Genomic DNA, 144,179 nt, shown 5'->3' on the forward strand with positions numbered 1-144,179 from the left:
TTCTTGTATATGTTTATTTGTATTCTTGAGATGTAGTGGTAGAGAAGGCCTGATGGCAAATCCGCCAGATTAAATAAATAGAAAAGTAAATGAATAAATGAATAAATAAATAGATAAATTAGTGAATAAATGAATAAATAAATAAGTAAATAATTAAAACTAAGAAATAATTAAGTATGTAAAAATAAGTTATTAAATAATTAATAAACACATAAATAAGTAAATAAATAAACAAAATAACGCGCTAGAACATGAAATGCTTAAACAAGACAGAAGTCCTGTTACATGTATCACTGTCTGAAATAAAGAAAGAGTAGCAACACATCTTGGTATACTATTTATGTATTAGCAAACTGAATTATAATAAATATGATTCAATTTCTATTTGTCAGTATTTAATACTCGTCAAGATATAAAATAATAGGCCTAATCTCCTTTTCTAATATAAATGTAAGGAATAATAATATCTTAAAGATAGAAGATGTGAAAACGTTCGCATCTTTTATTGTATCGGTATTTCAACGTACTCACGCGCCTGGGTATTGTCGTGCCGACGTCATCAACAATGGCCGACAGAAACGACAAGACGGATCGTTTCCATGGAAACACTGTGGTTTGCTTTTCTCGGAAGAATAGTTCGGTATGTCCGGAATGCGATCTGCGTTTCTTTTGCTGAAGAAGGGAGGCTATCCCTTCACGGGGGCAGCTGCATTTGCTGGGGGCTCTCGTACGGGAGCCTTCCAGACGGCGGGAAGACCTGCGTATGCGGTTGGACCGCGGAAGGAAGGACCTGCGGGTGCGGAAGGCGGACCCCGATTTTCGTTCGGTAAGCACGATTTCTTCAAAATTGTGGGGATGGTTGGGGCGATAGGGGTGGGGGGCTACTACCTCTGGAGTAGTGGCAGTCCAGGGGTCACCAGGGGTGCCTCCACGCCCCCTGAGCCTGTCCCTCCGTCTTCATCGCCTCAGCCTTCCCCAACACACCCCCGGTACTGTACAAAATTCAAATACTTTTATGCTCCCCCCTGCACTGAAATACATCCACAACAAGTGAGACGACGATCACGCCGCTCACGCCGCACACACCCACCGCCATCTTCGCCACCTACACCAGTACCGCCACTACCCCCGCCTCCCCCCCATGGGATTCTCAGGAGTACTGAGAAAGACCAGGGGGCCGACCGTCCGCGCCCGAGGGTCACGTTTGACCTTCCTCCTGAGGACCCTCAGGGGGAAGCGATGGCGGAACCTTCTACAGCGGGTGGCCTAGGCACTGACACTACCCCCCCCACACAATACAGACGATAGTCCTCCCCAGTCAAGTCGGCAGGATGACAGTGACGACTCTGACTCAGGCATGATGTCGGAGGAACAGAGACCATTTGAACCCTTTCGACTTTGGAAAAAAACCCCGAACGAGGAAGCTTTGGAAAAAGTTTTCGAGTATTCTAGAAAACCGTCTGAACGGAAGTAGGGGAACACTTCCGCGGCTGCGGTCCTGGATCCAAATTCTGGTCGACCTGGTTGGCGAGTTGGTATAGCGCTGGCCTTCTCTGCCCAAGTTTGCGGATTCGATCCCGGGCCAGGTCGATGGCATTTAAGTGTGCTTAAATGCGACAGGCTCATGTCAGTAGATTTACTGGCGTGTAAAAGAACTCCTGCGGGACAAAATTCCGGCACACCGGCGACGCTGATATAACCTCTGCAGTTGCGAGCGTCGTTAAATAAAAAACATAACATTTTATGCAGTCGACCTGGTTGGCGAGTTGGTATAGCGCTGGCCTTCTCTGCCCAAGGTTGCGGATTCGATCCCGGGCCAGGTCGATGGCATTTAAGTGTGCTTAAATGCGACAGGCTCATGTCAGTACATTTACTGGCATGGAAAAGAACTCCTGCGGGACAAAATTCCGGCACACCGGCGACGCTGATATCCCCTCCTTTTGCGAGAGTCGTTAAATAAAAAAAAAATAACATTTAGGCCTATATATTGTCGACCTGGTTGGCGAGTTGGTATAGCGCTGGCCTTCTACGCCCAAGTTTGCGAGTTCGATCCCCGGCCAGGTCGATGGCATTTAAGTGTGCTTAAATGCGACAGGCTCATGTCAGTACATTTACTGGCATGTAAAAGAACTCCTGCGGGACAAAATTCCGGCACACCGGCGACGCTGATATAACCCCTGCTTTTGCGAGCGTCGTTAAATAAAACCAAATGTAAAAAAAAAAAATAAATAAAAAATAAAAAAAAATACAAAAATTGCAAACCACAAAAATTGAATGCACTGCCCAATGGTAGGGAGGTTGGGATGGGCAGGGCGGAACTCGACATGCAGCCACCTCCACGTGGTGAGTTCTGGGTTGTTTCAGTTCATACGGAATGAAACAAGCGAAGAGCTGCATCTCAACTGTGAAAGGTGGTACAAAAATTCATACAGGGTGGAAGATGTTCGATAACAGTAAGTTCACGCACTAAGTGCTTAAGATTAAAAGAACAGAAGCTTCCTTCTCCATTTCTTTATTTTTATTTAGTAAGAAATCGATTTTGTTCGTAGGAAAGATCGCTATATCGCAGTGAATTCAGTAGCAGTTGCAACAGACGGCAACACTCTTCCCTGCAGCACAGATGGCAGTCAGGAGGAGATCGCCCTCAACCCTGTACCCGCCGTGCTCTGGCTTAAGATGAATGTAACAAAAACATTATCGTCGTTGTTCCTACAATATCTCCTATGTGCAAAACATAATTTTTTTCAGTAGGAAGAATAAACACATTTATTAGTGGGATTTTGTTCATTTATTTATTCTACACATTTAAATACAATCTCTGTGCAGTCAGACTACATAATTGATAACAATAATCTACGCTTAATAAGCCAGCGTGTCACAACTACAAAAATATATGCTTAATATTCACATAGGAGATTACATGTTCCTCTACTTCACATGGGAGGAATTGCATTGCATAGGCTACAATATAACAAGCGGTAGTAACGCGTATACAGTTACAATGAGACTCACAAATTGAGTTTAATTAAACAATTTAAATTGTTCAAAGTGTAATATTTTTTGATGTGTATTAAGAGTCATAAAGCGAATAGCACTCGACCGTCTGCGCCATGCAGACCGACTACTTCACTTTGCTTATCCCCTCTTCTACTTTGTGTGTCCTCATTTTCACAGCTCTCCGTATATAAATATTAGAGATATTTATATTTAGTTGGTACTATTCTAATACACGCTTCTATTGTGACGAGAAACGACCAGTAGATTTTATCCAGTGTCCTCTCATTCAATGCAAGCTTGTTCTGCTTTAAAACTCCAAGTTGAGAAATTAAAATCTGTAGTTTGAAGTGATCCCCATTCGAGGTAGGATGCAAAAAGACTGGAAAATACTCCCTAATGTCGGCTTTAGGCATAGTAAAGGTCATGTAGCACGTATGGGCGAATCCAGAAATACATATAGAGTGTTAGTTGGGAGACCGGAGGGAAAAAGACCTTTGGGGAGACCGAGACGTAGATGGGAGGATAATATTACAATGGATTTGAGGGAGGTGGGATATGATGATAGAGACTGGATTAATTTTGCTCAGGATAGCGACCAATGGCGGGCTTATGTGAGGGCGGCAATGAACCTCCGGGTTCCTTAAAAGCCAGTAAGTAAGTGCACAGAGTTATTGCTGTATCATCAGCATATTATCATTGTTCATAATTATAATGTCCCGTAACAAATATTTATTTTCATCAACGATGCCTTCGAGTAACATAATCAAGATCAGAACCGCCTCAATGTAATGCTTTACTGAAGGCAAGGCTGGATATTGGTCCCAGCGTGACGTCATCTGTGCAAGTGAGAGGGGACGATAGCTGCGCACCGCCTCGCCAGTATTCTTCCACCATGGGACATACATAAATGGGCAGGTCCTTCAATGCAAACCCAACATTCTCCAATCTGTCCTATTTTCTGTCTTCCTCTTAGTCTCCGCACATAATCCACATATCTTAATGTCGTCTATTATTTGATTTCTTCTGCCCCGAACTCTTCTCCCGTTCACCATTCCTTCCAGTGCATCCCTCAGTAGGCAGTTTCCTCTCAACCAGTGACCCAACCAATTCCTTTTTCTCTTTCTAATCAGTTTCACCATCATTCTTTCTTCATCCACTTTTTCCAACACAGCTGCATTTCTTATTCTGTCTGTTCACCACACGTTTCATTTTTCTCCACATCCACATTTCAAATGCTTCTATTCGTTTCTCTTCATTTCATCGTAATGTCCACGTTTTTTCCTCACACAGTGCCACACTCCACACAAAACACTTCACTAGTCTATTCCTTAGTTCTTTTCCCAGAGGTCCCCAAAAGTTCCTCCTTTTTCTGTTAAAAGCTTCCTTTGCGATTTTTCTTGGGAAGGATAAATGCGCTAACTTCCCATTGCTTTCCGCACACCACTGTCTCTTTCGCATCTTAATAGATCCCAGGGGCCCAAGCTTGGCGGTGAGAGAGTGGATTTGACTAATTGGGCCCTCCGGACTTCACCGAAATTCACCGCAAGTGTTAAATGTTAGTTCTATCAGGATTTTTGACCTGATCAGAACCGAGAAATCCCAATTAGCCTTTTCCCCTCGCATCCTGGACGAACTTGTACAAATCGTCAGAAAATCTTGGAGGGGGATTGGGCCACTTTTTCCGCAAATGTTTCTTTACTTGTGCCCTCGTAGTTCAGTCGGAAAAACGTCGGAATTTAGATGTAAACGACTGAGGTTCATTTCCTCGTCACTGCTTTTCATGTTATTGTGTTTGAAGATAGTATAATATAATAATATAAAAAGAAAAAAACTAACACCAGTATTATGCAACTGTATTGTTCCAAACCTAATATTAAATTTATGTTATTTATGTCGCTTAAGAAAGTTAACAGAATATAAATAATTTCAATATTATTTATACAGCATCACTAAAGAACGATAACAATATAAATGGTAAATATCGGTTTGTTTAATTAATATAAGATATTATATAATAGATAATTAATTATTTAAGGCGGTCTTGGTTCTGTGTGGAGGACGGTTGAACTTCATTAGTAGAAGGGGTGGGAGTGAAGTATATTCGAAAACTCAGGTGCAATAAAATTTGAAGTAAAAATAAAATGATATCCCTGTAGTAAACCATTCGATGTGTAGATTTATGGTTCAATTAAAGTAACAATTTTATTTCATGGGTTTGAGCTACAAAATTAATTAGGTTTCCATCACAGACATTTCATTTAAGAATATTTATATATTTGGTTAATACTAACGGATGAAGTTTGTTGAAACGAATTGAGTGAATCACAACATTTATCAGGAACACGCGTAACTTATTCCTGAGTTCGTTGTGCGCAAGAAAGTGGCTTGTATTCAGAGTGTTAAGAATCTATTTCTCTTTAGAGAGGAGATCGCTGTAAATCAAACCGTAACCCGTCTCCACCTACGCTACTTATGAAATTTATGCCCAACCAACATCTACATAAGCGATTCACGTATTTCCGGGTAGGTGAATCTAATCAGGACGCGAAGTCTAAAAACAAATTTGCTGTTGAATTTGTTGTTCGCACTAAGAACAATCTATCAGGTAGAAAAATTGTACAATGTAAAGTAATGACAAAGATTATTTTCTCACTCTTCTATACATAGCAATATAGCTGTAAGAGAAATAAGCCTACAACTAGCATCGGTCTGTTTTTTTCAGAGCGTGTTGGTAATTTGCTGGATTGTGTTTGCAAGCGGTGGGTTATATACGTTTATTTGATATTGCTTTTATTTATGTTTACTTAATTATTAGTCTTCTTACTTTATTAATACTTAAATTGCAACAGCGAAATAAATATACTCCTATGAAGAACACATCTATGCAACGAATATTGGAAACGTGTGGTTGCCCTATTTCATTTCGAAAATTGTTTCCATAGTAACATCAGAACAATGCGTTTAGGTTACAATGATAAGCAGTGTTAATGCGGAGCTTCTCCAACCGCCTCCAGTATCTCGCTGCATCTGTACTAAGAATAATAACACACATCAAACAATAAACGCTTATATTTCAGAGCATTTACACGTATCCACAAATTTAACGCTTATTTGAATGAACCGGTGCAACACTCCCCCATAATTTGATTTATGTGCTGCTACGTGTGACCCTGATTGGTGCAAGAAAATATGTTTCGAGTTGTTTCTGACCTCTGTTGGTTAGTATTAAAAGATGGTTTTCTTGCCGCTGCTTTCTGGCACAGATGTTCTAACTCACTCATTTATAGTGCGTAACACAACTTCGGTATTCAGCGTAATGGATGTACCAAGGACGGACGTTCTTCTCCTTGAGTAGTAAAGTATCTTGTAAGCTAAGCTAAGCTGTGTGCACACATTACGCAGTTCATAGCTCTTGCTGTAGTGAGCTACGGATCTAATTTGTAAATTAGTGAAATAGGGACCCAATGTCTGCCATACATTTTATTGTCGAAATACCGCATTTGAATTTCTTGTTTTCTGTATGGAGGTGTCCACACCTGTGGAGTAACGGTCAGCGCGTCTGGCTACGAAACAAGGTGGCCCGGGTTCGAATCCCTGTTGGGGCAAGATACTTGGTTGAGGCTTTTTCCAGGGTTTTCCCTCAACCAAACACGAGCAAATGCTGGGTAACTTTCGGTGCTGGACCCCGGACTCATTTCACAGGCATTATCCCCTTCATATCATTCAGACGCTAAATAACCTAGATGTTGATACAGCGTCGTAAAATAACCCAATAAAACAAAAAAAAAATTATGGTGGTATGCATCGTACCTTAAACCTATTCGGGAACATTATCATTTGCCATCGACATCGCCTTCTCACTGTGCGTATTAGTAATATGCGTTAAAAGAGAGGTATGTTGACGTTTTCATGGTCGAGGAAAAGATTGAAAAAGCGAAACGTAGTTGAGCTTTTTTAATTTCCGAGAACATCAAAACAAACATACCGCTCGTGTATCGTACATTATTTTGTGCGAAGATCGTTTGTTATATACCTGAAAGACGAATTTCTAATTAGTTGCAATGAAATTTCCATGATTGTTTCTGTTTAATGACGGCAACTTCGGAACACAAAAATAATTTTCTTCAACACTGTTGCTATAAAATAGTTCCTGTGTTTACTATACTCCAGCAGGCCGTGACATACGTGACTTTTTTTTCCCCCTGTCTATAAATGCGAACTTAAAACAGACGGTAAGGTTATGTAATGATTTATTTTTCATTTTAATATTTTAACAATATTATTTATACAACATATTGCAGTAATAACATCGGCATCTGGAATCTTGTTGATTTTTTCACGCCTTCCTTAATGTTATGTGTATAAGGAATGCAATAATTTTCGTGGAATAGTAGCCTTTACTTAATTTTTGCAAATATTTAAAAACAATAATTAACATTGCAATTTAGGTGAAATTGCAGTGGTAAGTTTCCAATTTATAATTATTACTAAGTTAAACGTCTCTAAAAAATAATATGTTCAAAGCCTAAAGCAGTAAAATGTATGTGACGCATAAGCGGAAAGAAGAGGGAATTTGTTATGTGTGTTACGTTGGGAATACTGAATGTGGTATTTCACACTTACCGCGTATTGGTTCTGTGCGGAAAACAAGCAAATACGCACGATCTCGCACAAACATAAATGCCTTTTAAGATTAGACAGAGTTCCGGAACTCTTACCACAGAGATTGCACTTGTATGGCTTCTCGCCTGTATGTACGCGCAAATGTATTTTTAGTGACGCTGATACAACGAAGGATTTTTCACAAAAATGGCATACGAACGGCTTCTCTCTCGTGTGTGTGAGAACATGGCGTTTAGACTTTCCAAATAAGAATAACAATTACCACAAACATAACAACTGAACGTTTTATCGACGGCGTGTGTGCGTGCAACATCCCTTTTGAGAAGGACGGAATTCGAATAGTATTTTCCACACACATTACAACTGCATTGCTTTTCAACGGCTTCCGTGCATTTATGCCCTCTCAGACTATGCGAAAAAGAGAAACTTTTTAAACAAATATTGCAATTGAATGGCTTCTCGCCTGTATGTCTCCTTGTATGCTCTTTGAGATATCTCGATTCGTAAAATTTTTCCCACACACAACGCAACTGAATGGCCTCTGGCCCGTGTGAACGTTCGTATGTCTTCTTAGATTCTCCACTAGCGAGAAGTGTTTTCCACAGACATCGCAAATGAAAGGCGCTTCGCCCGTGTGAACACTTGCGTGACTTTTGAGCTGCACTGGTCCTGAGAAACACTTTCCACAAACATCGCATCTCTGCAGCTCCTTGTCAGCAGGCTGCTGCTCATCTTGCGCGATATTGTCGCAGCAACCCGGCACTAGATTCTCACCATTAACTGCAATGCTGTGAAGAAGAGGTTTTAATATAAACTATCTATTCTATACCAATAATAAATCTGTAACCGAAATTTTTCTGGTAATTTACGCTTTACCAAAAACACTTGGCCCCAACATGTGTAATTAACCATCCTGAAACCGAAAGTCGCTTTTCTGAAATTTTTGTTTGTATGTCTGTCTGTCTGTCTGCATTTTTGTTAACTTTTCACGTGATAATGGCTGAACGGATTTCGATGAAAATTCAAATATAAGTTAAGTTCGTTGTAGCTTAGATTTTAGGCTATATGGCATTCAAAATACTTTATTCAAAAGGGGGGTTATAAGTGGGCCTGAATGAAATAAATCGAAATATCTCGCTTATTATTGATTTTTGTAAAAAATGTTACATCACAAATGTTTCTTTAAAAATGATTTCCGATAGTTTCATTCTATGCAACATTTTGATAGGACTGATATTTAAGGATATTCAAGACTTTTAAAATAACAATGCAACACATTTTCTACACCGCCTCAGATTATAGCGTTGATGTTCATACAGTAACTCTATGAAAAATGCAGAAACATATCTTCAACATAATACGTAACAAAACACATCTTTACCTATTAAATATGTGCCAATCAGCCTAAACTCAGTAAACTTTAAATCCTGTAAATACGAAGTGAAAAGAAACATGTTTATAACTAATTTATTACAAAATAAATAATATTAATAAATAAACCTTGAAAACCAACAAGGTGAGTGTGTGCACGTACAAATTCTACTGTAGCAGACATTCCGAATCTTCAACGAAACTGCAACATTTATGGGATCACAAAACAGCTGTTTACAATGAACTTGAAAATCAACGGCATATCTTTATTGATATAGCAGGCGAGACCAACAATTTGGCCAAAGGAGTTCGAGGTCCTACGCTGAATTCTGCTTCAAATGGCTGAGGGAAGACCCCGGAAAAAGCCCAACCAGGATTTGAACCAGGATCCGTTCATTACGCTGTCCGTCACCCCACTGTGTAGAGTGCAATGCAGTGAACTGAGTACTCTAGCTTCCTGCAAATTGTAACCTTTTTGTTCCACTTTACATTTGCACAGTCAGCTACGTAGACTACTTCTAGATATTTAATCATTTTTCTTAATCACTAATATATACTGCATTGGTACGTTTTGTGAAGATTGTGATATTTCTCTCATTCTTCTTGCACTTGTGCTTTTTTTTTATAAGTATCTGTAATTTTATTTCAATTTTTTATTTGTCTCTTCTTTCTGCATTTGTTTCTTGTATATGTCTATTTGCATTCTTGAGATGTAGTGGTAGAGAAGGCCTGATGGCAGCTCTGCCAGATTAAATAAAACAAAAAGTAAATGAAGGAGGGAATAAATGAATTAATAAATAGATAAATTAGTGAATAAATGAATAAATAAATAAGTAAATAATTAAAACAAAACAATAAGTTATTAAAAATTAATAAACATATAAATAAGTAAATAAATAAACAAAATAACGCGCTAGAACATGAAATGCTTACACAAGACAGAAGTCCTGTTACATGTATCACTGCATGAAGTAAAGAAAGAGTAGCAACACATCTTGGTATACTATTTATGTATTAGTAAGCAAACTGAATTCTAATAAATATTATTCAATTTCTATTTGTCAGTATTTAATACACGTCAAGATATAAAATAATAGGCCTAATCTTCTTTTCTAATATAAATGTAAGAAATAATAATATCTTAAAGATAGAAGATGTGAAAACGTTCGCATCTTGTATTGTATCGGTATTTCAACGTACTCGTGCGCTTGCGTATTGTCGTGCCGACGTCATCAACAATGGCCGACAGACACGACAAGACGGATCGTTTCCATGGAAACACTGTGGTTTGCTTTTCTCGGAAGAATAGTTCGGTATGTTCGGAATGCGAACTGCGTTTCATTTGCTGAAGAAGGGAGGCTATCCCTTCACGGGGGCAGCTGCATTTGCTGGGGGCTCTCGTATGGGAGCCTTCCAGACGGCGGGAAGACCTGCGTATGCGGTTGGACCGCGGAAGGATGGACCAGCGGTAGCGGAAGGCGGGCCCCGTTTTTCGTTCGGAAAGCCCGATTTGGTCAAAATTGTGGGGATCGTTGGGGCGATAGGGCTGGGGGGCTACTACCTCTGGAGTAGTGGCAGTCCAGGGGACAGGAGGGGTGCCTCCACGCCCCCTGAGCCTGTCCCTCCGCCTTCATCGCCTGAGCCTTCCCCAACATACCCTCGGTACTGTACAAAATTCAAATACTTTTATGCTCCCCCCTGCACTGAAATACACCCACAACAAGTGAGACGACGATCACGCCGCTCACGCCGCACACACCCACCGCCATCTTCACCACCTACACCAGTACCGCCACTACCCCCGCCTCCCCCCCATGGTATCCTCAGGGGTACTGAGAAAGACCAGGGGGCCGACCGACCGCGCCCGAGGGTCACGTTTGACCTTCCTCCTGAGGACCCTCAGGGGGAAGCGATGGCGGGACCTTCTACAGCGGACGGCCTAGGCACTGACACTACCCCCCACACAATACAGACGACAGTCCTCCCCAGTCAAGTCGGCAGGATGACAGTGACGACTCTGACTCTGGCATGATGTCGGAGGAACAGAGACCATTTGAAACCCTTTCGACTTTGGAAAAAAACCCCGAACGAGGAAGCTTTGGAAAAAGTTTTCGAGTATTCTAGAAAACCGTCTGAACGGAAGTAGGGGAACACTTCCGCGGCTGCGGTCCTCGATCCAAATTCTGGTCGACCTGGTTGGCGAGTTGGTATAGCGCTGGCCTTCTCTGCCCAAGGTTGCGGATTCGATCCCGGGCCAGGTCGATGGCATTTAAGTGTGCTTAAATGCGACAGGCTCATGTCAGTACATTTACTGGCATGGAAAAGAACTCCTGCGGGACAAAATTCCGGCACACCGGCGACGCTGATATCCCCTCCTTTTGCGAGCGTCGTTAAATAAAAAACATAACATTTAGGCCTATATATAGTCGAACTGGTTGGCGAGTTGGTATAGCGCTGGCCTTCTACTCCCAAGGTTGCGGGTTCGATCCCCGGCCAGGTCGATGGCATTTCAGTGTGCTTAAATGCGACAGGCTCATGTCAGTACATTTACTGGCATGTAAAAGAACTCCTGCGGGACAAAATTCCGGCACATCGGCGACGCTGATATAACCCCTGCTTTTGCGAGCGTCGTTAAATAAAACCAAATGTAAAAAAAAATAAATAAATAAAAAATAAAAAAAAATACAAAAATTGCGAACCACAAAAATTGAATGCACTGCCCAATGGTAGGGAGGTTGGGATGGGCAGGGCGGAACTCGACATGCAGCCACCTCCACGTGGTGAGTTCTGGGTTGTTTCAGTTCATACGGAATGAAACAAGCGAAGAGCTGCATCTCAACTGTGAAAGGTGGTACAAAAATTCATACAGGGTGGAAGATGTTCGATAACAGTAAGTTCACGCACTAAGTGCTTAAGATTAAAAGAACAGAAGCTTCCTTCTCCATTTCTTTATTTTTATTTAGTAAGAAATCGATTTTGTTCGTAGGAAAGATCGCTATATCGCAGTGAATTCAGTAGCAGTTGCAACAGACGGCAACACTCTTCCCTGCAGCACAGATGGCAGTCACGAGGAGATCGCCCTCAACCCTGTACCCGCCGTGCTCTGGCTTAAGATGAATGTAACAAAAACATTATCGTCGTTGTTCCTACAATATCTCCTATGTGCAAAACATAATTTTTTTCAGTAGGAAGAATAAACACATTTATTAGTGGGATTTTGTTCATTTATTTATTCTACACATTTAAATACAATCTCTGTGCAGTCAGACTACATAATTGATAACAATAATCTACGCTTAATAAGCCAGCGTGTCACAACTACAAAAATATATGCTTAATATTCACATAGGAGATTACATGTTCCTCTACTTCACATGGGAGGAATTGCATTGCATAGGCTACAATATAACAAGCGGTAGTAACGCGTATACAGTTACAATGAGACTCACAAATTGAGTTTAATTAAACAATTTAAATTGTTCAAAGTGTAATATTTTTTGATGTGTATTAAGAGTCATAAAGCGAATAGCACTCGACCGTCTGCGCCATGCAGACCGACTACTTCACTTTGCTTATCCCCTCTTCTACTTTGTGTGTCCTCATTTTCACAGCTCTCCGTATATAAATATTAGAGATATTTATATTTAGTTGGTACTATTCTAATACACGCTTCTATTGTGACGAGAAACGACCAGTAGATTTTATCCAGTGTCCTCTCATTCAATGCAAGCTTGTTCTGCTTTAAAACTCCAAGTTGAGAAATTAAAATCTGTAGTTTGAAGTGATCCCCATTCGAGGTAGGATGCAAAAAGACTGGAAAATACTCCCTAATGTCGGCTTTAGGCATAGTAAAGGTCATGTAGCACGTATGGGCGAATCCAGAAATACATATAGAGTGTTAGTTGGGAGACCGGAGGGAAAAAGACCTTTGGGGAGACCGAGACGTAGATGGGAGGATAATATTACAATGGATTTGAGGGAGGTGGGATATGATGATAGAGACTGGATTAATTTTGCTCAGGATAGCGACCAATGGCGGGCTTATGTGAGGGCGGCAATGAACCTCCGGGTTCCTTAAAAGCCAGTAAGTAAGTGCACAGAGTTATTGCTGTATCATCAGCATATTATCATTGTTCATAATTATAATGTCCCGTAACAAATATTTATTTTCATCAACGATGCCTTCGAGTAACATAATCAAGATCAGAACCGCCTCAATGTAATGCTTTACTGAAGGCAAGGCTGGATATTGGTCCCAGCGTGACGTCATCTGTGCAAGTGAGAGGGGACGATAGCTGCGCACCGCCTCGCCAGTATTCTTCCACCATGGGACATACATAAATGGGCAGGTCCTTCAATGCAAACCCAACATTCTCCAATCTGTCCTATTTTCTGTCTTCCTCTTAGTCTCCGCACATAATCCACATATCTTAATGTCGTCTATTATTTGATTTCTTCTGCCCCGAACTCTTCTCCCGTTCACCATTCCTTCCAGTGCATCCCTCAGTAGGCAGTTTCCTCTCAACCAGTGACCCAACCAATTCCTTTTTCTCTTTCTAATCAGTTTCACCATCATTCTTTCTTCATCCACTTTTTCCAACACAGCTGCATTTCTTATTCTGTCTGTTCACCACACGTTTCATTTTTCTCCACATCCACATTTCAAATGCTTCTATTCGTTTCTCTTCATTTCATCGTAATGTCCACGTTTTTTCCTCACACAGTGCCACACTCCACACAAAACACTTCACTAGTCTATTCCTTAGTTCTTTTTCCAGAGGTCCCCAGAAGTTCCTCCTTTTTCTGCTAAAAGCTTCCTTTGCGATTTTTCTTGGGAAGGATAAATGCGCTAACTTCCCATTGCTTTCCGCACACCACTGTCTCTTTCGCATCTTAATAGATCCCAGGGGCCCAAGCTTGGCGGTGAGAGAGTGGATTTGACTAATTGGGCCCTCCGGACTTCACCGAAATTCACCGCAAGTGTTAAATGTTAGTTCTATCAGGATTTTTGACCTGATCAGAACCGAGAAATCCCAATTAGCCTTTTCCCCTCGCATCCTGGACGAACTTGTACAAATCGTCAGAAAATCTTGGAGGGGGATTGGGCCACTTTTTCCGCAAATGTTTCTTTACTTGTGCCCTCGTAGTTCAGTCGGAAAAACGTCGGAATTTAGATGTAAACGACTGAGGTTCATTTCCTCGTCACTGCTTTTCATGTTATTGTGTTTGAAGATAGTATAATATAATAATATAAAAAGAAAAAAACTAACACCAGTATTATGCAACTGTATTGTTCCAAACCTAATATTAAATTTATGTTATTTATGTCGCTTAAGAAAGTTAACAGAATATAAATAATTTCAATATTATTTATACAGCATCACTAAAGAACGATAACAATATAAATGGTAAATATCGGTTTGTTTAATTAATATAAGATATTATATAATAGATAATTAATTATTTAAGGCGGTCTTGGTTCTGTGTGGAGGACGGTTGAACTTCATTAGTAGAAGGGGTGGGAGTGAAGTATATTCGAAAACTCAGGTGCAATAAAATTTGAAGTAAAAATAAAATGATATCCCTGTAGTAAACCATTCGATGTGTAGATTTAAGGTTCAATTAAAGTAACAATTTTATTTCATGGGTTTGAGCTACAAAATTAATTAGGTTTCCATCACAGACATTTCATTTAAGAATATTTATATATTTGGTTAATACTAACGGATGAAGTTTGTTGAAACGAATTGAGTGAATCACAACATTTATCAGGAACACGCGTAACTTATTCCTGAGTTCGTTGTGCGCAAGAAAGTGGCTTGTATTCAGAGTGTTAAGAATCTATTTCTCTTTAGAGAGGAGATCGCTGTAAATCAAACCGTAACCCGTCTCCACCTACGCTACTTATGAAATTTATGCCCAACCAACATCTACATAAGCGATTCACGTATTTCCGGGTAGGTGAATCTAATCAGGACGCGAAGTCTAAAAACAAATTTGCTGTTGAATTTGTTGTTCGCACTAAGAACAATCTATCAGGTAGAAAAATTGTACAATGTAAAGTAATGACAAAGATTATTTTCTCACTCTTCTATACATAGCAATATAGCTGTAAGAGAAATAAGCCTACAACTAGCATCGGTCTGTTTTTTTCAGAGCGTGTTGGTAATTTGCTGGATTGTGTTTGCAAGCGGTGGGTTATATACGTTTATTTGATATTGCTTTTATTTATGTTTACTTAATTATTAGTCTTCTTACTTTATTAATACTTAAATTGCAACAGCGAAATAAATATACTCCTATGAAGAACACATCTATGCAACGAATATTGGAAACGTGTGGTTGCCCTATTTCATTTCGAAAATTGTTTCCATAGTAACATCAGAACAATGCGTTTAGGTTACAATGATAAGCAGTGTTAATGCGGAGCTTCTCCAACCGCCTCCAGTATCTCGCTGCATCTGTACTAAGAATAATAACACACATCAAACAATAAACGCTTATATTTCAGAGCATTTACACGTATCCACAAATTTAACGCTTATTTGAATGAACCGGTGCAACACTCCCCCATAATTTGATTTATGTGCTGCTACGTGTGACCCTGATTGGTGCAAGAAAATATGTTTCGAGTTGTTTCTGACCTCTGTTGGTTAGTATTAAAAGATGATTTTCTTGCCGCTGCTTTCTGGCACAGATGTTCTAACTCACTCATTTATAGTGCGTAACACAACTTCGGTATTCAGCGTAATGGATGTACCAAGGACGGACGTTCTTCTCCTTGAGTAGTAAAGTATCTTGTAAGCTAAGCTAAGCTGTGTGCACACATTACGCAGTTCATAGCTCTTGCTGTAGTGAGTTACGGATCTAATTTGTAAATTAGTGAAATAGGGACCCAATGTCTGCCATACATTTTATTGTCGAAATACCGCATTTGAATTTCTTGTTTTCTGTATGGAGGTGTCCACACCTGTGGAGTAACGGTCAGCGCGTCTGGCTACGAAACAAGGTGGCCCGGGTTCGAATCCCTGTTGGGGCAAGATACTTGGTTGAGGCTTTTTCCAGGGTTTTCCCTCAACCAAACACGAGCAAATGCTGGGTAACTTTCGGTGCTGGACCCCGGACTCATTTCACAGGCATTATCCCCTTCATATCATTCAGACGCTAAATAACCTAGATGTTGATACAGCGTCGTAAAATAACCCAATAAAACAAAAAAAAAATTATGGTGGTATGCATCGTACCTTAAACCTATTCGGGAACATTATCATTTGCCATCGACATCGCCTTCTCACTGTGCGTATTAGTAATATGCGTTAAAAGAGAGGTATGTTGACGTTTTCATGGTCGAGGAAAAGATTGAAAAAGCGAAACGTAGTTGAGCTTTTTTAATTTCCGAGAACATCAAAACAAACATACCGCTCGTGTATCGTACATTATTTTGTGCGAAGATCGTTTGTTATATACCTGAAAGACGAATTTCTAATTAGTTGCAATGAAATTTCCATGATTGTTTCTGTTTAATGACGGCAACTTCGGAACACAAAAATAATTTTCTTCAACACTGTTGCTATAAAATAGTTCCTGTGTTTACTATACTCCAGCAGGCCGTGACATACGTGACTTTTTTTTCCCCCTGTCTATAAATGCGAACTTAAAACAGACGGTAAGGTTATGTAATGATTTATTTTTCATTTTAATATTTTAACAATATTATTTATACAACATATTGCAGTAATAACATCGGCATCTGGAATCTTGTTGATTTTTTCACGCCTTCCTTAATGTTATGTGCATAAGGAATGCAATAATTTTCGTGGAATAGTAGCCTTTACTTAATTTTTGCAAATATTTAAAAACAATAATTAACATTGCAATTTAGGTGAAATTGCAGTGGTAAGTTTCCAATTTATAATTATTACTAAGTTAAACGTCTCTAAAAAATAATATGTTCAAAGCCTAAAGCAGTAAAATGTATGTGACGCATAAGCGGAAAGAAGAGGGAATTTGTTATGTGTGTTACGTTGGGAATACTGAATGTGGTATTTCACACTTACCGCGTATTGGTTCTGTGCGGAAAACAAGCAAATACGCACGATCTCGCACAAACATAAATGCCTTTTAAGATTAGACAGAGTTCCGGAACTCTTACCACAGAGATTGCACTTGTATGGCTTCTCGCCTGTATGTACGCGCAAATGTATTTTTAGTGACGCTGATACAACGAAGGATTTTTCACAAAAATGGCATACGAACGGCTTCTCTCTCGTGTGTGTGAGAACATGGTGTTTAGACTTTCCAAATAAGAATAACAATTACCACAAACATAACAACTGAACGTTTTATCGACGGCGTGTGTGCGTGCAACATCCCTTTTGAGAAGGACGGAATTCGAATAGTATTTTCCACACACATTACAACTGCATTGCTTTTCAACGGCTTCCGTGCATTTATGCCCTCTCAGACTATGCGAAAAAGAGAAACTTTTTAAACAAATATTGCAATTGAATGGCTTCTCGCCTGTATGTCTCCTTGTATGCTCTTTGAGATATCTCGATTCGTAAAATTTTTCCCACACACAACGCAACTGAATGGCCTCTGGCCCGTGTGAACGTTCGTATGTCTTCTTAGATTCTCCACTAGCGAGAAGTGTTTTCCACAGACATCGCAAATGAAAGGCGCTTCGCCCGTGTGAACACTTGCGTGACTTTTGAGCTGCACTGGTCCTGAGAAACACTTTCCACAAACATCGCATCTCTGCAGCTCCTTGTCAGCAGGCTGCTGCTCATCTTGCGCGATATTGTCGCAGCAACCCGGCACTAGATTCTCACCATTAACTGCAATGCTGTGAAGAAGAGGTTTTAATATAAACTATCTATTCTATACCAATAATAAATCTGTAACCGAAATTTTTCTGGTAATTTACGCTTTACCAAAAACACTTGGCCCCAACATGTGTAATTAACCATCCTGAAACCGAAAGTCGCTTTTCTGAAATTTTTGTTTGTATGTCTGTCTGTCTGTCTGCATTTTTGTTAACTTTTCACGTGATAATGGCTGAACGGATTTCGATGAAAATTCAAATATAAGTTAAGTTCGTTGTAGCTTAGATTTTAGGCTATATGGCATTCAAAATACTTTATTCAAAAGGGGGGTTATAAGTGGGCCTGAATGAAATAAATCGAAATATCTCGCTTATTATTGATTTTTGTAAAAAATGTTACATCACAAATGTTTCTTTAAAAATGATTTCCGATAGTTTCATTCTATGCAACATTTTGATAGGACTGATATTTAAGGATATTCAAGACTTTTAAAATAACAATGCAACACATTTTCTACACCGCCTCAGATTATAGCGTTGATGTTCATACAGTAACTCTATGAAAAATGCAGAAACATATCTTCAACATAATACGTAACAAAACACATCTTTACCTATTAAATATGTGCCAATCAGCCTAAACTCAGTAAACTTTAAATCCTGTAAATACGAAGTGAAAAGAAACATGTTTATAACTAATTTATTACAAAATAAATAATATTAATAAATAAACCTTGAAAACCAACAAGGTGAGTGTGTGCACGTACAAATTCTACTGTAGCAGACATTCCGAATCTTCAACGAAACTGCAACATTTATGGGATCACAAAACAGCTGTTTACAATGAACTTGAAAATCAACGGCATATCTTTATTGATATAGCAGGCGAGACCAACAATTTGGCCAAAGGAGTTCGAGGTCCTACGCTGAATTCTGCTTCAAATGGCTGAGGGAAGACCCCGGAAAAAGCCCAACCAGGATTTGAACCAGGATCCGTTCATTACGCTGTCCGTCACCCCACTGTGTAGAGTGCAATGCAGTGAACTGAGTACTCTAGCTTCCTGCAAATTGTAACCTTTTTGTTCCACTTTACATTTGCACAGTCAGCTACGTAGACTACTTCTAGATATTTAATCATTTTTCTTAATCACTAATATATACTGCATTGGTACGTTTTGTGAAGATTGTGATATTTCTCTCATTCTTCTTGCACTTGTGCTTTTTTTTTATAAGTATCTGTAATTTTATTTCAATTTTTTATTTGTCTCTTCTTTCTGCATTTGTTTCTTGTATATGTCTATTTGCATTCTTGAGATGTAGTGGTAGAGAAGGCCTGATGGCAGCTCTGCCAGATTAAATAAAACAAAAAGTAAATGAAGGAGGGAATAAATGAATTAATAAATAGATAAATTAGTGAATAAATGAATAAATAAATAAGTAAATAATTAAAACAAAACAATAAGTTATTAAAAATTAATAAACATATAAATAAGTAAATAAATAAACAAAATAACGCGCTAGAACATGAAATGCTTACACAAGACAGAAGTCCTGTTACATGTATCACTGCATGAAGTAAAGAAAGAGTAGCAACACATCTTGGTATACTATTTATGTATTAGTAAGCAAACTGAATTCTAATAAATATTATTCAATTTCTATTTGTCAGTATTTAATACACGTCAAGATATAAAATAATAGGCCTAATCTTCTTTTCTAATATAAATGTAAGAAATAATAATATCTTAAAGATAGAAGATGTGAAAACGTTCGCATCTTGTATTGTATCGGTATTTCAACGTACTCGTGCGCTTGCGTATTGTCGTGCCGACGTCATCAACAATGGCCGACAGACACGACAAGACGGATCGTTTCCATGGAAACACTGTGGTTTGCTTTTCTCGGAAGAATAGTTCGGTATGTTCGGAATGCGAACTGCGTTTCATTTGCTGAAGAAGGGAGGCTATCCCTTCACGGGGGCAGCTGCATTTGCTGGGGGCTCTCGTATGGGAGCCTTCCAGACGGCGGGAAGACCTGCGTATGCGGTTGGACCGCGGAAGGATGGACCAGCGGTAGCGGAAGGCGGGCCCCGTTTTTCGTTCGGAAAGCCCGATTTGGTCAAAATTGTGGGGATCGTTGGGGCGATAGGGCTGGGGGGCTACTACCTCTGGAGTAGTGGCAGTCCAGGGGACAGGAGGGGTGCCTCCACGCCCCCTGAGCCTGTCCCTCCGCCTTCATCGCCTGAGCCTTCCCCAACATACCCTCGGTACTGTACAAAATTCAAATACTTTTATGCTCCCCCCTGCACTGAAATACACCCACAACAAGTGAGACGACGATCACGCCGCTCACGCCGCACACACCCACCGCCATCTTCACCACCTACACCAGTACCGCCACTACCCCCGCCTCCCCCCCATGGTATCCTCAGGGGTACTGAGAAAGACCAGGGGGCCGACCGACCGCGCCCGAGGGTCACGTTTGACCTTCCTCCTGAGGACCCTCAGGGGGAAGCGATGGCGGGACCTTCTACAGCGGACGGCCTAGGCACTGACACTACCCCCCACACAATACAGACGACAGTCCTCCCCAGTCAAGTCGGCAGGATGACAGTGACGACTCTGACTCTGGCATGATGTCGGAGGAACAGAGACCATTTGAACCCTTTCGACTTTGGAAAAAAACCCCGAACGAGGAAGCTTTGGAAAAAGTTTTCGAGTATTCTAGAAAACCGTCTGAACGGAAGTAGGGGAACACTTCCGCGGCTGCGGTCCTGGATCCAAATTCTGGTCGACCTGGTTGGCGAGTTGGTATAGCGCTGGCCTTCTCTGCCCAAGGTTGCGGGTTCGATCCCGGGCCAGGTCGATGGCATTTAAGTGTGCTTAAATGCGACAGGCTCATGTCAGTAGATTTACTGGCATGTAAAAGAACTCCTGCGGGACAAAATTCCGGCACACCGGCGACGCTGATATAACCTCTGCAGTTGCGAGCGTCGTTAAATAAAAAACATAACATTTTATACAGTCGACCTGGTTGGCGAGTTGGTATAGCGCTGGCCTTCTCTGCCCAAGGTTGCGGATTCGATCCCGGGCCAGGTCGATGGCATTTAAGTGTGCTTAAATGCGACAGGCTCATGTCAGTACATTTACTGGCATGGAAAAGAACTCCTGCGGGACAAAATTCCGGCACACCGGCGACGCTGATATCCCCTCCTTTTGCGAGCGTCGTTAAATAAAAAACATAACATTTAGGCCTATATATAGTCGAACTGGTTGGCGAGTTGGTATAGCGCTGGCCTTCTACTCCCAAGGTTGCGGGTTCGATCCCCGGCCAGGTCGATGGCATTTAAGTGTGCTTAAATGCGACAGGCTCATGTCAGTACATTTACTGGCATGTAAAAGAACTCCTGCGGGACAAAATTCCGGCACACCGGCGACGCTGATATAACCCCTGCTTTTGCGAGCGTCGTTAAATAAAACCAAATGTAAAAAAAAAATAAATAAATAAAAAATAAAAAAAAATACAAAAATTGCAAACCACAAAAATTGAATGCACTGCCCAATGGTAGGGAGGTTGGGATGGGCAGGGCGGAACTCGACATGCAGCCACCTCCACGTGGTGAGTTCTGGGTTGTTTCAGTTCATACGGAATGAAACAAGCGAAGAGCTGCATCTCAACTGTGAAAGGTGGTACAAAAATTCATACAGGGTGGAAGATGTTCGATAACAGTAAGTTCACGCACTAAGTGCTTAAGATTAAAAGAACAGAAGCTTCCTTCTCCATTTCTTTATTTTTATTTAGTAAGAAATCGATTTTGTTCGTAGGAAAGATCGCTATATCGCAGTGAATTCAGTAGCAGTTGCAACAGACGGCAACACTCTTCCCTGCAGCACAGATGGCAGTCACGAGGAGATCGCCCTCAACCCTGTACCCGCCGTGCTCTGGCTTAAGATGAATGTAACAAAAACATTATCGTCGTTGTTCCTACAATATCTCCTATGTGCAAAACATAATTTTTTTCAGTAGGAAGAATAAACACATTTATTAGTGGGATTTTGTTCATTTATTTATTCTACACATTTAAATACAATCTCTGTGCAGTCAGACTACATAATTGATAACAATAATCTACGCTTAATAAGCCAGCGTGTCACAACTACAAAAATATATGCTTAATATTCACATAGGAGATTACATGTTCCTCTACTTCACATGGGAGGAATTGCATTGCATAGGCTATAGTGAGGATCACGTAAGTTCAGTTCCCAAACAGCAAATATTTCCGCCTTGTCAGTGTTGCCAACTGTTACCAGATATCACCACATGTAGTAAAATCACGATCCTATGTACTGAATGACTTCTTTACTCACCGTACTTTACCTTAATGTTGGAAGGTTATTCTAAATAGTTTCAATAATAATGAGAAATGTATTGCTATGTTCTATTCTTTTATTCCTTTACATTATTATTAGTATTAGCATTAATAGGTTACTAGACGTAAATATACAACAAAGTATAGTATATAATATTCAAGAATCAAATCTGTTCCAAGACCAATTAAATTATTGTCACTTCACTTCAAAGATTCCAGCGTACATATACTGTACTTCCTAAAGGTAGATAAATTAATAACCAATTGACTTTTGGTTGGAATTCGAATGAACTTCTGATTATCATTTGAAATTAGTAAGGAAATGGATAATACAACTATGCTAAAACTGAAATAATAATAAATCAACTTACAAAAATAATTTTGGTCCTTAAAAGCCATAAGTAATTTCACTTCTAGATACCTTTTTAAAGATTTCATTTGTTTGTAAATTGCTTAATAATGCTACACTTACACTTATTATTTCTGCAACTCCACGTCTGTCATTGAAAAAATGTATGATACATAACTGTGAAGTCTCTTTTTGGCTCTTGTGTCCTAAATTTAAATAAGAAAAAGCAAATGATTCAAGAAATGTGAGCTGGTGAAAATTAAATACTCAATTAATAAAATAATTACTACCAAAAGAATATTTTATTAATTCTATACAAAAGATGGATTACACAGAACAGATGGCCAGAAATCATAGATTTATACACAACATACAGCATGAAACGATCATCAAAAAATGCTTTTTGTACACAATAACATCTTTCAAACGAAGTGAAATAGCCAATAAGTTCAATAAATATTATGCTAATAAGTAATAACTATAATTAACAATTATCTACAAGCTGTGAAAGGGAATAAAATAGTATATTGTTGAAATTAGGGGGTTATGGTTTATTACGTGTATTTATAATTTTAATTACTTTTACTACATTTAATTATATTTTAATTTCTATTAGATTAGTTGGTGGTGTGGTTGTTAGTTTTATCTGTGTACGTCAGACTATTAAGGAAAAACTGAAAGAAATATTAAATCTACTATCTACTTTATATAACAATATTTAATCAAGAACTGAATATTACTATTAATTTAATAACATAAGACCCAAAACATCTCCAAGTCCAGACAATACTCATGCTGATTTTCTTAAACATGTTGGCAAACAAGCAAACTCACTACTTTTATCTTGTAATCTCATCTAAAATACAATATCTGTCTGGAGAAAATCTATCATAACATCAATTTTGAAAAGCAATTATTCAACTAATATCTTTTCGAGTTATCGACAGATACCACTTACTAGTATGATAGCCAAAATTATGGAAGAGATGATTTCATAGATTGAATTGGTTCCTGGAATCTAGTAACTAACTTTCATTTTATTGGGTTGACGTTAGAGAATTGCATTCAACAAATGGACAGATTTTAAATTTTAGTCAAGATATTAAAGATATTTTAAACAGAAAACAAAACAACTTAACAATTTTAATTTATTTTCAAGGATCATATGGCTCTGTAGATATAAATCACTTAAGAAATTGCAAACTTAGGGTGTCCATGATAAAGTGTTACACTGGGTCAGTGACTTGATTATTTGATTCATTGTCACAAATATGTAAATAGAGACAGATTCATCTGGGCTTCCCACATTATTGTTTTCAGGAATACATTTTCCAATATTAATGTCGATGGTCTAACTAAAGAAATAGATCTTATGATAATCTCATCATTTGCAGATAATATGGTTGTCTAGAACAAAAAATCACAGTCCACAAATATTAATAAACTGAGCCAAAATCCCAACAGACTTTTTGACTCTACTTGGAGAACTCAAACTTGCTCAATTAAGGGAAACTTTACTAATAAAACACAATCCCAAGTTATTTCAAAATGAATAGTATATAAGTTAACTTTAACAGATGATGTTAAGAAATGTGATACTTCTCCAGACATTTTAAAAATCATTAGAAACGATAAATGATCTGGTCAGTGAGTGACTACATACAGTATTTTTTATAGATGGATCCTGTTTACCAAGCCATAGATGTAGTGGTGTTGTAGTACAATACCAGTATATTCCCTTTTACAGGGAATTATATTCAAACACTTGTTTGCCCCATTTTAACCGTGACAACGCTTTTTAGCTTTTTAAACATTCTGGTTATTGTATTGTGTTTGTGTTTAGTGAAAGATTTTAGATAAGGGCGCAAATAGCCATAGTAGCTGACGCGCCCTTTTTAAACGCCACTAACTAACTAACTAACTAACTAACTAACTAACTAACTAACTAACTAACTAACTAACTAACTAACTTCAAACACTGACTAATTTGGTAGTGAAAATTTAGATACACTTTTAAGCTTACAAAATCTCCAGTATCGACTTCATAAATCTGAGAAGGCTGTCATACTATCAGATTCAAAATCAGATGTTCTTGCTGCAGTAATGGACGTAACAGCATGAAATCTCAATATTTTACAGTGTTTTAATATTTTAAGCAAAATGGTCGAATTACATCGACGACTGGTACTTCCGTGGATCCATGAACTTTATGGAGTGGGAGGTAATGAGGTAGCTGAAAGGTAGCAAAATTACTGTAAGGTTATCTATACCTGCATCTTACCACACTGTTAAAAGAATAACAAGATCAGAACATGACAATGTGGTAACAAAAATCGGAATGATTCTAAAGCAAATGAAAAAATTGCAATAGGCCATCCGGCGTCTGCTCCACGATGGAGGAAAATCCTCAGAAGAAACCAACTAATCAGACCAAATGGGGGATCCAAACTACCCTCGAGTGCAGCTCTGAATTTGCAGGCCAACGAGTCTACTGACTAAGCTACATTGGTGGCTCCACTAAAAATATGAAGTACATGGCACTCAGATTATTAAATTGACAAACCTAAACAATTATTCATCAGTTAAGCTATAAAATATAATACATAGCAAGCAAGTTAATTCAATTTAAAAGTATAAACAATTCAATCAGTTGAAATATACAGAAACTGATAATAAATATCATGCAAATTACTTCACATTACAAGCATAAACAATTCATCACTTGTGGTATACAGCCTACTATTTAATTTACAGCACATACAATTCATCAGTTAAGCTATAGACCTACAGTCTACTATTCAATTTACAGCATATATAATTCATCAATTAAGCGAAACAAAAATATAGTACAATACATAGTAAAAATAATACACCTAATTTAATAACTGAACTTCTATGAAAATCTACAGTGGCAGTACTCATATTATCACAGGCCATGATTGTCTCAAATATTTACAAAGAACTGATATTTCAGAATCTCCCCATGCCATTTCTGAAATCTCAATGAAGATATGGATCATTGTCTTGACTGTTTAACTTTACACAGCTTTCAATCATCTGGTTAAATATTGGAGTGCAAGATAACAAATGACATCAACTGCTGAACACTTGGTATCAATCAACCAACAACTTCATTACATTAAAGGGGAAAAAAAACTGAAAGAATTAATTGTATATAGACACAACACATAAGACAAGGCAGCTTCAGAACAGTAATTGGCAAGGCTCTGTTGTTTTAGGATTCTTATGTAGATTCAATTTCACCTGAAAGAAAAAAGTAGCATCTATAAGTAGTAGTAGTAGTAGTAGTAGTAAAGATAATAATAATAATAATAATAATAATAATAATAATAATAATGACTGTAAAGTATGGAAATTAATATTGCAATGTAATATCAAAAGGTGATTTCACACCATCAACTCTTATCATTTAGTACAACTCTTATCATTTAGTACAACAAATCTATTATATTCAGTTGCAATCACCAGTAGCTGTTCTTTCCTCCATTTTGTTGTTGGCTGATTTTTCACAAGTCTGCTATGATATGCAGCATTATCCATGACAATAACGCATTGCCCTAATGTTCTCAGGTCAACAACTGTGTTTGCACCCACTTCTCAACTACAGGGCTATTCATAGCACTATGGTAGTCCTGACTTTTCTTTCAATTGCATGAAAAAATTAAATCAGCACCTGCAATAAAAATTATACCTGGGCATATAATTACGTCACATGAATTCACAGCATTTAAATAAAGAAAATAAAACATAACATAACATAACATGACATGACATGAGATCCTCTTTGGTGAAAGGCTTTCCCACGTTTTTATTTAGTCACCAATTTTTATATTTTTGTACCCTGATTTAAAAAATTACTCTTGCCAAATTTACGTAAAATATAAATCAATATAACTTACCGAGTATAAATCCACCTTTCGTTCCGGCATCTAATCTTCCACCCTCATTTGTTGGTCTATGAATAACACCATTCATGTCACTGGAAACTTCACCTGGTTTATTTCATGAATAAGTGGGTGATCATACTTAAAAAAACAGAGAGAGAAAAGCAATTCACATTGACACTCTAAGAGACACAAAAATTTTAAAGACAGGAAAACCGTTCAAGAATTTTATAACTAACCTCTAGTTATAATATGAAACTATTAATTGCAAAACATGTTGTTCCCACCTGAATTCATTACTAGTAGCCTATATTAATTGCAATTTCATATTCCACATAAGTGTTAATCTATTTGTTAGTAAAAAATTCAATCACTCAATGTCTCACAATACATTGAAATTTACCATTCATAAAAATCCAAGTCTCATCCAAGAATACTACGGGTTTAGGGTTCTCACGCTCCACATTTCTTATATATTCTCTTAAAAACGAATAACATCACTTTCTCATACATGTGTATAAGGATCCCCTTTGCTCCATAGAAATTTCATCTCTTTCAAAATTTTTTTCACCGATGATAAGGATACTCTAAATAAATATGTTTCATAATCATCATTCATATGTTCCAGAACTTTTGCTGCTGTTAGTACTTCCCCTGTAACAGTAAATGAAAATTATGCCATATTTTTATACATAGGCCTATGACTAATATCAGAATTACATTGCATAAATCAACACAATAATTCCTGTAACTTCCCTACCTTTATGTAACTTGTCATAAATAAATCTCGCAATTGCATCTTCCGTAAAATCATCAGCATCAGTCACTGGATGTTTACGTAGTCTATGTTTTCCTAGTGTCACGAGTGGGGTCCCCTTGTGTGAATTGATCACTTTCGTGGCTGTAGTTAAGCCAAGCTGTAATAACAAACAATAACATAATACTTCTAAAAATTGTTATATCATAAAATTCATGCATAATACCAACATTTACAGCTATATGAATAGAAAATGATCAACATGTTAGGTTGGGTCTACGATAGGTTTAAGTAGGCTAATATTTAGGTAATTCTCCAGAAAAGCTACACCAAAGAAGGCATAATTTTATTTTGTTTAATTGATTTCTGTGATATTTACATAGTGATGAACACGTGGTTTTAGTGCACAGCCACAAATACTTTCAGCACAAAAATCCTTTGACACTTACCTGTATATTCTAATGCATTGTTGTAGTCCCTCCCTCAAACTTGTTGCTAATTACCAATATAACATGCGAGAGGTCCAGGACGAAGAGAAATGGTTAGTTTCCCAGTAGTGCGTCCTCATCCTCTCGAGTGTTATATCTTAACAAGTACTTTGGGTGGGGTAGCTTTTCTGAAGAAACACCATATTTAATATTACTTAGACCAGTCATGAATAAATTATTCAGCCAGAGTCAACGTTCCTATGCTTTATAGAGTATGTTATATAGTTATTATATAAAACTGAATTATTTTTAAGCACCATAACAGGCCAACATTCATGTAATATTTGCTGCAATATCAAGTTAATAATTACAATATGACTTGTATTTTCTTCGGCCGATGTGGCATGTAAATTGTGATCTGAACGGTTAATTTAATACCAAAAGAGAAAACTGGAAATTTACTTTCGTGCTGTTTGATTACTTGTTCGTCTAATTTGTAAATGTATTTAAGCTATCACCTACTGCAGTATTACAGTATCTTAAATGTATTTAGTTTGGCAATATGAAAATCACTGACTTGATTAAACATTAGGCCTAACCTAAAAATTTGTTTTGTTTGACCACAATCATGAAATTATTAGTGCAAACTCCTAAAACTGAATACCACTTTGAAATGTATGCTTAAGAATACTTACTCCTAATAATTGTCCTATTCTGGTTGTAATTGCTGTCTCCGTTAGCATAATTCCTTCTTCATTACCTTCTTTCTTCAACTCATTATACACGTGAACTACAGATTTCTGAAGCGTACTCTGAATGCCACACATTTTCTTCCTTGGAGGAGTCACTGCAACACTATTTCATTTTTTTGACATAGTAATAAAAATCTAAACACGAAAGAAATTCATTAAAATTTGAAATAATATTTCTATCCATTACCCACGTGCATTATCACGCCCAAGTATATTATATTCATTCGTACTTATCTGACTATTCTTGAATTATAACCACAACGCAACACATAACATAACTATAATGTATTAATATTAATACTAATATTAATTAATTATTAATAAGTTCGAATTTCACTATCTTCCAGTAACCGGCTGAGAAATCTAGTACAATTTTAATTTCATGGAACTCCAGTACCGGCAAATATTGTCGATATTTGCCTCAGCTGCCAACATACCGGTTACAAAATCACTACCATTTATAGTATTTGTCAGTATCGAAATTAGAAACGAAGTTGGCAAAAGAAAATTCAACCTTCAAACTAGAAAATCACCATAATCCACTAGCATTTGTAGTAATGGGGGAAAAATGGTTAGGTTTCACCCTTAGGGTATCAAGTTACCTGGTCTTCCCTATACAATATAACAAGCGGTAGTAACGCGTATACAGTTACAATGAGACTCACAAATTGAGTTTAATTAAACAATTTAAATTGTTCAAAGTGTAATATTTTTTGATGTGTATTAAGAGTCATAAAGCGAATAGCACTCGACCGTCTGCGCCATGCAGACCGACTACTTCACTTTGCTTATCCCCTCTTCTACTTTGTGTGTCCTCATTTTCACAGCTCTCCGTATATAAATATTAGAGATATTTATATTTAGTTGGTACTATTCTAATACACGCTTCTATTGTGACGAGAAACGACCAGTAGATTTTATCCAGTGTCCTCTCATTCAATGCAAGCTTGTTCTGCTTTAAAACTCCAAGTTGAGAAATTAAAATCTGTAGTTTGAAGTGATCCCCATTCGAGGTAGGATGCAAAAAGACTGGAAAATACTCCCTAATGTCGGCTTTAGGCATAGTAAAGGTCATGTAGCACGTATGGGCGAATCCAGAAATACATATAGAGTGTTAGTTGGGAGACCGGAGGGAAAAAGACCTTTGGGGAGACCGAGACGTAGATGGGAGGATAATATTACAATGGATTTGAGGGAGGTGGGATATGATGATAGAGACTGGATTAATTTTGCTCAGGATAGCGACCAATGGCGGGCTTATGTGAGGGCGGCAATGAACCTCCGGGTTCCTTAAAAGCCAGTAAGTAAGTGCACAGAGTTATTGCTGTATCATCAGCATATTATCATTGTTCATAATTATAATGTCCCGTAACAAATATTTATTTTCATCAACGATGCCTTCGAGTAACATAATCAAGATCAGAACCGCCTCAATGTAATGCTTTACTGAAGGCAAGGCTGGATATTGGTCCCAGCGTGACGTCATCTGTGCAAGTGAGAGGGGACGATAGCTGCGCACCGCCTCGCCAGTATTCTTCCACCATGGGACATACATAAATGGGCAGGTCCTTCAATGCAAACCCAACATTCTCCAATCTGTCCTATTTTCTGTCTTCCTCTTAGTCTCCGCACATAATCCACATATCTTAATGTCGTCTATTATTTGATTTCTTCTGCCCCGAACTCTTCTCCCGTTCACCATTCCTTCCAGTGCATCCCTCAGTAGGCAGTTTCCTCTCAACCAGTGACCCAACCAATTCCTTTTTCTCTTTCTAATCAGTTTCACCATCATTCTTTCTTCATCCACTTTTTCCAACACAGCTGCATTTCTTATTCTGTCTGTTCACCACACGTTTCATTTTTCTCCACATCCACATTTCAAATGCTTCTATTCGTTTCTCTTCATTTCATCGTAATGTCCACGTTTTTTCCTCACACAGTGCCACACTCCACACAAAACACTTCACTAGTCTATTCCTTAGTTCTTTTTCCAGAGGTCCCCAGAAGTTCCTCCTTTTTCTGCTAAAAGCTTCCTTTGCGATTTTTCTTGGGAAGGATAAATGCGCTAACTTCCCATTGCTTTCCGCACACCACTGTCTCTTTCGCATCTTAATAGATCCCAGGGGCCCAAGCTTGGCGGTGAGAGAGTGGATTTGACTAATTGGGCCCTCCGGACTTCACCGAAATTCACCGCAAGTGTTAAATGTTAGTTCTATCAGGATTTTTGACCTGATCAGAACCGAGAAATCCCAATTAGCCTTTTCCCCTCGCATCCTGGACGAACTTGTACAAATCGTCAGAAAATCTTGGAGGGGGATTGGGCCACTTTTTCCGCAAATGTTTCTTTACTTGTGCCCTCGTAGTTCAGTCGGAAAAACGTCGGAATTTAGATGTAAACGACTGAGGTTCATCAATTTTTCGTCACTGCTTTTCATGTTATTGTGTTTGAAGATAGTATAATATAATAATATAAAAAGAAAAAAACTAAAACCAGTATTATGCAACTGTATTGTTCCAAACCTAATATTAAATGTATCTTATTTATGTCGCTTAAGAAAGTTAACAGAATATAAAAAATTTCAATATTATTTATACAGGATCACTAAAGAACGATAACAATATAAATGGTAAATATCGGTTTGTTTAATTAATATAAGATATTATATAATATATAATTAATTATTTAAGGCGGTCTTGGTTCTGTGTGGAGGACGGTTGAACTTCATTAGTAGAAGGGGTGGGAGTGAAGTATATTCGAAAACTCAGGTGCAATAAAATTTGAAGTAAAAATAAAATGATATCCCTGTAGTAAACCATTCGATGTGTAGATTTAAGGTTCAATTAAAGTAACAATTTTATTTCATGGGTTTGAGCTACAAAATTAATTAGGTTTCCATCACAGACATTTCATTTAAGAATATTTATATATTTGGTTAATACTAACGGATGAAGTTTGTTGAAACGAATTGAGTGAATCACAACATTTATCAGGAACACGCGTAACTTATTCCTGAGTTCGTTGTGCGCAAGAAAGTGGCTTGTATTCAGAGTGTTAAGAATCTATTTCTCTTTAGAGAGGAGATCGCTGTAAATCAAACCGTAACCCGTCTCCACCTACGCTACTTATGAAATTTATGCCCAACCAACATCTACATAAGCGATTCACGTATTTCCGGGTAGGTGAATCTAATCAGGACGCGAAGTCTAAAAACAAATTTGCTGTTGAATTTGTTGTTCGCACTAAGAACAATCTATCAGGTAGAAAAATTGTACAATGTAAAGAAATGACAAAGATTATTTTCTCACTCTTCTATACATAGCAATATAGCTGTAAGAGAAATAAGCCTACAACTAGCATCGGTCTGTTTTTTTCAGTGCGTGTTGGTAATTTGCTGGATTGTGTTTGCAAGCGGTGGGTTATATACGTTTATTTGATATTGCTTTTATTTATGTTTACTTAATTATTAGTCTTCTTACTTTATTAATACTTAAATTGCAACAGCGAAATAAATATACTCCTATGAAGAACACATCTATGCAACGAATATTGGAAACGTGTGGTTGCCCTATTTCATTTCGAAAATTGTTTCCATAGTAACATCAGAACAATGCGTTTAGGTTACAATGATAAGCAGTGTTAATGCGGAGCTTCTCCAACCGCCTCCAGTATCTCGCTGCATCTGTACTAAGAATAATAACACACATCAAACAATAAACGCTTATATTTCAGAGCATTTACACGTATCCACAAATTTAACGCTTATTTGAATGAACCGGTGCAACACTCCCCCATAATTTGATTTATGTGCTGCTACGTGTGACCCTGATTGGTGCAAGAAAATATGTTTCGAGTTGTTTCTGACTTCTGTTGGTTACTATTAAAAGATGGTTTTCTTGCCGCTGCTTTCTGGCACAGATGTTCTAACTCACTCATTTATAGTGCGTAACACAACTTCGGTATTCAGCGTAATGGATGTACCAAGGACGGACGTTCTTCTCCTTGAGTAGTAAAGTATCTTGTAAGCTAAGCTAAGCTGTGTGCACACATTACGCAGTTCATAGCTCTTGCTGTAGTGGGTTACGGATCTAATTTGTAAATTAGTGAAATAGGGACCCAATGTCTGCCATACATTTTATTGTCGAAATACCGCATTTGAATTTCTTGTTTTCTGTATGGAGGTGTCCACACCTGTGGAGTAACGGTCAGCGCGTCTGGCTACGAAACAAGGTGGCCCGGGTTCGAATCCCTGTTGGGGCAAGATACTTGGTTGAGGCTTTTTCCAGGGTTTTCCCTCAACCAAACACGAGCAAATGCTGGGTAACTTTCGGTGCTGGACCCCGGACTCATTTCACCGGCATTATCACCTTCATATCATTCAGACGCTAAATAACCTAGATGTTGATACAGCGTCGTAAAATAACCCAATAAAACAAAAAAAATGTATGGTGGTATGCATCGTACTTAAACCTATTCGGGAACATTATCACTTCCCATCGACATCGCCTTCTCACCTGTACGTAAACATACATGCCTTTTGAGATTAGACAGAGTTCCGGAACTCTACCACAGAGATTGCACTTGTATGGCTTCTCGCCTGTGTGTACGCGCAAATGTATTTTTAGTGACGCACAAACGTCGCATACGAACGGCTTCTCCCCCGTGTGTGAGCGAACATGGTGTATTAGTCTTTCCAAATAAGAATAAACTTTACCACAGACATAATAATTGAACGTTTTATCGACGGCGTGTGTGCGTGCAACATGCCTTTCGAGAAGAACGGAATTCGAATAGTATTTTCCACACACACATTACAACTGCATTGCTTTTCAAAGGCTTGCGTGCATTTATGCCCTCTCAGACTTTGCGAAAAAGAGAAACTTTTTAAACAAATATTGCTATTGAATGGCTTCCCGCCGGTATGTCTCCTTGTATGTTCTTTGAGATAACCCGATTCGTAAACTTTTTTTCCACACATAACGCAACTCAATGGCCTCTGGCCCGTGTGAACGTTCGTATGTCTTCTTAGATTCTCCACTAGCGAGAAGTGTTTTCCACACACATCGCAAATGAATGGCGCTTCGCCGTGTGAACACTTGCATGCCTTCTGAGCTGTACTGGTCCTGAGAAATATTTTCCACAAACATCGCATCTGTGCAGCTCCTTGTCAGCAGGCTGCTGCTCATCTTGCGCGATATTGTCGCAGACCCGGGCACTAGATTCTCACCAATAACTGCAATGCTGTGCAGAAGACGAGGTTTTAATATAAGCGATCTATTCTATACCAATAATAAATCTGTAACCGAAATTTTTCTGATAATTTACGCTTTACCAAATATAATTGGACCTAACACGTGTAATTAACCATCCTGAAACCGAAAATCGCTTTTTTTTTTTTTTTTTTTTTTTTTTTTTTTTAATTTTTGTTTGTCTGTCTGTATGTTTGTTACCTTTTCACGTGATAATGGCTGAACGGATTTCGATGAAAATTCATATATAAATTAAGTACGTTGTAGCTTAGATTTTAGGCTATATGGCAATCAAAGAACTTTATTTAAAAGGGGGGTTATAAGTGGGCCTGAATTAAATAAATCGAAATACGTTGCTTATAATTGAATTTTCTAAAAAATGTTACATCACTAAAGTTTCTTTAAAAATGACTTCCCATAGTTTTATTCTATGCAAACATTTTGATAGGACTGATATATAAGGATATACAAGACTTTTAAAATAACAATGCAACACATGTTCTACACCGCCTCAGATTATAGCGTTGTTGTTCATACAGTAACTCTATGAAAAATGCAGAAAGATACCTTCAACATAATACGTAACAAAACACATCATTACCCATTAAATATGTGCCAATCAGCCTAAACTCAGTAAACTTTAAATCCTGTAAATACGAAGTGAAAAGAAACATGTTTATAACTAATTTATTACAAAATAAATAATATTAATAAATAAACCTTGAAAACCAACAAGGTGAGTGTGTGCACGTACAAATTATACTGTAGCAGACATTCCGAATCTTCAACGAAACTGCAACATTTATGGGATCACAAAACAGCTGTTTACAATGAACTTGAAAATCAACGGCATATCTTTATTGATATAGCAGGCGAGACCAACAATTTGGCCAAAGGAGTTCGAGGTCCTACGCTGAATTCTGCTTCAAATGGCTGAGGGAAAACCCCGGAAAAAGCCCAACCAGGATTTGAACCAGGATCCGTTCATTACGCTGTCCGTCACCCCACGGTGTAGAGTGCAATCCAGTGAACTGAGTACTCTAACTTCCTGCAAATTGTAACCGTTTTGTTCCGCTTTACATTTGCACAGTCAGCTACGTAGACTACTTCTAGATATTTAATCATTTTTCTTAATCACTAATATATACTGCATTAGTACGTTTTGTGAAGATTGCGATATTTCTCTCATTCTTCTTGCACTTGTGCTTTTTTATAAGTATCTGTAATTTTATTTCAATTTTTTATTTGTCTCTTCTTTCTGCATTTGTTTCTTGTATATGTCTATTTGCATTCTTGAGATGTAGTGGTAGAGAAGGCCTGATGGCAACTCTGCCAGATTAAATAAATCAAAAAGTAAATGAAGGAGGGAATAAATGAATTAATAAATAGATAAATTAGTCAATAAATGAATTAATAAATAAGTAAATAATTAAAACAAATCAGTAAGTTATTAAAAAATTAATAAACATATAAATAAGTAAATAAATAAACAAAATAAAGCGCTAGAACATGAAATGCTTACACAAGACAGAAGTCCTGTTACATGTATCACTGTCTGAAGTAAAGAAAGAGTAGCAACACATCTTGGTATACTATTTATGTATTAGTAAGCAAACTGAATTCTAATAAATATTATTCAATTTCTATTTGTCAGTACAGTATTTAATACACGTCAAGATATAAAATAATAGGCCTAATCTTCTTTTCTAATATAAATGTAGGGAATAATATTATCTTAAAGATAGAAGATGTGAAAACGTGCTTGCGTATTGTCGTGCCGACGTCATCAACAATGGCCGACAGACACGACAAGACGGATCGTTTCCATGGAAACACTGTGGTTTGCTTTTCTCGGAAGAATAGTTCGGTATGTTCGGAATGCGAACTGCGTTTCATTTGCTGAAGAAGGGAGGCTATCCCTTCACGGGGGCAGCTGCATTTGCTGGGGGCTCTCGTATGGGAGCCTTCCAGACGGCGGGAAGACCTGTGTATGCGGTTGGACCGCGGAAGGAAGGGCCAGCGGTAGCGGAAGGCGGGCCCCGTTTTTCGTTCGGTAAGCCCGATTTGGTCAAAATTGTGGGGATCGTTGGGGCGATAGGGCTGGGGGGCTACTACCTCTGGAGTAGTGGCAGTCCAGGGGTCACCAGGGGTGCCTCCACGCCCCCTGAGCCTGTCCCTCCGCCTTCATCGCCTCAGCCTTCCCCAACATACCCTCGGTACTGTACAAAATTCAAATACTTTTATGCTCCCCCCTGCACTGAAATACACCCACAACAAGTGAGACGACGATCACGCCGCTCACGCCGCACACACCCACCGCCATCTTCACCACCTACACCAGTACCGCCACTACCCCCGCCTCCCCCCCATGGTATTCTCAGGGGTACTGAGAAAGACCAGGGGGCCGACCGACCGCGCCCGAGGGTCACGTTTGACCTTCCTCCTGAGGACCCTCAGGGGGAAGCGATGGCGGGACTTCTACAGCGGGCGGCCTAGGCACTGACACTACCCCCCCACACAATACAGACGACAGTCCTCCCCAGTCAAGTCGGCAGGATGACAGTGACGACTCTGACTCTGGCATGATGTCGGAGGAACAGAGACCATTTGAACCCTTTCGACTTTGGAAAAAACCCCGAACGAGGAAGCTTTGGAAAAAGTTTTCGAGTATTCTAGAAAACCGTCTGAACGGAAGTAGGGGAACACTTCCGCGGCTGCGGTCCTCGATCCAAATTCTGGTCGACCTGGTTGGCGAGTTGGTATAGCGCTGGCCTTCTCTGCCCAAGGTTGCGGGTTCGATCCCGGGCCAGGTCGATGGCATTTAAGTGTGCTTAAATGCGACAGGCTCATGTCAGTAGATTTACTGGCATGTAAAAGAACTCCTGCGGGACAAAATTCCGGCACACCGGCGACGCTGATATAACCTCTGCAGTTGCGAGCGTCGTTAAATAAAAAACATAACATTTTATACAGTCGACCTGGTTGGCGAGTTGGTATAGCGCTGGCCTTCTCTGCCCAAGGTTGCGGATTCGATCCCGGGCCAGGTCGATGGCATTTAAGTGTGCTTAAATGCGACAGGCTCATGTCAGTACATTTACTGGCATGTATAAGAACTCCTGCGGGACAAAATTCCGGCACACCGGCGACGCTGATATCCCCTCCTTTTGCGAGCGTCGTTAAATAAAAAACATAACATTTAGGCCTATATATAGTCGACCTGGTTGGCGAGTTGGTATAGCGCTGGCCTTCTACGCCCAAGGTTGCGGGTTCGATCCCCGGCCAGGTCGATGGCATTTAAGTGTGCTTAAATGCGACAGGCTCATGTCAGTAGATTTACTGGCATGTAAAAGAACTCCTGCGGGACAAAATTCCGGCACACCGGCGACGCTGATATAACCCCTGCTTTTGCGAGCGTCGTTAAATAAAACCAAATTTTCTAAAAAAAAAAAAATAAATAAATAAAAAATAAAAAAAAATTAAAAAATTGCAAACCACAAAAATTTAATGCACTGCCCAATGGTAGGGAGGTTGGGAAGGGCAGGGCGGAACTCGACATGCAGCCACCTCCACGTGGTGAGTTCTGGGTTGTTTCAGTTCATACGGAATGAAACAAGCGAAGAGCTGCATCTCAACTGTGAAATGTGGTACAAAAATTCATACAGGGTGGAAGATGTTCAATAACAGTAAGTTCACGCACTAAATGCTTAAGATTAAAAGAACAGAAGCTTCCTTCTCCATTTTTTTTTTATTTAGTAAGAAATCGATTTTGTTTCTAGGAAAGATCGCTATATTGAAGTGAATTCAGTAGCAGTTGCAACAGACGGCAACACTCTTCCCTGCAGCACAGATGGCAGTCACGAGTAGATCGCCCTCACACCCTGTACTCGCCGTGCTCTGGCTTAAGATGAATGTAACAAAAACATTATCGTCGTTGTTCCTACAATATCTCCTATGTGCAAAATATAATTTCTTTTAGTAGGAAGAATAAACACATTTATTAGTGGGATATTGTTCATTTATTTATTCTACACATTTAAATACCATCTCTGTGCAGTCAGACTACATAATTGATAACAATAATCTACGCTTAATAAGCCAGCGTGTCACACCTACAAAAATATATGCTTAATATTCACATAGGAGATTACATGTTCCTCTACTTCACATGGGAGGAATTGCATTGCATAGGCTACAATATAACAAGCGGTAGTAACGCGTATACAGTTACAATGAGACTCACAAATTGAGTTTAATTAAACAATTTAAATTGTTCAAAGTGTAACATTTTTTGATGTGTATTAAGAGTCATAAAGCGAACAGCACTCGACCGACTGCGCCATCCAGACCGACTACTTCACTTTGCTTATCACCTCTTCTATTTTGTGTGTCCTCATTTTCATAGCTCTCCGCATATAAGTATTACAGATAGTTATATTTAGTTGGTACTATTCTAATACATGTTTCTATTGTGACGAGAAACGACCAGTATATTTTATCCAGTGTCCTCTCATTCAATGTAATCTCGTTCTGCTTTAAAACTCCAAGTTGAGAAATTAAAATCTGTAGTTTGAAGTGATCCCCATTCGAGGTAGGATGCAGAAAGACTGGAAAATAGTTTCTAATGTCGGCTTTAGGCATAGTAAAGGTCATGTAGCACATATGGGCGAATCCAGAAATGCATATAGAGTGTTAGTGGGAGGGCGCAGAAAAAAAAAAGACATTCGGGAATGCCGAAACGTAGATGGAAGGATAACTTAATATTAAAATTGATATGAGGGAGGTGGAATATAACAGACACTGGATTAATCTCGCACAGGAGAGGGACAGATAGCGGGCTTATTTGAGGGCGACAATGAACCACCGGGTTTCTTAAAAGCCGTAAGTAAGTATATAGGTCATGTTACATGTTTGATCATTGAATGAGCAGGCAGTATAAGCATCTGACAAAGACAGTACGCATATTTACCCCACATTTCCTACTTTGTTTTTTATTGCAAAACAAAATTTTGGCTATAAGTAAACTTAAGGTGTATTCAATGTTGCGACTGGAGTATCTACAATTTAGCCATTCATTGCAAAGTATCGGCTCAAGTAGGTAATCTAAAAACCTGGAGTTATTTTTCACTGCAAAGACATGCTACAACGTCAATAATTTTGTATGTATGTATTTTCAAATTATACCGGTACTAAAAACTAATTTTACATAATTCGCATACACAAATCTCTATGTTGTTTATAAAATGAAATTGAAAATTGTAATACCAGGATCAAATTCTAGCGAGGAATAGATAGACAAAAACATAGAAAAGTCACAATATACATACTTTGTAGACTAACATTTAAAGACCAGAATAAGATATTTAACAAGTAGGATACATAAAGATGAAAAAAATAATATGTTATAATTTGAGATAAGTTATATAATAAATTTGAGAAGTAAGAAAAGATTATGTTGAGAATGGAGATGGACTATTATATTATTATTATTATTATTACTATTATTATTAGCTCCGTTGGTAGAGCAGCTGGCTACGGACTGAAAGGTCCGGGGTTCGATCCCAGGTGGTTACAGGATTTTTTCTCGTTGCCAAACTTGTAGAACAGCCTCGAGGTTCACTCAGCCTCCTATAAAATTGAGTACCGAGTCCTTCCCGGGGGTAAAAGGCGGTCAGAGCGTGGTGCCGACCACACCACCTCATTCTAGTGCCGAGGTCATGGAAAGCATGGGGCTCTACCTCCATACCCACAAGTGCCTTCATGGCATGTTACGGGGATACCTTTACCTTTATTATTACTATTATTATTATTATTATTATTATTATTATTATTATTATTATTATTAGTGTCATTAGCAGCAAATCATATAGGCCTAGATATATTAACGAAAATATAACATTGACAGAAATTATATAATGTACTTAGAGAACAAATAAACTTGTTTTAAAATACATTATACATAATATAAACTAGGGAACTCTGTCCTATGACTACTTAAATCTGGAATTGAAAATTTCATTACTACAAAACGGTAATTCTAGCTGAAGTTTTATTATCGAATAATATAGACATGGGCCATTATTTGCACTAGAGGTATGTACAGTTGTCAAAAGAAAAAGTGGCCGCTCTCCAGAAGCAAAGTTCCCTTCGGGTATCTTCGCTACAATTCGGAGACAGGCGATGTTACATGTTGTTGTACCACGTTGCCTGATATCTACAGTGATAATTCAAGTAATCTTTGTGGTACCTACTTAATAGCGTAATGGTAGCGTTCCTGCCTCTTATGCAGAGGTCCTGCGTTCGAATACAACCAAGTGCTTTTTATGTTCTTTTTTGTATTGTTTTTAAGACAGAGATACAAAACATACATAATTGCTACAATAACTTCATAAAAGTAATACACTTGTTAAAGTCTTTCTCACGGCAGTAGAAACATTTGAATATATGCATTTACAAATATATTGCATATTATGGATGTGGAAATAATAATAATAATAACAATAATAATAATAATAATATTATTACTATTATTATTATTATTATTATTATTGTTATTATTATAATTATTGTGCTTGTCCATTAATTTATTTTCACCTTCAGTGCACAGAGTCCGTATAGGTCAGTTTCTATCTGATGCTTTTCCAATTCACTGCGGGCTAAAACTGGGAGATGCACTATCACCTTTACTTTTTTACTTCGCTTTGGAATATGCCATTAGGAAAGGTCATGATTACAGGCAGAGTTTGGAATTGAACGGGTTACATCAGCTTCTTGTCTATGCGGATGACGTGAATATGTTAGGAGAAAATCCACAAACGATTAGGGAAAACACGGAAATTTTATTTGAAGCAAGTAAAGCGATCGGTTTAGAATTAAATCCCGAAAAGACAAAGAATATTGTACGAAATGGAAATATACAAATTGGAGATTTATCCTTCGAAGGGGTGGAAAAATTCAAATATCTTGGAGCAACAGTAACAAATATAAATGACACTCGGGAGGAAATTAAACGCAGAATAAATATGGAAAATGCGTGTTATTATTCGGTTGAGAACCTTCTATCACATAGTCTGCTGTCAAAAACTCTGAAAGTTAGAATTTATAAAACAGTTATATTACTGGTTATTCTGTATGATTGTGAAACTTGGACTCTCACTCTGAGATAGGAACATAGGTTAAGGGTGTTTGAGAATTAGATGCTTAGGAAAATATTTGGGGCTAAGCAGGATGAAGTTACAGGAGATTGGAGAAAGTTACACAACACAGAACTGCACGCATTGTATTCTTCACCTTACATAATTAGGAACATTAAATCCAGACGTTTGAGATGGGCAGGGCATGTAGACGTATGGGCGAATCCAGAAATGCATATAGAGTGTTAGTCGGGAGACCGGAGGGAAAAAGACTTTTGGGGAGACCGAGACGTAGATGGGAGGATAATATAAAAATGGATTTCTGGGAGGTGGGATATGATGATAGAGACTGGATTAATTTTGCTCAAGCTAGGGACCAATGGCGGGCTTATGTGAGGGCGGCATTGAAGATCCGGGTTCCTTAAAAGCCATTTGTAAGTCAGTAAGTGCACAGAGTTTTTGCTGTATCGTCAGCATATTATCATTGTTCATAATTATAATGTACCGTAACAAATATTTATTTTCATCAACGATGCCTTCGAGTAACATAATCAAGATCAGAACCGCCTCAATGTAATGCTTTACTGAAGGCAAGGTTGGATATTGGTCCCAGCGTGACGTCATCTGTGCAGATGAGAGGGGACGATGGCTGCGCACCGCCTCGCCAGTATTCTTCCACCATGGGACATACATAAGTGTTCTGCCCATGGTCAGGTCTTTCAATGCAAACCCAGCATTCTCCAATCTTTTCTATTTTCTGCCTTCCTCTTAGTCTCCGCACATAATCCACATATCTTAATGTCGTCTATTATTTGATATCTTCTTCTGCACGAACCCTACTCCCGTTCACCATTCCTTCCAGTGCATCCCTCAGTAGGCACTTTTTTCTTAACCAGTGACCCAACCAATTCCTTTTTCTCTTTCTAATCAGTTTCACCATCATTCTTTCTTCATCCACTTTTTCCAACACAACTGCATTTCTTATTCTGTCTGTTCACTTCACACGTTCCATTTTTATCCACATCCACATTTCAAATGCTTCTATTCGTTTCTCTTCATTTCATCGTAATGTCCACGTTTTTTCCTCACATTGTGCCACACTCCACACAAATCACTTCACTAGTCTATTCCTTAGTTCTTTTTCCAGAGGTCCCCAGAAGTTGCTCCTTTTTCTGTTAAAAGCTTCCTTTGCTCATCTTTGCGATTTTTCTTCCCATTGCTTTCCGCACACCACTGTCTCTTTCGAATCTTAATAGATCCCAGGGGCCCAAGCGTGGCGGTGAGAGAGTGGATTTGACTAATTGGGCCCTCCGGACTTCACCGAAATTCACCGCAGGGGTTAAATATTAGTTCTATCAGGATTTTTGACCTGATCAGAACCGGGAAATCCCAATTAGCCTTTGCCCCCCGCATCCTGGACGAACTTGTACAAATCGTCAGAAAATCTTGGAGGGGGATTGGGCCACTTTTTCCGCAAATGTTTCTTTACTTGTGCCCTCGCAGTTCAGTCGGAAAAACGTCGGAATTTAGATGTAAACGTCTGAGTTTCAATTCCTCGTCACTGCTTTTCATGTTATTGTGTTTGAAGATAGTATAATATAATAATATAAAAAGAAAAAAACTAACACCAGTATTATGCAACTGTATTGTTCCAAACCTAATATTAAATGTATGTTATTTATGTCGCTTAAGAACGATAACAGAATAGGAATGATAACTTCAATATTATTTATACAGGATCACTAAAGAACGATAACAATATAAATGGTAAATATCGGTTTGTTTAATTTATATAAGATATTATATAACATATAATTAATTATATAAGGCGGTCTTGGAACTGTGTGGAGGACGGTTGAACTTCATTAGTAGAAGGGGTGGGAGTGAAGTATATTCGAAAAATCAGGTGCAATAAAAATTGAAGTAAAAATAAAATGATGTCCCTGTAGTAAACCATTCGATGTGTAGATTTAAGGTTCAATTAAAGTAACAATTTTATTTCATGGGTTTGAGCTACAAAATTAATTACGTTTCCATCACAGGCATTTCATTTAGGAATATTTATATATTTGGTTAATACTAAAAACATTAAATTCGGAATGGATCAAGTTTGTTGAAACGAATTGACTGAATCAAAACATTTGTCAGGAACACGCGTAACTTATTCCTGAGTTCGTTGTGCGCAAGAAATTGGCTTGTATTCAGAGTGTTAAGAATCTATTTCTCTTTAGAGAGCAGATCACTGTGAATCAAACCGTAACCCGTCTCCACCTACGCATACTTATGAAATTTATGCCCATCCAACATCTACATAAGCGATTCACATATTTCCGGGTAGGTGAATCTAATCAGGACGCGAAGTCTAAAAACAAATTTGCTGTTGAAGTTGTTGTTCGCACTAAGAACAAACTATCACTAGAAAAATAATACAATGTAAAGTAATGACAAAGATAATTTCTCACTCTTCTATACATAGCAATATAGCTGTAAGAGAAATAGGCCTACAACTAACATCGGTGTGTTTTTTTCAGAGTGTGTTGGTAATTTGCTGGATTGTGTTTGCAAGCGCTGGGTTATATACGTCTATATGATATTGCTTTTATTTATGTTTACTTAATTATTAGCCTTCTTAATTTTTTAATACCTAAATTGCAACAGCGAAATAAATATACTCCTATGAAGAACACATCTATGCAACGAATATTGGAAACGTGTAGTTGCTCTATTTCATTTCGAAAATTGTTTCCATAGTAACATCAGAACAATGCGTTTAGGTTACAATGATAAGCAGTGTTAAAGCGGAGCTTCTCCAACCGCCTCCAGTATCTCGCTGCATCTGTACTAAGAATAATAACACATACCGAACAATAAACACTTATATTTCAGAGCATTTACACGTATCCACAAATTTAACGCTTATCTGAAAGAACCGGTGCAACACTCGCCCATAATTTGATTTATGTGCTGCTACGTGTGACCCTGATTGGTGCAAGAAAATATGTTTCGAGTTGTTTCTGACCTCTGTTAGTTGGTATTAAAAGATGGTTTTCTTGCCGCTGCTTTGTGGCACAGATGTTCTAACTCACTCATTTATAGTGCGTAACAGAACTTCGGAATTCAGCGTAATGGATGTACCAAGGACTGACGTTCTTCTGCTTGAGTAGTAAAGTATCTTGTAAGCTAAGCTAAGCTGTGTGCACACATTACGCAGTTCATAGCTCTGGCTGTAGTGAGTTATGGATCTTATGGACCTAATTTGTAAATTAGTGAAACAGGGACCCAATGTCTGCTATACATTTTTCTTCGACATACCGCATTTGAATTTCTTGTTTTCTGTATGGTGGTGTCCACACCTGTGGAGTAACGGTGAGCGCGTCTGGCTGCGAAACAAGGTGGCCCGGGTTCGAATCCCTGTTGGGGCAAGATACCTGGTTGAGGCTTTTTCCAGGGTTTTCCCTCAACCCAATACGAGCAAATGCTGGGTAACTTTCGGTGCTGGACCCCGGACTCATTTCACCGGCATTATCACCTTCATATCATTCAGACGCTAAATAACCTAGATGTTGATACAGCGTCGTAAAATAACCCAATAAAACAAAAAAAATGTATGGTGGTATGCATCGTACTTAAACCTATTCGGGAACATTATCACTTCCCATCGACATCGCCTTCTCACCTGTACGTAAACATACATGCCTTTTGAGATTAGACAGAGTTCCGGAACTCTACCACAGAGATTGCACTTGTATGGCTTCTCGCCTGTGTGTACGCGCAAATGTATTTTTAGTGACGCACAAACGTCGCATACGAACGGCTTCTCCCCCGTGTGTGAGCGAACATGGCGTATTAGACTTTCCAAATAAGAATAAACTTTACCACAGACATAATAATTGAACGTTTTATCGACGGCGTGTGTGCGTGCAACATGCCTTTCGAGAAGAACGGAATTCGAATAGTATTTTCCACGCACACATTACAACTGCATTGCTTTTCAAAGGCTTGCGTGCATTTATGCCCTCTCAGACTTTGCGAAAAAGAGAAACTTTTTAAACAAATATTGCTATTGAATGGCTTCCCGCCGGTATGTCTCCTTGTATGTTCTTTGAGATAACCCGATTCGTAAACTTTTTTTCCACACATAACGCAACTCAATGGCCTCTGGCCCGTGTGAACGTTCGTATGTCTTCTTAGATTCTCCACTAGCGAGAAGTGTTTTCCACACACATCGCAAATGAATGGCGCTTCGCCGTGTGAACACTTGCATGCCTTCTGAGCTGTACTGGTCCTGAGAAATATTTTCCACAAACATCGCATCTGTGCAGCTCCTTGTCAGCAGGCTGCTGCTCATCTTGCGCGATATTGTCGCAGACCCGGGCACTAGATTCTCACCAATAACTGCAATGCTGTGCAGAAGACGAGGTTTTAATATAAGCGATCTATTCTATACCAATAATAAATCTGTAACCGAAATTTTTCTGATAATTTACGCTTTACCAAATATAATTGGACCTAACACGTGTAATTAACCATCCTGAAACCGAAAATCGCTTTTTTTTTTTTTTTTTTTTTTTTTTAATTTTTGTTTGTCTGTCTGTATGTTTGTTACCTTTTCACGTGATAATGGCTGAACGGATTTCGATGAAAATTCATATATAAATTAAGTACGTTGTAGCTTAGATTTTAGGCTATATGGCAATCAAAGAACTTTATTTAAAAGGGGGGTTATAAGTGGGCCTGAATTAAATAAATCGAAATACGTTGCTTATAATTGAATTTTCTAAAAAATGTTACATCACTAAAGTTTCTTTAAAAATGACTTCCCATAGTTTTATTCTATGCAAACATTTTGATAGGACTGATATATAAGGATATACAAGACTTTTAAAATAACAATGCAACACATGTTCTACACCGCCTCAGATTATAGCGTTGTTGTTCATACAGTAACTCTATGAAAAATGCAGAAAGATACCTTCAACATAATACGTAACAAAACACATCATTACCCATTAAATATGTGCCAATCAGCCTAAACTCAGTAAACTTTAAATCCTGTAAATACGAAGTGAAAAGAAACATGTTTATAACTAATTTATTACAAAATAAATAATATTAATAAATAAACCTTGAAAACCAACAAGGTGAGTGTGTGCACGTACAAATTATACTGTAGCAGACATTCCGAATCTTCAACGAAACTGCAACATTTATGGGATCACAAAACAGCTGTTTACAATGAACTTGAAAATCAACGGCATATCTTTATTGATATAGCAGTCGAGACCAACAATTTGGCCAAAGGAGTTCGAGGTCCTACGCTGAATTCTGCTTCAAATGGCTGAGGGAAAACCCCGGAAAAAGCCCAACCAGGATTTGAACCAGGATCCGTTCATTACGCTGTCCGTCACCCCACGGTGTAGAGTGCAATCCAGTGAACTGAGTACTCTAACTTCCTGCAAATTGTAACCGTTTTGTTCCGCTTTACATTTGCACAGTCAGCTACGTAGACTACTTCTAGATATTTAATCATTTTTCTTAATCACTAATATATACTGCATTAGTACGTTTTGTGAAGATTGTGATATTTCTCTCATTCTTCTTGCACTTGTGCTTTTTTATAAGTCTCTGTAATTTTATTTCAATTTTTTATTTGTCTCTTCTTTCTGCATTTGTTTCTTGTATATGTCTATTTGCATTCTTGAGATGTAGTGGTAGAGAAGGCCTGATGGCAACTCTGCCAGATTAAATAAATCAAAAAGTAAATGAAGGAGGGAATAAATGAATTAATAAATAGATAAATTAGTGAATAAATGAATTAATAAATAAGTAAATAATTAAAACAAATCAGTAAGTTATTAAAAAATTAATAAACATATAAATAAGTAAATAAATAAACAAAATAAAGCGCTAGAACATGAAATGCTTACACAAGACAGAAGTCCTGTTACATGTATCACTGTCTGAAGTAAAGAAAGAGTAGCAACACATCTTGGTATACTATTTATGTATTAGTAAGCAAACTGAATTCTAATAAATATTATTCAATTTCTATTTGTCAGTACAGTATTTAATACACGTCAAGATATAAAATAATAGGCCTAATCTTCTTTTCTAATATAAATGTAGGGAATAATATTATCTTAAAGATAGAAGATGTGAAAACGTTCGCATCTTGTATTGTATCGGTATTTCAACGTACTCGTGCGCTTGCGTATTGTCGTGCCGACGTCATCAACAATGGCCGACAGACACGACAAGACGGATCGTTTCCATGGAAACACTGTGGTTTGCTTTTCTCGGAAGAATAGTTCGGTATGTTCGGAATGCGAACTGCGTTTCATTTGCTGAAGAAGGGAGGCTATCCCTTCACGGGGACAGCTGCATTTGCTGGGGGCTCTCGTATGGGAGCCTTCCAGACGGCGGGAAGACCTGCGTATGCGGTTGGACCGCGGAAGGAAGGGCCAGCGGTAGCGGAAGGCGGGCCCCGTTTTTCGTTCGGTAAGCCCGATTTGGTCAAAATTGTTGGGATCGTTGGGGCGATAGGGCTGGGGGGCTACTATCTCTGGAGTAGTGGCAGTCCAGGGGACAGGAGGGGTGCCTCCACGCCCCCTGAGCCTGTCCCTCCGCCTTCATCGCCTCAGCCTTCCCCAACATACCCTCGGTACTGTACAAAATTCAAATACTTTTATGCTCCCCCCTGCACTGAAATACACCCACAACAAGTGAGACGACGATCACGCCGCTCACGCCGCACACACCCACCGCCATCTTCACCACCTACACCAGTACCGCCACTACCCCCGCCTCCCCCCCATGGTATTCTCAGGGGTACTGAGAAAGACCAGGGGGCCGACCGACCGCGCCCGAGGGTCACGTTTGACCTTCCTCCTGAGGACCCTCAGGGGGAAGCGATGGCGGGACCTTCTACAGCGGGCGGCCTAGGCACTGACACTACCACCCCACACAATACAGACGACAGTCCTCCCCAGTCAAGTCGGCAGGATGACAGTGACGACTCTGACTCTGGCATGATGTCGGAGGAACAGAGACCATTTGAACCCTTTCGACTTTGGAAAAAAACCCCGAACGAGGAAGCTTTGGAAAAAGTTTTCGAGTATTCTAGAAAACCGTCTGAACGGAAGTAGGGGAACACTTCCGCGGCTGCGGTCCTCGATCCAAATTCTGGTCGACCTGGTTGGCGAGTTGGTATAGCGCTGGCCTTCTCTGCCCAAGGTTGCGGGTTCGATCCCGGGCCAGGTCGATGGCATTTAAGTGTGCTTAAATGCGACAGGCTCATGTCAGTAGATTTACTGGCATGTAAAAGAACTCCTGCGGGACAAAATTCCGGCACACCGGCGACGCTGATATAACCTCTGCAGTTGCGAGCGTCGTTAAATAAAAAACATAACATTTTATACAGTCGACCTGGTTGGCGAGTTGGTATAGCGCTGGCCTTCTCTGCCCAAGGTTGCGGATTCGATCCCGGGCCAGGTCGATGGCATTTAAGTGTGCTTAAATGCGACAGGCTCATGTCAGTACATTTACTGGCATGTATAAGAACTCCTGCGGGACAAAATTCCGGCACACCGGCGACGCTGATATCCCCTCCTTTTGCGAGCGTCGTTAAATAAAAAACATAACATTTAGGCCTATATATAGTCGACCTGGTTGGCGAGTTGGTATAGCGCTGGCCTTCTACGCCCAAGGTTGCGGGTTCGATCCCCGGCCAGGTCGATGGCATTTAAGTGTGCTTAAATGCGACAGGCTCATGTCAGTACATTTACTGGCATGTAAAAGAACTCCTGCGGGACAAAATTCCGGCACACCGGCGACGCTGATATAACCCCTGCTTTTGCGAGCGTCGTTAAATAAAACCAAATTTTCTAAAAAAAATAAATAAATAAATAAATAAAAAATAAAAAAAATTAAAAAATTGCAAACCACAAAAATTTAATGCAGTGCCCAATGGTAGGGAGGTTGGGAAGGGCAGGGCGGAACTCGACATGCAGCCACCTCCACGTGGTGAGTTCTGGGTTGTTTCAGTTCATACGGAATGAAACAAGCGAAGAGCTGCATCTCAACTGTGAAATGTGGTACAAAAATTCATACAGGGTGGAAGATGTTCAATAACAGTAAGTTCACGCACTAAATGCTTAAGATTAAAAGAACAGAAGCTTTCTTCTCCATTTTTTTATTTTTATTTAGTAAGAAATCGATTTTGTTTCTAGGAAAGATCGCTATATTGCAGTGAATTCAGTAGCAGTTGCAACAGACGGCAACACTCTTCCCTGCAGCACAGATGGCAGTCACGAGGAGATCGCCCTCACACCCTGTACTCGCCGTGCTCTGGCTTAAGATGAATGTAACAAAAACATTATCGTCGTTGTTCCTACAATATCTCCTATGTGCAAAATATAATTTCTTTCAGTAGGAAGAATAAACACATTTATTAGTGGGATATTGTTCATTTATTTATTCTACACATTTAAATACCATCTCTGTGCAGTCAGACTACATAATTGATAACAATAATCTACGCTTAATAAGCCAGCGTGTCACACCTACAAAAATATATGCTTAATATTCACATAGGAGATTACATGTTCCTCTACTTCACATGGGAGGAATTGCATTGCATAGGCTACAATATAACAAGCGGTAGTAACGCGTATACAGTTACAATGAGACTCACAAATTGAGTTTAATTAAACAATTTAAATTGTTCAAAGTGTAACATTTTTTTATGTGTATTAAGAGTCATAAAGCGAACAGCACTCGACCGACTGCGCCATCCAGACCGACTACTTCACTTTGCTTATCACCTCTTCTATTTTGTGTGTCCTCATTTTCATAGCTCTCCGCATATAAGTATTAGAGATATTTATATTTAGTTCGTACTATTCTAATACATGTTTCTATTGTGACGAGAAACGACCAGTATATTTTATCCAGTGTCCTCTCATTCAATGTAATCTCGTTCTGCTTTAAAACTCCAAGTTGAGAAATTAAAATCTGTAGTTTGAAGTGATCCCCATTCGAGGTAGGATGCAGAAAGACTGGAAAATAGTTTCTAATGTCGGCTTTAGGCATAGTAAAGGTCATGTAGCACATATGGGCGAATCCAGAAATGCATATAGAGTGTTAGTGGGAATGCGCAGAAAAAAAAAGACATTCGGGAATGCCGAAACGTAGATGGAAGGATAACTTAATATTAAAATTGATATGAGGGAGGTGGAATATAACAGAGACTGGATTAATCTCGCACAGGAGAGGGACAGATAGCGGGCTTATTTGAGGGCGACAATGAACCTCCGGGTTTCTTAAAAGCCGTAAGTAAGTATATAGGTCATGTTACATGTTTGATCATTGAATGAGCAGGCAGTATAAGCATCTGACAAAGACAGTACGCATATTTACCCCACATTTCCTACTTTGTTTTTTATTGCAAAACAAAATTTTGGCTATAAGTAAACTTAAGGTGTATTCAATGTTGCGACTGGAGTATCTACAATTTAGCCATTCATTGCAAAGTATCGGCTCAAGTAGGTAATCTAAAAACCTGGTGTTATTTTTCACTGCAAAGACATGCTACAACGTCAATAATTTTGTATGTATGTATTTTCAAATTATACCGGTACTAAAAACTAATTTTACATAATTCGCATACACAAATCTCTATGTTGTTTATAAAACGAAATTGAAAATTGTAATACTAGGATCAAAATCTAGCGAGGAATAGATAGACAAAAACATAGAAAAGTCACAATATACATACTTTGTAGACTAACATTTAAAGACCAGAAAAAGATATTTAACAAGTAGGATACATAAAGAAGAAAAAAATAATATGTTATAATTTGAGATAAGTTATATAATAAATTTCAGAATTAAGAAAAGATTATGTTGAGAATGGAGATGGACTATTATATTATTATTATCATTATTATTATTATTATTATTATTATTATTATTATTATTATTATTATTACTATTATTATTAGCTCCGTTGGTAGAGCAGCTGGCTACGGACTGAAAGGTCCGGGGTTCGATCCCAGGTGGTGACAGGATTTTTTCTCGTTGCCAAACTTGTAGAACAGCCTCGAGGTTCACTCAGCCTCCTATAAAATTGAGTACCGGGTCCTTCCCGGGGGTAAAAGGCGGTCAGAGCGTGGTGCCGACCACACCACCTCATTCTAGTGCCGAGGTCATGGAAAGCATGGGGCTCTACCTCCATACCCACAAGTGCCTTCATGGCATGTTACGGGGATACCTTTACCTTTATTATTATTATTATTATTATTATTATTATTATTATTATTATTATTATTATTATTAGTGTCATTAGCAGCAAATCATATAGGCCTAGATATATTAACGAAAATATAACATTGACAGAAATTATATAATGTACTTAGAGAACAAATAAACTTGTTTTAAAATACATGATACATAATATAAACTAGGGAACTCTGTCCTATGACTACTTAAATCTGGAATTGAAAATTTCATTACTACAAAACGGTAATTCTAGCTGAAGTTCTATTATCGAATAATATAGACATGGGCCATTATTTGCACTAGAGGTATGTACAGTTGTCAAAAGAAAAAGTGGCCGCTCTCCAGAAGCAAAGTTCCCTTTGGGTATCTTCGCTACAATTCGGAGACAGGCGATGTTACATGTTGTTGTACCACGTTGCCTGATATCTACAGTTATAATTCAAGTAATCTTTGTGTTACCTACTTAATAGCGTAATGGTAGCGTTCCTGCCTCTTATGCAGAGGTCCTGCGTTCGAATACAACCAAGTGCTTTTTATGTTCTTTTTTGTATTGTTTTTAAGACAGAGATACAAAACATACATAATTGCTACAATAACTTCATAAAAGTAATACACTTGTTAAAGTCTTTCTCACGGCAGTAGAAACATTTGAATGTATGCATTTACAAATATATTGCAGATTATGGATGTGGAAATAATAATAATAATAATAATAATAATAATAATAATAATAATAATAATAATAATATTATTATTATTAATATTATTACTATTATTATTATTACTATTAATATTATTATTATTATTATTATTGTTATTATTATAATTATTGTGCTGGTCCATTAATTTATTTTCACCTTCAGTGCACAGAGTCCGTATAGGTCAGTTTCTATCTGATGCTTTTCCAATTCACTGCGGGCTAAAACTGGGAGATGCACTATCACCTTTACTTTTTAACTTCGCTTTAGAATATGCCATTAGGAAAGTTCAGGATTACAGGCAGGGTTTGGAATTGAACGGGTTACATCAGCTTCTTGTCTATGCGGATGACGTGAATATGTTAGGAGAAAATCCACAAACGATTAGGGAAAACACGGAAATTTTACTTGAAGCAAGTAAAGCGATCGGTTTAGAATTAAATCCCGAAAAGACAAAGAATATTGTACGAAATGGAAATATACAAATTGGAGATTTATCCTTCGAAGGGGTGGAAAAATTCAAATATCTTGGAGCAACAGTAACAAATATAAATGACACCCGGGAGGAAATTAATCGCAGAATAAATATGGAAAATGCATGTTATTATTCGGTTGAGAACCTTCTATCATATAGTCTGCTGTCAAAAACTCTGAAAGTTAGAATTTATAAAACAGTTATATTACTGGTTATTTTGTATGATTGTGAAACTTGGACTCTCACTCTGAGATAGGAACATAGGTTAAGGGTGTTTGAGAATTAGATGCTTAGGAAAATATTTGGGGCTAAGCAGGATGAAGTTACAGGAGATTGGAGAAAGTTACACAACACAGAACTGCACGCATTGTATTCTTCACCTTACATAATTAGGAACATTAAATCCAGACGTTTGAGATGGGCAGGGCATGTAGACGTATGGGCGAATCCAGAAATGCATATAGAGTGTTAGTTGGGAGACCGGAGGGAAAAAGACCTTTGGGGAGACCGAGACGTAGATGGGAGGATAATATTAAAATGGATTTCAGGGAGGTGGGATATGATGATAGAGACTGGATTAATTTTGCTCAAGCTAGGGACCAATGGCGGGCTTATGTGAGGGCGGCATTGAAGATCCGGGTTCCTTAAAAGCCATTTGTAAGTCAGTAAGTGCACAGAGTTTTTGCTGTATCGTCAGCATATTATCATTGTTCATAATTATAATGTACCGTAACAAATATTTATTTTCATCAACGATGCCTTCGAGTAACATAATCAAGATCAGAACCGCCTCAATGTAATGCTTTACTGAAGGCAAGGTTGGATATTGGTCCCAGCGTGACGTCATCTGTGCAGGTGAGAGGGGACGATGGCTGCGCACCGCCTCGCCAGTATTCTTCCACCATGGGACATACATAAGTGTTCTGCCCATGGTCAGGTCTTTCAATGCAAACCCAGCATTCTCCAATCTTTTCTATTTTCTGCCTTCCTCTTAGTCTCCGCACATAATCCACATAGCATAATGTCGTCTATTATTTGATATCTTCTTCTGCCCCGAACTCTTCTCCCGTTCACCATTCCTTCCAGTGCATCCCTCAGTAGGCAGTTTCTCCTCAACCAGTGACCCAACCAATTCCTTTTTCTCTTTCTAATCAGTTTCACCATCATTCTTTCTTCATCCACTTTTTCCAACACAACTGCATTTCTTATTCTGTCTGTTCACTTCACACGATCCATTTTTCCCCACATCCACATTTCAAATGCTTCTATTCGTTTCTCTTCATTTCATCGTAATGTCCACGTTTTTTCCTCTCACAGTGCCACACTCCACACAAAACACTTCACTAGTCTATTCCTTAGTTCTTTTTCCAGAGGTCCCCGGAAGTTGCTCCTTTTTCTGTTAAAAGCTTCCTTTGCTCATCTTTGCGATTTTTCTTGGGAAGGATAAATGCGCTAACTTCCCGTTGCTTTCCGCACACCACTGTCTCTTTCGAATCTTAATAGATCCCAGGGGCCCAAGCGTGGCGGTGAGAGAGTGGATTTGACTAATTGGGCCCTCCGGACTTCGCCGAAATTCACCGCATGGGTTAAATATTAGTTCTATCAGGATTTTTGACCTGATCAGAACCGGGAATTCCCAATTAGCCTTTGCCCCCCGCATCCTGGACGAACTTGTACAATCGTCGGAAAATCTTGGAGGGGGATTGGGCCACTTTTTCCGCAAATGTTTCTTTACTTGTGCCCTCGTAGTTCAGTCGGAAAAACGTCGGAACTTAGATGTAAACGACTCATTTTCAATTCCTCGTCACTGCTTTTCATGTTATTGTGTTTGAAGATAGTATAATATAATAATATAAAAAGAAAAAAAACTAACACCAGTATTATGCAACTGTATTGTTCCAAACCTAATATTAAATTTATGTTATTTATGTCGCTTAAGAACGATAACAGAATATAAATGATGACTTGAATATTATTTATATCGCTAACAACGATAACAGAATATAAATAACTTCAATATTATTTATACAGGATCAGTAAAGAACGGTAACAGTATAAATGGTAAATATCGGTTTGTTTAATTAATATAAGATATTATATAATATATAATTAATTATTTAAGGCGGTCTTGGTTCTGTGTGGAGGACGGTTGAACGTCAATAGTAGAAGGGGTGGGACTGAAGTATATTCGAAAACTCAGGTGCAATAAAAATTGAACTAAAAATAAAATGATGTCCCTGTAGTAAACCATTCGATGTGTAGATTTAAGGTTCAATTAAAGTAACAATTTTTATTTCATGGGTTTGAGCTACAAAATTAATTAGGTTTTCATCACAGACATTTCATTTAAGAATATTTATATATTTGGTTAATACTAAAAACATTAAATTCGGAATGGATCAAGTTTGTTGAAACGAATTGAGTGAATCACAAAATTTATCAGGATCACGCGTAACTTATTCCTGAGTTCGTTGTGCGCAAGAAAGTGGCTTGTATTCAGAGTGTTAAGAATCTATTTCTCTATAGAGAGCAGATCACTGTGAATCGAACCGTAACCCGTCTCCACCTACGCTACTTATGAAATTTGTGCCCAAGCAACATCTACACAAGCGATACACATATTTCCGGGTAGGTGAGTCTAATCAGGACGCGAAGTCTAAAAACAAATTTGCTGTTGAAGTTGTTGTTCGTACTAAGAACAAACTATCACGTAGAAAAATAATGCAATGTAAAGTAATGACAAAGATTATTTTCTCACTCTTCTATACATAGCAATATAGCTGTAAGAGAAATAGGCCTACAACTAGCATCGGTCTGTTTTTTTCAGAGCGTGTTGGTAATTTGCTTGATTGTCTATTAGATATTGCTTTTATTTATGTTTACTTAATTATTAGTCTTCTTACTTTATTAATAGGCCTACTTAAATTGCAACAGCGAAATAAATATAGCCTACTCCTATGAAGAACACATCTATGCAACGAATATTGGAAACGTGTAGTTGCTCTATTTCATTTTGAAAATTGTTTCCATAGCAACATTAGAACAATGCATTTAGGTTACAATGATAAGCAGTGTTAATGCTCAGTTTGTTGTGTATTTAGCTATAGTATCGTCGTAACGTTAAAAAAATAGTTGCATTGATAGTGGAAGCATGGAAACATGTCATCTGAATGATTTAGCGACTAGCTTCCATCCAATCTGAAAACTCGTGGATAAGAAATCCTTTCGAGTATGGTGTAATGCAATTAAAAACTTTGTCTAAGGAGGAGCAAGATGAACTTGTTGTTGTTCCTTGTAATGGTTCATTTAAAATATTTTTCAAAGAATGTACACTTGATCACTTGAGGTCAAGGTATTTTCTGAGTATAATAAAATAGGTGAAAATACATTGAAACACATAGTTCCATTTTGTAGCACATACTGTATCTCTGTGAACAACATTTTCAATATTTTGTTTCCTGAAAAAACAAACATAGAAATTGGCTCGATGTTGAATCTGATGAAGGGTAAAATTAGCAAATATTGTACTAGATGTGGTAAGAATTGTCCCAAACAAGAAAAGGTGTGATTTTTTCCATGACATCTAGATTCAGGTATATACTGTATGACCCATTTAATTGTTGTTGATATTGCTACCTACGTCTCAACTTCTAATTCTACGCAGGTACTAAAATTTAAAGTTGTGGGTCCTAGCATGCCTTATAAATAAAAGGGGGTCCACAACTCTGAAGTTGGCTTATGGTGCGTGCGGACTTGCTCTCTGTATGCAACCATTTGGTTTGTTATGTCGGTCTAGTAACCGCTAATCAGGTGCGTTTTTGGCGTTAATTTCTAATTCCAAGAGTATTGGTAAGCAAAAATAAAAGTGAATAGTGTTTCTTTGTATATGCGAAAGTATTAGTAGCAGTAGGATCTCTGTTCTAAATGCTCGTCTCATATACCTTCAAGGATATAACTCTGGTGTCACCAGATGGATTAAAATTAGATTAATGGTAAAACTCCATAACTGGAGTCGAACCTGTAGTTTTCCAGCTTGCATCACAGCACCGAACCTCGCTTCTAGTGCGTACCTCACATGAAATTATTTATCATAAATAATTTTTACTTCGTTATTTAACGACAATGTGTCAACTACAAGGTCATTTAGCGTCGATGGGATTGGTGATAGATGGTATTAAGCGTGATGAAACCGAGGATTCGAAATAGATTACCTGACATTCTCCTTACGGTTCGAGAAAACCTCGGAAAAAACACAACCAGGTAATCAGCGCAACAGGGACTCGAACCCACGCCCGAGCACAACTCCGGATCAGCAGGCTTCTGGCCGAGCCACGCCTGTGGCTTCACAAATAAATTTGCAAGTGGTCGATTATAGTCCCTTCCTGATTCCGTAATAAATTGTCGCTATAGTTTCAAAGATAAAAAATTAAAAACTGACATGCAGCCAACAGGCAATTAGAAAGCGAACATAGTGTGAACCGTTGCTTTCGTTAGCTTGCAAGTTTCGGCCAGTGTCAGCAGATCAAAAATGGCCCTACGAGCTGAACTCTGCCGCTAGGAGCGGAGATGAACACAAATCTCTGGCAACGTGGATATTGACATTATTTGACAGTTTTTATTTATTTGGTAGTTTCCTCACTGCTGAGGTTTTCTTCGATTAAAAGAAAGCACAATAATTTTCAAACACAGTACAAATTTTGAAAGTAACTTCTATTAAGATTGTTTTATATCCTTTCTGAAAAGTTCTCTGTCTGTTATATATTCTTCCGTCTGTATATTTCGTTGCACCTTGTACATAGCACCTTATTGCACACATTAAGGTAAGGAAAAAGTTTTTTAAAAGAGTATAGCAGCCATATTGCGAACACGTGATATTTTTATTCTTGCAGTCGGTCAACATTGTGTACACGTGAATGGAATAGCGAAAAGCAAATTCAAGAGTCTCTTTCTAAAAATGAGTCTTTTCACAAGTAAAAGAATGCACTAAATATCAATATTATTCTTCCATAAACCCTTCCTCTAAAAGCAGTGCGTGATGGCCAGCAGTCCTGAAGCAGCCCAACTGTACATAGCATAAGAGAACACGTCATGTAAGATCTGCCAGAAAGCGGACTTACATTGCAAATAGCCATTATCATATTACGTGGAATTCAGCCTTGGTTAAAACAAGTTATGAATGATAAAACTGGTTCTTAATTGGTTATTTTACGACGCTTTAACAACTGCTATGGTTATCTAGCGTCCGAATGAGATGAAGGTAATAATGCCAGCGAAACGAGTCCAGAGTCCAAAGCTGAGGGTTATCCAGCATTTTCCCGCCACATGTTGAGGGAAAACCCTTGAAAATACCTCAACCAGATAACTTATCCCGAGTAGGATTGAAAATCGGGCCGCTCTGATAAATGTTGAACAAGAGCCAAGGAGATTAACTATCTCTTTTTAACCAACAATGTACTACTTGAACAATTTCAAGGGGGAAAATGTTCCGGGACTGGGTATCGATCCCGTGATCTCTGATTGAACGTACCAGCGCTCTACCGACTGAGCTACCCAGGAACTCCACCCGACACCGTCTCAATTTTGCACTTATATCCACACAACTCGAATGTGCTGACGAGACGCCAGAGACCCACATGGAGTGCACACAAACTGTGTCACCTGGAATTGTGGTTTTCTGTTCAGTACCTATAGTAACGTATAGGCCTATATTATGCAAGTCAAGTTTTCAGGTAAAGATTGCTGTGAAACAGACTTGAATAATTTCAAGGGAAATATTATTCCTGGGCCGGGTATCGATCCCGGGACCTCTGGTTGAACGTACTCAGCCCCGGAACAATTTTTCCCTTGAAATTATTCAAGTCTGCTTCACAGGAATCTTTATCTGAAAACTAGATTTGCAACATAATATTTGTAATTTTTAAAACAGTTACAGGTAGTCAATATTTAATACACCACTTCGAGTTCACATAGACCTTCCTGATGTTAATGTTTAGGATGAAATTTAATAATTTAGAATGAAAAATAGAAACGGCAGATTATTCAACTCACTATCATATTACAAGTATTGAAAATTGTGGTCTGTCGCCCTTCTAGGTCGTGCAGATATCTACCTTACGTTACAACATAAATAATACGTCAAATAACAGCGGTAGGTAGTGCCAAAGCGTAAGGCTAGAGATGAAATTCCGAGTTTGAGCCCTGTTCAATTTCTTTCTTTATTGTTCAAGATGACACCTGCACCTGGTCCGGCAGATGGAAACTTGGACAGTGAATCTGTCGAGAAACGACTGATATCCAGCCGCTGTACTGGACGAAGCTCTCTTCACGCCTGAAGCGAGATTGACTTAGAAGGGACTCGTTCGCAAGTTTCTGAAAGGAACAGTAATTCTTTGACTGTTGCGCCGCTTCGTGTGACCCACGCATTCATTCATGTCGCATCTCAACACTGTTGAGAACAAATAACTCCATGGCACTACAGCTAGGGCTTCCATATGTTTTTATTTCACACTAGATAGACCAAGGTGGGACTTTTGTTCTGGTACGTGGGGTCAGCACGACTCCGATCTCCACGAGACAAAGTAGGAAAGTACATTAACAATGAATAAACATCCATGCGCGTTGACAAGATCCGATCCTAGGACCGTAGCTCCCCGCCACGTTGAAACTGGGTGCAACCTTAGCGAAGTTAGTAAGTGTTACCGACTAAAATGTAATGCCAAGTAAGATATAGTCACACGATGGTTGTACATACGATGAATATCTATGGTTAGATCCGCATAAATCCGAGTAGGGTACTGGCACCATTTTTAAAATGAATACTAGTCTGTATAGCTCTACCGATGAATTGTATATGCTGTAATTTGAACAGTTGTCTGTATAGCTCAACTGATTTAATTGTTTATGATTATAAATTGAATTAATCTACTTGATATTAATTGTACAAATTTGTATAGTTTAATGAAAGTATGTTTGTAAATTGAATTAATCTGATTATTTATATTGTATATGGGCTATTCCATATGAAATCGATAAGTAAAAAACCTCGCATTTTTTTATACTCTAATTTTTTTCCCTACTTATACAAAGTGCTGAGGGGAGTGCATTTTCAAAAATATACTATCGAAAGTCAAACGGTTTTCGTATTATTGAGCGACAAATTTAGCGTATTTTATAAAAACAACATCTTAACACTGTTGTGAACAAATAACTCCATGGCACTATACTCCATAGTTAGCAGTGCATATTTCTGTACCGATTACTGTGCACTTAACTGCGGAATCCCGGCCAAACAGTCACTCAGCTGAGTGCGCTCCTTGTATAATGGCAGTTGACTTGGACATCAAACGTCAACGTATATGCCTAACTTGGAGTCAGGCCAAAAGGTAAACATTCAAGGAGGAGGGTTCGGTCCGGTGCTGTGGATTGAATTCGGCGTAGCTCAGTGGTCAGAGCGCTTGGTACGTAGAACCAAGGACCCGGGCTCGATCCCCGGCGCCAGAGCGAATTTTTCTACTCAAATATTAATTGTCAATATTACAGATATTATTCTGTAGGACAAATTAATAAAAAAAATATCTTTCATCTTTCAAAATATATACAGTTCTAAAATCACAGCTCTATGACCGATATGTGATCGAAAACGATGCGGTTTAGGTGCATATACCTACCAGGTGTTTCAGACCACTCGTATCAGCCATTTTTCTCGAAAACTACGTTCATAAAAAATGTGATAACCAAAACCTATGTGAAGAATCGATTGTGGTAGTATCATTTATTGTAACAGATATAATGCAGGGGTACCTGAGGTCAACTTCGAAATTTCAAATGAGAGCATGGGTCATTGGAGGTACCACTGGAAACTACTTTTAAAAAGACCAACTTTTTACTGAAAAACTTTTTTTTTCTAACTTTTATTTTTCACTCGCAAAGCAACAAAAGTGGTATCTTCTGAGAAACGCAGTATGATGTTTATGTACGTACATTCTTCACAGTAAGTGTTCAAAATGTACGCCACCCTGTGCTAACCAACGTTCTGAACACTTCCTAACTTCCGTGATTGCACTTCAGCACAGCTGAGAGACCCACAGGCTTCTCTGATTCTTTGTTTCATGTCTTCTCTAGTTGTTTGACGCACCTGGTAGCACATGTCTTTAATTCTCTTCCATAAGAATAAATTTGGAGCGAAGTCAGGAGATCGGGCTGGCCAAGCTACTGGTCCTCCTCGTCCAATCCATCATAAAGGAAATAACTGGTTAATAACTCGTCGAGCCCTACGTGAAACGTGAGTCATACAGCCGTCCTGCTGAAGCCACATCCTTAACCGAGGCGCAAGGGGAACTTCAGGAAGCAACTGGTGCATGTTTCGGAGGAAATGTGCGTTGTCCTCAAAAAAGTATGGTCCTATGACTCGTTGTTGGAGAAGGCCATATCATGTGTTGAGGCTCCACACGTGCTGGTAATCCACGTCACGTAGCCAGTGTGGATTATCCGGAATTCAGTAACGGCCATTGTAGAGATTGATGTGACCATTACTTTTGGAAGTCGCCTCATCAGTCCACAGAATTCTGAGCTCGAAATCACAATCAGTGTTTAGAAACCAGTTACAGAAACCAACACGAGTCTGGAAGTCTTGTCCCCCAAGTTCCTGATTGAGATGAATATGGTATGAATAAGGTTTGTCTATCGGAATTGTAAACACTGTACGTATTATGGTGCTACCTTGAGTCAAATGGCAAGTCTTCTTAAGGGGGAGAATTAAAGACATGGTCTACCAGGTGCGTTCAACAAATAGAGACCAGGGAAAACAAAGAATTAGATAAGCCTGTGGGTCTCTCAGCTGTACTGAAGTGGAATCACGAAAGTTAGGAGGTGATCAGAACATTGGTTAGCACAGGTTGGTGTACATTTTGAACACTTACTATGAAGAGTGTACGTATATAAACAACATACAGTATTTCTCAAGAGGTATCATTTTTGTTGCTTTGTGAGTACACAATAAAAGTTAGAGAAAAAAATTGTGAGTAAAAGTGCTTTTTTTTTAAAGTAGTTTCCAATGGTAGCTTAAAAGACGCATGATAACATTTGAAATTTCGAAGTTTAGCACAGGTACCCCTACTTCCGGATTATTACGGGAAATGGTACTACCGGTACCACCAATCGATTCTTCACATAGGTTAGGGTTATCAAAAATTTTTATGAACAGCCAGTATCAAATAGTTTTCGAGAAAAAAAGGCTGATAAGGGTGTTCTGCAACACCTGGTACATGAGCAGTCCAGAGTCCAGGCAACTGCTAGTCGGAAAATTGACTTGAAGGACAACATAACTGAGATCTAACTAATTTTCTTCCCTGTCAACACGTTAACGTCGACAACTCCTTGATACTTTATTTTATTGGGTTATTTTACGACGCTGTATCAACATCTAGGTTATTTAGCGTCTGAATGAAATGAAGGTGATAATGCAAGTGAAATGAGTCCGGAGTCCAGCACCGAAAGTTACCCAGCATTTGCTCGCATTGGGTTGAGGGAAAACCCCGGAAAAAACCTCAACCAGGTAACTTGCCCGGAGCGGGATTCGCGGCCAGACGCGCTGACCGTTACTCCGCAGGTGTGGACTCCTTGACACTAAAGTTAAAATGCACTTACGACATTCTTCCACGAATAATTCACATAATCATTCATAAACATTTTTGCGCAAATATAGGACCCACAGAACGTGATAAAACAGCTAAGAGCGTGTTTTGTTTTGAGTATAGTCACCATGCTAATCACTATTGTTGATACAAGTTACAACATTGATGTAACAATTGAATTCGGTGAAAGCGATAAACAGAAACAACTATCGACTCGTGACGAGAGACATTTGAAAGCGCCAAGAGTCATCCAAACACAAAAATCACCTGTGACAAACGAGCCCCCACAGCCCAGGCTGCGCAGAAGTTTAGAGTAGGGACAAATTGAAGCTTGCGTCCGCCGCCATGCTTTGGGAGAAGCACCGGCTAGCAGACGGCTGCACTATACAATGCTGAATGTTTAATATGTAATTTTGGTGTCTCTTATAAATCAATCTGAATGGATAAATGACAAAAATATCTTATTAACATTTAAAGCGACCACGTTAAAGACATAATCAAGCTTAGTTACCGTTAGTTTGACATGAAACGAAAGAAAACTGTAACAATTTGATACCTTAACTAAAGATGTTGTATAGTTATTTGACAACATATAGAGCGAACAGAAATAGAAATGCATATTGTAGTAATAGTTCAGATGAAAAGAAAATTATTAGTATTAACTATTATTAACAAAACACTGTCCGTGTAAGACGTTACATTAGGCCTATGTTGTAAACACGTTTGCATTGATGTGGACGAGAAATGAACAATTATTATTTATTCGCTTCCGTATCACATAATATAGGCCTACACCTGCAAAATAGAAACACGTACCTAATGTTTTAGTTAGAAATATAAGTAGGCCTACCGTGCAATAGCTTATTATCACAGCTGTAGTATGAAATAAACGTCACATGCATGAATCAGCCAATTAGTCATATAAGAGAACTCAGGCATAGTCTACAGAACATCTTTCCCTATTGATTCATTATTATTATTATTATTATTATTATTATTATTATTATTATTATTATTATTATTGACTCCGTTAAATATTGTCTTACAACATTTTTATATAAAGTCGTGTTGTACTGGTAATCTGAAGCTGTGCGCTAACATCTGCTCTTTATGTAGTACTTTCTTTTATTTGGTTATTTAATGACGCTGTATCAACTACTAGACTATTTAGCATCGATGGTATTGATGATAGCGAGATGATATTTGGCGAAACGAGGCCAAGGATCCGCCACACATTACCTGACATTCACCTTACGGTTGGGGATATAAGAAAAAACCCAACCAGAAAATCAGCGGGAATCGAACCCGCGACCGAGCGCGACTCCGGACCGACAGTTCTTAGCCCACTGAGCTACGTCAGTAGACCTTTATGTACTTTTATGGTCAGTTTAACAAGTTTAAAATATGATTCTCGGGAGGAATTTGGAATCCATTTTCTAAAATATGTTCCTACAAGTATAAGTGTTCAACTTCTAGTGCACACTGTTTTCACACGATGTAAGAGTGGGTGGTAATATGCCATTTAACTGTCAACATCTGTATAATCGCTCTTTCACTTAAGCGGCATATTTCTATAATCTCAAGACTCCCATTATTCTTTCGTTAAAAAAATAAAAGAGATTCTGTTTACTGCTGGTAGGCCACGTAAATTGAGTCTTTAGATTTATTACACCATATTTTTATTAATGATTTAACAACTAAGCCAGCAATGAATACAATCACATTTTTAACAATATTGTGTCATTGAGAATGATGTAAGAATGAGGGAATTGCAATCAATGTCTGCAGTAGAAGAGTCATATCGTCTCTGATTCTCAAAACACTGAGGATTATTATTACAGTGCCTTAGGTGTTTGGAAAATACCATTGGGTACATAGACATTTTTAGCGGACATCCCTCTGTTTGTAATATAATTTAAATAAATTATTTACGTATTTTCTAACGTTTATAAAAAACATAAGTATAAATATTCCATGTATTCGGTCATAGGAAATAGAAATAAACTAATAAGTCTATTTATGAGCAATATAAGGCGTTTATATTTAAAACAATGCTTAGTTACAATATTTAGATTTACTTCTGTTATTTTATATTATACGTTACAAAATACGTAAATAAGTTTACTTATATTACAGTGAAGGAGGAAATCAACTAAGAAAACGCCTACATACTCAATCGTATTTTCTAAACTCCCAATGCTATATAGAAACAATCATTCGTGCTCCCCAAACATGGCGTCGCGCGAACCTGCGCGAGAGGTTTCAAATTTGTACACGACACCAGCGCCAATTGTGTGTCTAGATATATAACTACAACGTCTTTGGTGACAAACTCGCTATTAGTTTTCGCACCCTCGCACGTTAGCGCTATGTTGACGTCATTAATGAAATAACCAATCACAGCCATTCACCTTATTTATTACAATAGCGGAACCCTCTATCTCTAGTCGAATAACGTGGATGCGAAATAAATTTACCGTAGGCCTAATTCGGTGTAAAAACATGACATCTCGTTTGAGATTTGCCACTATGGACGATATTCATCTACTTAGAACAGGTCGAGATTGATAAATTATTACGTGGAAGTGCAGAAAGCTCACAAGATTATTTTTCGTTGAGATTCCAACAGAGACAAATTATGATTCGTGAGTATTGTGTTCCTTTGTTTAACTAGACATAACTCGAAAATCAGTAAACGTTCTGATTTCTGAATTTAGGTTATTTTACGACGCTTTTCAACATCGTAAGTTATTTAGCGTCTGAAGGTGATAATGCCAGTGAAATGAGTCTGGCACGGAAAGTTACCCACCATTTGCTCATATTGAATTGAGAGAAAACCCCGGAAAAAACCTCAACAAGGTAACTTGCCCCGACCGGGAATCGAACCCGGGCCGCCTGGTTTCGCGGCCAGACGCGCTGACCGTTACTCCACAGGTGTGGACAAAAAGATTTTGAACAGCGACCACTTTGAAAACTAATTTCCATTGCTTCCTAATATTTTTGGACCCCCATCTAACCTGAAATAGAAAACAGCTTTGGTACGCCCACTTCCTAAAGTAAATTCACCTACTTCTGCAAAAGACTATAGGCCAATCTCCATTCTTCCCGTTTTATCTAAAGCTCTGGAACGCATCATTCAGAAGCAGTTGTCAGACTACCTAATAGAATTTAATCTTTTAGACCCTTTACAATCAGGTTTCAGAAATGGCCATAGCACTTCTACTGCTTTGTTGAATGTTACTGAGGACATACGCGCAGCCATGGATAAACGACAGGCTACTGTACTAGTTTTATTGGACTATAGCAAAGCCTTTGATTCTGTTGACTTCGATCTACTATTAACTAAACTACAAACGCTACACCTTTCTGATAGTGCTATCACCTGGATGTACTCCTACCTTACTGGCCGCCAGCAGCGTGTCATATCTAATAATCGTTTCTCATCCTGGCGTACTGTAGATACAGGAGTTCCTCAGGGATCAGTATTAGGCCCCTTGCTCTTCTCTATTTATATAAATGGAATTTCCAACTCATTTAAGCACTGCAGATATCAAATATATGCAGACGACGTTCAATTGTATATTTCAGCCCGTCCCGACGCACTAAACGATACCATTAATAGTCTGAATGAAGATCTTGATTCCATCTCTTCCTGGTCTCAACAATTTGGGCTTAACCTAAACGCATGTAAATCACAGGCTATTCTGTTCGCGAACCGTAGATTAATTCCTGAAGTCAACGACCTGAATATTCATCCTGTGAAACTGAATAAAACAATCATCCCGTTTAGCTCTACCGTCAAAAATCTCGGAGTACATTTCGAATCTAATCTCAATTGGGATAGGCATATTAAATATACATGTAAGAAGGCATTCTCTATTCTCCATTCACTAAAAAGATTGTATCATTATCCATCTAAATTAAAACAGACGCTGGTACAGACACTCATTCTACCTCACTTCGATTATTGCGACGTTTTGTTCAGTGATCTCAGGATTGATTCCGCTCAGAAACTACAGCGTGTTCATAACGCGTGCGTCCGCTTCATTTGTAATGTTCGATACTATGATCATATCTCACCTTCTTTCAAGAAGTTATCGTGGCTTAGGTTACATGAGAGGAGAAATCTGCACTCGCCTTCTCTCTTATATCGAATTATGCACTCTTCATCCCCCTATTATTTATTCGCTCGATTTCATACTCTCTCTCGCTATCATAATATTAATACTCGATCACAACGCGATAACACGCTAGAAATTCCACTTCACGCATCGTCTCTGTATTCCTCATCCTTCACTGTTGCTACCTCTCGTCACTGGAACTCTCTGCCGCCTGAAGTCAAGGGCTGCCGAACATTGAATTCTTTCAAATCCAAGTTAGAAAATTATCTTATGACGAGTTGCCAAACTAACTTACTATTATGACAAGTGTTGTATTGCATGTTTCCACGTATTCACATTTTTTTTATGTTCTAATGATATTCAACTTATTTTATATTTTTGTTTTCATATTTTCCGATAATGTTATATCTCTAATGTGATAAGTTGAGCTATATATAATCTTAATTTTCCTTATTGTGTGTACTTAGAAATATTGTATCCACTGTATACTTTGTACTGCACTATTTTATTACTACTATTAGTATTATTATTATCATTATTATTATTATTATCATCATTATTACTATTCTTATTATTATTATTATTATTATTATTATTATGAATAATTCTTTTTTTTTGTATGCCTCATTTATTTTGACCTGCTGTTCACATATTATTATGCTTTTTTCTTTCTTTCTGTATGTTATATATTATGTCTGATTTCTTCTTATTTGTTGTTTATTTTTTATTATTATTATTATCTTATTCAGTTTTGTGTGTAAAATTGTAGTGTAATTTGTAAATTTGTAATGTTTTTGTAACGCAGTCTTTACTCCTGGTTGAGTGTTAGAGAAGGCCGTATGGCCTTAACTCTGCCAGGTTAAATAAATCATTATTATTATTATTATTATTATTATTATTATTATTATTATTATTATTATTATTATTATTATTTACCATTCATCAACTTTTGAAAGTTTAGATGTCTATTCTGAATAGATCACATCGAAGACAGTATGTTTTTGCTTACTTTTCAAAAGGATTTTAATTTAGAATTTTTGTCTATACCTTCTTTGGTTATTCAGCTCTGAATTCAAACACGTTACCTCTGAATGAGGTTCTGGCTGATATGTACATCTATTATCAGGCAGTACATCACGTGACGATATGCATCTGAAGTCTGATTAGTGTAATATGTAGCTAATCGGCGAAGTATGCAATGGGGAGGGAAAGGAACTGGCCACCCTACCCCATTATCTCCTGGTCTAGTTGCCTTATAAGTGGTGCTTTTTGGTATTAAGGCTCATTCACAATGAAAATTAAACATAACCGCAACATAAACACAGAAGTTTGCGTGCAGGCTACTAAATGGGATCATTCAGAATGATTCACACAAGCATTGACATAAACATTACCGTAAGACGTTAACATGAAAGTTTGCAAACTCCAAACTTTCATGCTTATGCTTGCGTGATTAGCAAACAGAACACAATCGTGGAGCGCTGAAGTATACGACAGAATATGAGGAAATGGCGTCGTTGTTATGTTTCCATGGTTACCAAGTATGTTTGCTGTTATGTTTATGTTCCAATTGTGAATGATGGTACGACTTCTTGATTTTACTGTAACGTTAAGTTAACGCTTACGTTATGTTTAATTTTCATTTTGAATGAGCCTTTACTTGTGAAGTTCAGATCTGTTTTCGGACAACTGACTAAACAAACAGGCCAAGCTACGACATGATAACTGTTAAATAAGCGGGAAATGTTGTAGACTATAACAGAAACAGCTCACAACAGCCTGATGTTAAACTTAAAGGCAATCGTTGCCAAACGCCACAAAATTGATAAGTAATAGAATTGCAACCCGCACAATACCACTATTTCAGAGTGGAGTGGGGATTTCCTCAGGTAATGCAGTGAATGTCAGTTCTTCTAATTATTGTCCAGATAGAGTTTATTCCTGTTAAGTTTTCCCAAACTATTTATCATTTGAGTATTATTAACAAAAAAATATATCTACGTTCTTATTCACAAAGACAGAAGACACGTACTTTACACAGCAGAATTTTTAATTAGAAAAATGTACCAGGGTAATCATGAAGTTACAAATTACACTATAATAAACGTAATAAAAGTCGAAAACATTTACGCTGATACTTTTTATTGTTTGTGTATAAGAAATATTAAACTTACATATGGTAATCTTTATAACAAGAATAATGACATCGTATGTCATTCTTTTATGCTCAATTGAACATTTGACAACAAATTAAGGATCTCATATTTTCGCCATCAACACGAAAGAATTGTTCCTCCCATTCTTCTTAAAATGAAGATTTAGTGTATTTCTGGTTTGAAGGAGAAAAACATGTGTCGCGACACAGGTTTTGGCGATCACTGCTTAAAGGAGTACATACTCCGATAACTTTAAATTGTTTTCGAACTTCTACGACCATTAACATGTCAGAACTGACGTCAACATAACATTAACAGTTTAATGTACCAGAAGAATTCGAAAACCATTTATTATACGTCACAGCAATTTCTGGGACACTCTGACGGCGCTCTAGACATAAGTGGAATTGTGGCAGTTCTATGTTGAGATGAGTTGTCCTGTCGATTAACACGCACATTCGCAGTCTTCCATTCAATGAACCCGGAATTTGAAAACTGAGGCTTGTTTTCACCGACTAGCCTATAAGGCGCTCAAATCACCGCACCCCTTCTTTCGGAATACACAAGCCATTCTCTCAGCACTCATCATCTGTGAATGTGCCTTTTTGTATCGTTGTCTCTTCGTTTGAAATTTCGATTTTATATTGTCCTGCTCTTCGATAATTCCTTCACTAGATTGCATTAGCGAAACATTACTTTTGTATAGTTTCGAATGTTATGGACATCAGTTCTACTAAGTATATTGCTATTTTTGAGAGCCAGAATGAAAATATGAAGTAATGTTGGTAGTTTTGCAAATTTCTTTTCTTTCCTTCTCTTTCAACTCGCTGCTATCCATTTTTAAGAACGTATTTCTTTTACAAACTTTGTAAATATTAAAACGTCCTCACTGATACCAACACAACCTGCGACACGACTATGCCGTGAAGCAAATAAAAACTGTCTATTATCAAAACTGTAAAACAAGTATGATCCGTGAATGTAGGCTACATCGTTACATTGCATAAAGAAATTCACCTTAACTTAAGAATTAAATTACTGACTGCTACCACTGGATAGGAATTTTGGAATGTCGGCAGTTTTTTAGTCCACAATAACACACGAAATATGAGCATAAAGTAAATCGATTACCTATACACGTTTCATTGATACATTTCCATACTGCTCTAATTAATATGGTTTAAATATTTTGATAATTTTTAAAGTGGTAGAAAAGAATTAACAAAAGAACTTGTGACAGGAATGTTCTATTATTAATACAAATAACTTTGTCAAAACACTAAACCAAGGTCCGTGGGTAACAGCTGTTCGACAACGACATCTAGAGATGTTGCGCTACGCAACAATGCAGACACCTTACCAGGTTTGAGCTGGCTGCAAGCATCTTTAGGAAACTGATTGAAGGAATAAAGCTTTCCGTAGTTATTCCATAGTGGAATACAACAGAAATTTGGCACGCAAAGCTATTTTTAAGAGCATTTAAAGTACCAATACAATACGTAAATCGTCAATGTTTATACACTGGAAAACAAATGCACACGCCAAGCGCATCCCTACACGTACACGCACGCCATCTGTTGGTCTAGTTCAGAGATACAGCTCTTCTGAAGGTGCTTGTAGCCAGTTACCGAAAAAAAATTTTCAAACGCAGTGAACTCTCTACATAATCTCGCACCCCACACTCACCATTCCGTGAAAATCTCGTTGTCCCCTGCTGTTCCTTCCACCCTTGGCTCCTTATTCACTGTGTCCAAGTCACTCTGCTCTTCCTAACACAGAGCAAACAAAACAGAAAAATAGCACAATTTACATTAACAAAAGTATGGACCTCCTAAATACTACAACCGCAGAACTTGTCTACAGAAAAGAAGATCCCCCTACTTTCATTCATTATTCTGGTTCTGGTAAAATCCAGACTTATTACTAGTAACATCAGATATCCATCACGAAACCAAGAAAAAAATAATTGAAGACCCTGGATCTGGCCATAGAGTCATCATTGCTTCTGTCCTTCTCCACCAAAACCGATGAAAAAAACCCTACAATAACAAAACAACATGGAACTTTAAGAAAGCGAATTGGAAACTATTTACAACAGAACTCGACGAACACCTCAACCTCAACACACTATTAATGGAAAATACAAACTCAGATAGATTGAACAAATATTTCTGTGAATCTCTTCTTACAATTGCAAAAGCACATTCCACGAGGCAAACCAAAAAAATACACCCCATTCTAGACAGAAAACCTGAATTTATTGAAACAAGATAGAGATAAAGCAAGAACATAGCAAAACACCAGAAGATACTCAAGATTGGAGGAAGAAGACTGCCATTCTTAAAAAAGCAATCATAACAGCAAAATAGAACAGTTACAATAAATTTATTGAAAATATTAATTACAGAACTGATAGCGCTACAACATATACATTTCTGAAGAATATTTCCAATACACAGGAAAATACTAGCCAACCTATTATTCATAATAACAAAACACAAACAGATAGTAAAGATATAGCAAACGCATTTAATAAACACTACTCAAACTCTCACACATTACATCCCAATATAAAAAAAAACTGACAAATTTATCAAAAGAGAATTACATAAAAATAATAAAAACAATACAAAACCTGAAATATTTCATCAAAAGTTTACTTCCAAAGGATTAACTCTAGCTATACAAAATTTAAAAACCAAGAAATCTCCTGGCCCCGACAACATTCATTCCGAATTTTTTAAACATCTGGGGGAAAAAGCCAAGTCTGTACTTTTATCCATTTTCAATTTATCATGGAACACCTCAATTTCTGCAGCTTGGAAAAAAGCAATCACAAATAAGGGAAACCTACTCATGATGTTAATAGTTATCGACCAATAGCACTATTAAGCATGATAGCAAAAGCCATGGAGTCCATGATCTCCAACAGATTAACTTGTAATTTAGAATCCCAAAATCTTTTATCACCAAGACAACTACACTCTACCAATGAACAAGTCATACGCCTCGGCCAAAAAATAAAAGATGTTTTAACAAGAAATAAGATACCTTGGCAATATTTATTGACTTTCAGTTAGCATATGACTCTGTTTGGAGAAATAAATTATCACTAAAACTCCAGAAATTAGGTATCTCCAGCAATATGTTCAGATGGATATCAGAATTCCTTAGTCAAAGATTCATTGCCACTAAATTCAATAATTCACTTTCTAGTTACAGACAAGCATATCGAGGTCTACCTCAGGGCGCTGTCCTCAACACAACTTTATTCAATATTTATATAAATGACTTACCCTCCCTATTAGAGGAATCAAACATGAAAACAGCACTATTTGCAGATGATATAGTTTTGTGGACTTCCGGATCTTACAGACATAGACAAAATTCAAAATTCTGCTCTTAAAGCTCTAAATCAACTACATGAATGGAATACATCAAATTTGATGACACTCAATTTAAGCAAAAGTAACTACCAAATATTTTCACTCGGTAAAAAAGAAAGAGAATTCAATATCCAATACCACGGCCAACACCTTCCTAGGAATTATGAATCCAAATATCTTGGAGTTATTTTCGATAGTAAGTTAACATGGAGCAACCATTTGAAATACATTTCTGAAAAAGCTCGTAAAAGATTCTCCCTTCTAAAAAGACTAGCAGGAAAGAAATGGGGATGCTCTAGGAATACTTTGAACACTACATACAAAATGTTTATACAGCCAGTGCTGACATACTGCGGAGAAATTTTAATTACTTCACCTTTCATAAACGAAATAGAATATGTTCAAAACCAAGCTCTCAGACTCATTACTGGTGGAATCAAAACAACTCCAATAGATTCTATGAGATCCCTCACTAATATTAACAGTATCAAAATGACAATAGAAGAAAAAGCACTGATTCAATATGAAAAACTTATCAGATAACCAGGAAACAATTGGCATTCATACAGTCCTCTCTGTAGATTGAAAACTCAAAAAAGTTTCATATCCACTGTTCAAGAATTAAAACAGAAAATCAATATCCCGAATTTAAAAGAAAACTTACAAATTCAACCAAACCCTCTAACTCTATTAAATATAATCTAAATTTAACAGAAGAAATACTGAAATCAGAAGTCAACACTGAAATACTGAAACAATTGTCTTTAGAGACGATTAATATTAGGTACCCTCCACAAAACTTGCTTCATTTATACACTGACGGATCCTAGATCTCCAGAGAACAAGGTGCCGGTGCAGGTGTTACGTGCTGTCTCTTCTCACTTTATAGATCACTTGGATATGGAACAAGTTTTGATGGTGAAATCATTGCAATAAGTGAATGTCTCAGGAATCTTCTATGCCACATCAATAAATTCAGGAATGCAGTTATATTGTCAGACTCCAAAGCAGCTATTCTATCAATCGTCTCTAAACACACAACTTCATCTCAAACAGCACAAATAACTAAAATGCTCTCTCAATTAATATCACTCAATAAAAGAATTGTATTCCAATGGATACCATCACATTGTGGAATCCTGGGAAACGAGAATGCGGATGCTTTAGCAAAGAAGGGCAGCACTGCTACTTACAGAACTGTTACTAAATCTACGTATTACTCTGTGAAGAGATTTATTAAATCTACATACTTAGACTTCAACAAACAAAATTTGACAACATAATCCCATGGAAGAAACGGAGCTCTCTGCATCAAAATCCACAGTTAATTCCCGATTTACCACGAAAATCGTCTGTAACTGCATTTAGATTGGCAACAGGCCATGATTGTTTGGCTAAACACCTGCATAGAATTGGAATATATCAGTCCCCTAATTGTCCATTGTGCAACTCAAACCAAGAAATGGATTCGGAACACCTCAAAATCTGTGCTTCATTGGCTGGTCATGATAATATCTTTGAAAAATATTGGAGTGCAAGAGGTCAAATGACATTATTGTCAAACGCCTGGCATTAGAAAACAACAACAACAACATTAACAAAAGTGAAACGATTCTATATGCCACAGAAGTGCATATAAGTCGTATTAGGCCAGTAGAAATTTAGTTAAAAGATAACTATTCTTGGGGCAGATTTTTCATGGGGTATTTAATTTCCTTATAAAACAGCGTTTTTCAAACTTCTGGCAAAATAAAGGTGTAATTTAAACTAGTTTGCAAAGAGGAGGGGAAATTTTAGGAGGGAACTAGTAGTATAAAATACAAATAAATGAGATTAACGAATATGCATTAACATATGAAGTAAAATACTTAAAAATTTATACGCATTACTTTCAGTCAACATATGGAGGAATGATAACGTGATGAAGGTTGAAATGGCGCATATTGCAAAACGATTGAGAAGAGAAACAAATTACATATTATTCACTAATTGAAGTAACAGAATTTTTGCATTTGTATTTGAAGTTTATGATAGAAATGTAAAATTTATTGATACAAAATAATTACAACACAATGTAAGCGTCTAATTGAATGGGAATATTGAGAAACCCCACATGTTCACAAAAGTAAAATTTTCAGGAAGAACAACAGCTGCTCTTACTGAATAGTTTGAACCCGTAAAAAAATATATGTGGTTAAGTACAATAAATCTAAGATTTTAAGTAGATTTTATCCCAGTGCGACATTTATTTTCCGAAAAAAAAAAAAAAAAGAATATATAAAAGCTGTTGGGTATGTGTTGTTGCTCAATATTATGAACATAGGCTATATTAATGAGCAGAATACAATAAAATATTACATCTATACTCACAACAAATGCTAACTTACCAAACCTGTCACAGATCATCAATACAGAGTGTTTGAAAATTCCTATTACAAACTTCTAGGTGTTGTAGAGAGGACTAAGTATATAAAGTTTTGATTAGGAACCCATGTCCAGAAATGTATCGTTTCGATGCAAAATAACTTTGAAGAATGATCCGATTTAAAATCTCCCTCTTCACGGTACGCAAACAAAATGGACTGAGGGCGACATCTGCAATCCTCTGATATCGCCTGTTTCGCCCTGTACTGCTCAATGACTGAATCACAACTGATGTGAAAGTGGACTCCGTAGAACTGCTTGTAAACAGAAGACACACGATATCAGGGGACTGCAGAAGTCGCCGTCAGCCCATTTTGTTTGCGTACCGTGAAGTTGGACATTTTAAATCGAATCGATTACACACGCAACTCAACAGTCACAAATAAGGCAGCGGCCAAGCACATTGTTGCTACTCCAAGTTGCACCACACAACAGTGATCAGTATCTTCATTAGTATTGGAATTATTAGAAAGAAAAATCCCGCATTCGGTAGCCAGTGGGACACACTATATAATTAATATTTTCTTAATTCATTTTGCAAGTACGAAAACTTAGTACGTTTTGCTAAGGTATTAATTGCTTTCATAAAGACAAGTACAATAACATATTTTTCAGGTTGGTACGATATTCTAACTTCACTGATCTGATGTATTTGTCGCCGTAATAATGCATTTCATGCATACTGCTATCCATACAATCCTCCGACAGCACAGATTAAAATAGTCAGCACAAGAAGAAAAATAAAAAAAAATTAAACAAGATATTTTTTACATTCATTTAAATTACTTATAATTTTCCAGTCTCTATTTATTTTACACATCTACCTAATGTATTTATTTGGCAAACACATCACTTTCATAATAAGACTAAAATTATTTTGTTAGTGAGGGTAAAACTTTAGATATTCCATTACATAACCTTAATATCATTATACTCAACAACCATAATCACACGTTAGTCAAAGCTTTCATTATTGCTTCCCACATAACTTTCACTCTATTTTGTGTACTATTACTGAAGGTAAGTATCCATATACGTCAGCATTGTGAGGGTAACTATGTAAGTATGTTTAAAAAAATAACATGGTTACTCCTAAGTGATGAAGGGACATTACGTGTTTTTAGAACTAGAGGTTATCTGTTTATTTACGTAAAGTAACACCGCACCACTGATAATGTATTACTCACTATCGCAGCTAAATAGTCTAGTAGTTGATACAGCGTCATTAAATAACCAAATAAAGAGCAGGGCTTCTTATTCGAATAGCATTCTAAAACTAACGCAGTTCTACGTAAAACATTTCAAAGAATATAATGATATTTTTTTTTCCCCCTTTTTAGAAGTAAGTGCCTGATATATAAAAACGTATTATAAAAATATAACCCCCTAAAAAGGGCCCATTTTATATTTTGATTGAACACTAAAAATTAGTATATAATACTGCAATTATTGCACTTTAAAATGATATAAATACGAAATTTCTACGGTTTATAGAATCTTCAGTATAACCATTTTCATAATACGTTGCATCCTAATTTACGGGAAAAGTAACATTTAATAAATGATTAAATAATTGTGTCAGCCCAAAAAAATTACACATGGGTTATTTAATTTCATCAATAGAATATATAAAAAAAAATTGGAGCAAATACTAAGTTGTCATGTATAGTAGGTGTTCGATTTGACATGGAATGAATCAATACTGGATAGAGATGAGATTTTTCTGCCACTGTCACTGACTGAAAGGCACTGCAAGTACTGTTCTAAAGAGGCAGTGTCCATTACAATGAAAAAACAAGATAAACAATGGAAGAAGAACAAGAAAATAGTGCATTTTTTTTTTTGTGCTGCACTCACCTCTGGTTCACGTTTCACCACAGGGAATGAAATTGGCACCGGATCTTCCTCAAATTTTATCTCAAATGTGAGATCATGGCTCTGGTCCTCATATTCCTCCTTTATACCAGTCACATGATGATCCGAAAAATTCCGTTCCTGCAGTACAAAGGGATTTCTGAAACACAATACATCCACATATGCCGAACACATAACTAATGCTAACCATACATACAATAACATAAATACAGACATGGAAATAATACACATACAAACCAAGAACCAAAAACTCAACACACTAGAACAATATGAAATATACAAACACACACTAAAACACACCCTGATCAAATTCTCAACACAAAGATCAATTTCAGAACACACACACTATTTGACTCCACGTTTCAACACTTTTCAACACGCAAACGCACCCCCACAACAGGCAGCGAAATTCGACATGACGCCGAGATATCTAGTAGGCTCTGAGGATGATCTGAAGAAGTACCGAAACAGCTGTAAGCCACAGTTGATTATGTAATTTAACACGGGTAAGTTTGCCTATCAACTAATAATTTAACCATTCTTTGCTTTTATTCCATTGAACTACTGCACAACAAGATGCAATTCCAAACATACCTAGTAGCAAAGATTACATGTCGTGGCCTTTCAGACGGGCAGGCAGAAGGTGTGGCCCAATGAGGTGATCTTGTGGCCTACAATGCTGACCCACATATTTACAGAAAATCTGTCATGATCGCCTTAATTTGAGTTTACAGACTTCAAGTTCCATAATATCTCAAAATCTTCAGCAGAGGTTCCCTAATTTCCTGTGTAATTCTTTCATTTACTTACAGAATCAACCGGTACATATTGACACTTTATTTTACGACTTGTTTTATTATTTTCATATTAATTTCGACCCTAGGATATTTTAATATTTCTGATTTTGTACTAACTTTACATTTTCTCACATTGACTTCTATACAGTTTGCCTCGATAAACTACGCTGCAAATTACTTTGATTTAATAACTGATCCTGTTCCCAAGTTTAGCATAACGTAATGAATTTCTTCCCTTCCTCATTAGAATGTCTCCGAATCAATCAATTTCAGTAGTTGATAAAATAGAATTTCGTGAACAAAGTTGGCGACGAAATTTCCTCACTGTGATGCCGTATTTCAAAACGATGGGGTATGATCAATAATGAAGATGAAATGCCCAAATTGTGGTGCCTTTTTTCAAAACGAAGGGGTACCAACAATAATTGTGGTGAAATGTCCCCAATTTGGTGTCGTCTTTCAAAACGAAGGTGTATGAACAATAATGAAGATGAAATGCCCCAACTGTGGTGCCTTTTTTCAAAATGGAGGGGTTCCAACAATAATAGAGGTGAAATGTCCCCAATTTGGTGCCGCCTTTCAAAACGATTTCCACTGGTCGTTTATGTTCATAATATTTTCTTCGAAATCTTCTCCTTCAGCGACCAATATCGCCAGTTTCTGTTTGGCTGCCTGAGATAAATTTGTTTTCTCCTGGAAGTGAGCTTTGTAATCTGTGAATGTAGTACTTTGGTCTTTGATAGCCTACATGATTAAAACTGCCTACATGATGTAGGAAACTGTGGATATTAGGCTACCGTTCAGAGATTTATTAAAGTGAAATGAGGGCGAGGAATTTTGTAGTGTGGGCAGATACCCAAGTTTGACCCAAACAAAATACACAATTATTATTATTATTATCATCATCATCAGGACACTGCGAATATTATATATAAATCTCACAAGGATAGCTGTCCTTCAGCAAGGGTTGGCAAAAGACACAGCATACTAAACAAATAAATAAAAAATATTTGTGTTAGTTATCACACCGCCTCTGTGGAAAATAACACCTCACCTCAGCTGCACACCTTACTATGGGATAAGTGTTGAGCACTGGAGATTTTTCAGATATGTTTTCTGATATCTTGCAGTAGTTGTTGCAATCCATCTTTAACAAATTCTTCTTTTTCACAAATCATGTTCACGCCACTTGAACGTGCGCAGGAACTAAGGAAGCCGTGATTTTTGCTGGTAAACGTACTTTCAAACCAACGAGTTAGAATCTAACTCGTTGAAGTGTTGGTTCAAACACAATTCCAGCAACCTCGTATGTAAAATATTTGTGACCGAAATAAGACTTCCCTTGAATCGTAGGCCTATCCAGTGATTGGCCTGGGATGGATTTCCCAACTAGATTTTTCAGGCTTTTTTAAATTGAGTATTGACGCCGGCTTTGACAATTTTTACACAGATGGATAGTTACGAGGCATTGATTGTTACCAATTCATGTTCACCATGTTAAACATAACAGTGGTAACATTTTTAAGTTAATGCCTATATTAATATTAGACCAGTAACATTTAAAACAACTACAATGGAACGGAAGATATTTCTTTAATTGACCGCATCTGTACATATTCCCACTTAAATACACCGCCTCTGGTGTTAAAATCTTTATTCTTCTTTCTTTTGCTGTTGGTTCCATACCGTCCCTCATATGGGCATAGTTCAAATCCCCCGTGGAATAATGTCTGATTTCAACACTGCCCACACTTATACAATAGTAAGTAGTATTTCACACTATTATTGTGATGTGTGATTTTGTCTAAGTACACCTTTGGGCAGTACCTTAAAACGACTACGCAAAGGATATTTATTTATTTGCACTAATTTACCTCTCGAATAAATAAATATATATATATATATATATAATTATATATATATATATATCTGTTGTAGACCGAATTTATAACACTTGATGTATAAACAGGCAGAAAGAAAAGGAAACAGCCGAGTCTTCTTAAGATACTCGCTTCACGAAATGAACTGAAGTCTTTTAGCATACAGATGGTATTGAACAGCAACCTCGTATGTAAAAAAATTAATGTGAACGAAATAAAACTTCACTTGATCGGTATCACAGATAATTTCTTGAATGTTCTGCAAACACATCTTAAACACGAATGTAAACTTCACAAGAAGAGATTTAAATACCCTTTTTATGTGGGATATTATTAGTTTTGAAGATATTCAGATGTTTTTTTAATATCCCGTAAAACGACTTTTTTTTTTTGCATACGAGTTTGCTGTTCAACACCAGTAAGTAATTACTTTTACATTGTCTAACATGATATATCGTACGCAGTATGTTACAACATATGGTTTCTTATTCCGTGTAAAGAATAGCTACTTGTGAAAAGGGCCAAAATCACATTTTTTAAATCACTTTTTTTAGCTAGTAATGTTCTTTGAGCACAGACACATTGATTTATGTTATAAGGCACGACAAATGTCCACTGCAAGTAGCAAATAGACGGCATTGAATACGGTATCGCGATTTTTGTTAAAAGAATAGAAGTATAGGACATGTACTCTTTTAACAAACAACATAATGCAGTTGTAAACTTAGATGTTCGCTAAACTTCATCAATTAAATTATTTTTGTTGAAACTAATAATAGGGCTTGTGGTCATTGTTGCAGTACGTGTATTCCACTCAGCACATGGCTTTATGAGAAGTGACCATGCTATTATGTTTAATAAATTTTCATTACAATGAATTCTGATAGTGAAGTAGAGGCTGTAGTTGATACTAATATTAAAAAAAGCAAGGGGCTTACAAATCCGGACATTACACACCTAAATAGTACTTCCAGAAGGGCAGCAGATATACAACTAACTATTTATGTCACTAAGTGACAAATCTGATGCAAAATCTATCAGAGGCCACAGTTTGAGCCTTGTAACAGATTTTGCGATTATCAAACGAGCGCAACAAAAAGATGTTCGAATTTACAGCATTTTATTGCAACTGATTTAAATCTTTATTTTTTTTTTTGCAGTTCTTCCGTCAAATTTGCCGTTGTGGAAGTGCAACAAAATCTGTCCAAATTTATAATTTTAAAGGCAGGTGTCATAAATATTACAAGAAAAATCTCTGGAGACAGATAATGCCGAGCGTCATATGAAGGTGTTCCTTTGCTATTGGTGATTGCTACCACTTTATTTATGACAAGGAGCGTCCAGGAGTTATTACTGTCTTATAGTTCGTCATTGGGTTTACCACTCTCATCTTTGTTTTGCGTCATAATTCTCATACAGCTAATGAACTGTCTAGTGTTACCGCATATCCAGAAGGAAATATTTGACTGTGAACGAAAAAAAATTAATGACGCAAACAAAGTAAAACCATACATTGAAGATAACGTTAAAGTATAATTTTATGAGCAGATTGAACAGCGGACCCAACACATGTGAAAAAAATTAAACAGATCAATATAATATTATATTACCTATATTATAAAAATATAAATTTCAAATTCCTCAAATTCATGATGAAATGTTTTGTATATAGTAATACATATTAATAAATTTTGTTTTTCACAGAAAACTAGTTTTTATTACATTAAAAAAACACTGCTAAAATACAGTATTTTTTTTAAAACATATGTCCAGCTAATTTAAGTGCTCTTACAAAGGGCATGATTGATTATATTTCCAAAAACACTTCTCAGAAATGTGAGTTAAGTATAATTTCTTTATTTGAATTATTGAGAAAATTAATAAACATAAATGATTAAGCAGGATATAGTTTTTGTTTCTCCTGTAAAATTTGTCTTTCTGAACTTCGGACCCTCTAATATTCGATGTATACTGATAATGCTTTTAGTTGTTACAATTTTAATTTAGTGAAATAATACCTACTGCAGTTACAATGTGTACATTCCCTTCATACACAATATAGTAAAAAATCAATTTATTCTCCATTGCATGGGTGTCCATGAGCAAATCTCTTCACATAGAAGCACTTGATCGTTGTTTCATTCTAGATAAAGCGAGAATTAAATACTTTAAGAGGGAAGAAACAATAACCACACGAATCTGTAGGACTGTATGTATTCTTACCTATAACACGCTACATATGAACATTCATACTGTTTATGGATTATACACACAAGACAACGGAATTCAACGACTTGTATTATGAGTAAAGTTACTAGGCTGAGCTCTGATAGTGATAACAATGTTATAGAAATTGCTGTACAAAGAATACGAGTGTTGGTACTTTTTAGAGACGAAGTGTGTGTTTCAAAATATGAGTAATTCATTAAAAATGTATTAGTATGAAAAGAGTATAACTTAACCACTGCCCACTAGAAATAAAAGATGAAATGGAAGATATGCTGATGTTGAACTCAACCGAATGGTCTCGCCATACTTACATCTGGTGAAAATCTTGTCTACATTGTGTCAGCGTCACCACATGATTGTACAGCTAATGGATCAAACTGTGTTCCATCTTACCACATCCATTACAACTAAAAAAACAACAGCAGAAACGTAGAGTTTGCTGCTTTTGAGTCGTTCGAAATGATTTTACACCACTGACTGTAACATATGTATGTGGTAGCAAAGAGTTTATTATATATAAATTAAGAGTTTATTGTAATTTGTAGCCCTGTGTTCCTTGCCATATCTTAAACACGTTATAAAAGCACTGGCTGGTATGAAGATTTTTACGGCATCTTATTGATTGACATCTGAGAGTTATTATAGAAAAAAGTGAGAATAAATGCATAGGGTGCATACATGGCAATGAATATCATGTAATTTTAAAGAATCAATATAAGGACCATGACGTCATTGAAGTTTTCGTAAGCTGTACAGCCAACATATTGGGTTAATATAATGTAGTCGTCATTTTTGTAAGATATTTAATGGGAGTTAAATGATATAATGTACCTATAAAAAATGTATATTATTTTAGGGGGCTAAGCCCACCAAGTCCCAAACTATTAGTTTATAAACATAACCTCCATACATCATATATCACAACATAATATAAAAAAAAACAAAACAGGACAGAGAAAAGCCTTTAGTTTTATAAAATTACATAAGAAAATGGCAATTACATTACATTAATCAAATATAACCATCGTATATAGTACAAAAACGTTCGCTACGTCAAAAATAAAGTCCGGTCATCTGTTTTACATAACAAAAAATGATGCAGGACTACTCAAGAAATGAAGTTTGTACTATTTTGTTCTTTCAAAATTTCAAGTAATAGAGAATACGGAAACAGTTAACAATAAAGATATAAAAATTATGTGCACATTTATTAATAATTAACAATTTTATGAGTCAGTGGAGTGGATGTAAATGAAACAACCATCATTTAAATACGCAAGGGCGAAGTAACACGGGGCCTGGAAATATTTCCAAATTGTATCAAAAGACATGGCTAGGAACATCACTGTTTTCAGATATTATAAAGTGCTATTAGGAATCAATGCCTTCAGGTTTAACACCAGTGAATGTCTGTATTATTTACAGTATGCTATTCACTTTCAGGATTTTTGTAAACATTACAACTTATTTTGTACCGGTATCGTGATTTTGTTGCAACACCAATGATAGTGGAGATAACCAATAAAAAAAAGACAAAGAAAGCAAAAGATCATATGAAGGCAGCCGGGAAAATGATGGATGATTCAATGAAAAAATACAAACATTTTATAATTCGTTCAAATTTCTAATAACACTTGCCGGTAAATAAGATAGAATATTAGGCCTATAATGATTTTATTTAATACACGAAATTGTTCATATAAGAACATTACCAAATCGTTAGTGACATTAAAGGTAGGCCTAAGTAGTGAAGATACATAAAAAATAGGATACTGTTATCTTTCTATCCCACAGTTATGGAATTTACTGATGAAGACGACCAAAAATATCTGGTTTCACAATAAAAGTAATGATTAATTAATAAAAGATTGACCATCCTAACGTTGGAAGTATCTGATTCATGTTAGTTCTATAACTTTAAAACTCCTTCTCAAGACACTCTTGCAAAAACTTAACTTCAATCCTAGATCATATATGTAACAGATAATTCCTCGCTACGTTAAAATCGGCAGCACTTTGAAGAGAACAACCGCCAGGATCGCCACCCGTCCGCCGTAAACGAACACGAGATGGCAGCACAGTCGCTAATGCAAATCAAATGGGAATTATGACGTGACTCCTTATGTAACAACTAGATGGCAGCGTAGTAAACCTGACAAAAATTGTTAACTTCAAAGCCTATAAGCCCGACATATCTATTACATATATGATCTAGGCTTCAATGTATCAGAATAACGAAGGATAAATCCGTAGAAATGATTTTCACAACCATCGACGATTTTGAATAGTGGACAAAGAGTGCTGTTTTCAGGAAGAAAATGAACTTGAACAATATTTCCTCTTACAGCATTTACTGGCATCAACAGACTTTGAGCTGGAAAGAAAAGGGCTTGCGATATATGATGAATTACCCGACGTACTATTTCAAATAAGGCGGAATAATGCTGCATTCATGGCAGCTTTACTTCTAGTAATTTCTACTATTAACAACTATAATAAAGTCATAGTTCAGCACTGGCTGCAGTGATGTTCATCAATCTACATTACTTTGATTTCAAATTCACAAAAATGATCGTCGTTCAATAGAAAACACATGGGTGATAAAACAATATTATTACAAAAAATCGTGTATTTGGCAATTTCTCACAAACAAATTATGAAAGCGCAATTACTCGTGTTTGCAATCATCCTACCATGTATACTAGTAATTAAGTTAGACAGCAAAAACATTTTGACAACATATATTCAGGCTTCTCGCATGCGAGGTGTTGTTTATGCTGTTTTTATAAAACTCTGATCGAAAAACGCTTCAAACCATCATCGCATTTGAAAGATATCGCGATTCTGTTCAGGTGTTGAAGGCAATTTACGTTATTCATCGCCGAGAAAGACCGGAAAAATTATATATGAAAGGTTCCTCGTATGTGTGGAGGAGTTTGTTTTTCAGGCATCTCGATTGAAAGAAATAGATCACGTTTGTCAGTTTTCTCACTTCTGTGCACGCGTGCATCGTTTTACAGGGTAGACTGAATGAAAGACCGGATTGCAAATCTTTCCCACATCTGTGCTGGAGTTCATGCCCTCTTACGCCATTCAAAAGCGAGAAACAAATCCGACAAACATCGCATTTTCGCATGTGTCCGGGATTCGAAGCTTTTTAGGGATCAGCAATCTCAGATCGTTTGCCACATACACAGCATTTCAAAGGTTTCTCGCGTGTGTCCAGATGTTCATGTCTTTTTACGCTACTCGATTTAGAGAGACACAACGTTACTCGCCTGACTTTTGCAAGATTTCCCACCAATGTGCACGCGTTCATGCCTTCTAAGATTACGCGACGCCGAGTAACACTTCCCGCAAACATCACATTTGAAAGGTTTCTCGCATGTGTGAAGGTGTTCATGGCTTCTTACTTACCACCAACATCGCAATTCAGAGGTTTCCCCCACTGTGCACGAGTTTATGCCTTTTAAGATGACTCGACTGCGACAAACATTTACCAGAAACATCACGTTTGAAAGATTTCTGATCCGTGTGAAGGAGTTCATGGCGTCTTAGACTACAAGAGTGCTCGAAACACTTACCACAAACATCACATTTGAAAGATTTCTCATCTGTGTGAAGGCGTTCATGGCGTCTTAGACTACTAGACTGCGAGAAACATTTACCACAAACATTAGAAAGATTTCTCATCAGTGTGAAGGCGTTGATGACATTTTAGATTAGTAGACTGCGAGAAACACTTACCACAAATATCACATTTGAAAGATTTCTCATCTGTGTGAAGGCGTTCATGGCGTCTTAGACTACTAGAATGCGAGAAACACTTACCACAAACATCACATTTGAAAGACTTTTCACCTATGTGAAGGCGTTCATGGCATCTTAGATGACTCAAATGCGAAAAACACTTGCCACAAACATCGCATTTGAAAGGTTTGTCGCCGGTATGAAGACGTTCATGGCTTCTTAAATTACTCAACTGCAAAAAACATTTGCCACAAACATCGCATTTGAAAGGTTTGTCGCCAGTATGAAGGCGTTCATGGCATCTCAGATGAGTCAAAAGCGTAAAACAATTGCCGCAAACAGCGCATGTGAATGGTTTCTCGCCAGTGTGAGAGCGTTCATGGCATTTCAGATTACACATGTGGGAAAAACACTTCCCACAAACATTGCATTTGAAAGGTTTCTCGCCAGTGTGAAGGCGTTCGTGGCATCTCAGATGATCCAAACGCGAAAAACACTTGCCACAAACATCGCATTTGAAAGATTTCTCGCCAGTGTGAACGCGTTCATGACTTCTAAGAAGACTGGACGCGGAGAAACATTTACCACAAACATCGCATTTGAAAGGTTTCTCATCAATATGGACGAGTTTATGCCTTCTAAGATCACTCGACCTAGAGAAGCACTTACCACAAACATCACATCTGAAAGGTTTCGCTCCTGTGTGGAGAAGTCCATGCCTTTTTACATCACGCGACGTAGAAAAACTTTTACCACAAATATCGCATTTGTAAGCTTTGTTGACTACACGCTCCTGTAAATGCGTCGTCGATTTTGCCGGATTGGAGAGACACTCTTTAGACAATTCGAGTTGCAGTTGCTTATCTTCATGAGTTCGGGCTTGTTTACCTGAGGAATCTGAATTCTTGGGAATCTCATACACAATCTCGTTCTCTTCATCTGCAATATTGTCCAATTCTGATGATACAGAACTCTCTTTGGTAGCTGCAATCCTGACGAAAATACACTATCAGTCAATAGATTAGTCCCAACAAATATACATTAAAGTAATGAACTTCAACCCTAAACGAACCTATTTCACCAGAAGGAACGTTACCAATAGAGATACAATGCTATAAATAAATTATAAATTACGTTCGAAATATCAAAATTGTCTCAACATTCTTGTACTAACCTATACAACAAATTTTATGTGGAAAATGCCATGATTGCCAAGTTTTAGTTGGTTGGCCTTTGTATTGAGAATTCTCTGTCTAAAGTCGTCTGCCAGGTTACTCTTAGGAAAATTTTTTTCCAAAAACACTACATTATATACAGGATGATTAAAAAATACGGGGCATAAATTCAGGTGTGTATTTCCCACATGTATACAATCAGAATAGTTCATTACAACATGTGTCCGGAAATGCTTCATTTCCGAGTTATGGCCTTCACAACATTCAAATTCACCGGAACGTTTTTCTTTCCGCAGGTCGTTGCCGTTAAAGGAGACATTAAGTGGGCACCCTGTGTATATATATATATATATATATATATATATATATATATATATATAATTAAACGTGAGAAATTAATGATTCCATGTCCTTAGAAGCAAGTGAAATTGTGTTTTCATGTTACAGTTACATTCTCAATTGAAATAATTGTATGTATATTATGAGTATTACCATTATAACCCAAGAGTATCCCACAAAGGAAAATCATTTAACTCTGCTTCATCGTTTTTGGACATAAATGTGTAAGTTTGTGCGATTGCTTGCCAATTCGTATTTCAACTGTGTATATCTTCCGTTGTGGTTTATTCTTATGCTACATAAAATGTTAATATAGAGTTTATTTTATCACTTTCAAATTAGGTTAATTTTTGCATTCTTGCCAGACAGTACAATATGTGTAGTTGAAAACCATCAAACTCCACAAATATTTGCAAACAATGTATGAAATTACAAATATTTGCTGAATCAAATTCTTCATCAGACGCACGCAGTGAATGTCCTAATTATTAATACCAATCATTTTGTCAAAACACTACACCAAGGCCCGTCGGTAACAGCTGTTTGACAGCGACATCTAGAGACGCTGCACTACACAGCAATGCAGACATCTCACCAGGTTTCAGCTAGCTGTAAGCATGTTTCGGAAACTCATCGAAGGCAAAAAGCTTTCCCTGGTTATTAGGCCAACAAAGTGGAATACAACAATAATTTGGCATATATAAACCTATTTTAAGAGCATTTAAAATACCAATACACTACGTAAATCCTCAATGTTTATACACTGGAAAAACAAAAGCAGACGCCAAGCGCATCCCTGCACGTACACGCACGCTATCTGTTGGTGCTAGTTCAGAGATACAGCCCTTCTGAAGGTGCTTCTAGCCAGTTACCGAAAAATAAGTTTCAAACGCAATGATTCTCTACATAAACTCGCACACCACACTCACCATTCCGTGAAAATCTCGTTGTCCTCTGCTGTTCCTTCCACCCTTGGCTCCTCATTCACTGTGTGCAAGTCACTCTGCTCTTCCTAACACAGAGCAAACAAAACAGAAAGATAGCACAATTTACTTTAACAAAAGTGCATCGATTCTATATGCCACAGTGTTCCACTTACGGTGGAACACTTTTTATTGTGTTGCAGGAAATATGACCATGCACGGAGGCAATATGGAATTCGGCCGACATTACGTGACGCTCTTGGAAATGATTTTAATTGTGCAAATGCAGTTCTGAGATTTTTATCAAATACAGGTTTGGATAAGGTGATTTAGTTTTTTATTGATCCGTTTTACTCATCCTCCGGACCCTTTACATCCGGAGGTTACATTTGTTGTTTTATATTTGATTTTACATTGTTGACATTTCGGACTTTATACATCCGAATATTTTATAAAATTTTATGGTTTTAAAATATGATTGACAAGTTATCTCTGGAGGCCTTAGTTTTATTGTTTTATTTGTTCGTCTTGAATACCACCTAGTGTGGTAGAATTGCTCACTATTATGATTCTGTAGAAATCACCTTATGTATACTGCATTTGAGCGTCTCGTTTTATCGTGACAACGCTTTTTAGTTCTTTTAGCACTCTGATTATTATATTATTTATGTATTTGTTACATTAGGAATTTTAGATAAGGGCGCAAATAGCCATAGTAGCTGACGCGCCCTTCTTAAACCCTACTACTACTACTATATGCCACAGAAGTGCATATAAGTCATATTAGGCCAGTAGAAGTTTAGTTAACAGACGACTATTCTTGGGGCAGATATTTCATGGGGTAATTCTTTCCCCTATATAACAGCGTATTTAAACCTCTTTTCAACATGTGGCAAAACAAAGGTGTACTTTAAATACCGAGACATACCTATATAATCTGAAGGTGTAGTCCCAAACAGCACGAAAATTTTAGCAGGGAATGAGTAATATAATATACAAATAAAATGAGATTAATGTATATGCATTAACATATGAAGTAAAATATTAAAAATTTTATATGCATTATTTTTAGTCAACGAATGGGGGAATGATAACTTGATGAATGGTGAAATGGCGCATGTTGCAAAAAGATTGAGAGGACAAACAGATTGCACAATATTCACTAATTGAAGTAACAGAATTTTTGTATTTGTATTGAAAAATTATTACAATGCAATGTATGTCTGTAATAGAATGGGGATATTTAGAAAACTCACACGTCCATAAATGTAAAATTTTCAGCAATAACAAAAAACCACACAGCTACTCTTACTTAATAATTTGAACCCGTAATATATATATTTTTTTTCTCGGGGAATAAATGTTGCATAGGGATGAAATTTACTGAAAATCTTAGACTTATTTTACTTAACCACATATATATATATATATATATATATATATATATATATATATATATATATATATATATATATATATATATATGTGGTTAGTAAAATAAGTCTAAGATTTTCAGTAAATTTCATCCCTATTTATTTTACTTAACCACATATATATATATATATATATATATATATATATATATATATATATGTGGTTAGTAAAATAAGTCTAAGATTTTCAGTAAATTTCATCCCTATGCAACATTTATTCCCCGAGAAAAAAAAATATAAAAGCCGTTGGATATATGTTGTTTTTCAATATTTTGAACATAGGCTATATTAATGAGCAGAATACAAAAAATATTAATCTTTACTCACAACAAACGGGTAGTTACCAAAACTGTAACAGATCATCAATACGGACTGTTTCAGAATTCCTACTACAAACTTCAAGGAGTTGTAGAGGGGACTAAGTAGATAAAGTTTTGATTAGGAACCCATGTCCACAAATGTATCGTTGCGATGCAAAATAAGTTTGAAGATTGATTCGATTTAAAATTTCCCTCTTCACGGTACGCAAGCAAAATGGGCTGAGGGCGACATCTGCAGTCCTCTGATATCGTCTATCTCGTCCTGTACTGCTCAATGGCTGAATCACAACTGATGTGAAAGTGGACTCCGCAGAACTGCTTGTAAACAGAAGACACACGATATCACGTAAAGGTGAACAGATGTTGATCAGTATAGGTGGTAAGGACATTCTTGACATACTCCGCTCCCTATTTCACTTCTTTCTGACATCTCTTCTCCTATCCTGACTTTCAATCGTTTCATATAAACATTACTGAACAGCGTTAACTCTCTTTCTTTTTAGTAGGTTATTTTACGACGCTTTACCAACATCTTAGTTCTCTCTTTCTAATCCACGCCAATTTTCTTAAGGATCCCCATCAGTTTATTCTGTTAAAAGCCTTTTCTAGGTCCACAAATACTATATACACTTCTTTATTCTTCTCCAGGTATCTCTGACCGATTGTCCGTAGCAGTGCAATTGCATCTCTCGCACCTTTCCCTTCCCTGAAGCCAAACTGTTCTCCTTCCAACTATTCTTCCATGTTAGAATATAATATAAACGGCTATTAAGTATTTGCAAGAGAATCTTCGCCGAGTGCGATATTAGACTCATAATCCTGAACTCCTTACATTTGTTAGCATTATTTCCTTCGGTACTGGAATCAACACTGTCTGCGTAAAATCTTCAGGCCCCTCGCCTTTCTCATATATGTCGTTGCATAATGATAGAATTTGCTTCTTGTGTTCACCCAAGCACTTCAGTAATTCAATGGGGACTCCATCAACTCCTATAGCTTTTCCATTCTACATTTCCTCCTAAATTAAAACTGAATGAACTTCACTGACAGAAAAAAATGAAGTAAACTATACAACACTTTGATGTATGCTATATCTATCCGGATGAATCAGAACATGCATTCTTTGTGCTTCACTCACCTCAGGTTCACGTTTCACCAGAGGAAACGAAATCGGCACCGGATCTTCCTCAAAATTCATCTGAGTTGTGAGATCTTGGCTGTGGTCCTCATATTCCTCCTTTATACCAGTCACGTGCTGATCCGAAAAATTCCGTTCCTGCAGTACAAAGACACATCTTAAATGAGCAATTTATTACAGTGTTAGAAGACGACTTCTAACTTTACTAGTTGTTCTCTATGTGTCCGCATGCCACAGCCTGATCACAACCCACAGCATGTGCTTTACATTATGATGAATAAGGCCAGGATTCATATGCAAATTCATATTTTCATGCAAAAACATTTGTTATACATGTTAGTAACGTCTGTGATGAAGCATACTCAAAGCTAACTGTTCACAGTATTTTAATATTTAGGCCATTATACCACATAATATACTACTGTTCATGATATTGTAACATATCTTCATCACTGTGGTAGATTAACGACAATATTTCCATAGTTTTGTAAAAGACAATAAAACACTGGATTGCTCTGTTGTCAGAACATATTTTTTGGACGTATACTCTCAATGGGTAGAAATTCCTTGTGTATGAAGGGAAACTGTGAAAAAACCACCTCTGCCTACCTTTCTTCATTGAACTGCAAAAGGACATTGAACAAAAGGAAATATTCCCAAATATCCCTGCTACCTGACTCTATGACCTCTAACCTTCTTTTCTACGTTTCACTTATTCTGAGTTTTTGCACTAGGAGTATTTTGTTTCGTACCGACAAGTACTCAGACATTATACCATTGAGCTACCACACAGTTCGACAAGGAGTTTTTGGCAATGTCCTTTCGACAAGTATGAGTGGGGAACATGTGGGACATGGAAATTATCCACTGTCAAATTCGTGAACTGTACCACTATCAAAATTAGAAACAGATTACGGCACAACAAGGTTATGTTGCATTTAGGGACGTGAGAGAGAAATCAGTAAGCAGAATCATAAAGGTAGTATTATGCAAAATTTTGGTATACGCTGTTCAGCACTGCTAAGCGAGTCATATTTGCTCTCCATGAGTGTACATTAAGTGTTGCTTATGTTAATTCCTCACACATTACACTTCTCTTATATAATTGGTTGTCAGGAGACGTTAATATTTGGGGAAATGAACCCAGATCGATTTTCTCTTCCAATGGAACTGAGTTTCATCTATATCATATAATGCAAACTGCTATCAGTAGACAAGAGAAAAATCTGGAATGAAGTTCCCACTAAAAAACAAATCATAGACAGAATTGCAGCATTAGAAAAGAAAAATGCATTCCATCCTTACCTCATTCATGTGTAGTTCAAATAAATTAACTCCCTGGAAGTCGCAAACTCATAATAATATTAGTATTTATACCTACTTGCAGTTTTGAATATGATTTCAATTTTGGCTGGTTGCATTTATATTACAGGTAAGAAATATTCAATGTTTAATTAACGGGAAGCAGACAATAATGGTAAGTGCTCAATTACAGGAAAACATTCGTTTGCTGCGTTCGGATTTTTATTATAGCATCGCTCACTTGTCCGCATTTCCGAATGAATCATCAAATTGTATTGTAATTTACCGCTAGAGCGCATTATTTCATTGCAGTGTTCTGAACTGAACCTGAAAATAAAATGAATATCTCTCTAAATTAAATAAATTATGAAGGACATACCTGATTAATATAATATTTTCCCAATTTCATCTCATATTTCCTTCTCCATATAACGTTGCTATAATTCTAATTTCGCAAATTAAAAAGTTCTTCATATTGTAGGACTTAATAAGATAAGCTTCACGTCATCCTTTTTATTATATCTTCGATATTACCGCGATTCAAGGTCTTACAATCGATATATTTGTCATGACATTCTCTATTTCGATCTGGACCATACAGAAATCTATTTAGAATTCTCTGGTCAGAATCCTGAAGGGAATCCGGTTATATGAACATAGGTGATATGGCCAAGTGGGTGATTATCCATTTAAAATAATGCAAAGAATAAAAATCCGAACGTACCATACGGATCCATTCTCGTAAGTGGAGCTTACCTTAACAGTAGCAGGATGGCTGAACATAGCTAGCATGCGTACACACATACAGACAATACACAAACACACATACAATATTCAACTAAAAAAAAGCACACACGCACGCACACACACACACACACACACAAAAACAGAAAATGTAGAATTTAATCGGAAGATGTACATATTATTAAATATTCTGAACATTCTATTATGGCCGCTGTATTAGGTAGTGTAATTTATGGAAATGTTAAAAGATAGGCAAATTCTTGAAATAATGGGGCCTTAAGTAAAACAAAATACCAAACACACTGTGGAATTTCTAGCTTGGCAACTATTAAGAGGAAGTGTAGCAAGCAATTTTGTTTTCAAATTTAAAAGAAACTGAGATAACAGTTCAACATTAGACTTCTCTGCAACAAGACATAACCTGTAATAGCAAATAGTGATGATACTTATCCTGTCTCCAGGCCAAAGAGTAATGTATAAGACAATCAAAATATACCATAACGACTGGAAGAAGAACACAGTGCATTCCTTGAGCTCCACTCACCTCAGGTTCATCTTTTACCACAGGGAAGGAAATTGTCTCCGGATTTTCTTCAAATTTCACTTCAGATGCGAAATCATGGCTCTGGTCAACATATTCCATCTTTACACTAGTCATATGCTCATCCAAAAGATTCCGTTCCTGCAGTAACACGAGACATCAAAATTGGACACTTTGGAATTAGTGTAACCAAAGGAAGGCGGACAGCAAAAATGGGCTCATTATTAAATAATTTTGAGTACATGCAAGGCATATCAAAAGCCTGAACTAACTTCATCTGTCATAGATTCGTATATGCAAGATATACCAAAACCAAAACTAACCTACCATGTCACTCATTCGTATATGCAAATGATAAACCAAGCTTAAAAGAATCTGTCACAGTTTCGCATATGCACGGAATACTGAAAGCCTAAAGTAACCTAATCTAAACAAATGTATAGGCCTACATATTAAATTTATTTATTCATTATAAATTGGTTAGCATATTTTCTGGCTTCTGTGATGGTCGACAACCGTATGTTCCTCTTTCCTCAGCCTGGTATGACAACGGCTTGAGAAAATATAACAGAGAAATTAGCGCACAAGTAGTATTGGTGTCTGTAGAAAACAGCACCTCACCTCAGCTTCACACCTTACTGTAGGAAATGTGATCAGTACTGGAGTTTTTTCAGATATGTTTTCTGATATCTTGCAATAGTTGTTGGAATCCATCTTTAACAAATCTTCTTTTTCACAAATCATGTGAACGACACTTGGACGTGCGCAGGAACTAAGGAAGCCGTGGTTTTCGCGGTAAAGGTACGCTCAAACATCAAACCAGTAACCTGGTACGTAAAAAAAAAATGTATGTGAACCTGAGAGGATAAAAAAAAAAAGATGTGAACGAAATAAGACTTGACTTGATTCGTAGGCTTATCCAGTCTGTGGACCGGGGATGGATTTCCCAAGTAGATATTTCTAGAGATGAGCTTAAACGATATTTTCAAGTATCTGTGACAACTGTGACTGTGACAATTAAATATCTGTGACTTTTATCGGTGATTTTGTCACACCGATATTTTATATCGATACGTAGCATGAATTACACCGATATTTTGTCACATCGATAAAAATTAGCAGGAAATACTGAAGAGTAGTGAAATATGAATACGATTTCTCTATACACACCACTCATCAGTGATTTATATGGGAAAATCCAACAAAGAAATTATGTACATGTACCATTAACAAATAAATACTTACCTAACTGAACAGTAACATGTCAAAAGTTAACCTCATGTACCAAGAGGTTATATTATAGATATTGAACCAGTTGATCATTTTTAAATGTAGTTGGGTATGGAGAAATTGAGGTTAGGTATATGATTATCCTAATCGTTTTAAAAATTGACCCTTTTTATTGTATATAATATAATGGATAAATTATTATAAGTCGTGCATTAACATTATAATATTGAGTCAGAGAATAAAAATTAATGAAACATAACTTCTGTCGCGCACAGCTGTCAAATGTTGCCATATTTTATACGTATGAGTTGCGTGACTGTATGTATTAGACTGTGGGTAGACTCCAAGAAACACCGGATTTCAAAGGTTTCTCACCTCAGTGCGGGAGTTCATGTCCCCCTACGCCAATCGAATGCGAGAAACAAACCCAACAAACGTCGCATTTTCGCATGCAGGATTCCACGCTTTTTAGGGATCCGGAAACTGGGATCGTTTGCCACCTACACAGCATATCAAATGTTTCTCGCCAGTGTTCGCGTGTTCATATCTTTTTAGGCTACTCGATTTAGGAAAACATAACAATTACCGCATTTCAAACATTTCTCGCGCGACATTCGACAGGTTTCGCTCTAATGTGTACAAATTTATGCCTTCTAAGACTACTGGACACAGAGAAACACTTGCCACAAACATCACATTAGAAAGTGCTCTCGGCAGTGTGATAGCGCTCATGGCTTCTTAGATGACTTGAATGCGAAAAAAACTTACCGCAAACTTCACATTTGAAAGGTTTCTCGCCTGTGTGATAGCTTTCATGGCTTCTTAGATGATTTGACTGCGAAAAAAACTTGCCGCAAACTTTACATTTGAAAGGTTTTTCGCCTGTATGCACGAGTTCATGCCTTCTTAGATTACTCGACCGCGAAAAAATCTTGCCACAAACATCGCATTTGAAAGTTCTTTCTCCGGTGTGAATGCGTTCATGGATTCTTAGATTACACGACTGTGAAAAACACTTGCCACAAACATCGCATTTGAAAGGTTTCTCGCCTGTGTGAAGGCGTTCATGGACTCTTAGACAACTCGACTGCACAAAATACTTGCCACAAACATCGCATTTGAAAGGTGTCTCACCAATGTGTACGAATTTATGTGTTCCAAGACTACTGGACTGCGAAAAACACTTACCACAAACTTCACATTTGTAAGGCTTCTCACCGTTGTGTACAAATTGATGCCTACTAAGAGAACTCGAGAACGAGAAACACAAACCACAAACATTACATTTGAAAGGTTTCTCATTAATGTGCACGCGTACATGCCTTCTAACGTAACTGGAGTCAGAGAAACACTTACCACAAACATCACATTTGAAAGGTTTCTCACAACTGTGCACAACTTTATGCCTTGTGACACAAGTCGACGACAAGAAACATTTACCACAAACATCACATTTGAAAGGTGTCTTTCCACTGTGCAGCAGTTTATGTCTTTTTACACTACTCGAATTCGAAAAACTTCTACCACAAATATCGCATTCGTAAGCATTCTTGACTACACGCTCACGTAAATGCGTCGTCCATTTTGCCGGATTGGAGAGACATTCGTTAGACATTTCGAATTGCAATCGCTTAACTTCAGCAGTTCTGGCATGTTTTCTTGAGGAATCTGAAGTCTTCGGAATCTCGCACACAGTCTCGTCCTCTTCATCTGCAATACCGTCGAATTCTGATGATACAGACCTGTCTTTGGTAGCTGCAATCCTGACGAATATATACTATCAGACAATAGAATAGTCGCAACAAATATACATTAAAGTAATGAACTTCAAACCTAAACTAAACTGTTTCACCAGAGGAAACGTTACCAATATAGATACAATGCTATAAATAAATTATGAGGTACGTTGGAAATATCAAAATTGTCTCAATATTCTAGCCTTATCTATACAACAAATTGTATGTGGAAAATACCATGTTTACCAACACTTAGTACGTAGGCCTTTCTGTTGAGAAAACTCTCTGCCTTTTTAAGTAGTGCAGAATAAGAAACAAAAGAACAAGTGACAGGAATGTCCTAATTATTAATACGAATCACTTTGTCAATACACTACAGCAAGGTCCGTCGAAAACAGCTGTTCGACAAAGACATTTAGAAACCTTGCACTACACAAGAATGCAGAGACACCTCACCAGGTTTCAGCTAGCTGTAAGCATCTTTCGGAAACTGATTGAAGCAAAACGCTTTCTCTGGTTATTAGGCCTACATAGAGGAATACAACAATCATTTGGCATAGAGAGCTATTTTTAAGAGCATCTAAATAGCAATACACTACATAAATTCTCAATGTTTATACAATGGAAAACAAATGCACATGCAAAGCCCATGCCTACACAAACACGCATGCTATCTGTTGGTCTAGTTCAGAGTTACAGCCCATCTGAAGGTGCTTCTAGCCAGTTACCGAAAAGGAAGTTTTAAACGCAATGAACTCTCTACGTAAACTCGCACACCACACTCACCATTCCGTGAAAATCTCGTTGTCCTCTGCTGTTCTTTCCACCCTTGGCTCCTCATTCACTGTGTTCAAGTCACTCTGCTGTTCCTAACACAGAGCAAATAAAAGAAACATAGCACAATTTACATTAACAAAAGTGCAACGATTCTATATGCCACAGAAGTGCATATAAGTCGTATTAGGTCAGTAGAAGTTTAGTTAACAGATGGCTATTCCTGGGGCAGATATTTCATGGGGTACTCCTTTTCCTTATAGAACAGCGCTGTTGAAGCTTTTTCAAAATGTGGCAAAATAAAAGTGTAATCTATACTACCGCGACACTCATGCAATCGAAATTGTTGTTTCAAAACAGCGCGGAAAAATTTTAGGAGGGAACTAGTACTATAATGTAGAAATAAATTAGATTAATGTATATGCATTAACATATAAAATAAAATATTAAATATTTTAAATGCATTAATTTTGGTCAACAAACGGGGGAATGATAACTTGATGAATGGTGAAATGGCGCATGTTGCAAAAAGATTGAGAAGAGAAACAAATTACATATTATTCACTAAATGAAGTAACAGAATTTTTGTATTTGTATTTAAAGTTTATAATACAAATGTAAAATTTATTGAAACAAAATAAATGTTGAGAAACCCCACACGTCCAAAAAAGTGAAATTTTCAGGAAAAACAGAAAAACACAGCTACTCTTGCGTAATACTTTGAAGACGAAAAAAATATACGCGGTGGATGAGTAGAATAAATATATGCGGTTAAGTAGGATAAGTCTAAGATTTTCAGTAGATTTCGTCCCTATGCAACATCTATTTTCCGACAAAAAAAATATAAAAGCCGTTGGATATGTGTTGTTTCTTTGTATTTTGAACATAGGCTACATTAATTAGCAGAATGCAATAAAATATTACATCTTTACTCACAACAAACGGTTACTTTGCTAAACTGTCACATATCATCAATACAGAGAATTTCAGAATTCCTATTACAAAGTTCAAGGGGATGTAGAGGGGACTAAGTAGATAAAGTTTTGATTAGGAACCCATGTCCAGAAATGTATCGTAGAAAATAGCTGTAATGGAACAACTAGTAGTAAACAACTGTACTGTAGGAGATATTATCTATGAAGGAAGAATTCAATTTCTAGTCACGAATTTGGTGGGTTTTTAAGCTGTTTATTTTACGACACTTTATATGATATATTTCGTCGCAGCACATTTCTATATCCGGTGCCACCATTAACATATTATTACAATAACACATTATTTGCAGTACACGTCTACACAAATACTCCCAATTATACTATGTACCTTTTTTGTTATTGGGTCAAACTCCCCTTCAGTATTTCTCCTATATTTCATTTGCTATTATATTTGTTCCTTAATCCTAATATATCTAATATGCTATACTACTTTCACACCCCCTTTATCTCAAAACTACTATTGACTAAAATCTCCAATTCAATTTATCTCTATAAATTATCATATTACTCAGCACCCATACATTTAATTATTTGTCCTATTTGTTCTTTGACCTTTTCTCCTATCTTTCTCTTATATTCATTTAATGTTCCAATGTTCAAATGTTAGTACTAATTTTATGCTGTCACTTGTTCACTTCTCTTAATCCTTTCTCACTATTTTCTCTCATTCCTATTTGCGCTCACTTTCACTTTATCACTATTCTGCTTACACTTAATCCATTGTCACTGTTCTCACTTACTATAAATAGCCTACTTATATTTTATTCTACACGTCTGTTTATACACTTTCTCTCTCCCCTATAATTCTCGATCTTTTCCAGATTCACTTTATTTGGACTTTTTGATCACATCCACATTTTTTTAAACGTAACAAATATCTCTGCTATATCCTTTATTTCTTCTTCTATTCCTCTTGACAGTTTATAAACTGTAATGGTTATATAGCGTCTGACAGAAACGAAGGTGAGAATGCTAGCAAAATGAGTCCGGGGTTCAGTGCCTGAAGTTACCGAGCAGTTAGATCTAATGCGTTCAGAGATAACCGAGGAAAAAAACTGAACCAGGTAACTTGTCTCGATCAGTATATAAATCCAGACCCACTCATTTTACTGTCAGATATGCTAACCGCTACTCCACAGTGGCAGATCAATTTTACGGAATCCACCACAGTCTGACAATGTCTAATACTATTTCATTGTATGGGCACAAATTTTAACATTCACGGGTAAAGGAAAAATTATGAACTATACTACTGTACTAAAGCTGCAGTACATATAGGTTCTATTTCTATAAACATAATAATCATTAATTTCTTCGAGATGAAAATTGGTTAGAATATTCGTTCAAGTATTTCGTCAACTTGAAACTTTCTCTAGATTCGTAACTAAGTTGAAGTCTACCCGTAATGAGTTAAAGATAATGCAAACACTTTATCTTTATTTTGTAGTAATTAATGTAGACTAGCAAATTGAAGCTTCTAATTTTACGTTTCTCTAAACCAGCGGTTCCCAAAGTGTGAGTCGCGACCCCTTGAGAATGGTCACGAGATGATTTACAAAATAAGTCAAAAAGTTTCTTATTAACATCTATTTCGTATTTAGAAACATAAACATAAACAATATTGCACATAATAAAAATTCTTCTGTAGTTATAAAGTAAAATATAAATAAATGCAATCAAATGTCCCTGTTTTTCAGAAAGTAGCTTCTCAAATCTGGACTCAGCATTCCAAACACACTGTGATATCATTTAAAATATCTAGGAATTTTCTCACTTTTGTTTTGATCGTGAACATATACGAGGAAACCATTTCCCATAAATACGAGGGTGCATACATTTAAAAAAAAAAAGGATATTTTTGCAAGCTCGGGGTATTCTTGCATTTTTTTATCCAAAATTTGACTATGTTCCAAAAAAAAAAACGTATAATTTAAACATTCCATTTCTAGGTATATATTTAAATGAGATTTTCCTTCATAGTTTCTGGAATTTCAACCAGTTGGACGCAACTGCCTAAAAACGGATTCATCATCTTTGTGATAGTCTTCTTTCGAGTTTCTTCCAGAAAGTACTGATAAAGTTGTTGATTAAAATCGTGCAAACTTGGTTGCATAAGTCTGTAAAAACACAGTATTTGTCTATCACATGTAGCGAAATTTTCCATGAGCTCTTTAACACACAGGAATGAATCAAATATATTTGTGTCAAATTATATTGACTAGAAATCAAGTTTCTTTGTAAACCTGTTAATGTTATCCCTGGCTGTTATAATGTTAACATCTTGGCATTGCAAACTATTATTCAAAACGTGTTCAGTACATTTTTATGAAAGGGCTGGGTTAATAGTTTTAATCCACAGGTCTACAGATCGAGCTTGTTTTCAAGTGATACAAACAATAACACAAACTTTTAGACAAAGATTGGCGGTGTTATGGATGAAAAGAAGCTTAAATTATAATGATAGAAAACTATATATATATATATGTGTACGAATAATAAAAAATGGCCAAATGAACAGAGTGAGCTTTGGGATCACATTCTTCAACTGGAAAATAGGTTTCCGTAATTTCCGATTTCTCGTCTTGTATATTAAAAGTTCTGTTCTTACTGTAAAACTCGTTTCAAAACGTTACTCCAAGAAAGCCATCTTACGTGTGATAAAGAGTATTCTCATATAACGAATCCATACCTTCACAAATTTTGCTGAAACTACGAGTTTGCAACACCCTTCCTTTGATGGAATGTACCACTTTGTATTGAACTATTACCGCAGCACCACGGTGGCAATGGCGAGAAGTACTGAAAACGAAGCTTACCTAACATTTCGTGTTATAGTTTCTCCATATATCATGCAATTTGGTCATATTTTGGGTGGTATCTACTGATTTTGAGTAAAATTATAATTATTCTCGATTTTACAAGGATTTATATTTTTCGAATGGGACTTAGTAACAGTACGGCCAGGGTCGTAAAAGAAAGTCTCGACCAAAAATGGTTGCACCTTCAGGATATTTGCGAACCACTGCCCTAAACTGCATTCAAATTAAATGCACTTCGCAGAAAGAATAAGAGTAAATAAAATGAAAAATAGTTTCATGCATGCTGTTGCTATTCGAATGCATCAGACCAATTTCCAAAATTTAGAATCCACTCTAAGAAACTCCCATAATTTAACGTAAAGTGACCAAATATCTTTACTCTACGGTCAACATAATATCCTACCAAGGACATATTACAAATACATAAATACTTAAAATGTGAAAAAGGAATGACAAATTTTTAAAATATGGTTTATTTCACGACAATCGCAACTGCAGAGGTTATATCAGCGTCGCCGGATGTGCCGGAATTTTCTCCCGCAGGAGTTCTTTTACATGCCAGTAAATCTACTGACATGAGCCTGTGGCATTTAAGCATACTTACATGCCATCGACCTGGCCCGGGATCGAACTCGCAACCTTGGGCGGAATGAAGAAAGGTGATTATGTTTGTACCTACATCTAAAGTAAATTCTGTTATACAGAAACTGTAAAAAGGATTGAGAATTTTAGAACAAAAACAGAGAAAACAAAGAGAAATAATGTTCTTAAGCACGACACATAAGCAAAGAAAACTGGAACTCTTTATGTCTAGTCATTTGAAAATTGACATATTGTGGTTTTTACTTTACGTTTCTCTACCTGTATCAATTTTAAATGCACTTCACTATCAAAATAACAGTAAATACAACACGTATGCTGTAGATGTCCGTATGTATCATGAGAATTAGGAAAATTTAGAATCTATTCTGTAATTCACTCAAAATAAACCCCATAATTTATCTTAAGAGTTACAAAATATTTTTTCTCGATGGGTAACATAACGTTCTGCAAAGGAGACATTGGAAATCCGTAAATGCTTAAGAACAATGGGTGAAAACGAATGATGACAGGTGATAATATTTGTACCTACAACTAAAGCAAAATCAATTATTTGAAAACTGTAGAAGGTATTGAGGTTTTTTGGCAAAGACACAGAGAAAACAAGAACATCGCTTGTCCTTAAGTGTGACATACAGTGACACCGTTTTGATTAGAAGTCCGTCACTAGGAGCTTATCTGCGGCCAAGCGACCACCTGGTCTGCTGATACTGAAACATACAGTATTGGAATTTGTACTTACTCAGCTCAAATTAGGTATTGAAAAATGTCCCCCGTCAACTTCTACACACTGTTGACACCTTCTTATGAGATTGTTAATTACTTTGAGAATTCTGCTTCACTGATTGACTCGATTTCAGCTCTCATAATAGTCTTTAAGCAAATTTATTCAAATTTATTCACAATTTACATTTGAAATGATACATATGAATATATACACGAAATGAGCATATGCTCGTGCTCGGGTACAGTCCAGTAGTCTACATAAATTTTACAGAGATCAATAATAATGTTGATGTTAGAAATAATAATAATAATAATAATAATAATAATAATAATAATAATAATGGAATATCCGTGACGGAGATGATACAAAGATAGTAATACAAATTAATTCATTAATAATAACAATAATAAAAAAAATAATAATAATAATAATAATAATAATAATAATAGAATATCCGCGACGGAGATGATACAAAGATAGTAATACAAATTAATTCATTAATAATAATAATAATAATAATAACATTAATAATAATAGTAATAAAACAAATTTCTTTACAATAATAAAATAAATACTAAGACGGATAAAATAAAATATAAAACCGCTTAGCGAGAGTTAATACAACTTAAATAAGCATATAATGACCAGAAAAAAAATGACGAACTCGAAAATCAACAGAAAAGTTCGTTATATCGCAGAAGACAGTAACCACCACGTTGACATTGTGTTATGCATTATTGGTAGTAGGGAGGAGCCGCAGGTCTACGTAACTGCCGTTCTGTTCGAATCTTCTCATACAATCATGGGAAGTTAATGATGAAAAACAAAATGTCTAGAAGCCAAACTGTTCATTATTACCAGGATTAATACAAAATAATACTAAAATACATTAATCAAGTTTCAGTTATAGATCTCCCTTTTGTGCAAGAGGTATCGTATCAAAATATTTTATGAACGGCGGGGAAAATATAAATTTCAAGAACTCTCTAGTGACAGAGATAGTGACAAGTACAATCAAATGTATCTGTGGCGATGCTAAGAAATCATTTATTGGAGATATGCACTGTTATTAATTAAGAAAATGATCTATATATATTTATTACAATGTTTTATCTTATAGGTTACATGCATGAGATAAATAATATAAATATTAGTAACATATAATGCTAGTAACACTTAAAATAATAATAATAAAATTTGTATGCGGGTTTTTCGTATACACCTTATTTTTGCGTGGTGTGCTCTGATCTCTGTTCTACCGCGTCTAATTTTTATTCTGTAGGAACATGTCTCCTCCTTCCTATTTTACGATGATTTACTGAACCTGTCTGTCCGAATTTTTTGGCTAACCTCCTTGTAGTGGCATTAGGCATAGATCTATTCGGAAAATTGATACGGAAGTTCTGTCGTGTTCTCGGGCAAGATTTTCTGTATTTATGTATGTAGTAAACATATACACACGTTCAAGCAATGAAAATCGCATTGCAACAACGCCGAACACACACGCACGCAACACAACACGACTGAATCAACCTTCGCGCACGAGTGCAGATGATAAACTAACTCGCAACTGTCACTGTATGGCGCGGTATTCGCTAGTGGAAGCAGGCGGGAAAAACACTAGCTTAGAGGCCAAGAAAACCCTGTGACGTAACAAAACAGTGTCATTGTATTTTCAAACACACTGTGGGAATGTGTTTCTTGGAAGCCATTAAGAGTGTGAGTGTAACAAGTAATTTCGCTATCATATTTAAACATAAAACGAGATAACAGTTCAACGTTAAAGTGATGAGATTTTGTTGTCTCTGTCATAGACGGAAAGGCATTGCATGTACTGTTGTAAAGAGGCAATGTCCGTTACTATCAAAATACAAGATAAACAATGAAAGAACACGAAGTGCATTCCTTGTGCTTCACTCACCTCTGGTTCACGTTTCACCACACGGAACGAAATTGGCACCGGATCTTCGTCAATTTTTATCTCAGATAAGAGATCAGGGCTCTGGTCGTCATATTCCTCCTTTATACCAGTCACTTGTGGATCCAAGAAATTCCGTTCCTGCAGTACAAACAGACGTCTTAAATCAGGAATTTATTACAGGGTATTAAAAGACGACTTCTAAAGTTACAAGGTGCTGTCTGTGTGTCTCAAGCCATATCTTGGCTACAACCCCCAACATTATGACGAATAAGGGTAGAATTTATATGTAAAAGAACCAGAAATACTGGAAAAAAATACGGGACAGGTATGCGCACCCATAAAAAATGTCAATGTTTCAAAGTGTGTGTTTAGTTAAGTTTACTACAGAAACACAATAACAATAATAATAATAATAATAATAATAATAATAATAATAATGACGACAACAACAATAATAATAATAACAATAATAATATATGCCTAAAACAGGTAACTACTAATATAAAAATCAATGACAGTAATCAATACTAATAATAAATCTGTAGCCGAAATTTTTCTGGTAATTTTCGATTTTCCAAAGATAATTGGTCCTAACATATATAACTGACCACCCTGAAACCGAAAATCGCTTTTTTTAATTTTTGTTTGTATGTCTGTCTGTCTGTATGTTTGTTACCTTTTCACGCGATAATGGCTGAACGGATTTCGATGAAAATTGGAATATAAATTAAGTTCGTTGTAACTTAGATTTTAGTCTATATGGCATTAAAAATATTATTATTTAATAGGGGAGGTTATAAGGGGGCCTGAATTAAATAAATCGAAATATCTCGTTTATTATTGATTTTTGTGAAAAATGTTACATAACAAAGGTTTCTTTAAAAATAATTTGCGATAAGTTTTGTTCCTTGAAAAATTTTGATAGGACTGATATTTAATGAGATAAATGAGTTTTAAAATTAAAATAACTGCCATGTAAGGCCGTGTAATGAATAAAAAAAAAAATCACTTCGTCTATAAGGGGCCTTGGACAGCAAGAATCGAAAGCTATGAAAGATCCTACAGGGAATGTTTCTGTGTTTGTATGAAGTAATATCGGAAGCGAAATTAACCGATTTGTATAATTAATTATTATTTCACGATTGGAAAGTGTAGTTTCTCTAGATGGACATAACGTTATAATGTTAATACAGTAACTTCTGATATAATATAATATAATATAATATAATATAATATATAATATAATACATTATAATATAATATAATATAAGATATTTAATGAGATAAATGAGTTTTAAAATTAAAATAACTGCCATCTAGGGCCGTGTAATGAATTAAAAAACAAAATATAATATGCAATATTATATAATATAATTTAAGTTATTTGAAGGGTTCACAACCATAGTGGGCCAAGCGCCATTTACTGAATACGTAGAAAACAAGGATTAAAATTAAGTTATTACCATAATTCAATGGAAACCTGTAACAAGTAAAATAAAAGGTACACATTAAATCAAAATGATGTCACTCTTCATTAAACTATGGCTGCATGTAATAAAAATTAAGAAACATGTTAAAGGAATTGTCATTGCACCAAATGAGTGTCTCTGGACCAAAATGATCGCATTTTAATTATTTGGATGCAATTTAAATTAAGTAACATATTAAACGATTTATCCTTCTATCAAACACGAATGTTCCCTGGGTCAAATGTCCTATTTTAATTATGTAATTACTTTATATTTCTTTCTAATGGGTGCAGCGGAGCGCACGGGTACGGCTAGTCAGTAATAAATGTGATTATCCATAAAAGTAACAAGGCTGTGTGTTACCCAGTTTGAGTACTGTGAAATTTGGCGTGGCTCTCTAACAGAGGCTGTTTCTCTTGTAATTGCTAGTGAGTACCACTGCTCTAGATGGACACTGGCTATATGTAATCAGATAACTCCTGAGTGAACTGACTTGTTTTATAGTAGGTTATTTTACGACGCTTTATCAACATCTAAGGTTATTTAGCGTCTAAAGAAGATGAAGGTGATAATGCCGGTGAAATGAGTCCAGGGTCCAGCAAAGAAAGTTACCCAGCATTTGCTCTTATTGGGTTGAAGGAAAACCTCGGAAAACCCTCAACCTGGTGGATAAGCAGGTAATCTTTTTACCTCACATCTTACGTTGTCGATCCCCCCCCGCCCATATTACCCATAGTTCCCACCGTCACCTAGTGACTTGGGGTGGGGATGGCAGGTGCAGTCCGTGTTGTAAACTTTTCCCAACCTGGTAACTTGCCCAATCCGGAAATCCAACACGGGCCACCTGGTTTCGCGGCTAGACGCGCTAACCGTTACCCCACACGTGTGGACGAGTGGATTGATGATTGAGCGAAATGCCACATAGGGTGGGATTAAAACATATTCTTGTTACAATCCCGAAACTAAAGTTGAATCAATAATATGTAGTCAAATTTAATCCTATTTCAAGGTAAAATAATATGTCATGAATTTTCGAAAAGACACAGCCACAAAAATGGTGTCTTTAGTGAATATTTAATAATAACAAATTCTGATAAATTAATATTGCATTATGATCGATATACTTATTTGACCTCAGTAGTAAAATTATGTGAGTCCTCTATCTGTTATATTTTGTCCTTATTGATACCTGATGCTGTTACAAAATTATAGTATCCTGTACTAGACATAGATTGCACAGGACGACCTGTTTAACTCAAGTATCAACAATAATATGTGTAGCTAATTATTCACTAAGCAATAGAAAAACTATTTTAAAATACAAGGGTACTACTTAATTATTTATAATATATGCAGCAAAGCGCACGGATATGGCTAGGCATTAATAAAATTAAAATCACGTTCAATTGAGTGTAATTATACGAAAATAGAAATAGAATCAAAACACTTCACGGACTACTGATATACCCAACTATCATACATACGCGATATGACATAGATTTTAAACTGTGTAAACTTAACATTTCAACAAATCGGAACACATCTTCACCGATAGTTCCTATCACATTGATATGAATTATGATTCAGAAGTGAGAAATGCAGTAAGAGTTATAATTTTTTCGTTTGATACTTTAAATCTTTATGAAGCAATTGCTATATGTGCACGTACACCTAAAACAAAATTGAGAATTTTAGACACAATACAGAGAAAACAAAAGAAAATCCAGTCCATCAGTATAACAACACATTATAAAATACATTGTGAGAATGTGTAGCATGGCAACATTAAGAGTAAGTGTAACAAGAAATTTCGTTTTGAAACATGAAACCAAGTAACAGTTCAACGATAAAATTCTCTGCAACATAAAATAACTTGTAATAGTAAATATTGATGATATTTATTCTATCTCTATCACAGAGTGCAAGGCACTACAAGTACTGTTGTAAAGAAGTAATGTCCTTCGAATCAAAATATAAGATAAATTCTTGAAGAACAAGCAGTACATTCCTTGTGCTCCACTCACCTCAGGTTCACGTTTCAATACAGCGCACGATATTGGCACGGGATCTTCCTCAAATTTCACCTCTGATGTGAGGGCATGTCCCTGGTCCACATATTTCTCGGAGTAATAAGACATCACTTCTTAGGTCTATGTACGACAATACTGACGGTCCTTAAATTATTTCCTGCACTGCCTCCATTATGTTACACTGCCAGGTCAGGGCTGACTGAAACCTGAACAAAGTTTCTACCAGATGGCCGTGATCAGATAGACCCATTCGCGATACAAAACAGTTATAATTTCAACTTTCATCCTTATACTATCACAAAGAACTTGCCAATTTCTTAGATAATCCTGTAATATGAAAATAGGGGAAAATAAATACACTCTAAGTTCTCAGGGCTAAAGGCCCATTCACAATTAAGCATAAAACCTTGTGTCCATGTTATTTAATGAAAGCATTCACAATGAATTGCATAAGCATAAACTTAATCTTAATCATAAGACGTTAACATAAATGTTTGCAAACTCCAAACTTTCATGCTTATGTTTATGCGATTTGGAAACAGTACACAAGCGGAAAGCGTGTTTTCACTTTTTGTTTAACATCTCATGGGCTTTGCCTACAAGCTATATTTTGATCTATTGGCGCGCAACATGGAATCATATGACGAAAAGTTGATTATTTTATACCAAGAAAACCCTTGTCTATACGACAAGAAACATTAAACATGCAAAGATATTACATTAAAAGAGAATGTATGGAAAAAAAATAGCACTGGAAATGAATTCTGAAGGTAGGTATTAGTTAAATCGTTTTATAGCTAACATTATTTTATAGTTCAAAGTATTGGTGTTTCAAAATATATTAGTATGTGAATGTGGTTATAAAAGTCCCCCTGTTGTATTCTTCTTTGATTTCAAGTACTGAAAGCCATATACTGATGCCATTGTAGTTATTAGAAACATAAATTGAATAGCTACATCGTCAGTCATTGTGAAATTCTCCATTTTTATGTAATAGATTCTGTAGTTTTGTTGATTCGGTATGTTTGTTTCCACACACGTGTTATGTTTACGTTATGTTTAATTTTCATTGTGAATGGGCCTTGGCTACTTAAGTTTGTGGCATATGTTTATGTGCTTATGTGAATGTTTACGTTATGTTTAATTTTCATTGTGAATGGGCCTTTACGGCCTCGAAGCTGGATACCTGGTTCTAATGAAGTGCAGTGGTAGCAACTTAAGTTATGGGGGCATGAGATAGTTACTCTGCCAGCCATATTAAATTCACTTCAGTTAAATTCCCCAATGGAAAAAATAAAAAAATAAACTTTCACCCTTCATTGTTATTATTTATTTTTAGTATTATTAGTTTTCTGCAAATATCGCAGATTAAAAAATTCGAGATAAAACATCCACCCTCCACTGCAAACGAATACTGCACACTTGTATCACTGCCAATGTCAATTACCTTGGAAATGCATAGGCTTTGTAGTGTGCAATAGTGGAAATCAGATGTGATCAGTTTCCGAGCTGCATGACTACCCAACCCGCCATAATTACATATTCTTACTTGTATATCAAATCTGTCCTGCGTGTATGAAGATCACCGCCATATTTCTTGAATGTCCTGTAATTTGATGCAGAGAATAAAAGATGATTTCAGTGTCGCCAACACCTCTGACATAATAGTAGGGGCGAAGGGGACCATTAGAACGGATTGAATTTATCATCTCAACACATAATTTTCATTAAGTGGCCGATACTGACAGCAGATGTCAGGCCTAGTCATGTACTGGCTGCTATTATCCTTCCATTTAATTTATGGTTTTGAACTCAGTGGACGCATTTGTGTTGAGATTAGAAAGTTTTTTTTTTTCCCAACTTCTTAAGGATATTCTGATATCATGAACGTTTCAGAGACGAGTTGCATTATGTTATATTAGAGTCTAAGCAATTCAGTTTTCGAAAATTTGTAGATACCTAATATTTACTTCTTGCTTTTAATGAATGGTCGTAGTTTATAATGGCATATGGAGCACATTTGAAAAATGTTAAGAATTGTTCCACAACATTAATTTAACAATACTGTGAAAAGCTCTTTAAAGTGTAATGCAACGAATTTATTGACGATATATTTATTTTGGGGCATAAAACCGATCGGACATATATAAATAATATAGAAAAGAACAAGCATGAAGTTTCGGTCCTGGACCCTGGATTCATCTCGCTAGCATTATCACTTTGATCTTCTCAGACGCTAGATAACCATAACACTTGATAAAGCGTCAGCAAGTTGAACAACTAGAAAAAAGCTTGTATTATCCAGTGAAGTTATTCAGAAAGAAGCAAGGTCTGCCAGTGAAGGAAAAGGAATACCTATAAATGAATGGGATGTATAAACAATTGAATGCTCTTTCATATTTAAGTATACAATTATAGGGGTGCCATTTGAAATTTCAAGGTGTCAGCGGCTGGGGGGTGGGGGTGAAACCTGAAATGCAATTAAGCCTGGTTGTGACTTTCCCCTCAATATCTATATTGACGTGTTTCTTTTGTTTAAATTGAATTCAATATAAGTAATTAGTTATTGAGACTGTGAAGTTTTGAAATGAATGTTGTGTATGTAATTTCTGCAAATATAAAATTCTGAGATGTTTATTAAGGAGCGTCTTATATTTCCGTGTCATTTAGTATTAATAAAATTGATAATGGATTGAATAAAAAATGTAAATAGAAAAACTGTACAAATATGCCTCCTTCTTTCCTACACACTTAACCTTACCTGTCACATAATATTACACACCTAGCCTGTAACTTGTAAATGTATCATTTTGAATTCCCAATTTAAGAAATGGCCTGTACTACGTTTGAAAAATTCACCATATCGAGGGACCTTGAAATACTTGTAAATGATCTTTATTTCAACATTGATGTTGACAAGTTTTATGAAGATTTTTGTACCCTTAAAATTTCATTTGATGTTATAAATGAAAATGATTTGGAAAGGAAATGTCGTCTGTAGCATTTACAGTATCCTATTCACTTTCAGGATTTTTGTAAACGTTACAACTTATTTCGTACCGGTATGGTGATTTTGTTGCAAAATCAATGATAGTGTACATAAGCAATGAAAAAAAAGACAAAGAAAAGAAGAGGCTATATGAACTCTGCTGGTAGAAAGATACGTGATTCAATGGGGTGGGGGGGGGGGAAACTATAGATTTCAAATTACACTTGCTAGTAAATAAGATACAATACCATAATGGTATCATTTAATACAGGAAATTGTTCACATTAGAAATTTAAAAAATCGTTAGTGTCATTAGAGCTAAGTAACCAAGATGTATAAAAAAGGATGTTATTGTTCTTATCGTTCTACTTCCCAGCCATGTAATTTACTGATGAAGATGACCAAAAATATCTGGTTTCACAATTAAAGTAACGACTGATTAATAAAAAAATTGACCATCTAAACGTGGGAAGTATCTTATTCTTTTGAGTTCTATGACTTTAAAACTGCTTCTCAAGACATTCTTGCAGCAACTGAACTTCAGATCTGGAAAGTTCAGTGAATTCGAATGACGAAGGATAAATCCGTACAAATGATTTTCACATCCATCGACAATTTTGAATAGTGGACAAAGAGTGCTGTTTTCAGGAAGAAAATGAACTTGAACAATATTTCCTGCTGCAGCCTTTGGTGGCATCAACAGACTTTGAGCAGGAAAGAAGTGGGAATGCGATATATGATGAATTACCCGAGCTATTTTTTATGGCAGAATAAGGCTGCATTCATGAAAGCTTTATTTCTAGTAATTTATACTAGTACAGTCCCCTTACGCACACTCCCAAGATACGGACAGTTTTTTATATCCCAACTAATACAATATAGAAATAATGATAAGTTTACCTCTCATTTACAGACACTCTCAGGCACGGACATAGACAGCTGTTTCACAGTCCTAAAGTTTGCTTTACCTCCTGACTGCAGACTGAACTTTGATTTCAAGACCTAATGTGTTCCAAAAATGGAAAATGTTGTACAGAAATTCCTTAACACGAAAGAAGACAAGAAGGCTCTCGTTGGCTACCTCTGATCCAGCCGGCTACCCCTTGTTAGCTGGAAGCGTGTGGATAAACAAAACCATTAAATTTAACCTGTTTGATGGTTCTGCGATCATAAAATTGTATTAGACACATGATAAGGTTAGTAGCATTATTCTCTCCACTTCAATCAGTTGTTCTGATTGGCACCTGAACATAAAATACAGTATAACTGTACACCTAGAATAAAAATGCATTGCACAATACTTTTCTTTTCCGGTCTTATCTACTGAAGTTGAAAGTTGCAAAGAATACTGTAGAATACTGTATTATGAATTAAACTACAGTAATACATGTCATTTAGAGAGTGAAGGGATACATGATGCATATTATAAATTTACGGTTAGATTGGGCAGTCTCCCTCCCAATAAAGGACAGCTCCCAGATGCGGACAGATTGTTACGTCCTTTCGATGTCCATAAATGAGAGGTTTCACTGTAATTACAATAAGCTAGTCACTGTTTAGCACTGGTTGAAATGATCTGCATTGATAGTCATCGCTCTTCATTGCTTTGGTTTCAGTTCACAAAAATGATCGTCGTTCATTTAGAAAACAAACGAATTATAAAACAATAAGGCAACAAAAATCGCGGATTTGGGAATTACTCACAAATAAATGATGAAATTGCAATTAATAGTGTTTGCATCCATCCTACTGTGTATAGGAGTAATTAAGTTAGACAGAAAAATCATTTTGACAGCAATTATATATAAAAGCCTTCTCCCCTGCGTGGAGTTGTTCATGCTTTCTGTCGACCTAGTTGGCAAGTTGGTATAACGCTGGCCTTCTATGCCCAAGGTTGCGGGGGTCGATGCCGGGCCAGGTCGATGGCATTTAAGTGTGCTTAAATGTGACAGGCTCATGTCAGTAGATTTACTGGCACGTAAAAGAACTCCTGCGGGACAAAATTCCGGCACATCCGGCGACGCTGATATAACCTCTGCAGTTGCGAGCGTCGTTAAATAAAACATAACATTAACATTCATGCTTTCTTATATAACTCACATGGAAAAACACTTTCCACAAGCATCGTATTTGAAAGATATCGCGATTGTGTGCATGTGTTGATGGCTCTCTACGTTACCCATTGGTGAGAAAGACCAGAATAATTACAGTTGAAAGGTTCCTCGTCTGTGTGCAGGAGTTTGTTTTTCAGGCCACTCGATTCAAAGAAACACATCATGTTTCACAGTTTTCCTGTCTCTGTGCACGCGTGCATCGCTTTTCAGGGTAGACTCCAAGAAACACCGGATTTCAAAGCTATCGCACCTCTGTGTAGGAGTAATTGCCCTCTTACGTCATTCGAATGGGAGAAACAAATCCAACAAACATCGCATTTTCGCATGTGTGCAGGATTCCAAGCTTTTTAGGGATCTGGAATCTCAGATCGTTTGTCACATGCACAGCATTTCAAAGATTTCTCGCCAGTCTCCGGGTGTTCACATCTTTTCAGGCTACTCGAGTTAGTGAAACAACGGTCACCGCATTTGAGACATTTCTCGCCTGACATTTTACAGGTTTCGCAATAATGTGAACGAGTTTATGCCTCCTAAGGCTATTCGACACAGAGAAACACTTACCACAAACATCACATTTGAAACTTTTCTCGTTTGTGCGAATGCGTTCATGGCCTCTTAGATGACATGACTGCGAAAAACACTTACCGCAAAATTAACATTTGAAAGCTTTCTCGCATGTGTGCACGAGTTCATGCTTTCTTAGACAACTCGACCGCGAAAAAAAATTGCCACAAACATCGCATTTGAAAATTTTCTCTCCGGTGTGAATACGTTTATGAATTCTTAGATTACACGATCGTGTAAAAGACTTGCCACAAACATCGCATTTGAAAGTTTTGTCGTCGGTGTGAAGGCGAACATGGAATCTTAAATTACACGACTGTGAAAAACACTTGCCACAAACATCGCATTTGAAAGGTTTTTCGCCTGTGTGAAGGCGTTCATGGATTCTTAGACAAGTCGACTGCGAAAAATACTTACCACAAACATCGCATTTGAAAGGTGTCTCAACAATGTGTACGAATTTATGTCTTCCAAGAGTATTCGACTGCGAAAAACACTTACCACAAACATCACATTTGTAAGGCTTCTCACCTTTGTGCACAAGTTTATGCCTACTAAGGCAACTCGAGAATGAGAAACACAGACCACAGATATCACATTTGAAAGGTTTCTCACCAGTGTGAAGGCGTTCATGCCTTCTAAGGTAACCGGAGTCAGAGAAACACTTACCACAAACATCACATTTGAAAGGTTTTTCATTAATGTGCACGCGTACATGCCTTCTTATATTACATGACTGGGAAAACCTCTTACCACAAACATCACATTCGAAAGGTTTCTTACGTGTGTCAAAGTCTTCATGGCTTGTTACATTAATCGTCCGCGCAAAATTCTTACCATAAAAATCACATCTGAAAGGTTTCTCTCCTGCGTGGAGGAGTTCATGCCTTTTTACTCTATTCGAATTCGAAAAATTTCTACCACAAATATCGCATTTGTAAGCATTCTTGACTAAACGCTCACGTAAATTCGTTGTCAATTTTCCCGGATTGGAGAGACATTCTTTAGGCATTTCGAATTGCAATTGCTTATCTTCATGAGTTCTGGCATGTTTTCTTGAGGAATCTGAATTCTTCGGAATCTCGCACACAGTCTCGTTGTCTTCATCTGCAATACTGTCGAATTCTGATGATACAGACCTGTCTTTGGTAGCTGCAATGCTGACGAAAATATACTATCAGTCAACAGATTAGTCCCTACAAATATACAATAAAATAATGAACTTCAAACCTAAACGAAACTGTTTTACCAGAAGGAAAGTTACCATTAGAGATACAATGCTATAAATAAATTATGAGTTATGTTGGAAATATCAAAGTTGTCTCAACTTTCTAGCCATTATCTATACAACAAATTTTATGTGGAAAATACCATGTTTGCCAACTCTTAGTACATAGGCCTTTCTATTGAGAAAACTCTCTGTCTTTTTAAGTAGTGCAGAAAAAGAAACAAAAGAGCAAGTGACAGGAATGTCCTAATTATTAATACGAATTACTTTGTCAAAACACTACAGCAAGGTCCGTCGAAAACAGCTGTTCGACAAAGACATCTAGAGACCTTGCACTACACAACAATGCAGAGACACCACACCGGGTTTGATCTAGCTGTAAGCATCTTTCGGAAACTGATTGAAGCAAAACGCTTTCTCTGGTTATTAGGTCTACATAGACGAATACATCAATCATTTGGCATATAGAACTATTTTTAGGAGCATCTAAAATAGTAATACACTACATAAATTCTCAATGTTTATACAATGGAAAACAAATGCACATGCAAAGCGCATTCCTACACGTACACGCATGCTATCTCTTGGTGCTAGTTCAGAGATACAGCCCTTCTGAAGGTGCTTCTAGGCAGTTACCGAAAAAGTAGTTTCAAACGCAATGAATTCTCTACATAAACTCGCACATCACACTCACCAATCCGTGAAAATCTGGTTGTCCTCTGCTGCACCTTTCACCCTTGGCTCCTCATTCACTCTGTCCAAGTCACTCTGCTCTTCCTAACACAGAGCAAATAAAAGAAATAGGATAGCACAATTTACATTAACAAAAGTGCATCGATTCTATATGCCACAGAAGTGCATATAAGTCGTATTAGTCGAGTAGAAGTTTCGTTAACAGATGACTATTCTTGGGGAAGATATTTCATGGCGTAAATCTTTCCCTTACAGAAAAGCGCATTTCAGAGTTACCGAGCATTTGCGTCTAATGGGTTGAGAGATAACCGAGGAAAAAAATTGAAGCAGGTAACTTGTCTCGACCAGTAGATAAATCCAGACTCACTCATTTTACGGTCAGACATGCTAACCACTACTCCACAGTGCCAGATGAATTTTAAGGAATCCACCACAGTCTGACAATGTCTAATACTATTTTATTGTATGGGCACAATTTTTAACATTCCCGGGTAAAGGAAAAATTATGAACTATACTACTGTACTAAAGCTGCAGTACACATAGGTTCTATTTCTATAAACATAATGACCATTAATTTCTTACAGAAGAAAATTGGTTAGAATATTCGTTCAAGCATTTCGCAAGCTTGAAAACTTTCTCGAGACTTTTAACTAAGTTGAAGTCTACCCGTAATGAGTTAAAGAAAATTCAAACACTTTATCTTTATTCCTAGTAATTAATGTAGACTAGCAAATTGAAGCTTCTAATTTTAGGTTTCTCTAAACCAGCGGTTCCCAAAGTGTGAGTCGCGACCCCTTGAGAATGGTAGCGACATGATTTACAAAATAAGTAAAAAAGTTTCTTATTAACATCTATTTTGTATTTAGAAACATAAACATAAACAATATTGCGCATAATAAAAATTTTTGTGTAGTTATAAAGTAAAATATAAATAAATGCCATTAATGTGCCTGTTTTTCAGAAAGTAGCTTCTCAAATCTGGACTTAGCATTCCAAACACACAGTGATATCATTTGAAATTTCAAGGAATTTTCTCACTTTTGTTTTGATGGTGAACATATACGAGAAAACCATTTCGCATAAATACAAGGTTGCAAATATTAAAAATAAAAAAAATTGTATATATTTGCAAGCTCGGGGTATTCTTGCATTTCTTTTATCCAAAATTGGTCTACGTTCCAAAAAAAGTATAATTTAAACATTCCATTTCTAGCTACATATTTAAATGAGATTTTCCTTCATAGTTTCTGGAATTTCAACCAGTTGGACGCAACTGCCTAAAAATGGATTCATCATCTTTGTGATAGTCTTATTTTGAGTTTCTTCCAGAAAGTACTCATAAAGTTGTAGATTAAAATCGTGCAAACTTGGTTGCATGTCTGTAAAAACACAGTATTTGTCTATCATATGTAGCGAAATTTTCCATGAGCTCTTTAACACACTGGAATGAATCAAATATATTTGTGTCAAATTATATTGACCAGAAATCAAGTTTCTTTGTAAACCCGTTAATTTTATCTCTGGCTGTTATAATGTTAACATCTTGGCATTGCAAACTATTATTCAAAACGTGTTCAGGACAATTTTATGAAAGGACTGGGTTAATAGTTTTAATCCACAGGTCTACAGATCGAGCTTGTTATCAAGTGATATAAATAATAACACAAACTTTTAGGCAAGGATAGGCGTTGTTATGGATGAAAAGAAGCTTAAATTATGACAGAAATAAAAAAAATACGTATATACTCTATATATCATATATATAAAATATATATGTACGAATAATAAAAAATGGCCAAATGCACAGAGTGAGCTTTGGGATCACATTCTTCAACTGGAAAATAGGTTTCCATAATTTCCGATTTCTCGTCTTCTATATTAAAAGTACTGTTCTTAACTATAAAACTCGTTTCAACACCTTACCCCAAGAAAGCCATCTTCCGTGTGATAAACAGTACTTTCATATAACGAATCCTTACGTTCACAAATTTTGCTAAAAAAAAAAAAAACAGTTTGCAACGCCCTTCCTTTCATGGAACTTATTACTTTCTACTGAACTATCATCGCAGCGCCATGGTGGTAATGGGGAGAAGTACTAGAAACGAAGCTTACCTAACATTTCGTGTAATTGTTGCTCCACATATAATTCAATCTGGTCATATTTAGGGTGGTATCCACTGATTTTTAGCAAAATTATAATTTTTCTCGATTATACAAGGATTTATAATTTTTGAATGTGATTTGCTACCAGTATGGCCAGGGTCGCAAAATAAAGTCTCAACCAAAAGTGGGTCTCGCCTTCAGAAAGTATGCGAACCACTGCTCTCAACGGTATTAAAATTAAATGCACTTCACAGACACAATAAGAGTAAATAAAACGAACAATAGTTTCATGCACGCTCTTACAGTTCGAATGCATCAGACCAAGTTTCAAAATTGATAACACACTCTAAGAAAGTCCCATAATATAACGTAAAGTTACAAAGTATCTTTCCTCTGCAGGCAACATAATATCCTACGAAGGATATATTACAAATTTATAATACTTAAAATGTGAAATAAGAGTGAAGAAAGGTGATAATGTTTGTACCTACATCTAAACTAAATTCAGTTATTTGGAAACTGTGAAAAGAATTGAGAATTTTAGACAAAAACACAGAGAAAGCAAAGAGAAATAGTGTTCTTAAGCACGACACATCACCAAAGAAAACTGGAATTCTTTATCTCTAGTCATTTGAAAATTGACATATTGTGGTTTTTACTTAAAGTTTCTCTACCTGCATTAATATTAAATGCACTTCACTATCAAAATAACAGTAAATAAAACAAACAATAGATTTCAAGTATGCTGTAGCTGTCCGTATGTATCAGGAGAGTTAGGAAAATTTAGGATCTATTCTGTAATTCACTCAAAATAAACCCCATAATTTATCTTAAAGTTACAAAATATTTTTTTCTCTAATGGCAACATAACGTTCTGTAAAGGACATATTGGAAATCATAAATGCTTAAAAACAAATGGGTGAAAAACGAATGAAGACAGGTGATAATGTTTGTACCTACAACTAAAGAAAAATCAATTATTTGGAAACTGTAAAAGGTTATTGAAATTTTTTGCAAAAGACACAGAGAAAACAAGAACATCGCTTGTCCTTAAGTGTGACATCAGTGACACAGTTTTGTTTAACGCGCGGTTTTCATTTTTCCGTCGCCCGCCGCTAGGAGCTTATCTGCGGCCAAATGGCCACCCGGTCTGACGGCACTGAAACATACAGTATAGGAATTTGTACTTGCTCAGCTCAAAGCAGGTATTGAAAAAAGTCCCCCCACCAACTGCTACACACTGTTAACATCTTCTTATGAGACTGTTAATTACTTTAAGAATTCTGCTACACTGACCGACTCGATTTCAGATCTTATTTAGTCTTTAAGCAAATTTATTGTATGCGGGTTTTTCGTATAAGCCTTATTTTTGCGGGTTGTGCTCTGGTCTCTGTTCTATCTCGTCTAATTTTTCTTCTGCAAGAACATGTCTCCTCCTTCGCATTTTACGATCATTTACTGAACCTGTCTGTCCGAATTTTTTTTGCTAACCTTCTTGTAGTGGCATTAGGCACGGGTCTATTTGGAAATTTGTTACGGAAGTTCTGTCCTGTTCTCGGACAAGATTTTCTGTACTTTATGTACGTAGTAAACATATACACACGTTCACGCAATGAAAATCGCATTGCAACAACGCCGAACACACACGCACGCAACATATTACGACCAATTCAACCTTCGCGCACGAGTGCAGATGATGAACTAACTCGCAACTGTCACTCTATGGCGCGGCGTTCGTTGGTGGAAGCTGACGGGAAACACACTAGCTGCGCGGGCAAAAAAAACCTGCGGCGTAATAAAACAGTGTCACTGTATTTCCAAACACACTGTGGAATGTGTTTCTTGGCAACCATTAAGAGTGAGTGTAACAAGAAATTTCGCTGTTATATTTAAAAATAAAACGAGATAACAGTTCAACGTTAAAGTGATGAGAATTTGTTGTCTTTGTCAGAGGGAAAGGCACTGCAAGTACTGTTGTAAAAAGGCAATAACCGTTAGTATCAAAATACAAGATAAACACTGGAAGAAGAACAAAAAGTGCATTCCTTGTGGTCCACTCACCTCTGGTTCACGTTTCACCACAAGAAACGAAATTGGCACCGGATGTTCCTCAACTTTTATCTCAGATAAGAGTTCATGACTCTGGTTCACATATTCCTCCTTTATATCAGTCACATGCTGATCCAAGAAATTCTGTTCCTGCAGTAGAAACAGACGTCTTAAATGAGCAATTTATTACAGGATGTTAGAAGACGACTTCTAATGTTACAAGCTTTCTCCTATCTTCCATTTAACTAGGCCTACATTGCGAAGAGAAATTCTGTTCTGTTAAGTGGGAGCGAGCCTTAACAAGAAAATTCAAATTTGAAACATGAAACCAAGTATCAATTCAACAATAGAATTCTGCAACGTAGGTAGTAAGGAAATGAAGCTGACGTCACAGGATCCCCAGGCTCCCATGGGCGTGGCCCAAGGAGGGGTGGGGGAAGGGGGCGTGACCAAATGAGGGGTGAGGGGAAACGGGGTGTGACCAAAAGAGGGATAGGGGAAAGGGGGCGTGGTCAAAGGAGGGATAAGGGGAGCTGGTTTGTGATTGGTGAATGGGGATTTGCAAGCGAGTGGTGTGGGAAAGCGATTGACGAATGAGCATGGAGAGAATGTTGAAATGGAGAGGAGCTGTGAGAGGGAGGAGTTTTGGTTCCATGTGAGAGTGAAAGGTGTGTTACATAAGATCCAAGGCAAACCTCTCGACATGTGTTGAAGTCCGTTGTTTGTAATTCACCTTGAACCAAATGTGAAAGTGGAAGCGTAACGTGTTGACACATGACAAGGTAAACAACACCTCGACACGTGTCGTGTGTTCGGCGTACACCGGCTGACCTTCCGCAGCCCAGCCGGTTGAAGGAGGAAGTTCAGTTGTGAAAGAGTTTTTTGCTTCATGTCACTGGTATAAAAGGGGAAGTATTAGGGCGTGATGAGGAGTCATGGACAGTAACGCTTTGAAGAACATTCCACTAATAACAAAAGAAGAACATTTCAAAGTGCCATTTGAGGTAACATATTCATATCCAACTGGTATGAGAGATGAATGGTTAGATGAGCCGCACCAAATCGTTCGCAAGTACTATATAAACAACTCTAATAACATATATACGGAGGTGAAGAGAATAATACATGGAGAAAATCAGTTACATACTGATTACTCATTAGTGTTACCATGTGGTAATACGGAAATTCTTTTTTTAAATTCAATTTCAACACATGAGGATACCCACCACAGCAATACCTGCCTAGGTAATGGCGAGCACCTGATTGAGTGCAGGGATCCTTGTGAGTCACATTTACGCATCTGGCGGGAACTGTGCGATCCTAGCTGCCTCACTTACAAAGAGGTGAGTACAGTGTGGTTATTTCTTTAACTAATTATATGATATACATAATGTCTATATTTGTTATTTTGTTTTTGTGTAGAAACCAGAAAGTGTGGATGTGGCTGTGAAAGCGCCAAGAAAAAGATATTATCGGGAGAGATGTGAAGACACATGCCCCAACTATAAACCGGTAAGTGTATTTCTTTTTTATATGAAGTACAACTGTATTTGTGATGCATAATGGTAATATTTGTTACTGTTTTGTTTAACAGAAACCTGAAATTGTGAAAGTGGTTGTTGATGAGGAGAAAAAAGCCAACAGGAAAAATAGATTTTGGCGGGAGAATTGTATTGAAACATGCCCTAACCACAAAGCGGTGAGTGTATTTTCATTTGTTCTTTCAACAAATTATGTAGTGTGTACTGTATGCATGGCTAACTTACATTATTGTTTTCAGCAGACAATTAAAAGAGGAAAGAGGAAACGTGAAGCTTTGAAGGAGGAGACGACGGATGTGGAAGATATTATTCAACACTTAACCACATAAAGGACCAAAATGGAGAACAAATGTGATATATGTGAAAAAACCTATTCAACCAAAAAGATATTGGCACGACACAAAAAAGAAACGCAAACTACAATCAGGTTCATATGTAAACTGTGTGGAACAATTGGCAGAGTTGAAAGATATATGATTCAACATGTGAAAAATCATAATATGGTGAGTATGTAAATATAAATACATACTGAGTTTATGTAATACTTATGAAAATATTAATGAGTAATTTTGTATTAGGTTACAGATGTCAAAGGGGCATATGAAAAATTGAATGGAGATGAAAACGCTGCACCTGTGATGAACACCGCACGGGTTGATGTTATGCCGCCAACTACCTCTGCATCCGAGATGGTTACGTCACCTTTCTCGGGAATGGTTGCTATCCCAACATCAACATCTGGGATGGTTGCACAACCGACCTTTGGAACGGATGCTATCCCAATGGTGGCGTCAACATCCAGTCAAGTATGTTCAGGATCTGTGTTTGCGTTATCGGATAGAGCTTTCAAAAATCGTTTGAAGACTTATATTGCTCTAAATCTGACAAATCATGAGAGTGAATTGAAATATATTTTAGAATGTGTCACTAATGAAATGCAAGACATTTTAAAGACACATTTAAGTGAGTACTCTGCTTTAAAATTTAACATATTTGTTGAATGTATGTTTGCCAATGTTCACAATGAGACAATATTTCATAATTTTAAAAGTAAAAATGATGTATTATATCAGTATTCGGATATCAGGGAATTCATCAACAAACAAAAGGAAAAGATTCTGAAAGAGTTTGAAGAATGTAGTACGAAGGGTTCGGGTTTATTTTATGTCAAATTACATAAATTAGAATTGCGAGTAAATAAATATACGCCATTGATGGGCGGAAGTGCATATATAGAACTTCCTCGCAGGTACAAAAATTCAAAATCTTTAGTAAACATTGCCAACAGTGATATCTATTGTTTTAAGTATTGCATACTATCGAAATTTCTCGATAGAGACCAGGACCTTATATTGAGCTATGAGAATAGACCAAATTTAGAATGTAAATATGATTGGTGCATTGACTTCCCCGTGGGAATTAATGACATTGCAAAATTTGAAAAACGCAATGATATTTCAATAAATGTGTTTGCACTTGATGAGAATGATGATGTATTTCCTCTGAGAATGTGTGAAAAGGAATTATCAGAACATAGGGATTTGTTATACATTAATAATGATAACACATCACGTTACTGTTGCATAACAAATTTCAGCGCACTCGTACGGCCTCAACTGACAGCTGCCGTTGGAAGTCAAATTGCTGTTTGTAAACGGTGTTTTGCATATTTTCGACATAATGAGGTTAGGTCGTGTGCAGAACGATTGAAGGATCACGAGAGCGTATGTTCACAATTTAGTGCTGTTAGATCAGTATTTCCGTATAAAGATTACCTGTCTTTTGATCATCCCGAGTTTTCACAGAAGGTGAGATTTGTGATTTATGCGGATTTTGAGTGTCTACTAGAGCCCATTGAGAATTGTCATGGGAATCCAGACTCTAGTTATACGGTGCAATATCAGAAACATACACCGTTTAGTTATTGCTATGTTCTTAAGGATAGTCAGGATACGTACACAGACATGAAATTGTACAGAGGGCGTGATGCAGCAAACCATTTCGTACAAGACATGGTGATGGAGACGAAAAAAATTGAACAAATACTATTTCAGGATATTAAAGAAATGATTCCACTAACCAGTGAAGAAAATGATGCATACTTGAAAGCAAATATATGTCACATTTGTAAAAAGGGTGATTTTATAGGCGATAATTATAAAGTTCGTGATCATGATCATTTGACGGGGAAATTTCGCGGTGCTGCTCACAATGAGTGTAATTTGAGGTATCAGCATCAGCACTTTATTCCAATTGTACTGCATAATTTGTCATCATATGATGGACATTTTATTGTGAAGGAATTGGGTTATGATGACAACCTCATTCAAGTTTTACCAAACACGCAGGAAAAGTACATTAGTTTTGTTAAAAATGTTCCTTGCATGTACAGAAGAAAGCGTTATATGCAAATGCGATTTCTTGATTCTTTTCGGTTTATGCCATCCAGTTTAGCACAATTAGCAGAAAACTTGCCCAAAGATAAGTTTTCGGAAACGAAAAAAAACTTCAAAGATAAATTTGATCTTGTTTGTCGTAAGGGTGTTTTTCCCTATGACTATTTAACAACGTCAGATAGACTAGAGGACAACTGTCTACCACCGAAGGAGAACTTTTTCAGCAAATTAACTAATGAGCATATCACTGAAGAGGACTATAATCATGCAAAATCTGTTTGGGAGACATTCAATATTCAGACGCTGGGGGAGTATTCAGATTTATACTTAAAATCCGACACCCTCATCTTAACGGATGTGTTTGAAAATTTTCGCGAGATGTGTCTCAAAGCATATGATTTAGATTGTATGTATTACTATACAGTGCCAGGACTTGCCTATTCAGCAATGTTGAAATTAACGGGTGTTGAATTGCAATTGATTAAGGATATGACTATGCTATTACTTTTCGAACAAGGAATACGTGGTGGAATCTGTCAATGTGTGACTCGTCATGCAGTTGCGAACCATCCTAAAAGCGACAATTTCGATGATTCTAAACCCCCTTCTGCAATTTACTACGTGGATGCGAATAATTTGTATGGATTCGCCATGTCTCAAAAATTACCATACGGGGGATTTGCATGGCTAACAGATGAGGAAATACATCAGTTTGATCTTCAAGCAGTAAATGATGATAGTGAAATAGGTTATGTTCTAGAGGTGGATATAGAGTATCCAAATCATCTGTTTGAAAAACATAAAGAGTTACCATTTTGTGCGGAATTTGCAAAACCACCAGGTGGAAAGCACAAAAAATTGTTGACAACACTGCATTCCAAACAAAACTATGTGGCACACTACAAACTTTTGCAACAGGCAGTGGATCATGGCTTGCAAATTGTGAAAATACATCGTGTTATAAAATTCAAGCAATCACATTGGTTAAAACAATACATTGATTTGAATACTGAAATGCGTAGAAATGCAAACAATGATTTTGAAAAAGATTTTTTCAAGCTTATGAATAATGCGGTATTTGGAAAGACAATGGAAAATGTTCGAAAAAGAACACATTTCAGATTAGTTTCAAATGATGAGAAACTGAAAAAACTCATTTCCAAACCATACTTTCTCGACCGAGTAATTTATGCTGAAAACCTGGTGGGTATTCATTTAAGACAAACTCAAATTTTGTTTGATACAGCATTGTATGTAGGTATGTGTATTTTAGAACTTTCAAAAGTGCACATGTACAATTTTCACCATCGCATTATGAAAGAACAGTTTGGTGACAAATTTAAGTTGTGTTACATGGACACAGACAGTTTTATATATCTTGCTCAAACAGATGATTTGTACCACGATCTGCAAAATGCACGGGATCATTTGGATACTAGTGTGTATTCACCAAATCATATTTTATATTCACTACAAAATAAAGGTGTGCTTGGGAAGTTCAAGGATGAAATTCCAAATTCACATATTGATGAGTTTGTAGGTTTGAAGGCTAAAGTGTACGCCTTGAAGTGTTCCGATTTTGAAATAAAAAAACTGAAGGGTATTAAGAAAAGTGTAATTAGGAATGAAATCACGTTTGCAGATTATGCATCATGTCGTGAATCCAGTATTCCTACTTACTCAAGAAACAATTCTATTAGATCATATTTTCATAATGTGTTTACAATGTGTGTAAATAAAGTGACTTTAAATTCTTTTGACGACAAAAGAGTAATATTACAAGATGGTGTTAATACACTGCCACATGGATATGATGAACCTCCATGTAAAAGAAGACGTGTGCAAGAGTGTGTTTAAATAATAAGAATATTGTATTTTATATACATTTTATTAACTCATAATAAATTTACAGTGCTTGTGCAGAAACTTGTTTTTATTTCAATACATCACCCTCATCAATCCAACTGTTCTTTGAGTTAGGAAACCCATACCACTTCACATACACCTTCCCAGCCTTCCTCCTCAAAATTTTTTCAACCAAATAAACATCTGGAAAGTTTGTCTTTTGAAGTTCCACGGTGTAGAACGCTCCTAAAATGGGTGCACCTTCTAGATCATGAAGTATGTAAGTCGTTGGCTGAGTCTGTTGCACTTTTTTCACTTCAAATATTTCAGTACTCCACGATGGTAGGTAGCCCTTGGTAAACAGCTTCTTGTACTTTGATATTCTCACTAAATCACCCACTCGAAACTTTTGTCTTCCTCGTCGCACTGGTTGTTGCTCGTACACTGTATGAAGGAGTTGATTGTTAGCAACATCCATGGGTCTCATCTTTGTAGTTGAATGTACGGTGGCATTGTACTTCTCAATCAGCTGTGGCAATAGTTCCAACCATCTGTAGGATCCACGCGCCGTAAACTCTCGAAACATGTGTGACTTGAGTGTCCTGATGAATCTCTCGGCGATACATGCTTTTGTTGTAGAAAACACCGAGTAGTGATTGATGTTGTAATTTTCCATTAGCAATTTAAAATATTTATTGTAGTACTCTTTTCCCCAGTCTGTTTGCAAATTTTTCGGAGCCTTTGCCATTCCGCTTAGCAATGAGTGCATGGCAGTTGTCACTTCTTTACCGGTTTTATTTTTAAGTTCTTTCGCCCAAGCATATTTGGAATACACATCTATTACTACCAGTATATATTTAAATCCTTTATTTTGCTTAGCATAGGGAATGAGTTCAATGAGATCGCTTTGAAAAAGGTCAAATAAACCTTTAGTGATGACATGACGTCTTTGAAAATTTTTCCGAGCTGGTTTATGAAGTTCTTGTGCAATCCCCTGTTTGCTCATTCTATGTATCCACCTTCACGCAATTCCTCTTCTATAGCATAGATTTCGTTATCCACACCGGTATTTCCAGCGTAGTGTGATGACATGAGAAGGTCAAGGCGTTCAACTAATTCATTCGTTTCATCCCAATGCTTATATTCTATTTTATGATTTGGTACAGAAACTTTCCAACTTCCACCACGCTTCTGAAACAATGGAACAATAATATCATAATACTTCTTGGTATTTGTTCTCCTTAGCTTCTGTTTCGGATCATAATCAACACGATGTGCATTAGTGGAAATTAAAATATCTTTGTATTTATATATGTCTTGATCATCATAACTACCATCCGGTGGGTTGTTGAGAAACAGTAAATTATATAAACCAGAGGTTCCCTTGTATCGTATATCGTTCACAATTACATGATCTTTGTCAAATGTAATGGGCGTGTTTCCAATCACCAATTTGTTATTACTAAACTGAACACCATATACCTTATCATATGGTTTATGTTTTGTTCGTTTTGAGAGATTGTGTATATGCATGCTAACAATGGGGTTGTGTTTCTCATCATTATCTTCCTCCTCCTCCTCTTCCTCCTCTTCTTTCATATCCTTTTTGATGTAATCTACCTTCTTTCCTCCATCGTCTGCATATTTCTTCGTATTCTGCATTTCATTTATTAGCATATGTAGAGGTGTGGTAATTGGCTGAAACGCTTCACCGAATGCATGCTGAGAACTCAATTGTCCCTGCTTCAAGGCTATGAATTTGCGTTTTACAGCTTGAGAATGTTTTATGATATTTCTTTTCAGTTTGTCTCGAGATGCTGTAGCAGCTGACATCTTGCAATGCAATGGTGAATATTCATGCTACATTCACTATTTTATACACAAGTTCTATAGTTGCATTTAACTGCTGCTTGCGACCAGACATATGAAACGATAACTTATCACGTTTGGAAACAGACGTTCCATTTTTGAATAGTTTATCATTTAATTTCACGATTATATCAGCTGGTGTTGTAGTAACAGTTACTACACCATTCATAGGAATTTCAAAGTAATTTAGTCCACTGGATAATTTATATACATTCGTATTATCATGTTTTGGAGTTGAAGCAATATGAAAAAATGTAACACCTTTGAACTTGTTTGTCATTTCATAAATTTCTTTCTTCAACTCATTTGCTTGAGTCACTTTTTCAGCAATGGCAAATAATGCACGATCTTCATCATATTTCCGTAATTTTGCATCCCATTGTGCTTCCTGGTGCTGCATACGTTCATGCACATTTTTCACCGTCTGTTCATTCGTTTCATTAATATAGTGTTTAATTCGCGTTTCAAAATTGCTACTAGTCGTGTCAACAAGTGTTGACGTGTACGTTTCCAAAGACGATTTAATTTTATCATCATTTTCGATGGCATATCGTTGAATTTCCTTAATAGCTCTATCCACGTATAGTTTATTTGCAGCGTCCTCCGGCTCATCCGGTGCTTTGACACCTTTTAGTTTTACGTCACCAATAAGATAGTTTTTATCACCATCGCGTGGGAAATCTTCTCGAAGAATTATTTTTTCTCTTCTTCTGTAGACACTCCGTCCAAATTTGTCAATACTCATACTTTCTCAAAGTCTCGATACTAAGTAAAGAGAATAGTAATCATTTCCATATTATATAGGAATCTATTCCTTTGCGATATCTCCCCTTGTGTAATTCGCTTTCTAAATTCATGATTAAACATCGATCACCACTATTCCAACACTCGGAGCACATTTCTTGAAATCGATCAAAAGTCATGTCTGGATTGACAAAATTGTCAAATATATGCTTCAGGTTCATACTGTCCTGTTTGAAAAGAACAATTAAATTGCAGTTGTCTCGAATGAGGTGCTTGGGAATCTTTGCATAAGTCTGTCCGAGATAAAATAAATCGAGGTTTTTATGTCTTCCCATACTAAACAATTTCGATATTGTCTTTTGTGAATCAGTCATTATGTCGTCAAAGACAAACACGGAGTTTGCTTTTATGTCTTCAAATGGTACAATATCCTCGCTGGCATTATATCTAAAAAGTCCTATTTCTGGCACTTTTTCCAATACTTTGGCTAAATATTCGTATTTTGGCTGGAATAGGGATTTTGAATAGATGTAGATATTTTCGAATTTTAATCCAGAGCTATGAAGAATCCAATTTAACAACAAGTTTGTTTTCCCAGCATTGCTTGGACCACATATGATACATCGCACGTGATTGGGAAATAGTGCACTGTGTCGTACGTAATTTGTATCGTTTCCACTTTCTCCTATAACTTCAATTGGTAACGTTTGTGTTTGCTTCACAACTTGCATGTTGTTTGATTGTTGCTAAACACTGCAGTGATAGATACAGGTGTAATTACAACTGTTAAATACTTTAACATGAATACAATTTTCGACATATATGCAACAAGATATCATTTTCAACATATCGATGCTTTAAAACAACAAGGTATTATTTTCAACCATTTGTTGCTTTAAAACAACAAGGTGTTATTTTCAACCATTTGTTGCTTTAAAACAACAAGGTATTATTTTCAACCATTTGTTGCTTTAAAACAACAAGATACCATTTTCGATCGTTTGTTGCTTTAAAACAACAAGATACCATTTTCCACCATTTGTTGCTTTAAAACAACTTGTTGCTTTAAAGCAACAAGGTACCATATAATGTTACAAACATATGATTTTCGTATCAGTTGCAATTATGAACGCTAAGAAACTGGATGTGCGAATAACGTGTTCCCCGATTACATACGATAGCAGAGAATCCCGATATGATTGCATGAATCATTGGGTTCAATATATCCCATTTAGAGGGAGAAAGAGATGTATGCAAAAAGGGTGTAACAGCATTGTTCGAACACAGTGTTCAAAGTGTTTTGTTGGATTGTGTATAAAGTGCTTTTACAAATATCATAACATTATAGAATAATACATTATATGTATATAAGGAACACCTTTTTATAAATTATTTTATAGTATGCTTGTCCACGGTGGGGAACGTACCGTAAGAGGACGCGGTATTTTAAATACAATTATCAATAAGCTACCAGTGGAATTGCATCTACCAGGCTATCAGTTTTGCGGACCTGGCACGAAATTGCATAAGAGAATTTTTCAAGGTCAACTGGGTGTCAATGCTTTAGACGAGGCGTGTCGAGAACACGATATTGCATATGCACAAAGCAGTGATCTTTCATCAAGACACGCAGCTGATAAAGTGTTACAAGACAAAGCCCGAGCACGTGTAACTGCATCTGACGCCAAACCGAGTGAGAGGGCTGCTGCTTTTTTTGTCTCCAAAGTGATGGGTGCTAAACGTTTCTTTGGTGCTGGAAAGCGAGACATGACACTCTCCAAATTGAAAGCGGCAATGAAAAGAAAAAACAATACGCATAAGAAGAAGAAGAAGAAACCTCGAGTCATAAAGGGGCCCAAAAGAGGTGGAATTCTCCCTCTGCTCCCAATATTCGCAGGTCTCAGCGCATTAGGAGCTCTCTCCGGTGGTGCTGCACAAATAGCGAAAGCTGTAAATTCTGCCAAAAGTGATAAAAAGCAACTTTCAGAATCTATGAGACATAATAAAACTATGGAGGCTATTGCAATGGGGAAAAAAACTGGTGGTGGGCTACCTCTCCCTTTAATATTGGCTGGTTTACAAACACTTGCAACAGTTATTTCACCAAAGAAAGCATCGGCAGGAAAGGGTTTGTATGTGAGACAATACAAGAGCGGTAAGGGAATGCGGTTAAAAAAAAAGCCCTAAGTGATGCTGATATTCTTAATTATGCACGATTTCTTGGGATACAAAATTTTCGCGGTGTATTTATGAGAAATGCTTTGCCAAGGAAACCATGGTATAAAGAAAAATTAGTAATTAATTTAGATTCTAATGAGGGACCCGGAACGCATTGGGTCGCGCTTAATAAAATTAATAACAATGAAGCATTCTACTTTGATTCGTTTGGAGACCTCCCCCCACCTGTAGAGATAATTAATTACTTACGGGGTGTAACAATTAAATATAATACTAACCGTTATCAAGAGTTTAATACGGAATTATGTGGACAGTTAGCTCTTCAATTTTTGCTATAAATGCAAACGTAACAATTTGTATGCTGTCACAATGTCTTTCACGGTGACAGGTAACACATCAGAGATATCTTGTAACTATCATCCACCAATCACATTGGATGAAGATTCAGAGTATGAAATTGGCCTCGTGAATTTTTCAACATATAACACCATACCCAATGTTAACGATGGGAATAACAAATTTACATATATTACAAAGTCAACGAAGGAAAGTAAAACAATTACATTACCCACGGGAACGTATGAAATCGATGATATCAATAAATATATATCTCATGCAATGATGATCAAAGACAATCACACACGACCGATCGCTTTTGAATTAGTAGCAAATAATAACACATTACACACACAAATTTATTGTCAACATGAAATTGATTTCACCGCTCCCGATTCAATAGGTAAAATACTGGGATTTAAATCGAAAAAACTTGAAGCTGTCCATAAACACATATCCGATTACCCAGTTAACATATTTCCTGTCACTCTTATAAGAATAGAATGTAATTTAACTGGGAGCTCATTTTTAAACAGTCAATCAACACATGCAATTCATTCTTTAATTGTAAATGTTGACCCAGGTTTTCACTTGTCTGACAAGCCATTCGACATTCGATATTTCAAAATAAATACTAAATATATTGATAATATTACTATTAGAATACTGGATCAAGACGGAAGATTGATTGATTTTAGGGGTGAAACTATTACTCTAGAATTACATCTTCGAAAAAGATGGGATTACAATTCCCTCAAAACTTCTATATCAGGACTAACACATAAACTGAACACGTTAGTTCAACTTCTGAAACCAAGAGATTGACATCTCGCTCAGTACACTTACTCTCAAAATACGGATATAAAGTAAAGCGACGATGGATCCCTTAAATGTTACTAAATCGCCAATATTTGAGGAGAGAATAGTGAAAAAAGAAACGCATTCCTTTCTCCCACAGAATCCTTCAGCCATCAATGAAAATGACTCAATCAATATTCGTATTAAAAGTGAAAATTTATACATGCTTCCTTGTGAGAGTTGTATTGTTATTGAAGGTAGCATTACAAAACCTGAGGGTACGCCAACTAGTGCGAAATTGGTTAACAATGCTATGGCATTTTTGTTCGAAAGTATACGATTGGAACTTAATGGGCAGCTTATTGACAGCATTAAAAACGCAGGCATTACGTCAACGATGAAGAATTTGATTTCTCTGAATACATTTGAATCTAACATGCTTGGAAACAGCGGTTGGATCCATCCCACTAAGGATGTTGATATTGTTACCAATACTAAATTCAACGTTTGCGTCCCTCTGAAAACTCTTCTCGGATTTGCTGAAGATTTTAAAGATATCATAATAAATGCACAATTGGAACTCATACTTGTACGAGCAAAAGACTCTATTAATGCTCGAATGGGTGAGAATTGCAAGGTGACGTTAACAAGAATTCATTGGAACATGCCTCTAATTACAGTCTCTGATTCTGAAAGACTTCGACTTTTAGAGATACTGAGAAGTGATAGACCGCTTAGCATTCCATTTCGCTCATGGCAGTTGTTTGAATATCCATCACTACCTGCAACTAAACAGATTATGTGGAATATTACAACTACTACCAAACTTCGGAAACCAAGATATGTTATAATTGGATTTCAAACAAACAGAAACGGGATTGACAAGGATAACAGTGTCTTTGATCATTGTAATATAACTGACGTGAGAGTATATTTGAATGATGAATTCTACCCATACAATAATCTAAATCTGGATATTGAGAATGGTAAAGTGGCTCTATTATATGAATTATACAGCAAATTTCAAAATTCCTATTACAACAAACCAAACAATCCACTGCTATCGAGGAAAGATTTCATCGAAAAAGCGCCACTTTTCGTCATTGATTGCTCTAAACAACACGATGAAGTAAAACTAGGAGCAGTAAATATACGTGTTGACATATTGGCAAATGCTAATATAGCAGCAAATACTGCTGCATATTGTCTTATTCTACACGATTGCCTCGTAAACTATACACCCCTCACAAACCTGGTGCAAACAGTGGTGTAACAAAAAAAATGTAAGTATGTGTTACTTTTCTCCGTAATATTATACAATTTACATTAGCTCTCATTCTACACTGTTCTTATTTTGTTTCAGGATGTCCATTATGATAATTGATGTACAAGGTTTCCACGAAGCCGGGACGAATAATGTTTCTGTAAAGGAACTCACCATCTCGCCGGGAATGTGCAGCTGTTCAAACCACCTCCTCACGTCATACCATCAAACTCGTCGAATTGGTTGACAGCATATCATCATGGACTATTGTGGAATAGTGGTTATGTTAATTACAATGCTTAGTGGTTATGTTAATTATAGTGCTTTTAAGAGATATTACATATGACTGATTGTGAGTGTGTTTGTGGAAAAGAAACAATTCATTTGGTACTGTTTTCTGGAACTGTATTTGTTGCATTGTAATCAATATATAACCATTATTTGCTTTTATTACTCTTTTCTTTTACCCCGATCCTAAGTTCCCCAAGATGGAAATAAGGACAGGTTTCTTGCTCAGTGATAAGGAATGTGATTTCACTTTCGAAATAATAACTCATTATATTCAATGTTTTTTTTTTATTCAATCGTAATTGCGTTACATTCACCACAGGAGCACGCCTGTTCGCTCCCCTCTTCCCCAATCCTTCTGTCCATCTCCATGTGTGGTGTCTCAGGCCGGAGAATCTGTGAAAACAGCAAGTCATTACATAAAATAAATTAGTTGACATCTGTGAACGTAATTAATGAAACCAGGTAAAATTTTGATTAAAAAAATCAGATAGGAGTGGTTTATCGTATTGGTAATTGAGGCGGTGATGACATGTAAATTTCCAATCTGACAGTTGTCTCTATGGTCGACCACGGAATTTGAACCCATGACCTACTCAATGCGAGTCTCAAACTCTGTCGATTCTGCATCATTGTTTATGTAAATAAAATAAATTAAAATGAAATTAGGTACATATTAGTTTAAGAAACATTGGGAAACGAGTAGTATGGGTAAATTATGAGCACAGGAACGTCATGTAATTACAACAATTAAATGAAAATAAGCCCACAATAAAGTAACATTTGTTAGAGCATGAGCAACCGCTCAAAAACGTTTAAGTATGATGAACATATCCGATGAACTTACATGATTATGGAGAGGCATCTCTACTGGTGTGTTGTTTGGAGGTGCCTCTGCCCCGGCTGCCATCTGTGAAAATAATTAATACATAAAGTAATATTTGTTGAAGCGTGATTAACACACAACAATTAAATGAAAATACTATCTAGTTAAAATTTGATACATGGATTTATATCATTTATCGGAGTATTTCTATCGATAAAATAAAAACTTTTGGAGGTGTCGGTTATCGATCCCGGAACCTTACACTTTCTGAGCGAATGCTTTACCAATTGAGCTACGTCGGAGTATTTCTATCGATAAAATAAAATCTTTTGGAGGTGTCGGGTATCGATCCCGGAACCTTACACTTTCTAAGCGAACGCTCTACCAATTGAGCTACGCCCCCCAGTTATTAAATGAGCGCATGTTAACTGGTAGCCGTCTTTATGGTTGGTGATGGAATTTGAACCCGTGACCTCCTCAATGGAAGTCTCAAACTCTCTCGGTTCTGCATCACTGTTTATGTAAATAAAATAAGTGTACTTTGATAGGAATCATGCGTTAGATTTATGCATCACATTATTAATAACGCTATCATGAACAATGAAATAATAACAGTAAAGTAACATTTGTTAGAGCATGAGCAAACGCTGATTAACACGCAAACACGGAAATGAGGTCTACAATCTAGTTAGAAATACATGAATGAATTTACATCGTTTGTCAGAGTAATTCTTATGTAAATACAACAATTAAATGAAAATAAGCCCACAATCTAGTTAAATGATTACAAAAAACATAAATTTGATGCATTGATTAATGTAATTAATGATGTACACTTTGATAAAAATCATGCATTAGATTTATACATCACATTATTAATGATGCTATCATGATAATCACAACACAAAAACATATAAATAAACATACACGAGATAATGAAACAAAAATAAGTATTAATTAAACTATTCAATGAACTTATATTGGTTCTGTGTATGGTAAGCAGATACATGTATATAAGTACGTTAATGACGCAATAAATATGAGACTTCGATGATTAAAATATGTAGTGTACTTACATTCGCCTCCAACTGGTGTAATCGATAGACATAGCACGTTGCTGCACAGTCATAAATTTGCAGTCCTAGTTCCAGCACTCCTGGATTTATACATCGTATTGTGTGAATCGTACCGTTACACATTTCGTTGTGATATAACCTGCAATGAACTTTAAAATCCATTCTTGCACTGTATTCCTATGAAATGTACAGCATCCTATTTATACGAGTTTCCTCCACGTGTTTCGGGGCTCATTCAAGGTTAATCCCCAACTCTCACCCAGACAGGTATTGTTTTTTTTTTCTCCTAAAATAATTCATCTTGTACCTCTAGCAGCGAAGGGGCTCCTGTCCTGTCTAACCCCCTTAAGCAACATATTACCTAACTACATTAGTACGCGTGTCCAAATACTTTCGCTTTTTTCTCACCTCTCTCGCACGCACGCAGATGCAGGAGTTCACGCATTGCCTGACTTTCACCTAACTTAAATTTCCACACGTGTCTGTTCCATGTCAGGGTTAATCATTATATTGTAATTAGCAGGGAAAGGATTTATATGTAAATACATATTTACTTATAAAGCTAATATAATTTATATTTTGCATTATCTTTATGTTTCACAATGTGTAGGGTTGAAAAATCCTACTTTTATTTTCCATATTTTTCCATATTTTAGAGTTTAGTACATATTTTCGTTAATTTCCATATATTTTCCATATTTCATATAAAACAGTCCATATTATATTAGGTTTAACAATAAAACAAAACAAAATTCCATTAACTTTTAAAAATACATTTCAACAATAGAGATTTAAACACATGTTCAGTAATCCCTTTAACATCAGAGTTATTTGAAAATTAGCAGTCCTATCAACAATGGGAAAGTAAGTTACAAAACTGTATTAATTTAATTTAAAATTTTTAACAGACTTCAGTTGTGCAGCTCAACAGTTAAATGCCAGTCAGAGTACACATAGGTTCAGTTTTGTAAATCATACTATAAAGACGGTAAATATGCCAAAAGTACGTCATTCAGTCAATTTAAAATCAAAACTAACAAGTTACATTTCAGAATTTAAAGAAGATGGTTTATCAACTGACAATAAAATATTATTTTGTAATTTGTGTCAGTGTGCAGTATCATCTACACAAAAGTTCCTGGTGCAACAACACATTACAACTAGTAAACATCAGGCCAACAAACAACTAAATTCCAAGCAGAGACAATTGTTTTTAACACAACCAACAACATCGAATGTAAGATCTGAGTTTAACATCGACCTGTGCCGTTCTCTCATCTCTGCTGATATTCCTCTCTACAAACTAAAGAATAAGGTCTTCAGGGAATTCCTTGAAAAATATACTCAACATACAATCCCGGATGAGTCAACACTTAGGAAGACGTATGCTCCATCCATCTACGATGAGACAATACAGAAGATAAGAGATGAAATTAAAGATAGTTCAATTTGGGTTTCCATTGATGAGACTCCCGACAAAGAAGGTAGACTTGTTGGTAATGTAGTTATCGGTTTGTTAAGTGAACAATATTCTGAACGAATTCTTTTACATTGTGATGTTCTAGAAAAGTGCAATAACAAAACTATAGTTAAACTGTTCAACGAAGCTATGGGTATCCTGTGGCCAAAGGGTATTATGTACGATAATTAGCGATGCTGCCCCTTATATGGTCAAAGCTGGACAAGCATTATCTGTTGTATATCCTAAATTGACTCATTTTACTTGTGTGGCGCATGCATTTCATCGTGTGGCAGAAGTGGTCAGAGACAATTTCCCTAAAGTAGATTTGTTGATTTCATCAGTGAAAAAAGTATTTCTCAAAGCTCCCAGTAGAGTTAACGTGTTGAAAGAAATGTACCCTGAAATTCCATTGCCACCAAAGCCAATTTTAACTAGATGGGGTACATGGCTAGAAGCAGTTGAATATTATGCCGAACATATAGACTCTATTAACAATGTTCTCCTTGCATTGGACTCTGAAGATGCAGTCTCAATTGATACTGCGAAAACAGTTACCTGTGACATAAGTGTGAAGAATGACTTAGCTCACATTCAGCATACATTTTCATGCATCATAAAAACGCTCAAAAGTCTCCAAAATAGGCACCTTTCACTATCTGAAAGTTTTGAAATTATAAATAGTACTGTGGAACAACTGAATCGTGGTAGAGGTAAAGTTGCAGATGCAGTAAGAGCTAAGGTGGACACTGTACTTTCAAAAAACCCTGGATATGAAGAACTACAAAAGGTTGTTGCTGTGATGAGTGGTGAATCAACAGTGAAGATTAACTTGGACTTATCCCCAGCAGACATTGTGAAATTGAATTATGTACCAGTTACTTCTTGTGACGTCGAACGCTCTTTTAGTCAGTATAAATCTATCCTCAGAGACAATAGAAGAAGATTCACTTTTCAGCACTTGAAAGAAATGTTTGTAACCTATTGTTATGGTAACAGACAATAAAAATTGTGTTTTGTTGAAACTACATTGGAAGATAAGGTACGTCCATTATATTTTTTGTTTAGTTTGATTAAAATGTACCAATATTTAACGTACATAGTCATTTTTTTATAATTTTAAGTCCATATTTAATTCCATATTTTGGTAAAAATCCATATTTAATTCCATATTTTGGTAAAAATAACTACATATATATTTACATATTTCATATATTTTTAGTCCATATAAATCCGTTCCCTGGTAATTAGATTCGTAGTTCCGAGACATGTAGCATTATCTCAACACATCATCCATATCTCATCATATCAACTCAACATTTACAACTTATTACCTAACTTAAAATAGTACATATTTCTAACACACTTGGTGATACTAACATATTTGTATAATCGTATTCATTTCTACTCACCTCTCCGCTATTCACTTCTTTTGAAGTCCACTTTATGGATCGTTTTACTCCCTCCGCCAATCGGCACCAACCCTCGGTACACCAACAATATCTTTGAATCAGACGTTATTTCATTGAGAACCGCTTCAGATAGGTTCGTAAACCGTTTGGGGAGGAAAACAGATAAGTCTTCTAAATCTGCTACTATCACCTGACCGTTTATAGTGTTTAATTTTCTTAGCATTTTCAAAATATACTCTTTGTTGGGAGTTAACGTCCCAATATTGCTTATTCTTGTGTACTCCCCAACACTAATGCGTGATAATGTAGCTAATGGATCCATGATACAACTATATACAACCCGAATTCTTCCGCTTTTATACCAGTGACATGGAGCAAAAAACTCTTTTGCAACTGAGCTTTCTCTTCAACCGGCTGGGCTGCGGAAGGTCAGCCGGTGTACGCCGAACACACGACACGTGTCGAGGTGTTGTTCACCTTGTCATGTGTCAACACGTCGCGCTTCCACTTTCACATTTGGTTCAAGGTGAATTACAAACAACGGACTTCAACACATGTCGAGAGGTTTGCCTTGGATCTTATGTAACACACCTTTCACTCTCACATGGAACCAAAACTCCTCCCTCTCACAGCTCCACTCCATTTCAACATTCTCTCCATGCTCATTCGTCAATCGCTTTCCCACACCACTCGCTTGCAAATCCCCATTCACCAATCACAAACCAGCTCCCCTTATCCCTCCTTTGACCACGCCCCCTTTCCGCTATCCCTCTTTTGGTCACACCGTTTCCCCTGACCCCTCATTTGGTCACGCCCCCTTCCCCCACCCCTCCTTGGGCCACGCCCATGGGAGCCTGGGGATCCTGTGACGTCAGCTTCATTTCCTTACTACTAACGTAACTTGTAATAGTAAACACTGATGTTATTCAAGGTTGTCAGATTTTACATATACCAAAGAGGGACATGTTTTTCCATTATAGTCTATAATACAGCACTTACTTTCGTCTTAAAAAAATTAACAAAAAAAAAATAAAAATTATCCCTTTACGAACAGTGTCACAATGCTCTTAAGGGTGATGTCATCATCTAATTCACTGTATTACTACAAACTTTAGTGTTATTTTTACCAAAAGTGGTAAAGAAGAATTAAAACCACGGATATATTCATCATTTCCATCATTTCAAGTAGAAACACCAATAAATTTAGCAGTAATATACCGAAATAGATCAATATCTCAACCTTAATGGAAATGTGACATTGTTCGTTTTTCCCGTGTATCCTTCATATGTAGTTAGTGACTAATATGTATCTCAAAATTGCAAGTTTAATAAAAAATTAAATCGTAGGTACAGGTTTCCAAGTACAAAGCAATATTTATCTAGCTGTAAGTTACATCACATTTCCCTGGCGTGTTTCTCAAGGGCTTGTGGCAATAATATGTTTAACTTAGTGGCTTAATAGTAGTTCTGTCACATAGTTTTTCCCAGCTGTTTATTATTAACAGTAAATCACAAGTTCCAAAAGGTGGCTCACGTATGACAAAATACTTAATTTTCAATGTTTATTAATTGATTACAATGACAAAATTTATTGATATCCAACTCCATATTTTATTTTGTGCCTTAACAAACTTCTGCTCAGAACTCATCATTTAACATACATACATATATATATATATATATATATATATATATATATATATATATATATATATATATATTACTGGACTTCACCATTCTACAAGCTTTTATCCATTCTTTGTACCAGACATTTCTGATGACTATTTCGTTTATATGACGTCATGCCATTTTCGACCAATGAAGTGTAATGAAATTTTGAATTCCAAACAATCACATTCAGACTTTGCCATAATTTTTGCACATAGATTTATCGCTATCAATTTACCGCATGATCGTTTTTTGTTTAGTCGCTGTCGCCAACTGTTTCCCCGTAAATTCATGATCATGAATACATTAAGATGAAACTACACGGTTAAACGTTTCTTTCAACTTTAAAGCAATGAATGCAAGATTGATATTTAATATTAATTAATGTATTTACGCAGTGAAGACGACGTTCAAAACGGCGCACCGTGTAGACACAAAATCTTCATGCATCTTAATTGAACGTACCATTAAAATTTGATTCTTTCAATATTCTTCCCAGATTGCACACATACGCGATTGGAATATTGAACTGTGTAGATGCAGCTTTAGTTCCGTTACACACTACAGCGAAAATGCGTCTGTCGAGCTATAAAAAATGCTTTCGTGTAGCACTGATTGTAACGGTCGAAATAAGACACAGCTGACATTGATCCTGCTCCCACAGGTAATATAACCTATAAGTAGCCTATAAAATTGTATCTTGTGAATGAAATGAAACATTTAATAGAACGTCAGATGTTCAAATTTATGTAACATCATCGCATATCAAACCCAAAGACCTTGCATAGTAATAATAAGGTCTTTTCATCAAGCTGCCTTCCAAATGGCGTAATAAAATACGTGTTTAATTAGGCATATCTATACAGAGATGGCTTCACTGTGTAGCAACATGTCTCGCTGTGAATACATAAGCATTGGTATATAGCTGTCCCAACTGTTACTGTTAAATTAAATTATGATTTCAGCAGATAATGAAAATGTATTTATGTTATAATAATAAGAGAAAACTGTAGTACATGTAATCAACATTGTTAAACCTGTACTTCGCTTTTCGCAATTGGCATTACTGAATAATATCGTCTAGTTTCCTTATTGCAGCAATCGATATTCATCTACGAGTATTTCACCTTCACAATGTCTGAATAGGTTAAGTATTCGTTAATAAAGAATTATTAACAATTTGTGATCGAATTTTCGGGATATATTATTTACATTTTTATTTTATTCACGAAATAGTCCTAATAAATGCCACTCGAGGTCTGAGATTTACCAGATCGTGACATTACTAGAGAACATCTTTTTTTTTTTTTTTTAATGTTTAGAAATACATTACATTTACCATTGAATTCGCTGTTACAAGCCTTACACTTGATTCGTTTTTTTCTATTGTTAACAAAAATAATTTTAAATGTATTATTTAGGCCTAGAAGAAAACTGTTACTAGGTAACGATAAAATCATACAAGTGATTTAATTTTCTGATGGAGAGACTTTTTGCTTCTCGCCTCGAATCGAAGCAAGACTCGATATTTTTATATTAAAGTCGGGACATGTCCTGGCAAATCGGGGCATCTGGCAACCCTGTTGATATCCATTCTATCTCTATCATAGAGTGCAAGGCACAAGTACTGTTGTTGTAAAGAGTTAATGTCCATAGAATCAAAATGTAAGATAAATACTTGAAAAACAAGCAGTGCATTTCTTGTGCTCCACTCACCTCAGGTTCACGTTTCAATACAGCGGACGATATTGGCACGGGATCTTCCTCAAATTTCACCTCAGATGTAAGGCCATGTCCCTGGCCCACGTATTCCTCGGAGTAATAAGACATAATTTCTTAGGACTATGTATGACAAAACTAACACGCGTTAAATAGTTTCATGCACCACCTCCATTATGTTACACGTTAGGTCAGGTGAGGTCAGGGCTGCCTAAATCCTTAATAAAATTTCTTCCAGATGGCCGTGAAATGATTAGACATTAGCCACGTAGAGATGGGATAAACTGTTCTTTTTAAGAAACAGTTTCGACTGTAACAGTTTCATGAACGAAGCTGTTCCAAAATAACAGTTTCAAAAGAATATAATTACCGCATGAGCTATTCCATCTCAAATCGACCGAAATATAGAGATAATTGACTTTACAATTTCTAAATACAATGAAACTTTTTTTTTGTACGTAGAGAACTGTGTTACAAAGCTTTGTGCAAAGTTTGAGGCATCAGAACTTCATGGTGTTTAAATAAAAAAATATTTAAATTTATCGTATTTTCATAAAATTAGCAACTTTGAACTGTTGTAGCTCCGAAATCCTTTCACCAAATGATCAAAATCATGGTTTATTTTGATGCTGAGAAATTAAAGTTTATATTGACATATAAACAGATTTTCTTACTCTTTATGGAAGTGGAGAAATTGATTTTTCCTCATTAAGATGCCTTTGGCTAGGAAAAAATATTTTAAAAACATATAGCCTAGTTAAATTCCGCATTGACAGTACAAATAAACACATTTTTTACTGATTGTATGTTGATAAGAAAGTACTGAAAATATAAAATAAAGAAAATAATAGTACGCGCGTGAAGTAACCAGCTGACTGTGAGACAGGAGCTAGCCGAGACAAACAAGGCCAGGAGACAAACACGTGATGTGTCGTCTAGCAGCGCATGGCTGTGCTAGCTTTATCACAGGTTTTCATAAACACAGGAGTAAAATGACGCCCAACGCTTGCTTATCTTCAGATCTCGGCCAGTGCGTGCGGTACTGCGCCGTTCTAGTCTAAGAGTGTGAAAATAATCTATTTAATATCCTCGAAACGTATTGTCGTACCACTAAGCAAACAATGCCGAATCCCTCTTAATAATGCAAGGTTTTTTCTCAATGCTGTTTTACATTTTTACAAAAAAGGCCAAAAAGCCTAAAAGCAAGTAAAATGAGATTATCTGTCTCTCTGTGTACAATAAGAATAAGGATTATCTCTTAACATAACCTACCAAATTTCATCTTCAAAATAAGCTCCCATTCAATCTTCTGCAGTAAATGGTTCCAGAGTTCTGAGCGCTGAAAGAGGCTTGTTTCTATAAAATACAGTAAATTTGTCGCTAAATTATACGAAACCCGTTTGACATTCGATAGTATATTTTTGAACACGCACTCTCCTCAGCACCTTGTATAAATAGGGAAAAAATTAGAGTATAAAAAATGCGAGGTTTTTTTACTGATCGATTTCATATGGAATAGCCCGTACGTACAACATGTAAAACATCAGTGCCAACAGTTCCAAGTGTTCCAACAGTTTCAACCTCTCATCTGCTTCAGGAACATGTTTCAAAGCTCTTGAATCGTCTTTAAATCAGCTGTTCAGTGTATTATGACGACGAAAGTCATTTTTCGTAGGTTACTGTTAAGTGTACAGTAAATAACTACAATTTAAAACGAATCGATTTCACTGGTCAACAACCATTTTGGTGCCAGTCAGATCTGAGTGATTTTAGGTTGACTTTAGGATGCTGATTCAGAATATGGCAACGGTTTTGCTAGATTGGCTCTAGTTTTTGAGATATTGTAAGTCCTACCGAAAAACACAAAAAAAACCAGGAAAATAAACATGAAAAGTATAATCTACTCACAAACAGTATGAAAAAAACACCCAATCATCATAAAAAAATATGAAATACATAGTGACATTGGATTCAGTTCATAACAGAAAGCATCATAGTCTTCACAATAATTATTGCTTGAAAAAACTCAGTTTGTATGATTGTCTCCTATATGAGTGATCAGATTGGAGATTCCAGTAGTCGTCTGCCATCAAGTGACTGTCTCATCTTTCTTGATAATTTTCCACCATGATTTGGATGTCTTGATGGAACCTCTGCCCTTGTTCCTCACTGAAATCACTAAGATTGACAATAAATGTATTTAAGTGGCTATGAAGGAAGTGTTGTGGACCAATTGTTCGTAGTTCTCTGTTTTAAGGTTGCCCAAGAAGTTCCTTACAACAGAGACAAGACTACCCCAGCCAGATGCTTCAGTGTCAATCATGACTTTACTAAAATCTGAATCATTGATGAGCTTGCGAATTTGAGGACCATCGAAGATTCCTGCTTTAAGTTTTTCACAACTGAGTCCAGGGAAGGATCTGCAAATGAACTTGAACCAATTAGAATTTCTGTCCTTAACAAATTGCTTCATGAGGTCTAGCTTTTTATGGAGTGGAGGAAGAATGATTTTGTCCCTATCAACCAAAGACTCATGTATGATGTTCGCTGCAACAACTGGAACGTGTTTTCTTGAAGACCATGTCACCTTTTCCCAATGATCTTGCTTAGCTCTACTATCTCACATGCAGATGAAACATGGGTGTTTTTTGTAGCCACTTTGCTGCCCAAGCAAGATGTCGATCTTCTTCAAATCAATACAAATAAGCCACCCGTGCTGATGATAACGAAGTTTCTGCAGAACCATATTCATGTTGTTGTGGGCAAGTTGAATAGATGCATAGCGTTTCGCATTGTGTAACAGCACGCATTTCAAGCTTTCACGAATTTGTCGATAAACAGTCACCAGTCTTCTGATTAAAATCAAATCAGGATATTTCCACTTCCGTTTCTTGTATTTATTGAAGTCTTTTACACTCACAACACAAAAATAACAGTCGTCGTATTGGTTTCATGGTTCTCTCCATACTATTGCCACTCCAAAGTTTAAACTTTTCTTTTTTCCTTTTGTCCACTTTCATAGAATCTTCACACTGGTTTTTACAAACCTTATGGGGAGTCCTAGACTTATGTTGGTCCCCAAGATGAATACCAAAATATGCCAAACATATTTGCTTTGATGTTCTTACTATTTTTCAGCTTAGTTTATTCACCACACATATAACAGAGCTCATCAGAGCAGGTGAGGCAACATCTTCGTAAAGAACTCATATTTCATATTTCATTGCAACAAAGAATAGAAAATGGGAACTTAATATTTAATTTGACACAACATAATGTTACATGACAATAAAACCGAAATTAAAAAAAAAAAAAAATTGAAAGATTCTCCCACATAAGTCAATGGAAACAGGTAGGTAATGTCAGAATACAAGGTTTATTTTATGAACACCTTGTATCTTAAAAACTAGAGCCAATTTGGAAAAACCAATGGGAGATTCGGATTCAGCATCACCAAAATACCCCATATTCATTGCAACTTCTCTGGCACCTCGAAAAAAATCTTTTTTTGTTGACCAGTGTTAGCGTTTTAGTAAATATTATGCTTATAACCCTAGGAGAGTTTAATAACAATGAGATTAACCGGTGGTATTTTTCGCGGTATATCAATAATTAACACTATGTAAGGGCACCATCAACATATTCTCCATCAATGGACAGCTAATAATATCACATTTATTAGAGAGTACAATTAAATTGTGCTATCGTACATGGCTACTGTTGCACGACGGCCGTGTGGAAAATGGATATTATATCCACTTTCGATTGGAGGTCAATGTTAGGGCTACACGTGGCCTTTGCATACAGCAAAGGAGAGGAAAACTGTTTAGAATTGATCTGTTTATCTGTTGGAACCATGTGGAACGTTGAAGTGATCACTGGAGCTGTGTAACACTCTTTGGAACAGTTGGAACAGTCTCAAAAGCTTAACACCGTCTTATTAGTTAACTAATGTACATAGACTCTTAAATTCTGTCTAATGTCGAAGAGAATGCAATTAAGAATGATCTGTCACGTGGGTACAATTTCAGTACAGTGGACGATTTTTGTGTACATAAAAGAAAAAATTGCAAACTTGATGCCATAATTTTTTGTTTTAATTTTTAGAAGAATTGTTAGAGCTTTTATTGGTAAATTGCTATATATTTAATCTGGCCGGAAATATGTATTATTATCTTATGCATAATCTTTTTGCGCGTCGACTGTATTGGAATTGACACTGCATTCAAAGTCGTTCTGGGATCTTCAGGGTGGGCAGCTCATAGGGAGTGTGTCTTGCATGGTCAGGGGGTAGAGAGGTGAAGGGAAGCAAAGGGAAACTGCCGGTGTTTAAAACCCATATTTCGC

At 36.6% G+C, this 144,179-nt stretch overlaps 4 protein-coding genes and 1 long non-coding RNA gene across 10 annotated transcripts; 1 reads left to right on the forward strand and 4 right to left on the reverse strand.

The window, feature by feature from the left end:
* Nucleotides 1-17,271: 17,271 nt before the first annotated feature.
* On the reverse strand, nucleotides 17,272-77,840 carry LOC138691602 (uncharacterized). The gene is made up of 4 exons (XM_069813733.1): nucleotides 77,652-77,840; nucleotides 75,783-75,920; nucleotides 69,802-69,884; nucleotides 17,272-17,836 (listed from the first exon to the last, which is right to left on the reverse strand). The coding sequence occupies exons 1-4, from the start codon at nucleotides 77,742-77,744 to the stop codon at nucleotides 17,479-17,481; spliced, it is 672 nt and encodes a 223-aa protein (XP_069669834.1). The 5' UTR covers nucleotides 77,745-77,840; the 3' UTR covers nucleotides 17,272-17,478.
* Nucleotides 22,839-28,818, reverse strand: LOC138691597 (uncharacterized). 2 transcript variants are annotated; one of them, XR_011329927.1, is made up of 7 exons: nucleotides 28,609-28,816; nucleotides 28,322-28,481; nucleotides 27,202-27,358; nucleotides 26,845-27,095; nucleotides 26,457-26,582; nucleotides 26,023-26,230; nucleotides 22,840-25,800 (listed from the first exon to the last, which is right to left on the reverse strand). It is a non-coding gene; the product is annotated as an uncharacterized lncRNA (long non-coding RNA). The 2 variants fall into 2 exon arrangements; XR_011329926.1 differs by having other exon boundaries at nucleotides 22,839-25,800; nucleotides 28,322-28,818.
* Nucleotides 77,841-81,038: 3,198 nt separating the features above from the next.
* LOC138691600 (zinc finger protein 431-like) lies at nucleotides 81,039-107,050 on the reverse strand. Of its 4 annotated transcripts, none has more exons than XM_069813729.1 (5): nucleotides 92,993-93,720; nucleotides 92,375-92,512; nucleotides 89,785-89,922; nucleotides 86,900-86,982; nucleotides 81,039-85,448 (listed from the first exon to the last, which is right to left on the reverse strand). In XM_069813729.1, the coding sequence occupies exons 1-5, from the start codon at nucleotides 93,113-93,115 to the stop codon at nucleotides 84,383-84,385; spliced, it is 1,548 nt and encodes a 515-aa protein (XP_069669830.1). In that variant the 5' UTR covers nucleotides 93,116-93,720; the 3' UTR covers nucleotides 81,039-84,382. The 4 variants fall into 4 exon arrangements, with proteins under 4 accessions (XP_069669830.1, XP_069669832.1, XP_069669833.1 ...); XM_069813731.1 differs by lacking the exon at nucleotides 81,039-85,448 and adding an exon at nucleotides 86,032-86,579; XM_069813732.1 differs by lacking the exons at nucleotides 81,039-85,448; nucleotides 86,900-86,982; nucleotides 89,785-89,922; nucleotides 92,993-93,720 and adding exons at nucleotides 96,124-96,206; nucleotides 103,174-103,311; nucleotides 106,667-107,050.
* A 5,159-nt stretch (nucleotides 107,051-112,209) lies between these two features.
* Nucleotides 112,210-140,216, reverse strand: LOC138691603 (zinc finger protein 714-like). Its single transcript, XM_069813734.1, has 4 exons — nucleotides 139,830-140,216; nucleotides 118,426-118,563; nucleotides 114,262-114,344; nucleotides 112,210-113,499 (listed from the first exon to the last, which is right to left on the reverse strand). The coding sequence occupies exons 1-4, from the start codon at nucleotides 139,941-139,943 to the stop codon at nucleotides 112,428-112,430; spliced, it is 1,407 nt and encodes a 468-aa protein (XP_069669835.1). The 5' UTR covers nucleotides 139,944-140,216; the 3' UTR covers nucleotides 112,210-112,427.
* LOC138691598 (uncharacterized) lies at nucleotides 119,337-124,401 on the forward strand. Of its 2 annotated transcripts, none has more exons than XM_069813724.1 (5): nucleotides 119,337-119,756; nucleotides 119,836-119,925; nucleotides 120,008-120,112; nucleotides 120,194-120,457; nucleotides 120,533-124,401. In XM_069813724.1, exons 1-4 carry the CDS (start codon nucleotides 119,349-119,351, stop codon nucleotides 120,281-120,283), a joined length of 693 nt encoding a protein of 230 aa, XP_069669825.1. In that variant the 5' UTR covers nucleotides 119,337-119,348; the 3' UTR covers nucleotides 120,284-120,457; nucleotides 120,533-124,401. The 2 variants fall into 2 exon arrangements, with proteins under 2 accessions (XP_069669825.1, XP_069669826.1); XM_069813725.1 differs by having other exon boundaries at nucleotides 120,197-120,457.
* Nucleotides 140,217-144,179: the final 3,963 nt, after the last annotated feature.

The sequence above is a fragment of the Periplaneta americana genome, chromosome 16 (genome assembly GCF_040183065.1).
Source record: "Periplaneta americana isolate PAMFEO1 chromosome 16, P.americana_PAMFEO1_priV1, whole genome shotgun sequence".
NCBI lineage: Eukaryota > Metazoa > Arthropoda > Insecta > Blattodea > Blattidae > Periplaneta > Periplaneta americana.

What these genes read in the sequence shown, in the direction of transcription:
- LOC138691603 (XM_069813734.1), bottom strand. Translation starts at nt 139,943, where the DNA reads ATGTCTTATTACTCCGAGGAATACGTGGGCCAGGGACATGGCCTTACA. An exon ending in TGGTGAAACGTGAACCAGAG is followed by an intron (nt 114,345 to 118,425) that starts GTGAGTGGACCA and finishes GCTCTGTGTTAG; the next exon opens with GAAGAGCAGAGTGACTTGGA. An exon ending in AACCAGATTTTCACGGATTG is followed by an intron (nt 113,500 to 114,261) that starts GTGAGTGTGATG and finishes TATTTTCGTCAG; the next exon opens with CATTGCAGCTACCAAAGACA.
- LOC138691598 (XM_069813724.1), top strand. Translation starts at nt 119,349, where the DNA reads ATGGACAGTAACGCTTTGAAGAACATTCCACTAATAACAAAAGAAGAA. An exon ending in GCTGCCTCACTTACAAAGAG is followed by an intron (nt 119,757 to 119,835) that starts GTGAGTACAGTG and finishes GTTTTTGTGTAG; the next exon opens with AAACCAGAAAGTGTGGATGT. An exon ending in CATGCCCCAACTATAAACCG is followed by an intron (nt 119,926 to 120,007) that starts GTAAGTGTATTT and finishes TTTGTTTAACAG; the next exon opens with AAACCTGAAATTGTGAAAGT.
- LOC138691600 (XM_069813729.1), bottom strand. Translation starts at nt 93,115, where the DNA reads ATGATTTGTGAAAAAGAAGATTTGTTAAAGATGGATTCCAACAACTAT. An exon ending in CAGTAAGGTGTGAAGCTGAG is followed by an intron (nt 92,513 to 92,992) that starts GTGAGGTGCTGT and finishes GTGTTACTGCAG; the next exon opens with GAACGGAATCTTTTGGATGA. An exon ending in AACGAGATTTTCACGGAATG is followed by an intron (nt 85,449 to 86,899) that starts GTGAGTGTGGTG and finishes TATTTTCGTCAG; the next exon opens with GATTGCAGCTACCAAAGAGA.
- LOC138691602 (XM_069813733.1), bottom strand. Translation starts at nt 77,744, where the DNA reads ATGGATTGCAACAACTACTGCAAGATATCAGAAAACATATCTGAAAAA. An exon ending in TAGTAAGGTGTGCAGCTGAG is followed by an intron (nt 75,921 to 77,651) that starts GTGAGGTGTTAT and finishes TTTGTACTGCAG; the next exon opens with GAACGGAATTTTTCGGATCA. An exon ending in AACGAGATTTTCACGGAATG is followed by an intron (nt 17,837 to 69,801) that starts GTGAGTGTGGGG and finishes TCTTCTTCACAG; the next exon opens with CATTGCAGTTAATGGTGAGA.